The sequence below is a fragment of the Sabethes cyaneus genome, chromosome 1, assembly GCF_943734655.1.
Source record: "Sabethes cyaneus chromosome 1, idSabCyanKW18_F2, whole genome shotgun sequence".
NCBI lineage: Eukaryota > Metazoa > Arthropoda > Insecta > Diptera > Culicidae > Sabethes > Sabethes cyaneus.
In genome coordinates this window covers 87,543,294-87,660,085 of record NC_071353.1, presented here as the reverse complement: position 1 = coordinate 87,660,085, position 116,792 = coordinate 87,543,294, and the positions used below count along the sequence as shown (strand labels likewise).

Genomic DNA, 116,792 nt, shown 5'->3' with positions numbered 1-116,792 from the left:
TGGACTGCAAGCAATTGCATTCAGCATCGATCGAAAACGGGAAGAAAATATTCTACCCTTCGGAATCCTTTCGGGTAACTTTCGCCGGATCTGCATTGCCAAACTACATCCTTCTGGATAGGGTTCGTCTGCCTGTACGCCTGTTCGTACCGCGGGTCATGAACTGCCAGAACTGCAAGCAGTTGGGTCATACAGCCTCCTACTGTTGCAATAAGGCACGCTGTAGCAAATGTGGCGGCAATCATGTGGAGAACACTTGTAATGAGGACACTGAGAAGTGTCCTTACTGCGAGGGAACTCCACATGATCTCGCGGCATGTCCCACGTACAAATAGCGCGAGGAAAAAATTAAACGCTCCCTTAGGGAACGTTCCAAGCGCTCTTTTGCAGAAATGCTCAAGAAAGCCGAGCCATTGACTAACGAAAATATCTATTCCTTTTTGCCAACCGATGAGGGTACTTCTGACGAACCCCTCGAAGGATGTTCTTATGCCATGCAAGAAAGCTCTAGGAAGAGGAAAACAATTAACTCTCCTCGACTTACTCGCAAAGGACTTAAGATATCCCCGAGCGGAATGGAAAATACATCAAACTCGAAAAAAAGCGGTGAAAAAAATCCGAAGCAGGTACCTCCAGGGTTGCAAAATTTGAGATCAAACCTAGAGTACCCACCGCTTTCTGGTGCACCAAAAACCCCTGGCGCATCGAACTTACATTCAGAGATCAAATCGGGAAAGGGATTTTTGAAGTTCTCTGACATTGTGGACTGGATATTTGAAACTTTCAACATCTCGGATCCACTCAAAAGCTTTCTACTTGCCTTTCTTCCCACAGTTAAAACATTTTTGAAGCAACTAACAGCACAATGGCCCCTCCTTTCAGCTATCGTATCCTTCGATGATTAATACGTCAATTAATGCTGAGAACTCTATCGCTGTGCTACAGTGGAATTGCAGAAGTATCATCCCCAAATTCGACCTTTTCAAACAATTATTAATTATTTCTAACTGTGACGTATTCGCGCTGTGTGAAACTTTTCTCAATTCAAGTAATGATCTCAACTTCCACGATTTTAACGTCATCCGACGAGATCGAGGATCACATGGTGGGGGAGTACTACTAGGGATCAAGAAGTGCTATTCGTTCTTCCGCATAGACCTCCCCTCGATCTCGAATATTGAAGTCGTCGCCATTCAAGCCAGAATACAAGGCAAGGACCTTTGTATCGCTTCAATATATATTCCTCCATCGGTGCGGATTGAGCAGAAGCAACTTTCTGATATTGCAGAATTGCTTCCCGCACCTTTGCTAATTTTGGGAGATTTTAACTCCCATTGCACTCAATGGGAGTCGCTATTCGACGACAACCGATCCGCCCTGATTAATAACCTGATTGACGACTTCGATATGGCACTTCTAAACACTGGGGAAGCGACACGTATACCTAATCCTCCAGCCCGCGCAAGCGTACTGGACCTATCTCTTTGCTCGACATCACTAGCGTTAGATTGCAAGTGGAAGGTAATCAATGATCCCCACGGTAGTGATCATCTGCCAATCCTTATATCAATTACTAATGGCTACCCGCCTGTGAATCCAATCAATGTTACATATGACCTCACACGCAATATCGATTGGAAACACTACGCGACCATAATCTCGGAAAACATCGAATCGCGCGAAGAACTTCCCCCGGAGGAAGAATACGACTTTATCACTGGCTTGATCCTCGACGCCGCGTCTCAAGCTCAGACGAAACCGATACCCGGGAAAACGATCAATCGGCGGTCTTCCACCATTTGGTGGGATAAAGAGTGCTCGGAACTGTACGCGAAAAAGTCCCTGGCGTATAAGGACTTTCGAAAATTCGGTTCGATAGATCTGCTCAGGAAGTACGAGGTACTGGAGAGACAGATGAAGAGCTTGATGAAAGCGAAAAAACGCGGATATTGGCGCCGGTTCGTGAACGGGTTGTCGAGAGAAACAGCGATGAGCACTCTTTGGAGCACCGCTAGACACATGCGGAACCGTAACGTTACGAATGAAAGTGCGGAATATTCCAACCGATGGATTCTCGACTTTGCCAAGAAGGTCTGTCCGGACTCTGTCCCGGCTCAGAGATCTTTTCGCGACGCGTCCCCCTCGACTGCAAATGAACCTCCGTTTACAATGGTAGAATTTTCTATAGCTCTTCTTTCTTGCAACAATACTGCTCCAGGGTTAGACAGAATCAAATTCAACTTGTTGAAGAATCTGCCTGACCCTGCCAAAAGACGCTTGTTGAACCTGTTCAATAAGTTTCTCGAGCTGAATATTGTTCCGCAAGACTGGAGGCAGGTGAAAGTAATCGCCATTCAGAAACCCGGGAAGCCAGCCTCCGATCATAATTCTTATAGGCCGATTGCGATGCTCTCCTGTATCCGAAAGTTAATGGAGAAAATGATCCTCCTTCGCCTAGATAAATGGGTCGAAGAGAATGGCTTACTTTCAAATACCCAATTTGGCTTCCGCAGGGGCAAAGGAACAAACGATTGCTTAGCGTTGCTGTCTACTGAGATTCAACTCGCCTACGCTCAGAAGGAGCAAATGGCATCCGTCTTTTTGGACATTAAAGGGGCCTTTGATTCTGTCTCCGTCGAAGTTTTGACCGAGAAACTTCACCTGCAGGGTCTCTCACCGGTTTTGAATAATTTTTTGCTCAATCTGTTGTCGGAAAAACGCATGAGTTTTACACATGATGATTTGACAACATCTCGAATTAGCTACATGGGTCTTCCCCAGGGCTCATGTCTAAGTCCTCTTCTGTATAACTTTTATGTTAACGATATTGATAGTTGTCTCGAAGATTCATGCACGTTAAAGCAACTTGCAGATGATAGCGTTGTTTCCATTACAGGATCCACGGCTAACGATTTGCAAGGACCCTTGCAAGATACTTTGGACAATTTGTCAGATTGGGCGTTAAAGCTGGGTATCGAATTCTCCCCGGAAAAATCAGAGTTGGTCGTTTTTTCTAGGAAGCATGATCCAGCACAACTTCAGCTCCTACTTATGGGTAAAACGATCGCTCAGGTACTGGTTTACAAATATCTCGGTATCTGGTTCGATTCCAAATGCACTTGGGCATGTCACTTTAGGTATCTGATTCAAAAATGCCAACAGAGGATAAACTTTCTTCGTACAATTACCGGAACTTGGTGGGGAGCTCACCCAGGAGACCTTACAAGGCTATACCAAACAACGATATTGTCTGTTCTTGAATATGGTTGTTTTTGCTTCCGGTCCGCCGCTAACACGCATATTATCAAATTAGAAAGAATACAGTATCGTTGTCTGCGTATTGCCTTAGGCTGCATGCAATCGACCCATACGATGAGTCTCGAAGTGTTGGCGGGGATTCTACCATTGAAGAATCGCTTTTGGGAATTGTCCTATCGTTTACTCATTCGATGTGAGATTATGAACCCATTAGTAATTGATAATTTTGAAAGGCTGGTCGCAGTTCAATTTCAGTCTAGATTTATGATTTTATATTTTGACTACATGGCTCAAGATATCAACCCTTCTCAGTATGTCCCCATGGGTGTCGCATCACTAGATACGTCTAAGTCTGCTATATTCTTCGACACCACCATGAAAGAAGAAACTTTCGGTATCCCGGATCAACTGCGATCGCAAGAGATCCCCAAAATTTTTTCCAATAAATTTAAAAGTGTTAGTTGCGATAAGATGTTCTACACTGACGGATCCTACCTCGACGAGTCCACTGGCTTCGGTGTCTTCAATGAAAATTTTACTGCCTCTTACAAACTCGATGCACCTGCTTCCGTGTATGTCGCAGAACTTGCTGCAATTCAATACTCCCTTGGGATCATCGAAACTATGCCCATAGATCACTACTTCATCTTCACAGATAGCCTCAGTGCCATTGAGGCTCTGCGATCGATGAAGATGGTAAAGCACTCCCCGTATTTCCTGGGGAAAATACGGGAGCTATTGAGTGCTTTAACTGATAAAAATTTTAAGGTTACCTTAGCCTGGGTCCCTTCTCATTGCTCCATACCGGGTAATGAGAAGGCTGATTCTTTAGCTAAGGTGGGTGCGATTGATGGCATTATTTACGATAGACCAGTTGCTTATAACGAATTTTATAGTACGTTGCGTCAGAGGTCGCTCACTAGTTGGCAAACATCATGGAATATAGATGAGTTGGGACGATGGCTACATTCCATCATTCCTAAGGTATCGACGAAAGCATGGTTCAAGGGATTGAATGTGAGTAGAGATTTCATTCGCGTGATGTCTAGACTTATGTCCAATCACTACACGTTAAACACGCATCTCTTTCGTATTGGGCTTGCAGATAGTAACCACTGTGTTTGTGGCGATGGCTTCCATGACATCGAGCATGTTGTCTGGTCGTGCTCCGAATTCTGTGATGCTAGGTCTAAGCTAACTGATTCCCTTCGGGCCCGAGGAAAACAACCTAACGTCCCTGTACGAGATATTCTGGGTAGCCGAGATCTCCAGTATATGAGCCTCATATACGAGTTCCTGAAAAATGCAAACATAACTATTTAAAAAGCTCTGTTTAATTCTCAGGTCACTCGTCCCACACTCCACTGTAAAAATATCACGTACTGGTGAGAGCAGACATGGTCCGAAGACAGTAAGATGCTATCCAGCACCAAAGAACACCAATATGACTGCTATAGGATACCACACACTGCCAATGTATCTGCACTATCGCCACTGATACAAATACAGTGAAACCCTTAATCCACCTTTCCTAGCCCCCCTCTATATTAAGAAAACTGTAAATACCTACTAACCCCAGTAAATCGGGTGTATCGATCATACCTCCTAACATAGATGTAAGCAGTGCTCCTCGTGTACTATTTTTATAAAAGCCTTTCGGCTCCGCTAAGTTACCGCAAACGAGCCAAATAAAATAAATGATATTAAAAAAAAAAAAAAAAAAAAAACATTGGGGAGTTTTGCTGCATACAGCCACCATTTTTCCATATGGAGAAACGAGAGAAAATTCCACTTGGGGTCAACTGCGGTACACCTCGCTTGCTGATTGCTTCGTTTCTGTGATGGAGGTTTATGCTGATCTATTTTCCCAACATTTTAAATTATTAATGCATTGAATAATTATGACATTTTGCTCAGAATAAGTTTATTGAAGAATATACGTTAGTTAAATAACGATTTGTAACTTTATAACAATATGGCGTTGAAAAACCTACACGTGTACAAAATACAACAGCGTGCATGAGTAACCGAAGGTTAATAAAAATTGATGAAATTTATTCTAGAAAGCTCTATTGATGTGAATCAAATAGAATGGCATTACAGGAAATTATGCATAGTTCAAAAACCTATAAACTAGACCTTTACTAGGCAATGTATATGTTAAAGAATAAGATTTCCTATTACAACTTACTTTTATTTGCACTTACTCAAATTAATAACAACTTACTTATCCTTACTCAGCAATTTCATGAAAAAAGGTTCTATCAAAATTTAAGTGTTCCTATTTTGTTCACAATTTGTAAACTTATTCTATTTTCAAAAATTTTATGTAAACCAACGCATTACGCAACGTTGACCAATAGATGAATTATGTTCCGAAAACGTGTCGAATTCTATCTCAAATAACAAGTAAGACCGTACAACAAAGGTTCCTTCCACCACTGGTGGATTAAATCGGGTTTTAACCATTTATTCTGGTTTATGATATTACTTACAGGAACAAGCAGTGATCTGAAACAGGCGACATCCATTGCTTCGCACATGGTACGCGAATGGAGCATGTCCGACAAGATAGGTTTGCGTACGATCGAATCGTCGAAGGGATTCGGTGCACCGTCGGATATGCTCTCGCCATCGACGATAGAAGACGTGGATGTTGAGATAAAGAAAATTCTTAACGACATTTTTAAACGAGCAAATCCATTTTGAAGCAGCATGCTAAAAAAAACCAAGGCACTGGCAGAAACGCTGCTTAAGTACGAATTATTCGACGCCGAGGACATCAAGGCAAAAAAAAATATGTAATGAAGTCTGAACGTTGAAGTTTGTATCTGTACGTGGCGTCCACGACAAATTGTTAGTTATAAGTAGCATACTTGCTTATTCAGACTAGTAAACCGTGAGGTACATCTATAATTATTTATAAAATCAAATCTGTTGCTGCAGCAGCACAGTTATAGATTTGTTTCTTGTTTCGATAATAAAGCAACCATGGTGGCTATAATGTCCTTGTGAAAAGTGACCAACTTTTCAAAAGGGCCAATCTGCAAAATGTAAACAAACCGAGTGAGGGTTATTTTCTACTAGCATGGGGAAAGAAATCCTCACTGGTTTGTTAACACTTTGCATATTGGCCTTTTTGAAAAGTTGTTGCCGAATTGATATTTTTAATGCTTTAACTCCGCCTGCAAATGACGGATCTCGGTAGAAGCATGTTCGATGAACCTGCAAATACTGAGAACCTGAGCAGAGGGTCCAAAGCCCCTAAAGGAGGATGGTTGAATAGCTGTTATCCATGGCTAAAAGTAAAAACAAGAATGGATAAACCCCTAATCCAAGGTGTCATGCGACCCGTGCCGAGGGATGAATGGTGGGGGGGGGGTTCTATAAATACCCAGCCTCAAACGGAGCCTGTAGAGTACCAGAGCGCCCTCCACAGTAATCAGCCCTTACCGCATCATGAGGGGCTCTGATGCGGCGGACTCTTCTTGTTACAATTCTTTTTGTACAATGAATAAATTCTTTATCACAGTAGCCTTTGTCTTACCGGCTTGGGTCGTCTTGGTTGGTCTCCTGGAAAAACTTCAAAAAAATGGCGGACTTTCTTCCCACACCAATGGTCACTGAGCAGAACAAAAGCATAGGCACGCGAACTTAAAGGCAAACAAAGGAAGTTCCTATTTGAAAAGAATTTTACAGCTTGAACAATTACTGACCATTCATATATATTTTTTTGGAAAAAGGGTTAGTATTTCACTTTTTGTACTACTTGCGCATTTTCGATGAATAACGTTCTTCTGGCACACCGCGTGCCTGGATGGTTGCTGCTGCTGTTCTACGTTGGTCGACTTTGATGACGGGAGATGCGAGGTGATCCAGGGGAGGGGCTATCTTCGACGGTCAACTGGACTGTAGACGGACGCAGCGGCGTCCCGCTGGGAGAATAGGGTATGCCTCACACTAGTAGCTCCTGCTACCACTGACGACTGGTTCGGTATTCACTGGGCCTAATAACGAACGGCCAATGTCTGCACTACGCTTAGCCTAATAACGAGCGGCTTAGTAGTCCGTTTATAATGCAAAGCCTGATGACGAACGGCTTGCGTTTCACCCGGAGGCACGGCGCACAAACGACACGACTGCCTGCACTTCACGGGCAGGGTCGACACTAGTGTACTTCACTTTGATGTTCGATTCTTCCTTCGGCTCTTAGGCCACGAAAACTATATACTTCCGCAGAGTATTTTACTTGCTCGGCACTTTGATACTTTTTCGGTTAGCCCTTTAGCCACACGCACTAGTCACCTCCGGGTTAAAACTTTTTATTTTATGATCTCTCGCGCTCGCTTAAGCAAGTCCTTTTATTCCTCATCTGTCCGCTTTCCATATTAGACCCTCCCTGCATCCCGTCCTCCCGTTATTTTTCCTCCGCCTCCTCACGATTCTTATACTATAACAATCTTATCGTTTTTATGTTGGTGTCCCGATCAAACATTTACTATGAACTTTTATTTTAACGGTAATAGTTGCATGCAAATCATTTAATATGTTCCTAACCCTAAGTATTTCATTCTAAATAATATCAAACAAAACTAAACTAACCAACAATATGACATGCAATAAATAAATAACAAAAAAAGAAATTAATTAAATAAATTAAATTAAATGAATAACCGGGAAAACAATTTTTAATAAATAATATTCGAGGACACCAACTAGAGCTAATAAACATAAAATAAATGTCTCTCAAACATGCAAGCACAGAGAACCGACATTTATGTTACGTTTAGACATTTACTTACAATATTTACAAAAAAAAAATTACAATATAAATAATGGTAATTGGCAAGCTGGCCCAGTGACCAAAGGGTTTTATTGTGACCGTGGCAAAACATGGTCACAATTTTCCCCGAGTCGGATTAAAAAAAACTGAAGGTTTTTTTTTCTATTTGAGTGCTGACATCCGATGCGACTACTTCTCTTCCAGTATCAGTGCAAAGTGTGGGATGATTGTTTCATGATAATCAGAGGATCTCTATCCCGCATTTTGTATGACACTAGAAGAGTGAGCCTGTCCACCATCCATCATCGTTTAATGCGACAACTTCTCCCTCAGTATCAGTTCAATTCGTGAGATGATTTGTCATGGAAACCAGAGGAACTCTTTCTCACGAATTGTATGACACTAGTGGAGTGTGCCTGACCACCAACGTCACCGTACGATGCGACAACTTCTCCCTTAGTATCAGTTCAATTCGTGAGATGATTTGTCATAGGAACCAGAGGAACTCTTTCTCACGAATTGTATGACACTAGTGGAGTGTGCCTGGCCATCAACGGCAGATGCGACTACTGCTCCCTGAGTATCAGGTCAATTCATGAGATAGAATCCCGAAGAACTCTTTCTCATGAATTGTGTGACACAGAGGCAGTGAGCCTGTCCATCTTCGGGATGCGACTACTTCTCCTCCAAAACCTGTACCATTCCATGGATGATTTTTCATATTAGACAGAGGATCTATATCCACTGAATTGTATTAGGTATTAAAGCAGTGAGCCTGGCCATCCGCAGGATGCGACTACTTCTCCTCCAATGCCAGAACTATTCAGTGAATGATCATGTGAAACAGAGGATCTCTTTCCATGGGATCGAATAAGATTTTAAAGCAGTGAGCCTGCCCATCCAAACACTCCATCCGAAAACTGTCAAAATCAGAATCAATCAAACTCTCCGATTGTCCTTACGGAAGATTTTCAGTGTTTATTATCGAATCTCCGTGTTGCGTCAGATAAAAGATTTTTCTGCCATTGCCGCGCATGTTGAGTAGAAATGTCTAACAGAACCAATAACGAATTAATTTTACTCCACCGAAGCCTTATCAAACAACCGGCTATCTGTTTTTCTTTTCCTCGTCGCAAATATCAATTTGGACCAAACGAATTTCAATTTCCTTCTCATTCGTGCTATTCGGTCATTCATTTCATTCATCCATCCCTACTGTAAATTTCTACGTTCATTCTAGACCTTTTAACCAACATCATTCATACAATTCAACCATTCCTTTCATTCTTCCTTCGCATTCATTCAAATCACGCACTCACATCAATCGCAACTTCATACTACACTATTTATGCTAGGGCGCCCTAATATTAACTTATTCTATATCATCAAAAAAATATGATGTACGATGTAAATTAGTTCACTCGTCATGAATTTCCCTATAAAATATCTCAACTCGTGAGAACAGAAAGTGAGAAACACACAGAATGACACTATTCACGTTAAGCGTGTAATGTCGACTGGCTGCGTACGTGCGCAGACTGCTTGTACAGCCTGACACAACACAACCCTGTCGTCGACTTGTTTAGCTTATTTACTTATGTTTACGGTTCTGTCAAAATCATGATTATCCCAACATGGAACATATCGCCCTTGTGGCGAAGAAGTTTGAGCAATTTTTGGACGGAAAAGCAGCTAATATGGACAATTTTCGGTAAGTATTGGTAAATAATGACCTTTCTTTTTGTTTTTCTTTTAGGATCGACAAGGTTTTCGTCAAATTAGCTGATGGAGCGCGCTGGCAAGCGAAAGAAACATACGGGGTGTTTACGGTTATTTTGGTATTGGAATAAAGTGTGATGCACTTTTTAGTGTTTTTTTTTCTTTTGGATTAAGTGGTTTTGTTTTCAATTTCGTGAGTAGTGATAGAGATGGCATTTAGCATTTCGCGAGTGATAAGGCGTTAACCGGGCTTTAAGTGCTGAGCTGGCCAAATGCCAATGCTCTTTCCTTGCAAATCTTGCAACTCATAGGAAGACGATCCTATTTTTGCCTTCACTTTGCAAGGTATATAGAGCGGACCGTACTTGGCATTGTAGTAAACTGCTGCACTAGAGGGTTTCATGTTCTTGCGGTAGACTAGTTGTCCTTCGGAAAACGATTTCGCGAAGCGACGATTACGCAAATTATACCTGTGCTGAGAAGAAACGTGTGCTTTTTCGAGATTCTTGCGGACGGTTTCGAAAATACGACTGAACATTTGATTGCGACGATCTTGCAGCTGTTCAGGAGTGAGCTTTGTGTCACTGCGTTCGAGCTGGTGATCGACTCCGGCTTCAGAAAACTCATGGCCATGAGTGATGAAGTATGGCGTAAACCCAGTCGAGGAGTGCACACTGGTATTGAGGGCCATTTCAATTTCGGGGATTCGGGTGTCCCAAAGACGCTGATCTTCCTTTACGTATGTGCGAATAGCGGCATTTATAGTACGATTCACTCGCTCTACAGGATTAGCCTGAGAGTGATACCGTGTATTTAGCCAGTGGGTGATTTTAAAGTGCTCTAGCAAGCCTTTGAAGTCCTTCGACGTGAAACTACTGCCGTTATCGGAGATGATGATTTCCGGTACCGAGTTTCGCAGGAACCATTGGTCCTTCAACATCGCACACATTGGGGAGCTGTTTACGTTTCTCGTGGGTTGGATCATCACCCACTTTGAAAAGTAATCGCACACAACAAGCAAGTGTTGATTACCACGTCGACTACGGGGAAGCGGACCAACGAAATCTACTGAAATTATCTGCCAGGGACGACTGGCAATTTTCATTTTTCCCATTTCAGGTACCACTGGAACAGAAGTAGCTTTTACTTCCTTGCACGTTCCGCATCTTTTCACATAATTGCGAATTTCGGTTGCCATTTTCGGCCAGTAGTATCGCTGCCGAATTCGCGCCAGGGTTTTATCATAACCGGGGTGGAAGATTTCGTCATGGCACTGATTCAACACCTTTTCTTTTTCAGCTGGCGGCGGTATTTGCTTCCACTCGAAACGTGAATCACAAATATCGTCGGGCACGGATACAAACTTGAACAATTTTCCCCTCTGGACCTTAAAGTCTACAAAATCATCTGGTCGATTACTAACTTTTTCCAACATTTCGGAGTACCACGGAGAGTCAGAAATCGCCGCGATACTGCGGGAAAGAGCGTCAGGAACAACATTTTCTTTTCCTTTGCGGTGTCGAACGGTCATATCGTACTGTTGCAGATCTAACGCCCACCTACTGCACCTGGATCCCACTTTCCATTTAGTGCTCAGGATATGAGTTAATGCTGAAGAGTCCGTTATCAGGGTGAAATGGTACCCTTCAACATATCCTCGGAAGGCATCAATGGAAAGGATGGCAGCCAGTGCTTCCTTTTCCGCAGCGTGATAGTTTTTCTGAGGTGTCGTTAGCTTGTGCGAAAAATACGATATGACACGTTCTTCTCCTGCCTGTTCCTGAGTCAACACTCCCGCGACCGCCACGTCACTAGCATCCGTCTGGATGGTGAATTCCCAACTGAAGTCTGGACTTCCCAAAACGGGTGACGAGATCAGTCGCTCTTTAATATTGCCAAATGCTTCTTCGGCCGCCTCGTTCCATTGAATGGATTTGGTTTTGCTGTGCAAGAGGTCGGTCAGAGCTGCGGTCACACCGCTGAAATTTGGAATGAATTGTCGGTAGTAGTTCGCCATTCCTAGGAATCTTCTGAGTTTGGTAACAGTGGTTGGACGTTCGTACTCCACAATGGGACGAATCTTGTCGGGATTTACTTGTAAACCATTAGTACTCAGAAGATATCCTAGGAACTGGATCTCCGACACCCCAAATTTCGATTTAGCCAGGTTTATGCTAAGATTGGCCTCCTTCAAGCGACGCGCGATTTCTCCTAGCAGTTGCAGGTGTTGTTCGAATGTTTCTGTGACCACGACGATATCGTCCAGGTACACAAAAACGAACGGCTCTAGCATCCCATGGCCAAGCACCTTGTCCATGAGTCTGGCTAGAGTAGCGGGACTGTTAATCAGTCCAAAGGGCATCCGGGTATATTGGAATAACCCTTTACCTTGCACACTGAATGCGGTGAACTTTCGCGACTCTTTTTCTAAGGGGACCTGCAGGAAGGCTTCCGAGAGGTCTATAGTAGACAAATACTTCGCCTTCGGAAGCTGCCCTAGAATTCGACCAGGGTGAGGCAAAGGATACGCATCTCTGACCGTTCTTTCGTTAATCTAACGCGCATCTAAGCACAACCTGACTTTATTTGGCTTTATTACTGGCACACAATTCAGCGACCAATCGGACGAACTTCGCTCGATGATCCCGAGATCTAATAGGCGGTTGAGCTCAATGGCAACCTTTTCTTGCGTCTTGGGAGACATCACATAGGGAAATTGTCGGACAGGTGGCTTGCTTTTCCACTCTTCAGCTATAACAATCTTATGCTCTGCACCGTTTGTTAGGGTTAAATCTCCTTCTCGGGCAGGTAAAAATTGTTTCTTCACATCCTCAATAGCAGCGCTTTCTGCTTCGCTTAGAATTGAGTCAGAATTAGGCAGTACTGTCTCTGCTAAGGTTGCCACGAAGTCGTCCCTGTCCTCATGCATTTTGGGGTGGATATGAAACTTCTCCCAAAAATCCATCCCACAAATACAGTTTATAGACAGGTTTTGACAACTAACGTAGCAATCACTTTAACAGTATCCCGAAAATAGAACGGAAGTTGAGCTTGGCCAAGCACATTGAGCTCATTTCCGCTGGCGGATCGTAAGACTATGTCTTTCAAAGGAGGTTGCAGTTTCCTTTTACAGAGCTTAAAGTAAACGGTTTCACTTAGAAGGGTGTAATTACTACCACTATCTAGAAGTGCGCGCAACGAATGCCCGTAAATTTTAACGGTAACATACGGACGATTGTCGTTGGCTATTGGATACGAAATGTGCAAAATTTCTGAGGACGTATTTTGGTACAGATCATTTTTCGCGCTAGTCCAGAACAGAGGAGGACTTTTCGCGTCACTGGTGTCGAGATTATTTACGCGTCTGTGTTCTGCGAACCGCGATTTTGGGCCGCGTGAAGACCGTTTTTTAAACAATACGGACAGTAATTTGTCGGGAAGCCGCGTAGGCCACACCGGCTACAGAAGAGTCCGCGGGGCTGCCGGCACATCGCCATATGATGTTCGGCTCGACCGCAATTGAAGCATGTATTGCTTGCGGGAGGTACGTGTGCGTTAATTAAGTCGTCGATATTAAATTTAGGACGGTTTTGATTCCCTGAAGGTCCTGCTACAGGTTCCGGTTGGGAGGAAGAACCGGAAACATTCGGCTGTTCCTGCGAGTTCGCGTTACGCTGATTATTTTTAGACGGTTGGGGAAAGCGATTTTGTGTATTGCCAGTAGACGGAAGGTTCCTACTAACGGAAGTAGCGGCAACTTGCGCGCTACTCTGCTGAGACTGTGGCTGGTTCTTGGCTTTCTTTTTGGATTTCGAACTCGTATCGTCAACTACCTGGACGGTCCTATCGTTTCCGAAAACTCGGTTATAGGAGGAAAAATTGATCGAGTCTAACTTTTGTCCCGCAGACACAAGTGAGACTAAATCAACTATCGGAGTAAACGCGAGAGCACGTTTATAATCCGAGCGAATGTTCTGTAGTAGAATCTGGAGCTTTTCGTATTCAGGTATTTGAACATTCATCGTACGAAATAGCTTTTCGATTTCGAAATAAAAATCGTGGAAGGACTCGTTTCTTTGTTGCTGTCGCTGATATATCTTCTTCTTTATCCAGGCATCAAGCTCTGGATGCATGAAGGCACGCTTCAGCTCAAAGACGAGATGCTGCCAACTCAGCAATCTACCACTCGCGCGCTGAGTCATATACCATTTAAGTGTTGAACCAGCGAACAAGTGTATGGCTGATTCAAACAGTTCTGTTTCCGAAATACGCTCAGCTTGAGCTAGTGCATGAACCAATTCTAGAAACTCGTTGAGCTTCCAACCTTGGTCTTCTCCACCATATTTTGTAATGGTCCATTTAGAAACAGGTAGAGTATGCCGATTTGGAATCGATGCAAAATGGGAATTATGCACAGGTAAGTTTGGTACGGGATAGGCATGTTGAACTGGAGTTGGGATATTATGTGGGACAGAAGGATAATATGGATAATTCAAGGATTAGGATTTTGAAATTGATAACTAGGATGCGGAAGGGAACTGTGGAGGATACGGGGATAATCGGGAAGTGTTTGCGTAACGGTATCTCTCACCAAAGGGTTTGAGACTCGTTTCGAAACGGGGTATTCAGGAATGTTGGGAAGAGGAAGGTGGTTCTGAGAACCATCGAAAGGATTTTGATATTGAGAGTTTGGATAATTGGAAAAGGAAGGGAAATTTTGCAAAATACCGAAATCATCATACGCAGTTTGTGTGGCTGCTTCTCTTGTAGCTTTCACTCGAGCCAATTCAGACTCCAGTTCTACAATACGGGCTTGTAACGAGTGAATCCAGTCTAAATCTTCTTGATTCAGAGGAGCTGCTCGTTGGACTACTGTAGTAACTTCAGCTGTATTCTCAGAATGATCCTTATCATCAAGAGACAACGCTTCTATCGGGGGATCAGTTTGAACTGAATCGGTGTTTGCATTGCAAGAATCACCTTGATCCGGACCAGTCAACGATACGGAACTATTTCCAAAAACAGTCTCAAGACCTTCCGCGAATTCGACCAGAGTATTTTGTATTTGACCGTGGAGATTTGGCGAGCCCCTTGAATTGGATAACGCTATTATCATGCGAATACTAAAGTGCAACATTCTTGTGTAAATAATCCTATCGTCTGCATCTCCGCTCGCATTTACCCCCAACTCTTTTTTCAGATCCGAAAACTTTTGCATGCATTGCTTCAATTCATGCGTCGGATCCCCTATCAAAATACGCGAACCTTTGTCGATAGTACCTGCTTGTTCCGCCCCGAGTTGCTCTTTCAACCACTTTCTTTTGCGAGATCTGTCGAGACTCGGTGCAAGATTCACTGCACGGGATTCCATTTCGTGGTTTAATTCATCATCAATCAAACACTCCACTTTCATACCATAGTACCACTCAAACAACAAATCGCTAGCCTGGTCGAATGTAAGACGACTAGTGGCCATCGTGAAACAAATTCTTAGAATTCACGAAAAAACAACAAAAAATCTCGGTCGCAATCACACTTTAGAGACACCCTCCTATTTTTCTACGCCTGTAGCATAGAAAAACCACAAAATTTTCTCACCCACACTCGCAGTCAGAACTAGCAAACACCAAACACTCACTAATTAGTTCGAACAGCAGAAAACTACCGAACGAACTAAATTTTCCCCCACAATCACTATCCCGAACACTCGATGTAGCACTCTCAAAACTAAATGTCACTACTTTTCCCGAACGTTCACGCTGAAAAATCCATCCAATTTGGCCAAATTTGTAATAACCACGACAGAAAAACGGAATTAAGCCTGCTTTTTCTGTAAATGATTCCGCAACCAGCAGCGAATATTAACAGTGTTTGACAATTATGTCACTGCTGCAGATAGCAACGATGAACGAGCATACTTATCGATCGGTGTTTGACGTTTCTACTCATACGGGCGCATAGCTTTCGGCACTCGAATTATAAGATTTTTTTTTTATCATCACCCGCAACGATTCGTTTTATCACTTTTTCTTCTTTGGGAAAATCTTCGAAATTTAATTATAAAACTAATGACATTCATTAACGATTAGTGAAATGAATTTTCCTCAGGAGACCGACTAAAAAAGGGGCTTATTTCTGGTCTAAGAACTAAGCCACTTTTTTTTATTTTTGCGTTGGGCGCCAATTGTTACAATTCTTTTTGTACAATGAATAAATTCTTTATCACAGTAGCCTTTGTCTTACCGGCTTGGGTCGTCTTGGTTGGTCTCCTGGAAAAACTTCAAAAAAATGGCGGACTTTCTTCCCACACCAATGGTCACTGAGCAGAACAAAAGCATAGGCACGCGAACTTAAAGGCAAACAAAGGAAGTTCCTATTTGAAAAGAATTTTACAGCTTGAACAATTACTGACCATACATATATATTTTTTTGGAAAAAGGGTTAGTATTTCACTTTTTGTACTACTTGCGCATTTTCGATGAATAACGTTCTTCTGGCACACCGCGTGCCTGGATGGTTGCTGCTGCTGTTCTACGTTGGTCGACTTTGATGACGGGAGATGCGAGGTGATCCAGGGGAGGGGCTATCTTCGACGGTCAACTGGACTGTAGACGGACGCAGCGGCGTCCCGCTGGGAGAATAGGGTATGCCTCACACTAGTAGCTCCTGCTACCACTGACGACTGGTTCGGTATTCACTGGGCCTAATAACGAACGGCCAATGTCTGCACTACGCTTAGCCTAATAACGAGCGGCTTAGTAGTCCGTTAATAATGCAAAGCCTGATGACGAACGGCTTGCGTTTCACCCGGAGGCACGGCGCACAAACGACACGACTGCCTGCACTTCACGGGCAGGGTCGACACTAGTGTACTTCACTTTGATGTTCGATTCTTCCTTCGGCTCTTAGGCCACGAAAACTATATACTTCCGCAGAGTATTTTACTTGCTCGGCACTTTGATACTTTTTCGGTTAGCCCTTTAGCCACACGCACTAGTCACCTCCGGGTTAAAACTTTTTATTTTATGATCTCTCGCGCTCGCTTAAGCAAGTCCTTTTATTCCTCATCTGTCCGCTTTCCATATTAGACCCTCCCTGCATCCCGTCCTCCCGTTATTTTTCCTCCGCCTCCTCACGATTCTTATACTATAACAATCTTATCGTTTTTATGTTGGTGTCCCGATCAAACATTTACTATGAACTTTTATTTTAACGGTAACAGTTGCATGCAAATCATTTAATATGTTCCTAACCCTAAGTATTTCATTCTAAATAATATCAAACAAAACTAAACTAACCAACAATATGACATGCAATAAATAAATAACAAAAAAAGAAATTAATTAAATAAATTAAATTAAATGAATAACCGGGAAAACAATTTTTAATAAATAATATTCGAGGACACCAACTAGAGCTAATAAACATAAAATAAATGTCTCTCAAACATGCAAGCACAGAGAACCGACATTTATGTTACGTTTAGACATTTACTTACAATATTTACAAAAAAATATAAATATAAATAATGGTAATTGGCAAGCTGGCCCAGTGACCAAGGGGTTTTATTGTGGCCGTGGCAAAATATGGTCACATTCTTTCCCCTCAACTCGTGGGATTCTATATGAACAATCAAAATCAAAAAAAACTTTACTTCAGTGAGTGCGGACGGATTAGATAATCCGTTCGCAAGAGGTGGTATCCAGCGATCTCCGCCGATGGATTCGAGCAGAAGCGCCAGCGTAAGCGGAAAGGGAAGCGGCATACCTGTCGCTCCAAATGCATCTACGCCGGACGCAGCGATGAATGGCCCGTCGCTAATAAAAGCAGTGGAAGGAAAGAGAGACATGCTACCAAGAGTGGTAGCGGCGTCTCATCAGCTCGATGCCATTATCGAGTTTGTGGCAGGCCGCAGCACCCTAGCGAAGGACCTGAAACAAAGCCTGCTCATGCTTCGGGGCACCATCCGTGCTGCGACGAAGGAACACGGCGAACTCGAAGCGCGAGTAAAAGTGGTAGAAAAGGCGTTTGTATCGAGGTCTGTACAAACGGATGCCTGCCTGTCAACGACTGACCACACCGTAGCCCTTGTGACTAAGGAGCAGTCCAGTGACAACAAGATATAGACTAAACGTGCAAGGCAGTCCCCAGGGGAACAAACCCCCACGGGCCCGAAGAAGCGCTTGATCGCTGAGGACCGTAAGCAAACTGTGAAACCCTCCGAGGGTAATAAGACGCAGTCAGCTCCCGACAATCAGTGGGAAACAGTGAAAAAGAGGAAGGCCAGGAAGAAAGAGGAGGATCGAACTCCACCGAAAGTGGCCAGAAAAAAGAGGAGCAAAGGCGATGCCCTTATCCTCAAAACTGAGGGGCTGAGTTATGCAGAAGTTTTGAAGGCCATGAGAGGGGATGAGCAGCTGAAGGGTCTTGGCGCGGATGTGCGGAGCATCCGCCGCTCCCGCACCGGCGACATGATCCTTGAGCTCAAAAAGGATGCCACTGAGAAGGGTTCTGCCTACAAAGTGCTGGCAGAAAAGGTCCTTGATGATGGCATACAGATCCGCGCACTGACGCCTGAGCTGACTCTCCAGCTTAAAAACCTGGACGAGATCACTGAAGCGGTCGAACTGACACGAGCTCTCAAGGAGCAATGTAACGTGGTGGTGACTACCGAAGCAGTTCGTCTGCGCAAGGGACCGGCGGGAACCCAGGTAGCTACAATAAGACTTCCACTTGTAGACGGGAATACAGCCCTGAAGGCGGCCAAGCTGAAGGTGTGATGGTCCGTATGCCCACTGAGCGTGTTCCAGCAGCCGGAGGCTTGCTTCCGGTGCTTTGAGCGAGGGCACAAGTCCTGGAGCTGTAAGGGGCCTGACAGAAGCCACCTGTGTAGAAGATGTGGCGGTGCGGGCCATATAGCGAGGGACTGTTCGGCGCCGCCCAAGTGCCTGATATGTATAGGCCAACGGGACGCTAAGCACACAACAGGAGGCTCAAAGTGCCCGGCAGGCGCGCCGGCGACTAAAACACGGGCGTAGTGCAGGTAACGCAACTAAACTTGAACCACTGCCATGCGGCCCAGCAGCTGTTATACCAAGCAGTTACTGAGTCGTTGACGGACATTGCCATCATCTCGGACCCATACCGCATCCCTGCCGGAAACGGTAACTGGGTCTCGGATAGGTCCGGGATGGCGGCTATATGGACGACAAGCAGGTTCCCGGTTCAAGAGGTTGTGTCAACTGCAGACGAGGGATTTGCGGTTGCCAAAGTGGGTGGAGTGTTCTACTGCAGCTGTTATGCTCCGCCGAGTTGGTCGATCGAGCAGTTTACGCGGATGGTAGACCGAGTATCAGTTGCGCTGAGTGGTCTAAGGCCGGTGGTTGTGGCGGGCGACTTTAACGCTTGGGCGGTTGAGTGGGGAAGTCGTCGCACGAACCACAGGGGCCGGATTCTGCTTGAAGCTCTGGCAAAGCTCAACGTAGATCTGGTCAACGTCGGCACCACAAGTACCTTCAGTAGGAGCGGTGCGGAGTCTATCATCGACGTGACATTCGGCAGTCCTGGTCTGATAGGAGACTGGAGGGTAGACAATGGCTACACTCACAGCGACCATCAGGCGGTCCGCTATGGTGTCGGTCAGATAACGAGACGGCAGGCGGCGAGTAGAGCCGACACTCCAACCACCCGTGGATGGAAGGCTTTATACTTCGATCCCGAAGTATTTGTGGAAGCGATCCGGAGAGAGTGCGGTGATCGTGGTATGCCCGATCCGAACGCTGATCATTTGGTTGAGGTACTGTCGCGAGCATGTGACGCTACCATGCCTAGCAAAGGTCGACATAGGTATGGCAGGTCACCGGCTTACTGGTGGACAGATGAAATTGCGGAACTCCGCGGAGCGTGCTTTCGTGCGAGGAGAATTATGCAAAGAGCTCGTTCGGACGAAGGCAGGGCTGAATGTCGAGTAGCACTTGCTGCTGCACGCGCAGCGCTTAAGAGTGGGATAATAGCTAGCAAGCGAGCCTGCTTTGAAAGGTTATGTGCCAGTGCCAATGCGAACCCATGGGGTGATGCCTACAGGATCGTAATGGCAAAGACCAAGGGCGTGATGGCACCCGCAGAGCGATCGCCAGAGATACTGGAGCGGATCATTGAGGGCCTCTTTCCGCGCCACGAGCCAAGGCCCTGGCCTCAGGCCGCTGAGTCGTCCCACGGCCGACGTTCCAGTATCTCAGACCATAGCATAGGATGGTCGACCTCCCAGCCGAACATCCAAAGTAACGTGGGGGACGGCGGTTTGGAGGTCGGGGAGGAAGTGACGGTTACGAACGAGGAACTCATTGAGATCGCTAAATCTCTAAAGGTGAGCAAGGCACCGGGGCCAGACGGTATCCCTAATATGGCCATTAAAGCGGCTATTCTAGAGGCTCCCGAATTATTCGGGGCAGTAATGAGTAGATGCCTGGAAGCTGGCAACTTCCCGGACAGATGGAAACGACAGAATCTGGTCCTATTGCCGAAGCCGGGAAAACCTCCGGGTGTCCCCGGATCTGTCTGCTCGATACTGCCGGCAAGGTGCTGGAAAGGGTTATCCTTAACAGGCTCGTACAGTACACTGAGGGTACAAACGGTCTGTCAAGGAACCAATTCGGCTTCCGAAAAGGCAAATCTACGGTGGATGCCATCTTGTCTGTCACTAAGACAGCCGAGGTGGCGATCCAGCGCAAGAGGACAGGTATTCGCTATTGCGCAGTTGTCACGCTCAACGTGAGAAATGCGTTTAATAGCGCTAGCTGGGACTCCATAGCCAACTCGCTTCGGAACGTCCAAGTGCCGGTGTCGCTGTACAGGATCCTGGAAAATTATTTCCAGGAAAATCGTGTGCTATGCTACAACACGGAGGAGGGTCAGAAGTGCGTTCCAATCACCGCAGGGGTACCGCAAGGTTCCATACTGGGCCCGGTGTTGTGGAACGTCATGTATGACGAGGTGTTGAAGCTAAAGTTCCCGGTAGGGGTGGTGATTGTCGGCTTTGCGGATGATATCACCCTGGAAGTCTATGGTGAATCTATCAGAGAGGTTGAGTTGACGGCTGCCCACTCTATAAGCATTGTTGAAGATTGGATGCGATCCAGGAAACTGGAGCTAGCGCATCATAAAACGGAGGTTATCGTGGTGAACAACCGCAAGTCGGTACAGCAAGCAAAGATCAGCGTCGGGGACTGCACTATTTCGTCAACGCGGTCCTTAAAACTTCTGGGAGTCATGGTCGACGACAAGCTCAAGTTCGGGAGCCACGTCGACTATACCTGCAAGAAGGCTTCCACAGCTATTTCGGCATTGTCTCGTATGATGTCTAATAGCTCTGCGGTATTTGGCAGCAAGCGAAGGCTATTAGCCAACGTGGTCCAGTCTATACTTAGGTATGGCGGACCGGTGTGGTCATCGGCGTTAGGTACCAAAAGCTATCTAGCCAAGCTGGAAAGCACCTATCGTCTCATGTGCTTGAGAGTGGCGAGTGCGTATCGCACAGTTTCACATGACGCAATCTGCGTCTTAGCAGGTATGATGCCTATTGGCATTATCATCAGCGAAGACGTAGAGTGCTTCAACCAACGTGGAACTAGAGGCATACGGAGTACCACAAGATCGGCCTCGATGACCACATGGCAGCGGGCATGGTCTAATTCCACAAAAGGTCGGTGGACACACCGACTTATCCCGGAACTATCTGGGTGGGTCAACAGGCGCCACGGCGAAGTCAACTTCCACCTGACACAGATACTGTTAGGGCATGGTTGCTTCAGACAGTATCTGCATAAGTTTGGGCATGCGGAGTCCCCCGCGTGTCCCGAATGCGTGGATGTTGAGGAAACGGCAGAACATGCTTTCTTCATATGCCCTCGTTTCGCGGGCGCGAGAAGCAGCATGATGGCAGTGAGCGGACAGGACACTACCCCGGATAACTTAGTCCAAAAGATGTGTTCCAGCTCGGACATCTGGGGAGCGGTCAATGCGGCTGCTACCCAGATTGTACTCGAGCTACAAAACCACTGGAGAGCCGATCAACGGCGAATAAACAGCCTAACTACCATAGTCCAGTAGTTATCTAAGCGAGTGCATTAAGCACAATAACCCCTCCCTGAAGTAATACCGATAAGGTGGTGCCAGGGGGGATTGAGGCTGGAGACTCGAGTAAGGTTTTAGTGGGTCGGGATCCTCACGCCCCATTAGGGGGGTCCCTGAGTTATCGTCTCAGGTGTCCGTACCTTCTAAGGTGCTCAGCAGATTTCCCAACTCGTAAAAAAAAGGCGATACCGAAAGTGGCTAACGTTATTGTATTAGTGCGACAAACACTGTACTGTTCATCTCATGTGTTCGTTAAACACCTAAACGTTTATTTGAATATTGCATTAGTATTGATAACATATGTCAAATAGCGGAGCTTGCAAATATAAACACACTTGATCCGCAGCCAACCGCACCGACTACAAACATCCCTAAATATGGTTTATTTTCTTTATCAAGGCATTCCGATTCAATCAAGATTAACAGCAGCAACTGAATAATGCGTAGGATCACTAGGATGTTTAATTAATCCGTTTGCATCGGAGGCCAGTTTTTGATTTCTGCGCTTGCGTTTTGTTTGTTTACATCACTCTAAGCTTATCCATGCGGCGAAAGTTGAAAGCTCTTTAAAAGCTCATTGATGTGACGAAAGTTTGATACTGTGTTGCTGCTTTTTCGGAAACCGCTAGTACAATCAAATATGTGCGCAACAAAATATCTATTAACTAATTCCAAATTATACATTGGTCGCTTTTATGAACACGTAATGATCGATATGATCAGTTAAATTTATTTTCCATTAGCAATTATGTTTTGCTGAGCGTTTGTTGATATATAGCAGATCGATAAATGGAATGACAAGTTTTAGGAAATTATAACAGCACTGGAAGCACTGATTCCGTGGCGAAAGCGTGTTCTGCCAATACAGATGCATTTTTAAGGTGCAAAACAATACATGCTTCGAACGGTAGCCATTTATCCAGCCATCTTTGAGCCACTTTCGGTTTCCCCTTAATGTAGGCCAATTACATTATATGAATCCGATTGAATATCGTATGATTCTTATTTGAAACTCAAATGCAAAACATCTAACATTTAACAAAAATTCGTTCAAGATTCATGATCTCTACACTTCACATTTATGTGAAAGCATGTTAGAATATCGTATGATTGTTATTTCAAACTCAATTGCAAAACTCCTAACATTCAATAAAAATTAATTCAAGATTCATGATGTAAACCCTTCATGTCTACGTGAAAGCACGTTGATCGAAAGTGTTTTGCTATTGAAAATGAAGTAGTGCACGATGAACAAAAACGAAGTGTTTTGCACATGAATTCTATATGGTTTGGCTAGTAGGGCGGATTCATGTGCAAAACACTTTATAGCAACGTGCAATTTTATTTCCGTGTACATTGAATACGTGGCTTCTATTTTTGAGCGAATGTCACTTTCAGTTTCGGCAAATATAATTATTCCCTCCTGAGCGGAGGATACTGTAGGTTTAAAATCCCTTGTGACTTTAGTTGGGCGAAGAATGTTGTTTAGTAGTAGGAGCACTGTGCTGATTCTCGCATCTGAAAAAAAACTTTCAATTGTATATTCGATGCATATTACAGTTAACAATTAAACTCACTATCACTAATATCAATTTTATGTAAATATTTCGACAATCCATCTGAATATTCATCTGTATGTTTGATGTCTACGTACTGTATAATGCTTGGCAGAACAGATTGCCACTTTTTTATCTCTTGATTGTTTGTAGAAAAAAACAAATGATAATCGATATCAATCTGAAAAAATAATTGAGTACACATTAGTATAAATGTCAAATATAAGTTATTGTTGTTTTCCTACCAATTGGTAACCATACGGTTCCTTAAAATGTGTAAATTTCTGCAAAACTGTGTCAACCTTCAAAGCATTGCTCAATTGCATACGTCATTGTATAAAACTAGCTTCCCACTTTTCTAGAGTTAAACTCCAGGGTTTTTTTATTTAAAGCAAGCCATGCGAGAGCTTGATCAGCCACGGGATTGTTATCTGACAAATGCTTTTCAAGTTTTTTCGTTTTATTATTGTGCTTTGCAGCTGTACCTGGATTAATCCAGATTATTTTCTCCAATGCCAATGTATATGACAAAACAAAACAGCAACATTGCAGTTGTCAGTCTTTCTCTTTCTTACTCACAGCATTCGCATTGTCGCACTTTTTGTGCCAGTCACACTTTTTGTGCCAGTCATACTTTTTGTGCCAGTCGCACTTTTAGACTGCGGTGTCCAGTAAGGTGCAAAATGCGGGATATGAAGAGCGGGTTCTTCCTTCTCTCATTGTGATGCTTTTTGCTTTAAATTGTAAATCAGATTGTACAGTTTGCCTCCAGGGTTATGTTTGTTACCACCGTGTGGAATGAAATAAGTTTCCTACAAGTATTTAATAAATAAAATTAAACAATAAAAATTAAAGCAGTAAATGTACCTTTCTTATTTCGTCATGCAATTTCTCTCCCGATTTGGTCGGTTTTATAGTAGGGAGCCCAATTGCATGCACCAATCAATCCACGTATTTCGTCTGTATCAATAAATTTTATCTCCCGATTAACCAGCCCGTTTCGTCTAGTTCCGTAGGTCGGCTCTAATTCATCACTCTACTAAACAACCAACTTAGTCAGTTCTAGTCGGTCGATTTTGTATACCTGAGAATCGGTATATTCCCCTGTAAAACTCCCATAAGGGTAGGCTGGTAAATGTTGCAAGAATCGGCCGATCCGTAGGAAGCAAAATAGGGCGATTCACCCTACGCGAACCTATTCTAAATAGGGGGAAAAGTAGGAGGAATTTTTTTGGGGGGATGGCAACGACATCAAGTTTTAGCACATTCGACCCTGTTAATCTGTTCTCTGTGGTTTTAGTTTGCCATTTACAGCTCGAGGGGTGCTCCATCGTAGGATTACTCGTTGATTACATAAAAACTTTTTACACACTTTTTGTCAATTACCTGGTAGCACAGAGAACAGACTACCAGGTAATTGACAAAAAGCAAAAACATTCCATCAAGAAGACTGGCATCTCTTCCTCGCGCCCATACAAATGACGAGCAACAGAAGCAACACCGCACCCCTCCCGACAAAAGTTGAAGCTGTGTGTATATGTATTGATGGGAAAAGATGTGTGCGAGCGTGGCAATGCATTGCATACGTGTTTGTGTACATCCATATTCTAATATACACACACTAGTATATGAAAGTTCAACTTTAACTCAGCAGATAGCATTGCTGTCACAGAGAACAGACAGCCATTCAGGAACTAATTTTTCTTGAACTCTTGGATAAAATTTTAAATTAAAATCACCTAATATGCTAGCGACACGACCACTATAGTTTCCCAACTAAATGATACTTTTGATTTGCACACTGACAACCTTTGGCTCCTCTGGCTCTAGTATATATGGACTATATGCGTTATGCTAGCGCCAGAAGCTAACTGTTGTGAGTTTAGTGTAGAATTTTATGCGCCTTTAGCGACACCATCACTATAGTTTCCCAACTAATTTGACATAAGTTTTATCCAAGTGAGGATCTTTTGCTTGGATGTCTGTTCTCTGTTTGCCGTTACTGTCGCTCGACTTTTGGCAGAGTTGCCAGTCTTCTTGATGGGATATTTTTGCAAAAAGTGTGTAAAAGGTTTTTATGTAATCTACGAGTAATCCTTCAATAGAGCATCCCTCGAGCAGTAATTGGCAAACTAAATCTTGATGTCGCTGCCATCGCTGCTATGTAACTCCAGCACAAAGAACTATTGATAAAAGTACATGGTTATTTTTTGATGCATTTGGCAAACTATTTCTGGAGGGCGCTACCGACAGATTTTACACACAAAAAATCGATTACTTCCTTCGAGCCTGTTAATCTGTTCTCTGTGCTGGTAGTCTTCTCTGTGACTCCAGCATAGAGAACAGACGAACAGGTTCGAAGGAAGTAATCGATTTTTTGTGTGTAAAATCTGTCGGAGCGCCCTCCAGAAATAGTTTGCCAAGCGCATCCAAAAATATCCATATAAAATTTATCAATATTTTTTTGTGCTGGAGTTACATAGCAGCGATGACAGCGACATCAAGATTTAGTTTGCCACTTACTACTCGAAGGGTGCTCTATTGAAGGATTACTCGTAGATTACATAAAAACCTTTTACACATTTTTTGTCAATTACCTGGTAGTCTGTTCTCTGTGACTCCAGTACACAGAAATATTAATAAAGGGTGCATGCTAGGGTGCATGGATATTTTTTGATGCGTTTGGCAAACTATTTCTGGAGGGCGCCACCGACAGATTTTACACACACAAAATCGATTACTTCCTTCGAGCCTGTTAATCTGATCTCTGTGACTATAGTTTCCCAACTAATTTGACATAAATTTTATCCACCCCATCGACATCTCTACATCGAGCTGCAATGAACGTCAGCGACAGCATGTCCTGGGCTCAAAATTTGACAGCGGGCCCAAATCAGACTGCTGGCAGTTGAGTGAAACGCAGTGCTAACATGCTATCTCATATTCGCAAACACGAGATGTTAGCGGCGAAAACATGGTTGCCTGCCGATGGCGTGGTTTCATCCAAGTGGGCACCTTTCGCTTGGATGTCTGTTCACTGTGATACAACTATCGAAGCAAGGATTCTTTCAGATTAAAATAAAAAAATATTCTTTTCAGTTACTTAATCATAGGGATTAACTTATTGTTGCATAAATTTACTTACTCTTTTCACTAGATAATGCTTCTATGTGAATACAAAATTGCAAAGCCAAACACCAGTACTGTATTTTGTTAAACAATAGGATATAAAATTCTATACATCAAGATATTGAGAAATATAGTAATCTATACGTGTATTTCCTACCAGTTCTATTCACATTATCATACTACCTCGACGTCAGAAGCATCATCGCTAATACTTACATCTTCAAATCTGCAAGCATTTTTTTCTTTTGAAAATATTTCAGATTGAATCTGTCGGAATTTTTCTTGTGTGTTTACTGGCATGTTAATAAATTTCCTTATTTTATTATTTATTTCAAAAGTACTAAATTGTTCTTGTTCTTCCCGTTTCTGCTTTCGCCATTTCGCGCGTCGATTTTTGAACCACACCTGTAAAGAAAGTAATATAAGGAATTTAAATATTTTCTTAAATAAATCGAAAAAAAAATTACTATTGAGCTTGCTGACGTTTACCGTACACACACATCGACGCGCGATTTGTTGTTGCTGTTGTTAGATTTTACATTGGTTTTACAGTAGAATCAATATATAGAATGCCAGTGTCGCTGTTTTTCTACAGGACTCATTGTGGTAAACATGATGCTAACAATCTGTATCAAGTCTGTGAATCGGGAACTTCATTGTCAAAGTTGCTCATTGTTATTTATCTGTTCTTTATCTGTGCGCTGGTTGGTGCTGTCATCAGTGCGCTCATCGCTGTTTTCATGCCAGTGAAATGTTTTTGAACGTTCTTTTTCTTTGCGTTCGGATGAATTGAATCCAATAACTGCGTCCTTTTGCACCGATTTTTTCAGAAATTTGAAGCAAGCGAAGTTTCCCATCACATTACTTGGCAGCCATATTTGAAATTTTAAACTGATTGTCAAAGTTTGTTTGTTTTATTCGTCAAGCATTTGTAGACTACATACAATAATGTTATTACAATGTTTACTTATATACTATACATTGTTCCTATGGCTAAGTCGTAGTTTCATTTGGATTCTGGACATAGTGATGTCAATTCTTTCGCAATTTTGATTATAAAGGCGCATCATGTTATTGACTGGTCCATTTTGCGCATAATTGGTCTTATATGATTTTTCCAAAAATATTTTTCTAGTTCTAAGGTTACGACTCGGCGCATAAAAGTTTAATTGAGCAAGCAAATCTGCGGACTGGATGCGTTGAGAAATAATGTCATTGATAAAGTAAAGCATTGCTTGTTCGCGACGTTCTTTAAGTGTTTGTATATGGATGAGCATGCAGCGCGCTTCATAAGATGGTAATGGAAATACTGTCCAGTTAAGTTTTCGAAGCGCGTATAGTAGAAATTGTTTCTGAACAGATTCAATGCGTCCTTCGTGTAACGCAGTGTGTGGGTGCCATACAATATTGCAATATTCCAGAATAGGTCTTACATATGTAATGTATAAAAGTTTTATTGTGTACGGGTCTTTGAAATTATGACTGAAGCGTTTGATAAAGCCCAGCATTCTATTTGCTTTATTAATAATGGTATTGTAATGTTCTGTAAATGTTAGTTTTGAGTCTAAGATTACTCCTAGATCCCTTACAATTTTACATTTTGGTACAATATTGTTTCCTAAGTATATGTCAATAGAGGGAGTTTGAATTTTCCTGCTAAATGCTATTGAGTTACATTTTTTTACATTGAGGTTTAGTAAAGATTTGTTGCACCAAGTGTTGAATACATTGACTTCATTCTGAAATACTGCGACGTCATGGGCATTTTTTATTTCCATATATATTTTCATGTCGTCTGCATATACAAGTACTTTTGAGTGGTTAAGTATGTAGGAAATGTCATTTACGTGCAAAATGAAAAGAAGTGGCCCTAAGTGGGAACCTTGGGGAACCCCAGAGGTGACTTGAATAGGGTCCGAGAGGGCATTTTGAAAGCGAACAATTTGTTTACGTTCCGTTAAATATGATTGAAGCCATTTCAAGAGTTTCGGTTCTATTCCAATTTTGCCTAATTTGAAGATTAATAATGGTATGTCTATTCTGTCAAATGCCTTACTAAAGTCCGTGTAAATAGCTTCTACGTGGTTGCCACTGTCCATTGCATTAAGAGTAAAAGTTACAAATTCCAGAAGATTTGAGGCAGTAGAGCGGCCTTTGAAAAAGCCGTGTTGCTGACTTGTAATTTTGTGTTTTACTTGTTGAAAAATTTTTTCATTTATAATTGATTCAAATAGTTTAGGAATGCAAGAGATAATGGCAATTCCACGGTAGTTTCGGATGTCTGATCTTGTTCCTGATTTGAAGATAGGGACTAAATACGAAGATTTCCATATTTCCGGGAATTTTCCATTTTTCAGAGACATGTTAAATAGGCGTTGTAATGGTGTAGCAAGTTCTTCGGCCAGGTTTTTGAGAAATATGGGTGCTATTCCGTCAGGCCCCGGCCCTTTTGACGCATTCAAGCCTTTGAGTGCTTCAAATACGTCAATTTCTGATAGTTGAGAGACAGATATGTCGTTAGAAAATTCGGGGATAAATGAGAAATATTCCTGGTCGCGGTCTTCTTCGGTGAATGTTGTATATACTTCTTGAAAGAAATTTGCGAAAAGGTTGCAGATTTCATAAGCATTATTTCCAATAAGCCCGTCAAGTTTCATTTGGGATGGGAAATTACTGCTTTTCAATTTAGTATTTACATAGTTAAAGAAATTTTTTGGGCATGATTTGACTTCATTTTCGACTTTACTATTATATTCTTCATACGCGATTTTAGTGGCCGAGTTGAGTTCTTCGCAAATATTGAGATAATTATTCAAGTTAACGGTATTGTTTTCATTTTCGAATTTTTTGTGTGCTTTTTGTTTTCTATTTTTAAGACTTTTTAGATGTGGGTTGAACCACACAGGCCATTTACTATGTTGACTTCGTCTTCTTCTTTTCATTGGTACAGTTTCGTGCAAAACGCACTTCAAGAAAAGGATGAATTTTTCTGCTTCATAGTCGACATTTCCTTCAGTACAAAACACATGTTGCCATTCTGTTGTACATAGTCTACGCTTAATTTCTATAAAATTTGCTTTGTTATATTCCGGCACTTCTTCATATTCCAAGTCAGTAGGGTAAGAGCTATTGTGTGTGAAAATTGAGTATTCCATTGCTGTGTGAAATGCTTCATTCTTCCATAAGGGAGATAGTGAAGCATTTACAGCAAAGTCGTCTGTGCAGTTTGTAAAAAGTAAGTCCAAATAAACATTTTGACTATTTTTGACTGAATTTATTTGATGCAGGCCAAATTGTGAAATTTTGTCAAAAATGTAATGCAATGTTTCATTTTCGCCTACTACTGGAAGCAAAATGGATTCATTGTCAATGTCTACAATGAAGTCCACATTGCGCTGATTGAAGTCGCCGTAAATATGTAGTTTTACTTCGGGTTCCATATTTGAAATAATGTTTTCTACTACTTCGAAAAATAGTTCATAAGACTGTTTATTAGCATGTTCGGGAGGAAAGTACACGGCTGAAAAAATGTGTACTTCGCCGTATATGGTTGCTTTGGCCCATATATTTTCAAATTCGATGTACTTTCTAGTAATTATTTCTTCCGAAGTGAAGTCTGAGTTTATAGCTATGAGGACACCTCCTCCAGATTTTTTCTGACTTAGAGACAAATTACGGTCGTGCCGGAATACGTTAAATAGATTTCCAAAAATTTCTTCGCTTTTGACGCTTTCGTCCCAGCTACTTTCGGTTCCAAGAATGACTTTGAAAGAAGATGATATTACATTTTGATGAATTTCCTTCATTTTGGCTGGACTTTTCATGCGGTTGAAATTCTGGTAATACACAAGAATTTCAGCCGCATTCTTTTTAGTGCATTCGTTTTAGTGCAGAAGAAGTTTTTGGAAAATTATTACTACTTACATTTACGTTTACTAGCTCCAAAGAGCGCGTCGATAAAATTTCTTTTTTATTAGACTGGGCGTCGTCGTTTGGTGATTTAAATTCTTCCGTGTTGTGCGTCAATTGTAGAGAAAATTCGCGTTGTAAGATTTACGTGACGGTACAACGCTTGTCGAAAATTTATTGTTACTTTCGCGCAATTGCTGAAGGCGGTGAGTTCGTTCGCTCACTAAAAATTGTCTGTACGACTGCAAGTCAGCTTCTGCTTCCGGCGGTAAAAGTCCATATTCCTGGTAGACTTCTAGAAAGATGCGCTTTAGATGTTCGGGAGACGTCGGGAGTCCTTCGGATGCCAAAAGCATTCGAATGCTGGTTGATGTTAATCCTTCTATACAGACTGACGGCTGCTGGTCTTTCATATATGCCAAGTACAGGCGGACGATTTTCATTATTTTTGGGTCGCGCAGTCTAGCTTTCAGAAAGCGCCCGTCGCCGTTTGTTGACTGCTGAGTAAGACGGACTATAGGAGGACGCATTGGGTCGCATTCAAATAGACTGTCTTGAGGAGGTGCTGGAGCTGGGTGTGAGATATTGTTATTGCTGGCGTTGTTATTTTCGTTTTCGTTCAGGGTGGTGTTAGTCTGGTTTTCGGTCCTATATGGATTTATTGTTTCGCCTTTTTGAAAATTTATAAATTTGGATGTTATGTCCGTTGTTGGTGGTCCAGAAAATTGAAGTTTTGCAGCTGCCAGCAGGTCCTTGTCCAGAGGTAATGCATAGTTTTTTGGAAGCGTGTGTGTATTACTTCTGGACCTTTGTGTGCTATTGACCGACAAGGTTTTCTGCTGGTTCCTTTTCCGTTGTTTACGCCTGCGTCTAGCTTTGTCTTCCTTTTTTTCCTGTAGACGACGGAAGCGCTGCTTGGAATCGTATGAACTCCAATCCGGTCTCCAGTGTCTTTTGTTTCCAATAAAGCGCCAGCCGGAGTTTGGTTCTTTGTTATTTGATTCCTTGATTTCGTCCGGAATTATGACGCGGGTAGTTTTTTCAGTGATTTGGGTAGGCGAAGTAGCGATTGTCTTTGCTATTTCGTCAATTTGCGATTTGACTTCGCAGGCCAGAATGGTATGCGAGTCTGTCAGGTCATTTCTAAGAGCAGTAAATAATTCTGGAAGTGGGTCAACTGTTTTTGTTATTGCTGCTACTGCTGCTGTCGCTGCAGATTTAGCAACTGCTTCTACTGCAAGCGGGTCTATAGGCTGGACGTCCAAAAGTGATGATATTCTGTTTTTGATTTCTGATGCGCTGGATTTGTTGGTTTTTTCGACGGTCGATAATTTGCTGTAGATGTCTAAAAGTACTTTTTCAAAGTGCTCTAGAGTTTCGTCGTGGGTGGCGCTCAAATTTTTTAAGTTGGTAAGCAATTTGTGATTTGCTTCCAATGTTTTTCCTATGTTGTCTGAAATTTGTGACAACGATTGTGATTGCTTTAAAGTTGAGTTCAGCATTGAACTGCGTTTGACAGTCAGCACATAAGGGCAGCATGAATGACCGCAGCAATTCTTCCTTATTTCTAGCTGCGCCTACGCAAATTCCGTGGAAAAAGCGATTGCAATTTCCTTCGCACTTCCACAGGTCACGACTGTCGTTGGCGATGCAATTTTTGATGCCACACTTCATGATTACACGCGCGGCGGTACAGTTTAAGCGACGAAAATAAATATGTTTGTAAATACAAAAGTGCCTGCATGCACGTTTGTCAATATTACTAAAAGTTAAAATACGCGGTACTACGACGCGAGTCAAAAAAAAACGTCCGTTCGGTCGGACGGTTAAACTCAAACTCGACAATGTGACAATGTTTGACAATGAGGGTCCGCTTTTGATGAATCTCAGGCACACACACAAATGCATATATAATGTAAATACATTATCTGAACCTGTGTGATGTTTACCAAGCGCACTGCAGCGACACTGGCATTCTACCCAAGCAACCAAAAGTTCGAATATTACTTGACACGCGAACTCGAAAGTTCATAATTAGTTCAGATTAAGTTCCCTAGAACTTTCTTGCTGATTAGTAGTGTATATCAAGTATACGTGGAACTAAATGCTTTAAGAAGTGCTGTAAGTACTTCATAGATACTTCAAAGCTATTAGGATACTACATGAAGTTCTGAAGTAACTTTAGTTGCTAACAAGTTCTGCGTGCTGCTTTTTTGTTTATATTTTTGGTGATCAAACCAGCAGAACCTAAAACTATTTGAAATTAATTATTTTTATTTCACTTGAATAAATTTAATGCTCGCACATTTCTAATTACAACTATAAATTAGAATGCAATGCTCTTCATTATTGTGTTGTATTGTGTAGCATATGTTGTCGGTATCTCACTACTATAGTTGATTGCCTGGTTCCTAACTTTATGTTCTATAATTAACTCACGCTGCATAAAGCTGCTGCAAGTTCTAAAACGAACTTTTACTTAAGAACAACTCATTGGCAAAATTCACATCGCTTGTATACGACAAAGGTGACGCAGTGGATCGGGATAGGTTTACAACAATTACACAATCGACAACTCTTGTCTTGAGCGGGTCAAAGTTGTTAGAGACCTAGGAGTGGAGCTGGATACTAGAATGACCTTCAACAACCATTACTCAGACATTATTTCAAAGGCGAATCGTAATCTGGGTTTTATCATGCGTGTGGCTAAAGATTTCCGCGACCCATATTGTTTGCGAGCTCTTTACTTTTCCCTAGTACGCTCCATTCTTGAGACTGCTTCTGTGGTATGGAGTCCGTTCACGGACATTTGGTCAACAAGAATCGAAGCAGTGCAACGCAGATTTATAAGGCACGCATTAAGACATCTCCCGTGGTCGGACCATCAAAATCTCCCACCCTATGAGGACCGTTGTAAACTGCTGAATGTGGAAACCCTATGCAAAAGGAGAGACGTATCCAGAGCCGTCTTCGTTGCCCAACTTTTGAAATGGGAGGTCGACGCTCCAGAACTTCTACGTATGGTTGATGTAAATGTTATGCCTCGACCGCTTAGATCTCGTGGATTTCTACGGCCTGCCTTTCACCGTACAAGTTACGGACTACATGAACCAATTCACGCGATGTGTTGTTTATTCAATGAGGTGTATGAACATTTTGACTTTACAATATCGACGAATACTTTCAAGAATAGGATAAGAAATAGTGTAACTTGATGTGAATTTTATGTCTCTATGTTTGATTAAGTTTGTGTACCAATGTTGTTGTTATTATTAAAAGATAATGGGTTTTTATGCCGATTTGAGAATGGGATTAAATCTCAACTCAAATAGGCTTTTCCCATCCACAGTTTAAATCTTCATTTAGACATTAGTTCCGATGAAGTAAGAAAATAAAATAAAATAAAAAAAAATAAAATTACAAAATGCAATTGTGATCAGATTAATCTCAACACCCCTCCTCAAGCTAATCACTATTGAATGCCCAAGGCCAAACAATGTTTCTTAAATGTCACTGGCGGAAGGCCTTTAGTCAATAAATTCGCTGGTTGGTCAGCGTTCGATTTGAATCGCACGGCAACTCTCTGCTTCTGAACGCACTCCTTAATGAACTGGAGTTTCACATCTGTGTGCTTCAGCTTCCTAGACGACGCTTCCGATTCAGCAATTGCGATCGCCGATTGATTGTCTTCGTAGATGGCGACAGCCTGATTGCCACGCAAACCCAACTACTTGAAAAGCTTAACAATCCACAGTGCTTCGCAGATACAGTCGACTAACGCACTACACTCCGCTTTGGTAGACGAGAGTGCAATCGTCCTTTGCTTCCTCGAACTCCAAGATGTCGTTGACCCGTATATCTGAAAGACATACCCAGAAACTGAATGGCGATCACCAGTATCTGTCGCCCAGTTTGCGTCAGAAAAACCGACTATCTGCTCCGCTGAATCCTGCCGGTTGTAGATCAAACCATACTGTATCTAGCGATGTCCGTTAATCGTTCGATTAATTCAACTAATCGAATAACTATAAAAATATTCGAATAATTTTTAATCGAATACTGCCAGCACGAGTAGTTGAATTAATCGAATAGTTCAAAGGAAATAATGTGAATGCGAATAATCCCCGAATAATGGCCACTAATCGTTCATAATCGTTCGATTAATCGAATTATTGCAAAAAATATTCGAATATTTCTAATCGAATACCACTAGCACGAATAGTTGAATTAATCGATTAGTGCAGACAACGCTCGCCGATTAATCGGTAATCGAATAATTGAAAATTTTGGACATCACTAACTGTATCGTCCCTTTAAGGTACCGTAGTATCCTTTTCAGATGTGACCAATGCTCTAGTGACGGGTTACACTGGAACTGACTAAAGTATTGCACAGCCGAACTAAGATCAGGACGCGATGTAACCTTAAGGTAGGTTAAACAACCTATCAATTCCCGGTACGGCTTATCGATGTTTTGCTGTTCCGTCGGTCTCTGTAGTTGCAAGTATGCACACATAGGAATCGATGCCGGTTTGCACGAATCCATTCCAAAACGACGAAGTGTTGCTGAAGTATAGCCTGGTTGACTCAGCTTCATTTCACCTTTGCTCACATTCCATTCGATCCTGATCCCTAAGAACACATGTGCTTCACCGAGATCTACCATACGGTATTGCAGCATATCCTTCACATTTTGCACTTGAACTAAATCCTTGCAGATAATAAGGACATCATCTACGTAGAGAAAAAGATAAACCGGATCTTCCTTACTGTTCATCGCGTACAAACAACTGTCTTCTGAACAACGCCGAAACCCGACTCTAGCCGCAAACTCGTTGAACCTTTCGTTCCAAGCCTTCGAGGCCTGTTTCAGCCCGTAAATTGATTTGCTCAGCTTGCATACCTTATTCCCCTCCTCAAATCCTTTGGGCTGCCGCATGTATATTTCCTCAGTTAGGCGTCCATTGAGGAACGCGGCCTTCACGTCCATTTGGTGAACGATAAGATTCTGTTGGTTCGCTAAAGCAAGCATCATACGAACGATAGACATCCTAATGACGGGAGAATACGTTTCACTAAAGTCAAACCCATATCGTTGAATAAAGCCCTTAGCTACCAACCTCGCTTTCCTTTTAACGACTGACCCATCAGGATCCATTTTTAAACGGAAAACCCACTTACAGTCAACTGCCTTGCGGCCACTAGGAAGATCGAATAACTTCCACGTTCCATTCTCGGCTAACGAATTCAGCTCATCGCTTATGGCCTCCTTCCATTCAGGCCAATCAGGTTGCAGCTTCAACTCCTCGATGGTCTCCGGAACGTTTCCCACGTAACTTTCTGCATTGAGTGCAAAAGCAACGCAAGAGTAATCACTCAATCTGGTCGGTGGATTTCGAACACGCTGACTTCGGCAAATCTCTAGAGGATCTTCTTCGTACCTATCCAGCTCTACTTCATCCTGACAATCATTGAATTCTTCTTCTTCATACATGTCAACTTCATTTAACGGCTCCACATCAGGAACCGCCGAGGTCGACAATGGTAACTGGGCCGAAGAATCAGATGAACACATTGAACCACCCAAACTAGTTGTCGAAGGATCGATCAGAGAACCTACGAATGGACCGGCCAATTCAACACTGGAACCGCTGCATTTCGAAACAGGTATCTGAACTTCTACTCTGCTAGACACCAACGGCAGCTCCTCCACTACCACATCTCGAGCGATGAAAATTTTATTACCGTCCCACAGACGATAGCCGTTCACAGCGTATCCGACGAAATAACAGCTCTTAGTTCTAGACTCCAGCTTATTCCGTTTCTCCTTTGGAACAAAACTGTGTTACCTGACTCACTGCGAATATGCGTTGTGTTCGCGGGATCGTGTTGGTTCGAAAGGTTTCGAAAAATATCGTCCTTGTATCGAAAATATCGTTAATTTTGATCACCAAAAGTAACGTACTTAAACGTTATATTTCAAGTGCGAGTAGTACGCAATAATTGTATTGTGAAACTGAATTGTTATTTATGCAACTTTTGACGTAGGACTACGTCTTGCGGCAAGTTTTGAGATAGGGTGTCATTCCAAAAAATCGAAAAATGCGAGCGTCACGAAAAATGAAAGGTTTTGAGCGCTAATAGCTCGGCGGTTTTCCAATCGATTTTCAATATTCTTACACCAATCGATCGGAAAATCTTCTAAGAATTGACCCAAATGAAGAAAAGTATGGATTCTTGATGTTGAACTATTGAAAAATTGAAAATAATGAACCTATGTTTTACCAGAATTCTCGCATCGTGATTGGTTGGAAGATTCTTTACGATGATCTAAACCTATATCAATTTGATATCTGTGCTTGGAAAGTAAGCCAAAACAAGTGACAAAGCTTCCTCATTTCAGCAAGATTTCTTAATACCGCGCTTCAACCTAGACCATTTTGATGTCCTTGCTTGGGAAGTACACCAGAGAGAGTGACAAAGCCCCCTCGTGCCAACAGATTTCTTACGAACTCGATTAAACCTAGTTCAATCTGATGTCTGTGTTAGAGAAGTGTGACAAAAAAAATGACACAAGTTCGTTGTGCCAACAGATCGCAAATTCTTTACTGCGTGACGATTAAACCTCGGCGAATTTGATATCTGTGTTGGAAAAATGTGTTGCAGCTGTAGTGTTCGGTTATAATACGGCTCTGTAGTGAAAAAATGTGCTGTTGATAAAATAGGATTGAATTGGTAAAATCCTTTCAACGTGGGAAACCATGGATAATAAAAACAATCTTTAATTTCAGTAAGGTAGCAGGAAAGTAATAGTTTGTGTTCTTGATTTTGTTAAATTGTTTTCAAACGTACAATCTTTTGAGAATTGAACGTATGCAATGTTACTACTTTGATAAATGTTACATACAACGCATGTATATATGTTGCATATAGCATGTACACATAAAGAATCGAATGATTACAAGCATGAATACATGCCACTATCACTACAAAGAGACTTACGTAGTCCTGCGTCACCTATATATGCGGTCGTGTCTTGTACACAACCCCACTGATTTTTACAAATTAAATGCTATAACAAAAGCACAACTTAGAAAAAATCGTTTGTTATCGATATTAACTGCATATGTGTTATAAACGAATAAAACGTATGGTTACGTTTTATTTCAATAATACGCATATACGCAGTGAGTCAGGAAAACAGTAGCACCGAATATGCGAAACTTCGAGACATCAGGCTTGTGGCCGTACCACATTTCGTATGGTGTCTATGGTATGCCGTCGTCGGACTGCGATTGATCACGTACACCGCCGCTAAAACTGCCTCACACCATAATGACTTCGACATTCCAGCATCCGCAACTGACACCGTTTTGTTGCGGTGTGTATGGAACGGTGTACTCAAGCTGTATTCCCCGTACGCGGCAGAAATCACGAAAAGCTGCACCTATGTATTCACCTCCATTGTCGCAACGGAGACGAGAAATACGACAGTCAAAGTGTGATTCTGCCATTGCTGCGTACGTTTCGAAGGCTTCAGGCACCTTATCTTTAGTGCTCAGGATGTATATAGCAGTGAAATGTGAATAATCATTCATAAGGGAAACGAAATATCGCTTACCGTTATAAGCAGCCGGTGTCATAGCTCCGCACACATCGCTGTGGATCAACTCGAGGGGACGGGTGCTCCGAGGCAAGGGCATCTGCATGAATGGTTTTCTCGTTTGCTTCCCTTTGAGGCAGGGTTCACAGACCGCACGTTCCTCTAATTCACTTTTCTTTAGCTGCATACCTTTAACCATTTCGCAGTCCACCATCTTCACAAGTCCACTTTTTCCGATGTGACCAAAACGCCTGTGTCATAGCTCTTCGTTGCTAATGGCATTTCGCGACACAAGAGCAGCCGGCTCTTTCACTCGCGACACTTCCACATTCAGCTCGTAAAGCTTATCCTTTCGTTTCCCAGTGCAAACAATCTCACCGTTTCGCAAAATCTCGGCACTGTTTTTCTTGAAAAACACTTCCATCCCCAATTGTCCACCGCGTTGAATCAAAAACAGATTGTAACGCAGTCCCGGCACGTACAGAACTTCGCTGACAACACAGTTTGCCCGTTTGCTTCCGACTTTCGTCACTATGTCAACAAAACCCGAGTGATTGCTTTCAAGCATCTCTCCAGAAGCCACTTTAATTAATACTGGCTTGTCTAGTTTCTCACGTCGCGTAACCAATCAATCGTTCCAACCATATGGTCAGAAGCACCGGAATCAAGAATCCACGAAACGTCACTTTGCCGCGAATCGTTTGCATTATCGCCGACCGAACGAGTCACAAACACGGTATCTGCTTCGCTTACGTGTGCTTTTCCTTTTGGCACTCTCTTTTTCCGCATCTGTTCGCGTTCATTCGGGCACTCTGCGCGTTTGTTTCCGACTTTCCCGCACGAAAAACACTTGAATTTCTTCTTGTTTTTCTTTTCTTTTCCAGCAAAAGCTGTCGAGTCCGCACCAGCTTCATTGTCACTGCTATTTACACGTTTAACGCTCTCGCTGAGCAATCGCGCCCGCACAAAATCCAGGGTACACTGTTCGTCCGATAGTGTTTCGAGCACTGTTACCAAGTTGCCATACGAAGACGGCATCGATTCTAGTAAAAAGAACACAACAAGCCGTTCGTCCAACTTCATACCTGCCGAATCCAACTCACGAACAGTTTTATCAAACAGCAGCAGATGCTGCTCCATCGTGCCAGTCTCGTATTTCAGTGCCAGTAACTTTTTCAGCAGTAAAAACTGTCCGGAAATCCATTTACGAGCAAACGCATTCTGCAAAGCTTGCCAAATTTCCACTGAATTTCACTTCTGCTTTTCCTTCGCTCGTTTTACTTCAGCGCTGTCGTCGATGAGTACACGAAATTCATCGACTTTTTCCGGAACCTGCTGTATGCATGGCAAGAGACCCAGCTCCTCCAAGTGCACTTCCATACGAAAACTCCAATTTGCGAAATTGTTACCATCGAACAGGTACACTTTCCGTTCTTCCTCCATCGTACTGGACTCGACTGAAAGAAAACTAAATACGCACGATTTCGATGACTAAACGTTTTTCCGAAAAACGCGATACGCGCTTTGTAGGTTAGGGCATAAGCTGGGCCCATAACCTGAGAAGATACTCTAAATAAAATGCGCAGAACCTACATGTGTGGTGTACAAAGACGAAGTGTCTTTTATTCAAATCAAAAACGGTTACATATGCCAATGTATATCTATACCTATAAAGAAGGATTTCTGTCTGTCTGTCTGTCTGTCTGTCTGTCTGTCTGTCTGTCTGTCTGTCTGTCCGTATGTTCCTTATAGAATCGAAAACTACTGAACCAATCGGCATGAAAATATGCATGTAGAGGTATTTTGGGGCCAGGAAAGGTTTTAGTGATGGTTAGAAACCCCTCTCCCCACTAAGAGGGGGGGTTCCCATACAAATGAAACACAAATTTCTGCATAACTCGACAACTAATCAAGCAAATAGAACAAAATTTGGCATGTGGGTGTTTTCGGTGACAAGAATTTATTCTATGGTAAATTGAGACCCCTCCCCTCTTTATTAGGGGAATTATAACTCCTCTCCTCTTTAAAAGGGGGGGCTTCCATACAAATTTCCTCATAACTCGAGAACTAATCAAGCAAATGGAACCAAATTTGGCATGTGAAGGTTTTTGAGGGCAAGAATATTTTCTATAGTAAATTAGGACCCCTCCCCACTTTAAGAGGGGGGGGCTCCTGTACCAAAGAAACACAATTTGCCTCATAACTCGAGAAGTAATTAAGGAAATGGAACCAAATTTGGCATGTGGGTGTTTTTGGAGACAAAAATTTTTTCTATGATGAATTGGGACCCCTCCCCGTTTTAGGAGGGGGGGATCCTATACACATGATATACAAATATCCTCATAACTGAAGAACTAATCAAGCAAATGGAACAAAATTTGGCACGTGAAAGTTTTCGAGGGCATGAATATTTTCTATGGTGAATAAGGACCCCTCCCCACTTTAAGAGGGGGGGCTCCTATACAAACGAAATACAAATTTCCTCATAACTCGAGAACTAATCAAGCAAATGGAACCAAATTTGACACGTGGGTGTTTTTGGAGACAAAATTTTTTTCTATGATGCCTGGGAACCCTCCTCACTTTAGGAGGGGGGGGGGGGGGGGGCTCCTATACAAATGAAATACAAATTTCCTCATAACTCGAGAACTAATCAAGCAAATGGAACCAAATTTGGCATGTGAAGGTTTTCGAGGGCAAGAATATTTTCTATAGTAAATTAGGACCCCTCCCCACTTTAAAAGGGGGGGGCCCCTGTACCAAAGAAACACAATTTGCCTCATAACTCGAGAAGTAATTAAGCAAATGGAACCAAATTTGGCATGTGGGTGTTTTTGGAGACAGAAATTTTTTCTGTGATGAATTGGGACCCCTCCCCGTTTTAGGAGGGGGGGATCCTATACACATGATATACAAATATCCTCATAACTGAAGAACTAATCAAGCAAATGGAACCAAATTTGGCACGTGAAAGTTTTCGAGGGCATGAATATTTTCTATGGTGAATAAGGACCCCTCCTCACTTTAAGAGGGGGGGCTCCTATACAAACGAAATACAAATTTCCTCATAACTCGAGAACTAATCAAGCAAATGGAACCAAATTTGACACGTGGGTGTTTTTGTAGACAAAATTTTTTTCTATGATGACCTGGGACCCCTCCTCACTTTAGGAGGGGGGGGGGGCTCCTATACAAATGAAATACAAATTTCCTCATAACTCGAGAGCTAATCAAGCAAATGAAACCAAATTTGGCATGTGAAAGTTTTCGATAGGAAGAATATTTTCTATAGTGAATTAGAACCCCTCCCAACTTTAAGAGGGGGGGCTCCTAGACAAACGAAATACAAATTTCCTCATAACTCGAGAACTAATCAAGCAAATGGAACCAAATTTGACACGTGGGTGTTTTTGGAGACAAAATTTTTTTCTATGATGACCTGGGAACCCTCCTCACTTTAGGAGGGGGGGGGGGGCTCCTATACAAATGAAATACAAATTTCCTCATAACTCGAGAGCTAATCAAGCAAATGAAACCAAATGTGGCATGTGAAAGTTTTCGATGGGAAGAATATTTTCTATAGTGAATTAGAACCCCTCCCAACTTTAAGAGGGGGGCTCCTAGACAAACGAAATACAAATTTCCTCATAACTCGAGAACTAATCAAGCAAATGGAACCAAATTTGGCACGTGGGTGTTTTTGGAGACAAAAATTTTTTCTATGATGAATTGGGACCCCTACCCACTTTAAAAGGGAGGGCTCCTATACAAATGAAATTCAAATTTCCTCATAACTCGAGAACTAATCAAGCACATAGAACCAAATTTGGCATGTGAAGGTTTCTGGAGGCAAAAATATTTTCTATGGTGAATTAGGACCCCTCCCAACTTTAAGAGGGGGTGCTTCTACACAAATAAAATACAAATTTCGTCATAATTCGAGAACTAATCAAGCAAATGGAACCATATTTGGCATGTGGGTGTTTTTGGAGGCAACCATTTTTTCTATGATGAATTAGGACCCCTTACCTTCTTAAGAGGGGGGGCTCTCATACAAACGAAATACAAATTTCCTCATAACTCTAGAACTAATCAAGCAAATGGAACCAAATATATCATGTGGGTGTTTTTGTAGGCAAGAATATTTTCTATGGTATATTTTCTATGGATTTCCCCACTTTAAGAGGGGGGGGGGCTCCTATACAAATGAAAAACAAATTTCCTCATAACTCGAGAACTGATCAAGCAAATGGAACCAAATTTGACATGTAAGTGGGTTTGGACGCAAGATTTTTTTTCTATGGTGAATTGAGACCCCTCTCTTCTTTAGAAAGCGAGTTATGGCCCATCTCCCCTTTAAGAGGGTGGGCTTCCATACAAATGAAATGCAAATTTCCTCTTATCTCGAGAACTAATCAATCAAATGGAACCAAATTTGGCATGTGGGAGTTTTAGATGGCAGAAATTTTTTCTATGGTGAATTACTACCCCTTCCCCTTTTAAGAGGGGAGCTCCCATACAAATGAAATTCAAATTTCCTTATAACTTGAGAACTAATCAAGAAAATGGAACCAAATTTGGCATGTGGGAGATTTTGGTGTCTTGAATTTATTTTACGATAGTTAGACACCTCTCACCCCTGTGGTAGGGGGATATGGACTCTCATACAAATAAAACAGAAATTTTTGCGAAACTCAAAAACTAATCAAACTCGAGAAATTCGAGACTCTTCCATACAACATTAGTCAATACAAGACCACAAAAACTATCTATAGTAACACTAGATCAATCAGGACGAGACGGTCGCGAGTGTTGCCGGTGACCCGCCGTCGGAAGCGCCGCCCATTGGGGGGCTTGCAAAACTCGAGATTGTGACAAAGATCATCCGAGATTCATGATTTATGTACAACACAGGTTAATTTGTGGCAATACGAAGTTTGTCGGGTCAGCTAGTAGTATATAAAGGTAGTTCATTACAGAATGCACTCTAAAGCAATTGTGATCAGATTGATCTCAACAGGTGCACTCGATCATTCCCACCATGAAAGCGTCTCCTTGGTTCTCGGGTCTAGACGCTGGGAGACTATTCATTAAAAACATGTCACGATTAATATCGAACCACTTTACCTGTCGAAGCCATCTTTTCAGGATAAACATAACCGCTACCAACCTCTGTATGTGCGGAGACGGTTTCGAGGACCCAGATCATATTGTTTCGAAATGTAAATTATACGACTCAACAAGGAGAAAACTCATCACAAGTCTACAACAGATCAGCAGAGAAGCCAATACTCCAGTCAGAAATATTTTGGGAAAACGAGATTATGAATATATGAAACGGTTGCAGATCTTTTTCACGGAATCGAAGATAAAACTGTAAAATTATATCATCCGTTTAGATTGTAATTAATTAACCATCATATTAACCTAGTGACAAACATTATTACTATTAATTTTTATTTATTTATTGTAAACTGTATGAAATGATTGGCCGACTATGGTAAATTTTGATTAAGCCGATTGAGCCTTATAAAAAAAACACAAACCAGCCTCTTGAAGGAGGAGTCTTCCATATAATGTTCAGGCAAAACACTTACACTAAAATGACAGGAACGTGATGATTTCAGATTCAAAGAAAAAGTACAACAATGCTTATCAATTTTGGGACGTATGCAGAAGGCCGTAGCTACCGATCCTATTGTCCTAATTATGAAAAGCGATCAAGAGTTAAAGATTACTCGCCAAGGGAATATTTAAAAACCAAAATTATATGAATCCGTTTAGCATATAACATTACAGAGTAGAGGTGAAGGTGGATGTAGGGAATGAGAGCATATACAGTGTGACGGAAGAAAGTGAAGGGAAAAGAGAGAGAAACATGAATGCAACAGGAGCGAGAAAACGGCAAGATACACTCACGCATAGTGGTTCGGCTGAAAAAGTAAACAGACGTCAGTCTTGTGTAATACGGACAATATGCAATAAATATAATATTGCTGATTGCAAGGAAAATTGTGCCACCCAAAGTGCGAAATCGCTCATAAAACTGCGATCCAGCATTAAATCGTTTCGGTATCTTCGGCGCACTTTTTCGTTACATTCCAAGCAATAAGTGCGCTGAAGAGACCGAAACGATTTAAGCCAAAATAGCACTTTTATGAACGATTGCGCACTTTGAATGGTAAAATTTTCCTTGCAATCTGCAATATTTATATGTTCACAACATGTATGCCATCACATGAAAACAAAAGAAAACGTAGGTAATTCCCCCAAAATGAAACTTACAGGTGAATTGCGAAGTACAGAATCTTTCGCTACATTCCACTTTGCTAAGCAAATCAATCACCCGAGTGAAGAATTTCGACAATTTAAGCAAGGCTATTGTAAAGTGACCAGATTTTTTTGGATGAATGCGGGACATTTTTTTGCTAAACCTGTTGGGTAGTGTAGGGTTTTCCCCTTAATACGTATCTGATTATCTTACGAAGTCGAATACCGAAGTAGGGCCCTGGATAGGTTGACAGCAGGGGTATGAAGGGATGAACAGGAGAGTGCGAAAAGGAGGAGCGCAGGATAGACGCGTGTGTGGACGTGGAAAAGAGGTGTAGATATAATAAAGAGATTGACGACAAAATATAAAAAAGAGTGTATTGTTTTATTGCCGAACCGATTCCTACAAATCTGGCGACGAGGATAAACTTGAAAGGTGAGTTGAAGTTATGATTAAATTTGTGAAAATATGATTGATTTTTATGTGTAGTGGTCTCCCGATTGGAAAATGAAAATGGCGACTTTTTGAGTGGAGATCAAAGAGAATGCTTCGTGATGGTATTGGTGAGATGTGTGCTGTTTTTTTCCTGGTGCGGGCGCAGGAGCGGCGGTTTTGTTTTCAAATGCCGATTTTTCTATCGCAACAGACAAGCTGTTTTTTCTTAGCCCGCAAAACATTATTCGAATGTCTGTGAAGTTGTAGCGTTGAGGGCCGATCGATGAAACTTCTCATCAAAAGCTTGTTGAAGTGGAGCGAAAGCGAGAAAGACAGGCGACGGCCGTGTGTATGAAGTTGTATCCAAGAGTCAACAACATAGCTGACTACGAACAACGTATGTGTAGGTGGCTTGAATGCAATAATTTTTTTGACGTAGGACTACGTCTTATGGCAAGTTTTGAGATAGGGTGTCATTCCAAAAAATCGAAAAATGCGAGCGTCACGAAAAATGAAAGGTTTTGAGCGCTAACAGCTCAGCGGTTTTCCGATCGATTTTCAATATTCTTGCACCAATCGATCGAAAAATCTTCTAAGAATTGACCCAAATGAAGAAAAGCATGGATTCTTGATGTTGAACCATTGAAAAATTGAAAATAATGAACCTATGTTTTACCAGAATTCTTGCTTCGTGATTGGTTGGAAGATTCTTTACGACGATCTAAACCTATACCAATTTGATATCTGTGCTTGGGAAGCAAGCCAAAACAAGTGACCAAGTTTCCTCATTTCAACAAGATTTCTTAACACCGCGGTTCAACCTAGACCATTTTGATGTCCTTGCTTGGGAAGTACGCCAGAAAGAGTAACAAAGCCCCCTCGTGCCAACAGATTTCTTACGAACTCGATTAAACTTAGTCCAATTTGATGTCTGTGTTAGGGAAGTGTGCCAGAAAAAATGACACAAGTTCGTTGTCCCAACAGATCGCAAATTCTTTACTGCGAGACGATTAAACCTCGGCGAACTTGATATCTGTGTTGGAAAAATGTTCTACAGCTGTACTGTTCGGTTATAATACGACTCTGTATGAATACGCATGCTAGACGTTTCATTAGAAGTGTAGTGAAAAGATGTGCTGTTGATAAAATAGGATTGAATTGGTAAAATCCCTTCAATGTGGGAAACCATGGATAATAAAAACAATCTTTAATTTCAGTAAGGTAGCAGGAAAGCAATAGTTTGTGTTCTTGATTTTGTTAAATTGTTTGCAAATGCACAATCTTTTGAGAATTGGACGTATGCAATGTTACTACTTTGATAAATGTTACATACAACGCATGTAGCATGTATATATGTTGCATATAGCATGTATACATGAAGAATCGAATGATTACAAGCATGAATACATGCCACTATCATTACAAAGAGACTTACGTAGTCCTGCGTCACCTATATATGCGGTCGTGTCTTGTACACAACCCCTCTGATTTTTAATGTGTATCTCCTAGGCAGGGATACCAGATATACAGATTTTTCGTGTGATTATAGATATTTTTTTTTAGAAAAAGTTTGCATCTTTGCTCTCCGTTGAAACGTTTTTAAAAGTGGCTCTTAAGATTACAGATTGTAAATCTTTGTTGAACATGGTTTGTTCATAAAAATCTAGGCGCAAAAACGGTTTGTATACAGTATTAAAATTGAACATGGATTGTTCATGAAAGTCTCCTGTATGGACTACATGATATAAATATTGACTTTGCTAAAACAAAATAAAGCAGGTTTATTTATGAAAATCTGTATGGATTACAGTATATAAACATGGTTTGTTTATGAAAATCTGTATGGATTACAGAATGTAAATATTGTGTATTTACAATTGTAAAATTGAACATGGATTGTTCTTAAAATGTACTGTATGGATTACTGGATGTAAACATTGCGTGTTTACAGTTACAAAATTGAACATGGATTGTTCATAAAAATCTGTATGGATTACAGGTAGGGTTGCCAAGTGGCCGGTTTTTTGGCCGGCCCGACCGGTTTTTCACCTGCAAAGCCGGTGGCCGGTCAATCTTGCAAAACGGCCGGTTTTCCGACATAAGAAGCCGGATTGGTACTTTTTTTCTGATTTGTTAAATTTTCTGATAAATTTATTAGCAATCCTGAGCAGTGGATCATTGAAGATAGCCAGTTTTGCAGCGACAATTCTTTGCTTCTGGCGGTAATATACATTAAATTGTTCACCAGCACCAGAAGCAACTAGTTGTCTTCTAGTATCTTCAATAATCCATGCAATGTTCGTTGTGGTTTCGGTTCTGACTGACGACTACCTAAATAATAATCGCACATTACACATTCCAGGCAAATCCTCTAGTAACATGCTGCCACAACCCCCCCCCCCCCCACCCCCACGCAGTTTTTGAAGGCAGGACCGACCGGCCGGTTTTTGAAACTTTCGGACTTGGCAACCCTAATTACAGGACATAAATATTATACGTTACAAATTAAAACATGAATTGTTTATGAAAATCTGTATGGATTACAGGATGTAAATATTGTGTATTTTCAATTGTAAAATTGGACATGGATTGTTCATGAAAATGTGCTGTATGGATTCACTAATGTGAACATTGTCTGTTTATGGTTACAAATTGGGCATGGATTGTTCATTGAAATTTTCTTAGATAGATTACATAATGTAAGGGTAACGTCGTATGTTTTCTCTTATTTGAAATATTCTAGATGGAAGAAAGTCGCCCGGTTCCCCAATTTCGATGCGACAACATTGAAAAAAAAAACAAACTGTACAAGGAGTGGAGAACTTGGAAAGGGGCATTAGAATGTTACTTCGATGCATATAGTGTTGTGGATCAAAAGATGAAAAGGGCCAAACTGTTGCACTTGGGTGGGCCTCAGTTGCAACGTGTATTCCAAAACCTTCCGGATCGTGAAAGGTTTCCCTTGGTTTCTGTCGAGAAACAATGGTACGACGCACAGTAGTCGGAAATTTAAAATTCTTGGCCAAAACCTCAAGATGATGAGATTCCATGTTTTTCGGGCTGCTGATTTCAAAAATGATAATGAAAATGTGAAATTCAAAATGGCTGATCCAAAATGGTGGCCTTTTTTGTTAAATTTTAAAGTTTTTGATGTAAATTTCATCGAAAGGTGACTTTCAGGTCATTGAGTTCAACAATAAAACACAATATGTAAAATGGCTGACCAATATGGCGATCCTTTTTGGTTTATATCTGGCTCAGCGCGTTTTTGGTTCTATTTTTAAAAAACAAAATTGAATTAAATAACAAATCAAATTCAAAATCGCCTTTTTTCCCCTATTAAAATCGCAAAATTCTATATACCATTAGGTTGTGCAATATTACTTTGAAATATAATATTAATCGGAATGATCATCGCTGTTACTTTCATCACTGTCGCCGATTTTATCGCTGTCAGTGTCATACAATATTGTGTAGCACAACAACGCGATTACAAGCAAGCATTCTTCGAAAAATATCTTCCATTATCTTCTATCTCGTATATTTTCTCGAGAAGTAAGTATCCTTGATGCTTTATATTGTTGTTGCGCGATTCCCAAGCTCCAGAATTTGTGCGGACACTTTCCAATGTTCAATAATACGTCTTGCAGTATTTCCGTCGTTAGAATTTCCCAACCCTGGTTTCGAGCGAGTTTGAATGCTTATGCATGTTTCCATCTGTAATTTACATGTTTCAACCGTTTTCTTTTCAGCATTCTGAGCGTTCACTTGATTCGGCAAGCAATAATGTGGCCCGTCTGCCTTAATTTCTCCTTTTGGAGACACTGCTGCCAGTTACCCTCATCCATTCGTTAATTTGCAGAATTTATAAAAAGAATCGTAGGAGTTAGGCTTATACAAATTTGGAAAAAAGTTTATGTCCTAGTCTCGAAATATTGTTCAAGGGGGGGGGGGACAAGAAAAAAATAATAACATAAAACCTTCAATAACTAAACAAACGAGAAGAAACCAGTGTTTATTTTTCCAGATTAATAAAAGTTTAATACAAAAAGTTGTACAGTACTTCAATTTTAGTTCAAACCAAAACAACTTTCAAAATTTTTTGATCCAAGCACATAAAGTAAGTATTCTGGCAGAGATGAATCAACTTGAAAATAGTGGAGTGCTACAGGATCACCTTAGAGTGCCATAAACGTGTAACTTAACCTTCATTTGAATTTTGCTTTTTACTTGAATGTCACTCGGATAGTAACCTTGTATTTAAGAATAATCCAAATCTGTATCACTTACTAGTTCAGAACTCGGTAACCACGAAATAGTATCGAAATCTAATCTTCTCGGAAAAATGGCAATTTAGGTCCTTACAACTTTTTTACTTGGAACGCATATGCTATGGTACCGACATTTTTAAAGAAAAAATCTCTCACACCATTCACGTTTGAAACCGCTTGTTTCTTGGTCAACCTTTTAGTCATATAAATATCAGCCCATTTCTCAGCTGATGCTGGTTCTCAACAAATAATGTGTTTATCTTTGATATATTAAGGATGCAAACGCACCACTATCAGAAGTGATCGTCACTGTTTGAGTAATAGCATTTGTCCAGTCCGGTGCTGCACTTCGGATGAAGATCAGTATAAATGTTTAGATGTTTCTTCGAAAGCTCTAGGATTTTGCGAATCATTGAAATGTTTGGAGAGATAAACTGTTTCGACTGCCTAGCAATGAAAATGATATTCTAATTTAATTCCACTTTCGTACAGTTCCATACTAAAACTCCATTTTTAAAGCAGAAGCAGATAAAGCTCAATAAAAATGCAATATAACTTAACATGACTTGATTTAATGTAATGGTCGGGGCCACCGTTGATCCCAATGATAATCACAACATGACAATAGTTAGAAAAGTTTCGAACAGTTCAATAACATCCTTTCTGCATGCGTCCAATGCATGGTAAAACATTGTATCTTTAAGTTTTTCGTCCCTTACATCTAAAATTAGGGTAGGTACTTGGAAAATACGGAATAAAACGATCAATTTGGAACCCCGAAAGCACCGAAAGCTGATGTTCCGAAAGTGTGTAATTTGTTGTATTTTCATTTTTATCTTATCTATTACCTATGACAGCAAAATATAATCCCACAGCAATTCGGAATATCTTCGTCAAAAGTGGTAGCAAATTTCACTAATACATTGTTTAGTTGATTGATGCCTCAATCTAATTCGGTTCTTTTGAAGCAAGTTGAATTGAAATGGAACAAAATTTAAAGTAAAGTGAGCCAAAAGTCTAATTCCAAGCACCCCAATTTTCGACGTCGGAACTTAAAGGTTAAGCACAATAGTGGCCTGTAACCTGTATTAGGAATCAGGAAGCTAAGATGGTGTATGATGGTTGATCGAGACTAACGGGATAATTACTTCAACTTTGCACGAATTGGGTAATTAGAGATGTAAACTCGTTGAATTGTAAAAATCAGGTTACCAATAAAGAATGCAACATTATTGAACTTTATTTTTTTGCCCCTTCAAATTTCGAAAATTTTTGAAGGGGAGGGGGTGACATAAACTTTTTTTTAAATTTGTATAAGCCTTATTATTAATAATCTGTCACATTGAGAACGATCAGGTGCTGTTAGAATCAGTAGGATCGTTGAACTAGCTTCGTAATTGTCCTGTACTCGCGAAGTCTGTCGATAAAGAAGGGAAGTGTCTAAAGACGGTTATCCCCTAGGCTTTGCTCTGCACCATCAACGGTTTATTTGTAAAGAACAGGATAATAGCAAAAAAAAACAAGTTAAAAACTTGGGCAGGTTATTTGGAGCATCAAAAGCTCACCCGTCCGACTTCGCCTATAAGTGCGCGTCAACACTAAATCTCCATTTTCTCGTGGAGTTGCAAATAGTTGCAAAAAAGCTACACACCCTTCGAACCATTACAATCTGACGCTCACACAAATATATAACATTCGACGGCACCTCGCGGCACAAAAAGTAAATGCCCATCTCATTGCGCGCGCTAATTGAAAAAACTAGCATTTGCGAAGGAAACTTTAACCGTTGTAAAAGTATATATATAACGAAAAAACTGAATTCGCATATAACGCTAATGAAGTACATACCTTCAGAAACGTTATCCATTTTGGTTGATTGTTATTTGATAATGCGGTAAAGAACTACATGCGTTATTGCCAAGAGCCACAAAATGTATGCAAGCCGCACTGCAAAGAGTCTCTCATACACCGACGTTTGACATTACGCCAAACCACAAATCTACATTGTCCATACTTGATATTACACGATCTGATAAAATGACTTATTCTACGTGTAATTACATCAGAATCAGAAAAAAAACAGATGATATGGTGAACATGGTAACTTGCGTATCATTTGTGTCTAGTTTAAAAGTATATTTTTTGTGTGAAATCAAGTGCTATTGGTGATCTATTGCTAGTGAACCGACGGCATATTTAGTGACATCGACAGATAAGTAAAAGTTTCATTGCATGCTTTTCATTTATCTTGTTTTTTAAACGATTTATTTCTAAACCAGCGCCGGACATAGTGCCTATGCAAGTAGACGCTACGGCCGGCGGCTGCTTGAAATTTCATTGTTGCGTTTTTTTCATTGTTCACTGCCTTGAGTGCCTGCCGTTGCTGCTGGACGAGTCCAGCCGGCGTGCGTGTGTATGGAAGTCGGCATAGAGTGTGCAAAATGTGGTAATGTTATTCGGGCCAGCGATGATCCTGTTGCTTGTGTTGGTAAATGCAAATCTGTATTTTGCAGAGCTTGTACGCCACTAACCAAGATAGCAGCGAAAATTGTGAATGACAATGAAAATATTGTATTTAAATGTGGATCGTGTTTATCAGCTCGAGATGACGGTGGTAAAGATGATGCTTTTCGTGGTGAGTTGACTGCGATGATGGATACATTATCATCTGTCTCTCAGTCGCTTACACACAACGAAAGTGGAATTGGAAACCAAATAAACAACGCAATTTCTAACGGTATTGATAGTATTTTGAAATCTATCAGTAACTCGCTTCGTGAGAGTATGGCAAGCATTGAATCCAGTGTGGCCAAAAAACTTGATGATTTCAAAAAAGCTATATTTGATAATATCGATCGGGATAGAAATGTTGCTTCAATGAATAGAAAAAGGTCGCGAAATGAGAGAACGGTTCACTCTGAATCGGACTCAAATCCCAGCAAGAAAATGTTGATTAGTCGCGATAAAGCGATTGTTGATCATGATGACGAGGTTTTCTCGAGCAATAATAAAACTTACGCGAGTGTTTTAGCTGGATCAGCTGGTAATACATCGAATAATGTACAGAAAAAAGAAAACCGTAAAGCTCGACCAGTCATTGTGATCAAACCGGTCGAGTCTTGTCAATCTAGTGAAGATACAAGATGTTTTGTGAAAAGTAATTTAGATCCGAAAACCTGATTTAATCCACCTAGTGGTGAAAGGAACCTTTGTTATACGGTCTTACTTGCTATTTGAGATATAAATCGACACGTCTTCGGAAAATAATTCATCTATTGGTTAACGTTGCATTGTGCGTTGGTTTACATAAAATTTTTGAAAATTGAATAAGTTTACAAAATTTGAACAAAATAGAAGTACTTATAAATTTTGATAGTTCCTTTTCTCGTGAAATTGCTGAGTAAGTTGTTACTAATGTGGATAAGTGCAAGTAAATGTAAGTTGTAAGAAGAAATATTATTCTTTCACATATACATTGCGTAGTAGAAGTCTAGCTTATAGGTTTTTGAACTATGCATAATTTCCTGTAATGCCATTCTATTCACATCAATAAAGTTTTCGTGAATGAATTTCATCAATTTTTATTGACCTTCGGTTACTCACGCTGTTGTATTTTGTACAACATGTGGAGGTTTTTGAATGCCATATTGTTATATAGTAACAAATCATTGTTTAACTAACGTATGTTCTTCAATAAACTTGTTATGAGCAAAACGTCAGAATTATTCGATGCATTAATACTTTAAATTGTTAGGGAAACATCAGCATAAACCGACAAAAAATCACAGGAACGAAGCAAACAGCATGTGAGGTATACCGCAATTGGCCTCAACTGGCATTTTCTCTCGTTTCTTCATATATAAAAATGGTGTCTGTATGCAGCAAAACTATCAGCAAATGTAAAATGTTTAAAATGTATCCGTCTGTCGGTAGTCAAATAATTCGGAATCAAAATTAGGGTGTTTTTTAGATTCAAAGTTCTACAGATCCTAAACAAGCAGACATAGAGGTATACTATATTCAGTGAAGTTGTGTAGTTTTACTATTTGTACAACGTTGTAATACATGAAAACGTCATACAACAATTACAAAAAGAGCTGAAATAGAAGAACTGATTTTACAAATGCATTTTACAATAAATAAGATTTCTCTATCTTCGCTGAAGAGACAGAAGGTTACTGTCTTCAGCAAAATTTCTTGTAATAATATGCTCTAAAACATTGCAGAACACATCAATGTGTTAATAAATAAATAACAAATAACATCAATGTGTTATATTGAAACTGAAGAAAAATAATTTTTTTATTTTACTTTTAGGGGAATTAGTCAAAATTTAAATTCTACCAGACGATAGAACATTCAATTTCAAAAAACTCTTCCAAACGTTTGATAAACTTAAAACCAAGTTTTCCTAGTCAAAACTCTAGTGCGCACGTTTTCTTTGATTTTGGGCTATTGTGCGCGCGAGTAACTGTGTTACAAAAGTTAGCGCGAGTGTTCGAGGGTTAATATCTTTTGACCGGAAAAACCAATTCTTATAAAATTTTGCATATATATTCGTAGTGCCAAAACCTCTCGTTTGACATTAAAATAATTGAAATTAGGCAAATTAACTTGGTTAAAATCATTATAAATTATAGTTAATTTTGGTGTGGTGAATACGGTTGCTCATAACTTTCAAACTAAACATCCAATCAAAAAACAATTCAATAGTGATCTATCCGGCTATATTACCCTTCAAATGAAACTAATAACGCATAAATCGGTTTGGCCATCTCTGAGAAACAGGCGATCATTTGGACCTTGTCAAAACTGGTTTTTTAAGCGAAACTTTTAAACTGCATATTTGTTTTTGATGAAACCTGGTAGAAAGTTTAGCGATAGCAATAGCTTTCATTTGGTACTAAGATCATTCAAATTGGTTGTGTAGTTCCGGAAAAAACCGTGTCACGTTGTTTTCACATTTTTGCCTATAACTTTTAAATGAAACATCGTACCATGAAACAACTGAATTGGTGATATACTAGGCATAAATACCGTTCAAACAAAAGTAATAGCGGATGAATCGGTTCAGCCATCTTCGAGAAACAGGCGATAGAAAATGAGCTGCACACACATACATACACACACACACACATACAGACATTGCTCAATTCGTCGAACGCTATCGATTGGTATAAGACACTTGGCCCTCCGGGCCTTGGTTCTATTTCGCGTTTTTCGACCAATTTCTAAACCTTTGTTATATAGTATAACAAAGGTAAAAACATAAGATTAGTAATTTTAGAAACGGGAAAAACGGTTCGATTATTGCTGAGTGTGCAATAGTGGATGACATTGAAGTCGTGAAAAATGACATTCAAAGCAATTTGGGTGAAAAGTTTAACGCTGTTATTCCTACAATTGCTAAACCGAAGGTTAAAATTGTAGGAATGAGTGATCAACATTCCTCCGATGTCTTCGTAGACTTGCTTAAAACTCAAAACGACATCGGCATCAACGAGGTCAAAGTTATTGCACAATATGAAAATCCACGCTTTAAATATAACAAATTCAACATAGTAATCGAAGTTGACAAGGACACTTATAACAGCCTGATGAATGCTGATAAAGTAAGCATCGGATGGGATAAGTGTCCTGTTAAAGAGGCCGTCAATGTTTTGCATTGCTTTAAATGTGGAGAATTTGGTCATAAAAGCACAGAGTGTGTAAATACTAAAGCATGCTCTAAATGCAGTGGTAATCACAAAACAGCCGATTGCTCTTCAACTGAATTTAATTGCGTGAATTGTATAAAATCAAATAAAGTACTTAAAATGAATTTGGACGTAAAACACCCAGCATCTAGTTCACAGTGTCCGGTTTATCGGAGACTGTATGAAAAAAGAAAAAGCAACATATTGTCAAGTAAATAGCAACAAAAGAAATCACAATGCGTTAGGAAGTTAGAAATAGTCTATCTGAATATTGCTGGTTTATCTACAAATTATGTTGCGTTGCGACATCTTGTAGAAATAAAACGTCCAATGTTGGTAGCTCTAGCCGAAACTCATATAGTGGACGCTGATGCCTACAATCAATATAGTATACCGGGTTATAAAGTTGCTTTTTGCCTTTCGCATTCCAGACATACTGGTGGTGTTGCTATTTACGCTAAGGAATCAGTTAAATTCAACGTTCGTACAAAAGAGTCCGTTGAGAATAATTGGTTTCTAGGTATTTCAGTTGAAAGAGGCATGACGATTGGAAATTTTGGAGTAATATATCATTCCCCTAGTTCAAATGATCAGCGCTTTTTGGAAATTTTAGACAACTGGTGGGATAATTTTGTTGACTTAAATATTATTGCGGGTGACTTTAATATTGATTGGCTTAATGGATCAAATTCGAACCAATTAAACCAATTAGTACATTTTGACGTAGGACTACGTCTTACGGCAAGTTTTGAGATAGGGTGACATTCCAAAAAATCGAAAAATGCGAGCGTCACGAAAAATGAAAGGTTTTGAGCGCTAATAGCTCAGCGGTTTTCCGATCGATTTTCAATATTCTTACACCAATCGATCAGAAAATCTTCTAAGAATTGACCCAAATGAAGAAAAGTATGGGTTCTTGATGTTGAACTATTGAAAAATTGAAAATAATGAACCTATGTTTTACCAGAATTCTCGCTTCGTGATTGGTTGGAAGATTCTTTACGATGATCTAAACCTATACCAATTTGATATCTGTGCTTGGGAAGTAAGCCAAAACAAGCGACAAAGTTCCCTCATTTCAACAAGATTTCATAACACCACGGTTCAACCTAGACCATTTTGATGTCCTCGCTTGGAAAGTACGCCAAAGAGAGTAACAAAGCCCCCTCGTGCCAACAGATTTCTTACGAACGCTATTAAACCTAGTCCAATTTGATGTCTGTGTTAAGGAAGTGTGCCAGAAAAAATGACACAAATTCGTTGTCCCAACAGATCGCAAATTCTTTACTGCGAGACGATTAAACCTCGGCGAACTTGATATCTGTGTTGGAAAAATGTGCTACAGCTGTACTGTTCGGTTATAATACGGCTCTGTATGAATACGCATGCTTGCCGTTTCATTAGAAGTGTAGTGAAAAGATGTGCTGTTGATAAAATAGGATTGAATTGGTAAAATCCCTTCCACGTGGGGAACCATGGGTAATAAAAACAATCTTTAATTTCAGTATGGTAGCAGGAAAGCAATAGTTTGTGTTCTTGATGTTGTTAAATTGTTTTCAAATGCACAATCTTTTGAGAATTTAACGTATGCAATGCTACTACCTTGATAAATGTTACATACAACGCATGTAGCATGTATATATGTTGCATATAGCATGTATACATGATGAATCGAATGATTACAAGCATGAATACATGCCACTATCACTACAAAGAGACTTACGTAGTCCTGCGTCACCTATATATGCGGTCGTGTCTTGTACACAACCCCTCTGATTTTTTTCAATTTAAGGCAAACGGTTAGCCAATTTACTAGAATTTCCAGACACAGTCGAACACTAATTGATCACGTGTTTTCAAACTTTGACAAGGTCCATTCTGTTACAGAGGCCAATTGTAAAATTTCTGACCATGAGACAATTTTTATTTTAATCGAGAAGGACCAAACATGTGATGATAAAGTAAAGATAAAGTGCTGGAATAGATATTCGAAGCAGGCAGTGTCTCAGCTTGTTTCGAGAAGCTTGGATTTTCTCCCAATAACTGGTGTTTTGGACCATAAGGCAGCTGTGCTCACCAACACGCTGAAAGAGTGTACGAACAAGCTTGTTTTTGATAAGTATGTAGAACTACGTAACACAAACAACTGGTACTCTTTAGATCTAGTACGTTTGAAACGTGAAAGAGATAAAAAGTACAAGAAGTTTCGTAGAAGTAATAATAGTGATGATTGGGCTAGGTACACAGCCGCTCGTAACGTATATTCACGCACCTTGAAAAAGGCTCGAAGTGATTATATTCAACGGAAGATTGATCACCATCAAAATAACAGCAAGGAGTTATGGAAAATTTTAAAACAGTTGATTCAAAGTAAAGATAATTCCCCGCGGTCCATAACTTTCAATGGCACAGAAGAACAATCGAGTCAAGTAATAGCGAATAAATTCAACAGTTATTTTGTTGATAGCGTTCAGCTGATCAATCAGAGTATTGATTTGGTCAGTGAACCTCACGAAATAATACAGCCGATTTGTAATAATATAAGATTTGATGGATTTCGCCCTATTACTTTTGCAGAGTTGAAGGATATTTGTTTTTCTTTAGAGAAACCGGCTGGTATCGACAATGTCAACGCAAAAGTAATACAAGATTGCTTTCATGTAATTGGACACGACTTGCTGGACCTTGTTAATGAATCGTTGCAAACTGGGCACGTGCCTAAAGTTTGGAAAGAGTCACTTGTGATTCCTATTCCCAAAGTTAATGGAACGGATAAAGCCGAAGAGTACCGTCCTATTAACATATTGCACACATTAGAAAAGATTGTAGAACTTGTTGTCAAAGGCCAGCTTATGAATTACTTAAATTATAATCATTTGCTAATTCCAGAGCAATCAGGCTATCGAGAGGGACACTCTTGTGAAACTGCATTAAATCTGGTGCTAGCAAAATGGAAAGAAAAAATCGAAGCTAAAGAAACTATTCTTGCTGTATTTTTGGATCTAAAACGCGCGTTTGAAACAATCTCTAGGCCCTTATTGTTACAAACCTTGAAGCGATTTGGTATTGTAGGAATGGCATATAAATGGTTTGAAAGCTATTTATGTGACAGAACTCAAAAAACTCGCTTTGATAATTTGAATTCTGATTCCCTTGCCAACACACTTGGTGTACCGCAAGGAAGTGTATTGGGGCCCCTTTTGTTCATAATGTATATCAATGACATGAAACGAGTTTTACGGTTCTGCGACATAAATTTGTTTGCGGACGACACCGTTCTATTCATTGCGGCTAAGGACCCTCATGAAATTGTCACACATTTAAACCAAGATTTACATTATCTTTCGAATTGGTTGAAATTTAAACAGTTTAAGCTCAACATTAACAAGACAAAATATATGATCATTTCAGCCAACTCCAAGCCAAACGTAAACGTTGAAATTGATGGTGAGACTATTGACCGCGTAAATGAACTAAAGTATCTTGGAGTAACCATTGATGACAAGTTAACCTTCAAGTCTCACATTGATAATGTCATCAAAAAAATGGCGAAAAAGTACGGTGTCTTGTGCCGTTTAAAAAATGAATTGACGATCAGTAGTAAAATTCTTTTATATAAGTCAATCATTTCACCACATATAGATTTTTGCTCATCCATCCTGTTCCTTGCAAACGATACACAAATATTGAAGTTGCAGCGCTTGCAAAATAAAGTTATGCGATTAATTTTAAGATGTAATAGATACACTTCCTCATATATTATGCTGGACGCATTGCAATGGCTTTCTGTGAAGCAAAGAGTTTATTTTTTGACAATGGTGTTTCTATATAAAATTCTTAACGGGATGCTACCTCGATATTTGTGTGACCGAATTGAAAGAGGAAGAGATTTGCATTCGTACAACACTAGAAACGCGGAAGATGCAAGAACACCACATTTTTTGTTTGGAAGATCACAGAACTTTCTGTTGTACAAAGGAATAATTTTTTTCAATTCGATGCCCAGACAAATAAAACGTGCAGCAACAATGGCGGAATTCAAAAGGCTTTGCATTTCACACATAAAATCTACTTTATAGACACAATGTGATGATTTTTTTTGTATTAATTTAAGAAGATTGTATATTTATTTATTTTTTGTATATTTAGTGGATATAGTAAGTTATCATGTTCACTGATGATGATGGATTTGAAATTGTTATTATTATTAATTAAAAAAAGTTTAGAGAAGGCTACACATGTTTGAGCCACGCGCGCGATAACAGACATACACAATCTGGAAACTGAATGGTCAGGTTAAAGTCCTGAACAAAGGGTTTGGAGCGGAAGCTGGACAGGCTTGGGTTTGCTTGTGGACTTTGGAACTCATATACCATCGCTTTGTTGCGGAGTTGTATATCGAGCACCAAAGTTCTGTAGGACCTCCCTCGTAGTTCTAGATCGTTATCTAGAACCAACTCTGACCGGCTTGTGCTTCTAAATATTAGGTTCAATTCCTAATCAAGTCAGATAATTTTCGGGTTGGAAACGTTTTGGACGAGCCTTGGACATTTTTTGAGAATGTTGATATTCACTTGAAAGTTTGATATATCTGCATTAGAAGCCAGTTCGTTATTTGCTTTTGCACCTGGCTACATTGTCATTACATAAATATCTTAATAGATAAATCGTCTCGCTCAAACCGTTGTAGGGGTATGAGGTGGGACCATCATCATCATCATCATCATCAGAATATGTCAAGAATGATAACTTTCGATTTTGTAGGTTTTGGCCAGGTTTTTAAGGTTTCCAACCACTGTGCGACGTAGCAATAAGCACTTTAGATGGATTCTTTCAACCTTGTAAGCAAGATTGCCTTGAAAGGCACAGATTAAGATACATGAAACAAACGGAAGGGGAGAGGTGAATACAACAATTAGTTTATTTCACTGAAATATTTTATATTCATTTTAAATAATATAAATATATAGGCTCGCGGACTTTGTGCTTCGCCTTCGCCAACAAGCCAGCAATTGTGGTTTCGATAAATATTCTGATTCAATCAGCGATGTTCTTCCTGAAATTTTTATCACTGATGTCATCGTTGACGGATGTTTGTCTTCAGAGCTCCGTCGGCGCATCCTCCAGCAAGATCGTTCGCTGGCTGAAATTGAGTCACTCGGTGTAACTCTCGAAGGCATCGATAATCAAGTACAGGATATCGGGAGCAAGGCAAAAGACCAAACTGGCAATCATAAAGTTCTTAAAGTCAGCAGTAAGTCTGGATTCAAGTTGAACAAACAATTTGATCATCGTTTAAGGAAGTTCGCAGAGAAGAGACAGTTTCCATCCGAGCGAAAAGACTTTGTTTGTCTTAATTGTGGGCATCGAGATCATCAAACACATGACAACGCATGTCCAGCAAAAGGGAAACTCTGCTATATTTGTAAAAAAGTAGGGCATTTTGGATCCCGTTGCAGATTCCGTAAATTCCAAGAGAAGAGTCCGATTGCAAATAAAGTACGAGTGATTGAACATCATGGTTCTCCGTCGTCTAAGGAAATATCTGGTGATACGGAAGCAGAAAAGACGTGCTACGCCTTTTACTCCGGTAACGAAACGAACATTGTTGAATGTAAAATTGGTGGAGTGCAATTAGAGATGCTAATCGATTCTGGGTCAGATGCTAACCTAATTACAGATCAAGAATGGGAACGGTTAAAGCAAGCTAAAGTGGTCATTCACCAGAGTACCAAAGGAAACTCTAAAGTGCTCAAAGGTAGTGCGACCAGCCACTACCGATAATAGGAACATTTGTAGCAGACGTGAAAGTTGGCAAGCTATCTATCCGAGCATTGTTCTACGTCATCAAGGGTGGTCAACGTTGCCTTCTAGGTGACCAAACATCTAAAGACCTAGGGATCTTGAAGGTTGGCCTGGGAATTCAGAATGTTACTACCCAATTGAAACCGTTCTCGAAGATCAAAGGTATTCAGGTTCAAATACACATGGATGTGAATACAAAACTAGTTTTCCAGCCTCTTAGAAGGGTTCCCATGCCACTGGAGGATGCGGTCAATAGAAAGCTAAAGCAATTACTGGAAAGAGACATTATTGAAGTCAAGGTAGGACCGGCATCATGGATTTCTCCTTTAGTGGTGGTGGGAAAAACGAACAGTGAACCTAGAATATGTCTAGATTTACGGCGTGTCAATGAAGCAGTTCTCCGAGAACGTCATCCAATGCCGACCGTGGACGATTATCTTGCTAGATTAGGAGAAGGAAAATGCTGGAGTAAACATCAAGCGGGCGTTTTTGCAAATCGAACTGGCACCGGAGTCTAGAGACGTGACCACTTTAATCACTAGCAAAGGACTTTACAGATTCAAACGCTTACCTTTTGGTCTTGTGACTGCACCAGAATTGTTCCAAAAGGTCATGGATCAAATTTTGACCGGCTGTGAAGGTACCTACTGCACTATGGGGGATTTCCATACAAGCAGGCGGACAAAAATATTTTCGAATTTTTTCTAGGATTTTTGATGTTTTTCTAGTTGATATGATTAAAATATGTTGTTAGAGTACATTTGCAAACATTTCACGAACATATTTTGAAAAGGGTTTAACTGTTTGCCTTTGTCATATGTGTAAAACTAATCCCAAACGTACAAGGTTTGGATTCTACCATTAGCGATTTCAACCAAAGTTGGCATAATTGTTCATTCCGACCCCACAACCAATTTCCCTAAGTTTTACACCGATTGATCAGTCCCCCTAGCGATGGCGCTGCTTCCTTTTTTTACAGATTTTCAAAAAAGTAATTTTTCGGGTTTAAATATCTATGCAACAGTTTGATGTGAAGACATGTCAATATACTTTTTCTATGGGATTTTGGTCGCGCAATTGAATGATGTTATCAGTTTTTATCTAATTTGTCAACATCATACATTTTTTTTGCAATTTGAAACGAAAAACGCGAATATCTCAAAACATCCCCAATTTGATTTTCAAATAAATATGCTTGAAATATTCGCCAGAAAATTCTACATAAGAATCACTTAACTAGAAAAAACAATATTGGTAGTATGGGAGGGTAGTTTGAATATCTGTGGCATCCGTAATTCTATCTGAATTGTTAGTAAAAGTATGTTTAAACACGTTTACCTGAAGCTTCCGGACATTTTCATGACCAAATAATGTATTTTAATGAAAAAGATACATTTTCAACATTTTTTTTGTATGTCAGAAGGGCATTGGGTTAAAAGGCCACTGCGACAGTCTTTCAACATATTTTCAACATAGAATCAACATAATAAATTTTGATGTTCTGGATACTTTTGTATATCTATACCTATAAAGAAGGATTTCTGTCTGTCTGTCCTGTGTTCCTTATAGAATCAAAAACTACTGAACCAATCGGCGTGAAAATTTGCATGTAGAGGTTTTTGGGGCCAGGAAAGGTTTTAGTGATGGTTAGAGACCCCTCCCCCCACTAAGAGGGGGGGCTCCCATACAAATGAAACACAAATTTCTGCATAACTCGAGAACTAATCAAGCAAATAGAACCAAATTTGGCATGTGGATGTTTTCGGTGACAAGAATTTATTCTAGGGTAATTTGAGACCCCTCCCCTCTTTATAAGGGGAATTATAACTCCTCTCCCCTTTAAGAGGGGGGGTTTCCATACAAATTTCCTCATAACTCGAGAACTAATCAAGCAAATGGAACCAAATTTGGCATGTGAAAGTTTTCGAGGGCAAGAAAATTTTCTATGTTGAATTAGGACCCCTCCTCACTTTAAGAGGGGGGGCTCCTGTACAAATGAAATACCAATTTCCTCATAACTCGAGAACTAATCAAGCAAATGGAACCAAATTTGGCATGTGTGTGTTTTTGGAGACAAAATTTTTTTCTATGATGAATTGGGACCCCTCCCCACTTTAAGTGGGGGGGGGGGGCTCCTATACAAACGAAATACAAATTTCCTTATAACTCGAGAGCTAATCCAGCAAATGGAACCAAATTTGGCATGTAGGTATTTTTGGAGGCAAGAATTTTTTCTATGATAAATAAGAACCTCTCCCCACTTTAGGAGGGGGGGCTCCTATACAAATGAAATACAAATTTCCTCATAACTCGAGAACTAATCAAGCAAATAGAACCAAATTTGGCATGTGGGTGTTTTCGGTGACAAGAATTTATTCTATGGTAAATTGAGACCCCTCCCTCTTTATAAGGGGAATTGTAACTCCTCTCCCCTTTAAGAGGGGGGGCTTCCATACAAATTTCCTCATAACTCGAAAACTAATCAAGCAAATGGAACCAAATTTGGCATGTGAAGGTTTTCGAGGGCAGGAAAATTTTCTACGGTGAATTAGGACCCCTCCCCACTCTAAGAGGGGGGGCTCCTGTACAAATGAAATACAAATTTCCTCCTAACTCAAGAACTAATCAAGCAAACAGAAAAACATTTGGCATGTGGGTGTTTTTTTTGGTGACAAGAATTTATTCTATGGTGAATTGAGACCCCTCCCCTCTTTATAAGAGGAATTATAACTCCTCTCCCCTTTAAGAGGGGGGGGCTTCCATACAAATTTCCTCATAACTCGAGAACTAATCAAGCAAATGCCACCAAATTTGGCATGTGAAGGTTTTCGAGAGCAAGAAAATTTTCTATGGTGAATTAGGACCCCTCCCCACTTTAAGAGGAGGGGCTCCTGTACAAATGAAATACAAATTTCCTCATAACTCGAGAACTAATCAAGCGAATTGAACCAAATTTGGCATATGTGTGTTTTTGGAGACAATTTTTTTTTCAATGATGAATTGGGACCCCTCTCCACTTTAGGAGGGGGGGCCTATACAAACGAAATACAAATTTCCTCATAACTCGAGAACTAATCCAGCAAATGGAACCAAATTTGGCGTGTAGGTGTTTTTGGAGGCAAGAATTTTTTCTGTGATGAATTAGGACCTCTTCCCACATTAGGAGGGGGGGGCTCCAATACAAATGAAATACAAATTTCCCCATAACTCGAGAACTAATCAAGCAAATAGAACCAAATTCGGCATGTGGAGGTTTTTGGAGGCAAAAATATTTTCTACGGTGAATTAGGATCCTTCCACACTTCAAGAGGGGGGGCTTCTACACAAATGAAATACAAATTTCCTCATAATTCGAGAACTAATCAAGCAAATGGAACCATATTTGGCATGTGGGTGTTTTTGGAGGCAACCATTTTTCCCATTATGAATTAGGACTTCTTACCTTTTTAGGAGGGGGGGGGGGCGGCTCCCATGCAAACGAAATACAAATTTGCTCATAACTTTAGAACTAATCAAGCAAATGGAACCAAATTTGGCATGTGAGAGTTTTAGATGGCAGAATTTTTTTTCTGTGGTGTATTACGACCCCTTTCCCTTTTAAGAGGGTGGGCTCCCATACAAATGAAATACAAATTTCCTTATAATTTGAGAACTAATCAAGCAAATGGAACAAAATTTAGCATGTAGGAGATTTTTGAGTCTTGAATTTATTTTATGATAGTTAGAGACCTCTCACCCCTGTGGTAGGGGGATATGGACTCTCATACAAATAAAACAGAAATTTTTGCGAAACTCAAAAACTAATCCAACTCGAGAAATTCGAGACTCTTCCATAAAACATTAATCAATAACAAGACCACAAAAACTATCTATAGTAACACTAGATCATTCAGGACGAGCCGGTCGCGAGTGTTGCCGGTGACCCGCCGTCGGAAGCGCCGCCCACTGGGGGGCTTGCAAAACTCGAGATAGTGACAAAGATCATCCGAGATTCATAATTTATGTACAACACAGGTTAATTTGTGGCAATACGAAGTTTGTCGGGTCAGCTAGTATTTAAATAAAAGTAATAATTTCGTACAAATTTTTATAGTTTCATTATATAATTGTGCTAGTTATTTGTGCAATATAATGCATTGTTATGTCGACTAATGTGATATTTCACTTCTGAGATTATACGAAACTTCGAAGTAATTTAGACTCTTGAAAATGACTTTATTAACACTTCATTGCACTACGGGAAAAACTAGCCTGAAAACGAACGAAATTCAGAAACTGCCTGCCAATTGATAAAATATAAGTGATCTTCTGTAATAAATTTCCGGCGAATCTCATGGTGCCCACCCCTGCTTAATTGACATCGGAAAGTATCAAGTTTTGCTGATTTTCCCCTATTTTTAACAATATTTTAACTTAATGGAGTTTATCAGGTCAGTTAAGTTATTCATTCGTCCCATATAAGCTTTGTAAGATTTACCGAAACTGGTCCATAAGTTCAGCAGAACATATCTTGAAATAAGCCATAGGTCTAAAATTTAGACCACTCAATATAGGTACATCGCAATTTAAAATTTTCGAAGACGTTTTTTCGATGAACTTAGCGGGAGGGGCGCATGTTTTCTTCATAGTGCCAATAACGTCATAAGGAGGAAATCTCGATAGTGACTCCCTATGAAATACTTCATATTGAAATCTGTTTAACCCAGTTTCTAAATATGATTATACTAAATGCTTCTTCTGTTGACATTTCACGTTGATCAGTTAGCTGAGCGCGCGCGTTTGTGTGTGTGTGTGTGTGTGTGTGTGTGTGTGTGTGTGTGTGTGTGTGTGTGTGTGTGTGTGTGTGTGTGTGTGTGTGTGTGTGTGTGTGTGTGTGTGTGTGTGTGTGTGTGTGTGTGTGTGTGTGTGTGTGTGTGTGTGTGTGTGTGTGTGTGTGTGTGTGTGTGTGTGTGTGTGTGTGTGTGTGTGTGTGTGTTCGTGTGTGTTCGTGTGTGTGTTTGTTATTCGCTGGAAATATATTTAGTCTTGAAATCTCCCATGGTGACTAGAAATTTTCAAAACACTATATTTCGCAGAGTGGCGCATGGTGGCACGTAATTCTTTCATAAGTTGATAGTATATACCTGAGATTTAACCCAGAAGGAGGAATTAACCTGGAGATATCTGGAGAAAAAAAGTTCTCGACTAACAAAGCAGAAAATTCTCTAATTTTACCATATTTTTCTTCTTCTCATGCTTTTTATCACTATTATTTTTACTCTAGCCTAAACCATTTATTTTTCGGAAAGCTCATTTCATTACCTTTCTAATGATATATGATGCTTGAGATTTAATTTTGCAAATATTGCTCAAAAATTGATTTGAAACTAAACGGGTTTTAATGGCAAAAAGTGTATATATCATATCGTTTTTCAACTTTGACAGCCTCTATCTCAGAAACAACATCGACTAGAGACTTGCTATTTTGGATTTTTCTTAATTGAAGTGTTTGCTATCAATAGAAAATGTCATTAGGCGGATTAATGAAAGTCAGTTTTCTGATTTTTGTCCGCCTGATATCTCATAGTGCATTGAGGAGCGCAATCGTGAAGAACACGATAGCCGTTTAGATGAGGTATGACTTAAAATAAAATACTGTAACTATTAAATGGGAAAATAAATCAAATGTGCTGAAACTATTTATACTCTTTTCTGTCATTGGTTTTTCGAAGATTCAAGGAATGGAAGGTTGAACTTAATTGGGACAAATGCGTATGCCAAGTGAATGAAGTTGAATATTTGGGTCACAAGATATCTAAGAAAGGGATTTATCCAGCTGAATCGAAAATGAAGTCAATTATGTCTTTCCGGCGACCCGAAAATGAAGCTGAAATCCGCAGTTTTTTGGGACTGGCAAACTACCTTTACAAATTCATACCGAACCTAGCAACACTTGATGAGCCTTTGCGCAAATTGGTAAGGAAAGGATCTACACACTTAAAAAAAGTGCCGAAGTCAGCAAAATTATGCCGAGATTTAGACAGCCGAGCGTTCGGTAAAATTTTTTATAATGCCAAACGTTAGTAAAGATCCGTAAACGTCGATTTGCAAAACTGAAATTTTTACCGAACGCTCGGCTGTCCAAATCTCGGCAAATTTTGCTGAGTTTTTTAAGTGTGTACGTTTGAGTGGACCGATGATCAACAAAAATCGTTTGAAAACATAAAAAGAGCTATGGCAGAGGCTCAAGAGTTGGGGTTCTTTAAAAAGCGTGATCAAATCTCGGTGATGGCGGATGTAAGTCCATTTGGTTTGGGAGAAATATTGATACAAACCGATAGAGATGGAGAAAGTCGCGTTGTGAGCTGTGCATCGAAGTCTTTGACAGGCACCGAAAAGCGCTACTGCCAAACCGAAAAGGAAGCGCTGGCTGTCGTTGTCGTATGGAGTGTTGAACGATTTCAAGCGTATTTATATGGCAGTACATTTAATATTCTGACAGACTGTAAAGCCTGAGAGTTTCTTTTCACTGATCGTTCTAGACCATGTGCCAGGATCGAGCGGTGGGTCCTTCGTCTTCAAGCTTTTGATTACCGTGTTGTTCACATCCCTGGAGAGAAAAACCTTGCAGATGTTTTATCTCGCCTCACTTCTCTACCTGCCGTACCGTTTGTCTGCAATGAAGAAGTTTTCATAAAGAACATCGCGTTGTGCTCTGCTACAACTGCAGCGTTGAAGTGGGATTGTATTGTACGAGAGTCGCAGGGAGATGCTGAGATTCAGCAAGTTTTCCAATGTCTAGAGAAAGGAACGTCTCATGAATTGCCATTACAATTCCGCGTCGTGGCAAACGAACTGTGCCGTTGCGAAGATATTTTGTTGCGAACTGACCGAATTGTCGTCCCGCAATCCTTACGTGAGAGGGTACTTCAGATTGCGCACGAGGGCCACATTGGGATCCGGATGATGAAATTGCATCTTCGTGGCTCAGTCTGGTGGCCGAAGAAAGACGCCGACGCGGAATCATTTGTGAAAAAGTGTCGAGGATGTATCTTGGTTTCTGCACCGGAGCCGCCAGAACCAATGGTACGCAAAAAGAAGCCAAATGGACCCTGGCAGGAGATTGCCATCGATTTTCTAGGACCTTTGCCAGATGGACAAACTTTGTTGGTCGTAGTTGACTATTACAGTCGTTATATTGAAGTTTGCGAAATGAACCAGACTACATCAAAGGAAATAATTGCCCAGCTGTCATCAATGTTCAGTCGTTTCAGCGTTCCGTTAACATTGCGGGCTGACAATGGACCTCAATTCAATGCAAATTGCCAGGAATTTCAAGCGTTCTGCAAGGATTTGGGAGTACAGCTGATCAACACAATTCCCTATTGGCCGCAACAAAACGGAGAAGTCGAGCGACAAAATCGTTCAATTTTGAAAAGATTAAAGATAGCACAACAACTCGGCCAGGACTGGAGAAAAGTTTTGTCACAATTTTTGCTATCGTACCATGCGACAACTCATCCCACAACTGGTCGTGCACCGTCCGAATTGATGTTTGGGCGACGAATTAGAACAAAGCTACCTCAAGTACCAACAATCACTCTAGCAAATGAGGAATGCAGAGATTATGATAAACTCCAGAAAGTAAAAGGAAAGGAGTACACCGATGTTAAACGAAAAGCCCGTCTTAGCGAAATTACGGTAGGAGATCATGTTCTTGCAAAGAGGATGCGAAAAGATAACAAATTGAGTACGAATTACGCACCTGAGGAATTTGTTGTGATCAGGGAAACAGGAGCCGATGTTACAATAAAATCAGTCGAAAACGGAAAGGAGTATCGTCGTAATGTGGCTCACCTGAAGAAGTTGTTAGACCATATTGATAATCCGTCGAACGCAGGAGGTGCTGATGCGGAGGAAACAACGGAGACTATGTCGTCGAAAAGCTGCAATACAGGTTCATCTACAGAGACAACATTAACGATGAAGCAGCCTCAGAAGGATAAGCTAATCAGCATAAAGCGAAACCGTAATATGCCCATTAAATTCAAGGATTATCTACCACACTAGGAGTTCATAAAAATTATTGTAAAAGGGGGGTTGTAGGGTTTTCCTCTTAATACGTATCTGATTATCTTACGAAGTCGAATACCGAAGTAGGGCCCTGGATAGGTTAACAGCAGGGGTATGGAGGGATGAACAGGAGAGTGCGAAAAGGAGGAGAGCAGGATAGACGCGTGTGTGGGCGTGGAAAAGAGGTGTAGCTATAATAAACAGATTGACGACAAAATATAGAAAAGAGTGTATTGTTTTATTGCCGAACCGATTCCTACAGGTAGTAAAAAAGGAATCATTTAGCAATTGGGCACTTCATTTTGGCGATAGCGGCGTTGCCAGCGCCCGTGGATGCTAACTTTTGGTAGCGTTGTGTTATTTGTAAACAGTTCGGATCGGTATATTTTTTTTCGCAGTTTAAAGGTAACGTGGCTTCGAGATATTCATCATGCAGGAGGAGAAATGGTAGTAACTGTGTGCGGTCACCTGCAGAATCCATCAGCGTCGGCTCGGGAGCTGGCGGCACTGACGGATTGTTCTAAAAGAGCTGTGGTGTGAGTAATTGAGGCACAGAGAACAGACATCCAGGCTGGCATACCCAACCTGTGTAAATTTTTGTAACGGCCACTTCGAAATAACCCCTCGTTTACATTAAAGTTACCCGAAGTTACCCCTCACATTTGTTAGTTTGGCGATTCGTTTGATGGCGGCGCCACCCGCAAGCATCTGTCAAAACTGAAATCCAATATATTTCTTTCCGTTTTTTATTTATGCAAAAACCAAAAAAAAAACATCAAAAGCTCATCAGTAATACCCTAGACAGACATACAATTGTACCAGCGTTGTACGTGTACAGCGTTGTACATGTACAACGGAAGGGTGACAGACATACTGCTGTACGTTCTACGTGGTTGTGCTCATCACCGATAATCTCTAATTGCATGGTCTAAGCGTTGGTTTTTGTTCCTATTCACGAAATGTTAACACAAATTTCAAGATGCCGAGCGTTTAGCGTTAAATCTTTGCCAAAATCTTGCAAAATAATAATTAATTTAAAATTCTGCCTAGTTTTTGTTATCACAACTACCAGTCATTGGCGCTGCGCGCAGTAAAAATCGAGCAGTTGTAGCTTCGTACAACGGTAAAAGAGGTAGGTACAGATACCACCGTTGTACCACTTTGCTTGCGTGATTCTATCGTTGTACACGGTGACAGACATACAATTGTACAGGTACAACGCTGGTACAATTGTATGTCTGTCTAGGGTATAAACAAATCGAACGATGGGAATGGTACAAAGGTTTGTTGATAATATCGAAACTAGTGTGGTATCGATAGTATCGTCAAACTTCATTGTTAGAAATGATTTGCGACTTGTGGCAAAATTCCGTCTCCTTTTGATGTTATCGTGTTGTTATATTAATTATCATTATTATTACTGTTGATGTTTGACTACGGTTTTACCTGACTCACTGCAAATATGCGTATTATTGAAATAAAACGTAACCATACGTTTTATTCGTTTCTAACGCATATTCAGTTAATATCGATAACAAACGATTTTTTGTAAGTTGTGCTTTTGTTATAGCATTTAATTTGTAAAAAGTTGCATAAATAACAATTCAGTTTCACAATACAATTATTGCGTACTACTCGCACTTGAAATATAACGTTTAAGTACGTTATTTTTAGTGATCAAAATTAACGATATTTTCGATACAAGGGCGATATTTTTCGAAACCTTTCGAACCAACACGATCCCGCGAACACAACGCATATTCGCAGTGAGTCAGGTAACACAGTAGTTTTGTTCGAAATAGTATCCGTCAAATCATCGATAAATAGCCCCGTAATATCGATAGTTATTTCAAGTGTTATCTCTCATCGTTAATTGACGGAAATACTTGACGGTGATTGACAGTCAATTTAGTTTGGCGATTCGTAGGCTAGGCGGCGTTTGATAACTGTTGTAATTTTAATGGTTTTTCGTTTGAATTTTTACACAGAAAATTACGAAAAATTTGTTCTAGCTTGGATGTCTGTTCTCTGTGATTGAGGGTTGCAAGGGAACTCTCAGGGCTGTCCACAAGGCGCAGGTCAGACATTGGAGTTGAACTCTTAATCGTCAACTGCGGTTGAGGGTCATTTGGAAAATCAAGGCTGATCTCAGCATCACGGATTGTGCTTTGGCGACAAAAACTGGCTGTACGGCGAATCCGTCTCGGAATGGCTATAAGTGTTACCGAGGAAGTGGAGAGCCCAACAATAAACAAAGGCTAGAATCCGGTCTCGTGGGATGCGGCCGGGTGGTGACGAAACGCGATGCATGTGTTCATGCTCAGGTTCGCGGTAGGGTTTGTGGTAGATTCGAGATTGGTTTTGGGGATGGGTTCATGATAAAAGGTCATGACTTGGCAAGGGATCTGTTTCACTGGGATTCGTGTGAAAACCAGTATTTTGTGACGGACAAGAATTCGGAGATACACAGGGTTAGGTGCCTCAATAGGCGGATTTTGCCATTCATTAAGTCCCATGACAGCCTACCGCAGTTTTAGCTTGCATGCTACAATGGACCATGGACTTCTGTTCATCTCAAAAGAGCTGAGTGCACCAAATTATCCCCGGGTTCTTCCAGTATTCAAATACTGGGGGATAAAGAAGCGAAAGCTGAAGATGAAGAGAACAGTCACCAGCGACATTGGTCAGATGAGGAGTTCGAAGTGCCGGCTGGCCGTGGCCGTGACTGGGAAGGGCGTACACCGGCTAACGACCGGTGTCAGCAGTAGGTTTGTTCATGCAATGTAACATAATTTCCTATGTTGCATCCTTGGAAACTGTTTCGATTAAAAAAATTAATCAATGCGGGACATTTTCCGGGACGCTTAGTAATCCGGGACAAGCCATCCAATTCCGGGACTGTCCCGCATAATCCGGGACGTCTGGTCAGCCTAGACTATTGGCAGCTGCCCAGTAAACCATTTGGTTTGTATATCTCGATTGCAACTGAGGTATACGAAATCATATCTGAATGAAAAAGTTATATTTCACGCTATATAAGAACATATATGTACCAAAGTGGAGGCGATATACGTGCGAAAATTTTGACAACTATTTGTAATTCTATTTTGCGCAGTTTTTATAACACACGACTAAATACTCCTGAATTTATGATTAAGATATAATCAAATATCAAATCAAATCAAATGCTATTGTCTATCCTGCTTTATAATTCACAGTCATGAATTGCATATGAAGACACGCACGACTGCAAAACAACTTATTGTTCACTTCGATTTGACATACTCTAATCATTACACAATTCCAATGTGAAATTGACATGAAAACGATTTAATGTGAACTTTCTATTACGATTTTGTGTTATCTGGGTGACTCGCAACTACCGTTTTCAGATCAACCGGTAAAGGCGTTGCGCTATTCCTGCATAGCGGCATATGGAAGTGTAATCGATAGCGGCTGGCGACGGGTTCAATTCTCACAGAAGAAGGAAAGTTATAAAAAAGCAATATTAAAACGTCTACAGAGAATAAGGATAACAGAGAGGGAAGATAAAAAAAGGATGAACATATATTTATCCAGACTGGTACCGAATGGCCGAAACACAAATGGCCGAATCACGAATGGCCGAAATCCAAATGGCCGAATTTCAATAACAGTCACAGAAGGCCGAATCACGAAAGGCCGAATCACGAATGGCCGAATTACGAAAGGCCGAACCACGAAAGGCCGAATCACAAATGGCCGAATCACGAAAGGCCGAAATTTTTCGAGATGCCTAAATAACTACTCAATAAAAAAACCCGAATTAATCCACCTAGCGGTGTGACCAAGCCTTTCTACTGCCACAATAATCATTATTTAATTTCTCAGGAACATCTATAATCAACTTGACTATATTTTTAAATATCCGTTCCGTATTCTTCAAAGTCCTTATTTACTAATAAAATTCACAACGTATTGCGTAAAATAATTATATTTTCTTTCCTTGGGTGCGTAAATACTTGTAAGCGTCATTTATGCTACTTGATTATTTAGTTTTATAAACGGTCGGCCTTAACTTTCGGGCTTCAGAGCCACATGCGAAATTTGTTTCGAATTGACAATATGAAATATGTGTTCATGGCAGATTTTTTGATATTAATACCATGCGTTCAAAAGTTAGCAACTTTGAAAAACAAGAGTTCAGAAAAATGATTATTATACTTCACTTTTGAAGAAAAAGGATATCGACAACAAAATGATTAATCTCAAAATTTTACTATTAGTTTGCTTGGCTTCAATTGTGCACTATATCTGAATCAGAAAAAATAACTGAATAGAGCATTAGATATGAAAAAGAGAAATTGAACTTTTTCTTAGCTGGCGCTCCTTCAGATAATTATTTTGCATGAAAATCAAAATTTAAGCTTCTTTTGAATGTCTCAAAATCTTGAGGTTTTTTGTAATAGTTTTTCCTCTATTGATTCTTAAAATTATTGTACAATCAGATATCGTGCTCCGACATAATAAATATTAATTACTTTGCTGGTCACAAAATAAAATGTAAATATGTACACTATGTAACTTAAATTACTGATTAATAAATTATTGTTGTTGCTTCTTTTGAATGTACTTTCATAAAAAGATAGTCATTAGCTTGATCGCATCGTTTTTACAATGTTAGTGGGTTAGGAAAACAAAACGAGGTGAAAAATAGTGCAAAAGCTGCGCCACAAACATGCTTGAGAATGGGAAATATGATCGGTATAATTTCCAGTGCTTGTCATTTTTGATTTATTTATTAAAACATGATACATGACATAAGACATCTGTCCTTTAAAATGTCACTAACGAAAACAAATCTTACAAAATTACTACCGTGCAACGTTTACTTCTTATTTTTCATATAATATTTCTAAGCTCTAGTATCTATTGACTGAAAAGAGCATCTATTGATGCGCAAAATTTGTTTGAAATTTGTATAAATTTATTTGGAAAAATCAACTCACTAGTATTTTAATCCTGTACACCACTATACCTACATGCTTAAATTAACTGCTTTTCTTCGCTTTTTGCTTTTCTTGTACAATTATGAGTAACAACAAGTGAAGAAAATGACAATTGAAATCTGAAATCAAAGAAAAGCATAACTTTTCGGTTGAATCCCACATTTTATTATATATTTGCAACAGATACGTAATTCACCTACGACGTGCAGGCTTCATCAGTATCTTATTTCAAAGCGTATACGTATCTGTCGCAAATAAATGTTAAATAGTGGAATATAGTCGGTAGAAGTTTTATCTTTTCCTTAAATTCAGAGTTCGTATTCCACTAAGAGGCTTCAAAAACTTCAGACAATTGGCATGTTTCTCATTTCTCTTGAATTTCAATGCAAATTTAAATATTGCAAATTGTCATCACATACACACATACATACACACATACATACATACATACATACATACATACATATATACATACATACATACATACATACATACATACATACATACATACATACATGCATACATACATACATACATACATACATACATACATACATACATACATACATACATACATACATACATACATACATACATACATACATACATACATACATACATACATACATACATACATACATACATACATACATACATACATACATACATACATACATGCATACATACATACATACATACATACATACATACATACATACATACATACATACATACATACATACATACATACATACATACATACATACATACATACATGCTCCTAACGACGAATTTAATGCTCCATTGTTTCATAGGAAAAAACAATGCACTGCTAGCTTTAGATAAAGTTAGCAGGACAAAGTTCGGAAATGGCACTTCCGGTGCAGATAGAGCTACCCAAGTACGACCATCATTTAATGCTCATTTAATGCTCCAGGAAAAACATAACTTCGATAACTTTGGACGTCATTTTCCATGAAAAATTGAGCAAAAAAGAAAATGTACTGCTAGCTTTAGATAAAGTTAGCAGGACAAAGTTCGGAAATGGCACTTCCGGTGCAGATAGAGCTACCCAAGTACGACCATCTTTTAATGCTCATTTAATGCTCCAGGAAAAACATAACTTTGGTAACTTTGGACGTCATTTTCCATGAAAAATTAAGCAAAAAAGAAAATACACTGCTAGCTTTAGATAAAGTTAGCAGGACAATGTTCGGAAATGGCACTACCGGTGCAGATAGAGCTACCCAAGTACGACCATCATTTAATGCTCATTTAATGCTCCAGGAAAAACATAACTTCGGTAAGTTTACACGTCATTTTCCATGAAAAATTGAGCGAAAAAGAAAATGTACTGCTAGCTTTAGATAAAGTTAGCAGCACAAAGTTCGGAAATGGCACTTCCGGTGCAGATAGAGCTACCCAAGTACGACCATCATTTAATGCTCATTTAATGCTCCAGGAAAAACATAATTTCGGTAACTTTGGACGTCATTTTCCATGAAAAATTGAGCGAAAAAGAAAATGTACTGCTAGCTTTAGATAAAGTTAGCAGGACAAAGTTCGGAAATGGCACTTCCGGTGCAGATAGAGCTACCCAAGTATGACCATAATTTAATGCTCATTTAATGCTCCAGGAAAAACATAACTTTGGTAACTTTGGACGTCATTTTCCATGAAAAATTGAGCAAAAAAGAAAATGCACTGCTAGCTTTAGATAAAGTCGTCACATTCGTTCTACCGGGATGCAACACCAATGAGGTATAGCGAGGTGTTGAAAAAGAAGGCACCACATACATACTGCCGAAACTCAACTTTCAAAATAGCGTATTTCCGAAGACTCCAGAACTTGTGTTTCGCAACATGGCCACACCGCAGCGTTCGAGACCCCGGTTAAATGCGCAAGCAACTTGCATGCAAGTTGCTTGCGCATTTAACCGCGCAGAAAACTCTTGCTTTGCCCAGAACTGCTGGGTTCTGGGAAAATTCTGAGTACGAGCGAATGTTCACCTACTAGTGGGCCAACTTTCAGGAAAATTTATTGTTTGGTAAATTCCTTAAACCGGAGCAATCTACGTACAAGTGACCTAAGTCCTGCATATATCGCCAGTACTGAGGAAAACTCTCGCTTTTCCCAGAACTGCCGGGTTCTGGGAAAATTCAGAAAAACAAAGCAAAAATCGCATGAATAGCAAATTTAAAACCTGATTTAATCCACCTAGTGGTGAAAGGAACCTTTGTTATACCGTCTTACTTGCAATTTGAGATAGAAATCGACACGTTTGGTTTACATGAAATTTTTGGAAATTGAATAAGTTTACAAAATTTGAAACAAATAGAAGCAATTATAAATTTTGATAGTTTCTTTTCTCATGAAATTGCTGAGTAAGTTGTTACTAATGAGGGTAAGTGCAAGTAAAAGTAAGTTGTAAGATGAAATATTATTCTTTAACATATACATTGCGTTTTTGAACTATGCATAATTTCCTGTAACGCCATTCTATTTGATTCACAACAATAAAGTTTTCTTGAATAAATTTCATCAATTTTTATGAACCTTCGGTTACTCACGTTGTTGTATTTTGTACACCATATGTAGGTTTCTGAATGCCATATTGTTATATAGTTACAAATCGTATATTACGTATATTCTAACGTATATTCTTCAATAAACTTGTTATGAGCTGAATGTCAGAATTATTCAATGCATTATTACTTTAAATTGTTAGGAAAATAGATTAGCATAAACCGACATCACAGAAACGAAGCAAGTAGCATGTGAGGTGTACCGCAATTGGCCCCAACTGGAATTTGCTTTCGTTTCTTCATATGGAAAAATGGTGTCTGTGTGCAGCAAAACTACCCGCAAATGTAAAATGTTTAAAATGTATCCGACTGTTGGAAGTCGAGTAATTCGGGGTCAAAATCAGGGTATTTTTTATAATCAAAGTTCTACAGTTCGTAAACAAGGAAACATAGAGGTATTCTAACTTCAGCAAAGTTGTGTATTTTTATTATTTATACAACTTTGTATTACATGAAAAAGTCATATAACAATTACAAAAAGAGCTAAAATAGAAAAACTGATTTTTCAAATTCATAAACAATAAATAAGATCTCTTCGTTGAAGAGATAGAAGGTTACTGTCTTCAGCAAAATTTCTTGTAATAATATGCTCTAAAACTTTGCAGAACACATCAATGTGTTATATTGAAACTGAAGGAAAATAATTTTTTTAGTTCACTTTTAGGGGGATTAATCAAAATTTAAATTCTACCAGACGATAGAGCTTTCAATTTCAAGTAACTCTTCCAAAGGTTCGATAAACTTAAAACCAAGTTTTCCTAGTAAAAACTCTAGTGCGCACGTTTTCTTTGGTTTTGGGCTATTGTGCGCGCGAGTAACTGTGTTATAAAAGTTGGCGCGAGTGTTCGAGGGTTAATATCTTTTGACCGGTAAAACCAATTCTTATGAAATTTTGCATATATATTTGTAGTGTGAAAACCTCTCGTTTGATATTAAAATAATTGAAATTAGGTTATTTTTCTTGGTTAAAATCATTATAAATTATCGTTAATTTTGGTGTAGTGTATTGAATTACTCATAACTTTCAAATTAAACATCCAATCAAAAAACCATTCAATAGTGATCTATCCGGCTATATTACCTGCCAAATGAAACTAATAGCACGTAAATCAGTTTGGCCATCTCTGAGAAACAGGCGATCATTTGAACCTTGTCAAAACTGGTTTTTTAAGCATAACTTTTAAACCACTTGTTTGTTTTCAATAAAAATCGGCGTGAAGTTTAGCAATAGTAAGAGCTTTCATTTGGTACTGAGATCGATGAAATCGGTTATGTGGTTCCGGAGAAAATCGTGTCACGTAATTTTCACATTTTTGCTTAAAACTTTTAAACTAAAAGTCAGACCTCGAAACCATTTAATAGTGATATACTAGGTAAAAATACTTTTTAAATACAAGTTATAGCAGACGACTCGGTTCAGCCATCTCCGAGAAATAGGCGATTGAAAATTGAAGCGCACACACATACACACATACACACACACATACACACACATACACACACACACACACATACACACACACACACACACACACACACATACACACACACACACACACACACACACACACACACACACACACACACACACACACACACACACACACACACACACACACACACACACACACACACACACACACACACACACACACACACACACACACACACACACACACACACACACACACACACACACACACACACAGACATTGCTCATTCGTCGAACCTGATCGATTGGTATATGTGACACGGCCCTCCGGGCCTCAGATCGACTTCGTGTTTTTCGACCAATTCCTAAACCTTTGTTATATTGTATAACAAAGGTAAAAATAAAAAAAATGCTTCCCCGCGTCTGGGCAGGGATTCGAACCTATGTCATGTCGCATGCTCTGCAGCTAGTGTAGCCAGTGAACCGTTGACGCACTTATGTAACTGCGTGCAGAATGCGTATTTAATTTAGGTCTGTTAGTTCGAGAAGTGAATTTGTGCGTACCATCGGCAACAGTGAGTTTAGATTTCGCGCTTATTTTTCGCTGCGTTTATGCAACATGTAGGGGAACAGGTGCTAAAATGCCATGTCGGAACAAAACGCGCTACTGTAATAAATTTTTCATTTTTTGTATGATTTATGTAATACAGGAAACTTTTATGATACACACGAGTTAATAATGAGAAATAGAAGCGAATAGCACCATAATTACTGTTGAAAAGTGTATAGATATGCGTATAATATTGCAGTGGCGCGTTTTTTCCCAACTGGGAATTTTATCCAGAATTCCCCTACTAATTTTTGTATCCTTGGCGACACTCTTGGTTGTAGGGTAGGTGGGGGTGATTCTGACTATGATGTGATTTTAATATTTTTTTCTCGAAAAGTATAGCAGTTTGTCTGATTTCTCACCAAACTCCACTCGTTCGTTGTCTAGTTGTACCGTAACTAACGTTAACTAACATATCGTGCTTTGCTTCGACAGTGTCGTAAACAAATCACCTACCTAAGTGTATTGCTGATGTTAGTTTGCCCTCTGATGTTTTAATATTTTTACGGTTTTGCCCCAGTCTCGAGAAACAAAAAGTGGAAAGTTGTTTTCAAGACACCGCATGTTTTACGTAGGACTACGCAACGTTGATGTAAGTTTACGTGAAAACATAAGTAATTCTCATCCATCACATTTTTCATGTAACATTTACGTAAATTATTGGTAACTCGCACTCATACTAACCAGTTTACGTGCGATTCCGGTAGATTTTATCAACGTTCCCATTAACTAGTACATGAAGTTGATGTAAGTTGCTGTACAGAAGTTTACATAATTTTTCACGTGGATGCGATGTGTCGATTTTTTTTTGAATGCAGACGATCACGAGGTGGTCGATAGGTGGAAGCAGTTCTTCGATAAACATCTCAAAGGCGATATAATAGAAGGAGACGGAACGAAAGTTAACCTAGGAATACCTACAAACGATAACACAGTACCGGCTCCTCATCTCGAAGAGGCTCGGTGAGAAATCGGTCAGCTGAAGAACAACAGAACCACCGGAAAGGCCCGACTTGCTTCATAATTCTGCAATAATAGCCAAGAATCGCTAACTTCACGTCACTGGATAATTTCAAGGATTTGTGAGGAGGAAAAAATCAGAGAGGTTGAGTACAAGACATGACCGCATATAGGTGACGTAGGACTACGTAAGTCTATTTGATTTGATGAAATCGAAAAATTGTTATGTTAAAATGGTTTGGTTGTGCTGCAGGTTGGAAAATCTAAATTTTTGCAAGTCGATAATTGTTTACAGCGTTTTATTCATTCTCATGATATATACTACTAAATACTAAATAAGTTAAAATTGTTTGCAAAATGTTTTGTACCTTACTGCCTTATACTGAGTTGACAGTCAAATAAACCATTCGCATCACTACGGGTCCCTCTTGCCTTGTCTTGTCCATCATTTTCGAAAGAAAATAATCTAAATGTAATGCTTTATTATGGAAACTATGTAAAGAATTGCCAGCAACTAACTGATGCAAAGCAGCAAATGAAACGTTTAAAACTATTCTCGGATAAGAGAGTTACCGATTTTCCTCACTTTGAGAATTCTGTGTCACGTCATATGCACAAATGCCAGACAACAGTTTGGAACAAATTCTTGCAGTGCCTACACAGAGAACAGACTACCAGGTAATTGTTAAAAAGTGTGTAAAAGGTTTTTATGTAATCTACGAGTAATCCTTCAATAGAGCACCCCCTGAGCAGTAAGTGGCAAACTAAATCTTGATTTCGCTGCGATCGCTGCTATGTAACTCCAGCACAAAGATACTGAATACTGATAAAGGCACATAGATTTTTTTTATGCGTTTGGCAAACTATTTCTGGAGGGCGCTACCGACAGATTTTACACACAAAAAACCGATTACTTCCTTCGAGCTTGTTAATCTGTTCTCTGTGGTGCCTATATGGATACAATCTGGCAAAAGGAAAGTATGACCGTTCACTTTTCGAGGACGTTTTACCTTCAGGACATCAATTTGGACTAATTTCAATCTTAAATGTTAAAGGCGGTTGAAGAAAAGGGGTCGTTTTATACTTTAAGAAAATTATTTACCTTCAGCACATCACATTGGACTAGGTTTAATGCTGAAACGATAAAATCGATTGAAGAAGAGGGGTGGTTTTGCACTCTGAGGTACTTCCCAAGCACAGATATCAAATTGGTATAGGTTTAAGCGACGTAAAGAATCTTCAACCTATTGGAACGAGGAGTTTCTGTCACTTTGTTGCAAAAAACACGTGCAAACCATGATGACGTTTTTTCTTCGACCAATCAGGTTGCGAGGATTTCTAGTTGGACAATGCTTCATAATTTTCAGTTTTTCAATAGTGTACACTTACGAAATAATAGTGTTCTTCATTTGAGCCAATTCTTAGAAGATGTTCCGATCAATTGGTACAAAAATATTGAAAATCGATTGGGAAACCGCTATACTATTAGCGTTCAAAACCTGACCACTTTTCGAGAAAGATTTTTTGAAATGACACCCTTCCCAGCCAAACCTTGCCGTAAGACGTAGTCCTACGTCAAAACTACTGGAGGAGTAGAAGAAAGGTGTAGTTTGTCCCATTGACAAAAAGAGCGATCGGCTAGATTGCAGTAACTGCGGCATTACGCTGGTCAACGTCGCCTACAGGATCTTGCTCAAAACATTAAATTGTTTGATTTTGTTACGTCGTCTATCCTCAATAGGAAAAGAGTCCGTAGAGTAGTATTAGGCGCGCTTTATGGAGGCCCGTACTCTTTCGGATCAATTGTTTCACTCGCCGGCAAATCCCCCAGAAATGTTGGAAGCGTAACGTGCCCATGTATCATATTTTCGTGGATTTCAGGGCAGCATACGATACAGTCGAGCGCGAAAAATTCTGGCAGATAATGTACGAGAACGGTTTTCCGGACAAACTGACGCAGTTGATCAAAGCTACCCTGGAGCAAGTGACGTGCTACGTGTCAATGACGCAGCAAATGCCGTAGGAAATAGTTGCCGCTTAGTTTACACCGATGACTTAAAGATTTATTAGATTCAGATTCGTTTAACCATTTTAAAAAGACAAATAAAATCACCGAATGCAGCGATTCAATTGTTTAAATAGCTAGAATTAAGCATTGTTTTGAAACTGGTGCTGGCTAGGTATAAAATAGAAACAGACTCAAGAACTAGTGTTCCAACCCTACTAGGTCGCTACTATCGCTATCCATTTACGGAATAGATCCAATCAATTCATAGAAATGACTGAAATTTTTTGAGGATTGAACGAATACAATGTTACTGCTTTGATAATTGTAACATACAACACATGAGCATGATTTCATGAAGAATAGTATTATTACATGTATGGATTACTTGCAATTATTGCTACAAAGAGACTTACGTAGTCTTACGTTAACGATGTGTAATGGCTTGTACGCAACCTCTCAGATTTGTGGTATGATGTTAGTCCTCATCTAGTCAATTACCACAAATCAACTTAATTGGCTTACCAAACCGGTGATTGGAGGGTTCAGCGCACACCAGCTTACCAATGAAATAGGCCTAAAACTTATCGACTTTGCCACTTCCAAGAATATGGCCGTACGAAGTATTTTTTCTAGCAGACAATCCTACACAAGTACTCCTGGAGGTAACCAAATCAGATAGAATCACAGATCGACCACGTTTTGATCGACGGCCGGTACTTCTCAGACTCTTTCGACGTCAGATGCTATCGAAGCGCGTAACGCTGATTCGGACCACCGATGGTTAAGTGATGGTTAAGATGCGCCCTAAAATCTCCGGTACAGCTTTTGGTACCGACGCCAGTCTTGGTTAGATCTCGCGCGACTGAACCAGCCAGACGTCGCCGTAAACTACGCGCATTCACTCGAAGCTGCGCTGCCGGAGGAGGACGAGTTGGACGGAGCCCCTCTCGAGGACTGTTTGAACACCATCAAAACAGCCATCAGCAGTGTAGCGGCGTACACTATTGGGCATCTGGCTCGGAATCAGCGGAACGATTGATTTGACGATGAATGGAGGAGGGTGATGGATGAGGATAACGCTGCGTGGGCAGCCAAGATGCGCAGTGCCACACGTCAGAACATGGTAAGACACAAACAGAAGATGTTGCGAAACCAAATCTTCTGGGAGAAAAAGCGCTACCCGGAAGAGGAGGAATATGTAGAGATGGAGCTGCTACATTGTTCTCAAGAAACGCGAACGCGAAGTGCCCAACGATAAGCGAAGATAAGGAGGCCATCATGCAGCTAAAGAACAAGTCAGCTGGGAAAGATGACATCGGAGCGGAGTGTATTAAAATGGGACCAGAAAAGCTGGTCGTTTGTATGCACCGGCTAATTGTTAGAATTTGGAATACGGAATAGTTACCGGAGAAGTGGAAAGATGGGGTTATCTGCCCGATCTAGAAAAAGGGAGGCAAGTTGGACTGTGACAACTGATTAAATCGGATCCGATTAGAAATTGCGCTTCGATCAGAACACAACGCATGCTATAACACAGGTCGATCGGGACGTTTCGGAACGGGCCCGATCGGAATGTAGAATCGAGGCGATTATCGGCAGAACATCTGTGGCGGTGGGTGAACAGTACACCAGACTAAAGCGCGGAGCTAGTGATGTCCGTTAATCGTTCGATTAATTCAACTAATCGAATAACACATGGAATATTCGAATAACTTTTAATCGAATACTGCCAGCACGAGTAGTTGAATTAATCGAATAGTTCAATGAGTACGAATAATGCCCGAATAATGCTGTTTAATAGTTCATAATCGTTCGATTAATCGAATCAAAGAAATATTCGAATATTTTTAATCGAACACCACTGACACAAATAATTGAATTAATCGATTAGTGCAGACAACGCGGCACCGAGCCGTATTGACGCCGCTAGGACAGTAGTATAATAATCGATGGCGATGAGTTTGAGGTAGTCGACGAATTTGTCTACCTTGGTTTACTGGTAATGGAGGACAATGATACCAGCCGTGAGATTCTGAGGCGTATAATCAGCGGAAGTCTTGTTTTTAAGCAATTGCGGTCGAGCAGACTAAGCCCCCGTAGAAAGTACACCCTCTACAAGACGCTCATTAGACCAGTTGTTCTCTAAAGGCATGAAACATGTACAATGCTCGAGGAGAACCTGCAAGTGCTCGGAGTTTTCGAACGACGAGTGGTAAGATCGATCTTTGGCGGCGTATAGGAGAACGGAGTATGGAGGCGGCGGATGAACCATGAACTCGCACAAGTCTATGGCGAACCCGGTATCCAAAAGGTGGCTAAAGCTGGAGGGATACGATGGGCAGGGCATGTAGCAAGAATGCTGGACATCTGCCCTGCAAAGATGATTTTCGCCTCAAAGTCGGTAGAAACATGGCGACCGGCAGCGCAGCGAGCAAGATGTTTAGATGGTGTCCGAGGAATTGGGGAACGGTAGCCCACAACCGAGTTATATGGAAAAACCTTGTTTATTTATTTCGTCAACCGATGTAGACTAGTATAATGCATATACAGTTTCTTATATAGAAGTCTTATAATTAGATGGTGATTAAAAAGTGTTCTTATTCCTTTGTTTCGTTATCTACGCGTTATGATTACGTATTGAATTAAAGTGATGTTTAAGTCTATGCCGAGACATTGTAAAGTCAATGGTTTCGCAGTATTGATTGTACGCTGCCATCATACGATTTAGTGGACCGAATTTTGCATAATTAGTACGATAATGGCTTATGGCAAATAGATTTCGATTACGAAGTTGCCGGGTAGGTGTATAAAAGTTTAGTTTTGATAAAAGTGTTGCTGAGTCAATACGGTGCGAAACGATATCGTTTACAAATGAGACCATTGCATAAATACGACGCTCTTTTAATGATTGTATATTTATAAGCATGCAGCGTGCTTCGTATGATGGGAGAGGAAATGCTGTCCAACCTAATTTACGAAGAGCATATAAGAGAAATTGTTTTTGTACTGATTCTATTCTTTCTTCGTGCGTTATTGAAAAAGGAGACCATACAATACTGCAGTATTCCAGTATTGACCTCACATAAGCAATATATAGTGTTTTGATGGTGTATGGATCTGAAAAATTATAGCTAAAGCGTTTAATAAAACCTAGCATGTTGTTTGCTCTGTGTATTATTGTGTTATAATGGTCGATGAAAGTTAGTTTGGAGTCTAAGATAATTCCTAAATCCCTAACTTTTTCACATTTTTCTACTATTTGATTTCCTAATATGATTGATATTTCCGGTGTAATTCTTTTTCTGCTAAATGATATAAGGTTGCACTTTTTTACATTAAGTTCTAATAAGCTTTTTTTACACCACATGTAGAATATGTGTATTTCGTTCTGGAATACAAGACATCAATTCTTCATTTCTTATTTCCATTTAGAAGACATCAATTCTTCATTTCTTATTTCCAAAAAGAGCTTCATATCGTTGGCATATATTAGCACTTTAAGTTCCTTGAGAATGAAGGAAATGTCGTTTACATACAAGATAAAAAGAAGAGGTCCCAAATGAGAGCCTTGAGGAACACCAGAAGTGACTTGAATTGGATTCGAGGTCTTTCCGTTAAATTTAATTATTTGTTGGCGATTAGTTAAATACGATTCAAGCCATTTCGGGAGCCCTGGCTCAATTCCAATTTTTTGCAATTTGAAAAGCAGCATTGGTATGTCAATGCGATCAAATGCCTTGCTAAAGTCCGTATAGAGTGCTTCTACATGGTTTCCATTATCCATTGCATTCAGTGAGTGGTCTATGAATTCCAGTAAATTTGTCGTAGTCGAACGTCCAAGAAACCGTGTTGCATTTCTGTAATTCTGTTTTTAATTTGAAGGAATAGTTTTTCATTGATAATAGCTTCGAAAAGTTTTGGAATGCAAGAGATAATGGCAATACCACGATAATTACGTACGTCAGATTTCCGGCCCGATTTAAAGATAGGCACCAGAAACGAGCTTTTCCATATTTTTGGAAAGATTCCGGATTTTAGTGATAAGTTAAAAAGCCAAAACAGAGGAGCAGTGAGCTCTATTGCAAGATTTTGACGTAGGACTACGTCTTACGGCAAGTTTTGAGATAGGGTGTCATTCCAAAAAATCGAAAAATGCGAGCGTCACGAAAAATGAAAGGTTTTGAGAGCTAATATCTCAGCGGTTTTCCGATCGATTTTCAATATTCTTACACCAATCGATCGGAAAATCTTCTAAGAATTGACCCAAATGAAGAAAAGTATGGATTCTTGATGTTGAACTATTGAAAAATTGAAAATAATGAACCTATGTTTTACCAGAATTCTCGCTTTGTGATTGGTTGGAAGATTCTTTACGATGATCTAAACCTATACCTATTTGATATCTGTGTTTGGGAAGTAAGCCAAAACAAGTGACAAAGTTTCCTCATTTCAACAAGATTTCTTAACACCGCGGTTAAACCTAGACCATTTTGATGTCCTTGCTTGGGAAGTATGCCAGAAAGAGTGACAAAGCCCCCTTGTACCAACAAATTTCTTACGAACGCGATTAAACCTAGTCCAATTTGATGTCTGTGTTAGGGAAGTGTGCCAGAAAAAATGACACAAGTTCATTCTCCCAACAGATCGCAAATTCTTTACTGCGAGACGATTAATCCTCGGCGAATTTGATATCTGTGTTGCAAAAATGTACTACAGCTGTAGTGTTCGGTTATAATACGACTCTGTATGAATACGCATGCTTGCCGTTCCATTAGAAGTGTAGTGAAAAGATGTGCTGTTGATAAAATAGGATTGTATTGGTAAAATCCCTTCAACGTGGGGAACCATGGGTAATAAAAACAATCTTTAATTTCAGTAAGGTAGCAGGAAAGCAATAGTTTGTGCTCTTGATTTTGTTAAATTGTTTTCAAATGTACAATCTTTTGAGAATTGAACGTATGCAATGTTACTACTGTGATAAATGTTACATACAACGCATGTAGCATGTATATATGTTGCATGTAGCATGTATACATGAAGAATCGAATGATTACAAGCATGAATACATGCTACTATCACTATAAAAACACTTACGTAGTCCTGCGTCACCTATATATGCGGTCGTGTCTTATACACAACCCCTCTCATTTTTTTATGAATACTGGAGGGATTCCGTCAGGCCCAGCACCTTTTGAGGCATCCACATTTTTCAAAGCCTGCAAAATATCCTGAGCCTGAAGTTGGTTAACGCCAATATCCATTGAAGAATCCGGAAAAAATGCAAAATAGTCGCGATCGCGATCTTCTTCAGAAAATGTTGTATAGATTTCTTGAAAAAATTTTGCAAAAAGCTTACAAATATTTTCCGGGCTATCCCCAACATTTTCATCAAGATGCATTATGGATGGAAAATTGTCAGATTTTAGTTTAGTTTTCACGTAATTAAAGAAGTTTTTAGGACTGGACTTTATTTCAAGTTCAATTTTTGAATTGTACTCTTCAAACGCATTGCTGATTGCAAAATTTAGCTGGTTGCATACGTCCAAATATCTTGCTAAATTTTCAGTACTGGCATGTTTTTTATAATTTTTATGGGCCTTTTGTTTGCGATTTTTCAAGTTCTTAATCTTACTGTTATACCAGACTGGACTTTTTGTATTTTTGTGACGTCTTCTTTTCTTTAACGATATGTTCTGTATCATTACTTCTAATAAAATTTTATAGAATGTGTCTACAGCAACTTCGACATTTTCTTCATTCTTGAGAATAAGTTGCCAATTAACACAGTTTAATCTACGTCTAATGTTTTCATAGTTTGCCTTTTCGTATTCAAAAACTTCTTCGAACTCGCAATCGTTGGGTCTATGGTATTTGTGTATAAATAAATAATATTCAATTGCTGTGTGAAACGCCTCATTTTTCCATAGTGGATTTAATGATTCAGTCACACAGAAGTCTTCATAAATGTTCGTAAGCAAAAAATCTAGATAGCAATTTTGTTGGTTTGTCGAAAATAAACTGCAGTGTTTCATTCTCCCCAACGATTGGGAGTAAGATGCATTCATTTTCAGAGTCTGGAATGAAGTCAGCATGGCGTTGATTGAAGTCTCCATAAATGTGAACTTTAACCTCGGGAGGCAGTTGTGATAGAATGTGTTCGGCAATTTGGAAAAATGCTTCGTAAGTTGTTTTATGAGCTTGGTCTGGAGGAAAATACACTGAGGCGAATACATGTGTTTCTCCTGCTAAATGTGATTTTACCCAGACATGCTCGAATTCTTTAAATTTTGTTGTCGTTATAATTTCGGAATTGAAATTAGACGACAAAGCAATGAGGACTCCGCCACCCGACTTCTTTTGAGACTCAAGAAAATTTCTGTCGTCTCTGAATACGTTAAAGGCACTTCCAAAAATTTCTTCACTTTTTACGCTTTCATTCCAGCTTGTCTCAGTTGCCAGAATAACAGAAAAGGATGAGCTATGTAAATTTTTATAAAGTTCCTTCATTTTGGCTGGACTTTTCACGCGATTGAAATTTTGACAATAAATCAAAATTTCAGTCACATTCTGTTTTAGTGAAGAAATTGACGGAAGAGGGTCGGTTGAAAATTAGTTACCTCTTTCTCATCGAAAGGAGTCGTTACTTCCGAAAATTCTGGTTGGTGCTTCGGACCGGATGGCTGTTCAACAGGCTTTGTCTAAAGACAGCAAACCACTTAAGTTAGTAAGTAAACATGGTGAGGAATCGCAACAGGTTTTGACGGAGGACTACGTCCTTAATTTCTATATTGGGGTGCACTTTAGAAAAACGAAAAGGGAACATCTAACGAAAGGTGGTTATAGTTTGACGCTTATAACCAGGGAAGGCAAAATCACTTTGACACAATTGTCAATTGTCAATGAGACTGTAGCATCTCAGTCACGCAGAATTTGAAAAAGTTATGTATCGGACGATTGAATAACTAGTTATTACCTACAACTTTTCTGAATAAAGTATCGCTGTATCTTTTCTATTTGTGGTGCTACAATGCTAGTACCTCTTTAGTGACTAAGTGAACGTTCATTTAGTCACTAATGAGTTACTAGCATTGTAGCACCGTAACTACAAAAGATACAAGAAAACTTTATTTAGCAAAATTGTAGATAATAACTAATTCTATAAATAATAAAACTTAGTCAAATTTTGCTTGGCTGAGACGGTACTGTCAAATGAATGTGAATTGAGTCAAAGTGATCGTGCAATCCCTGCTTCCCTCCAGTCCCGTCTCGACCTAACAAAATTTCATAGGATAGCTATAAACTTAGACCAATTCAATGTCGGTGTTAGGAAAGTGTCCCAGAAAAAGTGACAAGTCTCTTCTTTCCAGCAAGACTTCGTAGGACCACGACAAACCTAGTCCAACTTGATGTCCTGAAAGTGAACGGTTATAAAATAGTTTGCGACCAACCTTATTCGCCCGATTGTATTCATATACTAAAAGTATTGAACTGATTACTGATGTCTTAGGTATATGAAAAAGGGATTGTGGGAATATTCATGCATGTGACGTGATGCAGCAATTTTTCAAGTCTGATCCGAAAACAAAGTTTACTCAAAGAGGCACAAAAGCCCAGTATCTTTTACATCGATATACAATAAAAATATATAGTACAAAATAAGTAAAAAAACTAAACTTGAATCAGTAAATTTAAAATTGCACAAAAAAGTAGCTAAAAGTCCATGCTATTTCCGCGACGATTGTTCTCCAAAGCCATACGTCGAACTGGCTCGTGAAGTCCATAGTTAGTGCGGTGCGAATTGACGCATAGGAACTGTCGGTTCCATTGAGGCCGAAGAGGACAGTATAACTGAAGCTGCGACAGAACAGCAGGACAGTCAAGAACACCCAACAGTAGCTTATGAGCGTCTTAGCAGACAAAGTTCTTCATAAGGCGGAAGAGCATTAGGGGTTCTCCAGGTTATATATCAACTATCTGTAAGGAAATTGACGAAAGTGAACCAGTGGTCAGAGGTGCCATAAACCGCACCGCAGACCAAAAGACTCATTCTTAAACAACACAACACTCGCCATGCGGTGTGTGTTCGCCCACAAATTCCCTTCAGTGTCTCTTTTACTAAACACGCTCTTTCGTGTTTTACGCGCACCAAGAAAAGGCAGTCGCAAACGCAGTGTGATAAATTTGCTGCGTGCCCTACCACACCAAGAGCCGCACTCTGCGCGGCTGGATTGTACACCCTGCGCTGGGTCAGTTGAAGTGGTGTGATTGAAAAAAACATTTTTACTGTTGCGTCGCCTGATCCGTACTAACTTAACATAGACCATATTAGTTGTTGCAGTGCAGTGCAGTGCAGCGTGTATTTTCACTTTTAAAGGGCAGAAAATTTGTAAATACAAAACAATTTTTTTGCGTTAATTCCGCACGGAGTGTGGCAAACGGCAGCACCAAGTGCTGTTTGGATGATCACTCACTGGGCGATTTTCACCGAGTGCTGTCGTTCGCTCCCACTCCGCTTTCGCTCGTACGCTGTGTGCATATTAGCTGTAGAGGTGTGTTGTCGAATCGCTCTGTGCGACAAGGCATAATATTGGAACATTGGACGCATAGTGTGAGCGAATGACAGCCCTGCCAGTGGTAAATAATAACCCAGATTATTTATTTATTTTTGACGTAGGACTACGTCTTACGGCAAGTTTTGAGATAGGGTGTCATTCCAAAAAATCGAAAAATGCGAGCGTCACGAAAAATGAAAGGTTTTGAGCGCTAATAGCTCACCGGTTTTCCGATCGATTTTCAATATTCTTACACCAATCGATCGGAAAATCTTCTAAGAATTGACCCAAAAGAAGATAAGTATGGATTCTTGATGTTGAACTATTGAAAAATTGAAAATAATGAACCTATGTTTTACCAGAATTCTCGCTTCGTGATTGGTTGGAAGATTCTTTACGATGATCTAAACCTATACCAATTTGATATCTGTGCTTGGGAAGTAAGCCAAAGCAAGTGACCAAGTTTCCTCATTTCAACAAGATTTCTTAACACCGCGGTTAAACCTAGACCATTTTGATGTCCTTGCTTGGGAAGTACGCCAGAGAGAGTATCAAAGCCCCCTCGTACCAACAGATTTCTTACGAACGCGATTAAACCTAGTCCAATTTGATGTCTGTGTTAGTGAAGTGTGCCCGAAAAAATGACACAAGTTCGTTGTCCCAACAGATCGCAAATTCTTTACTGCGAGACGATTAAACTTCGGCGAACTTGATATCTGTGTTGGAAAAATGTGCCACAGCTGTAGTGTTCGGTTATAATACGACTCTGTATGAATACGCATGCTTGCCGTTTCATTAGAAGTGTAGTGAAAAGATGTGCTGTTGATAAAATAGGATTGAATTGGTAAAATCCCTTCGACGTGGGAAACCATGGATAATAAAAACTACAAGGTATACAGCCCTAAGGGTTGTACGAAAGGGTGACTTAGGACTATATCAGATCATCAGATCAAAGACTAATGTAAACTGCATTTCTAGCATATGTATGTTTATAAGAATCTGTGAGTGCCATTCTTTAAGTGAATGTTTAAAAGATAAGAGCGAAATAGTCAGATTCAATTCTTCATTTAATGCATGGTGGCTTTGAAAATACGTGGACGGGCGTTCAACGCCTGCAACATTTGAGCATTGGCGGAATTAGTGCACATTTATAGGGGGGGGGGCTATAATTCCCGGCATTTTTTTTGACCATTTTTTTGGTCGGCCTGGTCTATCTTTCGGGGGGGGGGGGCTGAATCTCTCTTAGCCCCCCCCCCCTTAGTTCCACCAATACCTTTGAGCCATAGAAATTTCTTTTTTAAAAATCTCTTGTGTGCATCATAACGGTTGAAATGGTAATGAATGACCAATTTCCAAGGGGTCGGACACTCAGCACATTGTGCCGTACTCCAGAGATATCAAGCGGCACACCTCCGGTTCAATTTTACATATGCAATGGGAGCACTGCCAGTTGTCAAAATCAAGTAGCTGGCAGGCAGCCATGTTTTCGATGCCAACATGTTAGCGTTAGCGTAAACGAGATATTATATATTCGCCACTCTTCACACAACTTCAGCTGTCAGTGGGGCCCACGACTCCTGAGCCCGCAGTGATGTTAGCTCTTGTCAACGCAAAGCAAATAGCAGTTCGGCACTTTCGGTACAGCATCGGTACAGCATCAGCACAGTTCGGCTCATTTCAAGTCGCCTAACATAAAAACGGCTGTGCCGAGTGACCGACCCCTTGCCAATTTCTGTTTTATTTGTATGTGAGTCCTTATCCCCCTACCACAGGGGTGAGTGGTCTCAAACCACCATAAAATAAATAAATTCAAAATAAATTCATGCCTCCAAGACCCCCACATGCCAAATTTGGTGCCATTTGCTTGATTAGTTCTCGAGTTATGAAGAAATATATGCTTAATTTGTATGGGATCTCCCCTTCTTAAAGAAAGCAATGGTTCTAATCCACCATAGAAAAATCCCCCCCCCCCTGTTAAAAGACGGATGGGTCTCATTATACCATAGAAAAATTCCTGCCTTCTAAAAGCCCCACATGCCAAATATGGTTCCATTTGCTTGATTAGTTCTAGATTTATGAGGAAATTTTAATTTCGTTTGTATGGGAGCCCCCCCTCTTAGAAGAAGAAGGGGTCTCAGTACATCTTAGGAAAACATCTTACCTCCGAAAACCCCCACATTCCAATTTTGGTTCCTTTTGCTTGATTAGTTCTCGAGTTAAGAAGAAATTTGTATATTATTTGTATTTGTATGTTCCCCTCCTAAAGAGGAAAGGAGTCTCAATTTACCATAGAAAAAATACTTGCCTTCTGAAACCCCTACATTCCAAATTTGGTTCCATTTGGTTGATTAGTTCTCGAGTTTTGAGGAAATTTATGTTTTATTTGTATAGGAGCCCCCCCCCCTCTTACGCTCCCCTAAAAATTGCTCTTACCCCACTAAAAAATTGCTGGTCATTTTATCTATCCAACGACATACAAATTGTTCAGTTTCGTTCAGTAGTTTAGTAGTTATTAGCATTTGAAATCTTTCATTCAAACGTTACACTTCTATTTTCGTTTTCACAAAGTGCTACCCAGTCCCAGTATAGTAAACAAAGACGTAGTCCTACGTCAAAACAATCATTAATTTCAGTAAGGTAGCAGGAAAGCAATAGTTTGTGTTCTTGATTTTGTTAAATTGTTTTCAAATGCACAATCTTTTGAGAATTGAACGTATGCAATGTTACTACTTTGATAAATGTTACATACAACGCATGTAGCATTTAACCGAGTACGCAAAAGTTATCCATTTCATTTGTAGTCAATAAGAATGAATCTTACACTATCCTGTTGAGCGCAAGTTCATGTCCCACACTCCGGAACATCCGGTATGGGTTCTACCGGAATTGAAAATTGGCCGTTTTAAATTCTGTTCAGTAATATGACAAATGGGGTATCAAACCAAAGGATTTTTCAACGCAAGTTCTTGGGTGGACTTTAGGATGCATTTTGAGCCGATCTGGACATTCCGGAACATCCGGTATCGGTTCTACCGGAGCTCAAAATTGGCCGTTTTGAGAGAATTCAAAACGGCCAATTTTCAGTTCCGGTAGAACCGATACCGGATGTTTCGGAGTGTGGAACATTAACTTGCGCTCTACAGGATAATGTAACATTCATTATTATTGACCACAAATGAAATGGATAACTTTTGGGCACTCTGTTAAGCAGATTTATAGTATTATTTCACATGCTACTTATGACGTAAAAAAAAATCCCACTGCGATCTGGAATATCTCCGGGAAAATGGAACCAAAATTTATTACCTTATTTTTTCATTAAAGGCCAATCTATTGTGATTCTTTTAAGACTGATTGCATACAAATCAAATGAAAATAAGTGGAGATAGAGCCAAAAGTGTAACTGCAAGTACCATCATTTTTGATGTCGGGAACGTAAAGGTTAAAGCCAAAACACGTTCATCGTAAATATGACGTGCCATTCGAATGTCCTTCTCTTTTAACATGAATGGTAACAGGCACGTAAGTTAGTGGCGTCGATTCACTATCTTTTGCTTCGAGAATATTTAACTATTTACTTTCACACCTTACCGCTTGTTACATAGCAGAAAATATGGCACATACGCAAAAATTACTGTTTTATTTGTATGAGAGTCCTTATCCTCCTAGCACAGGGGTGAGGGGTCTCAAACCATCATAAAATAAATTCATGCCTCCAAACACCCCCACATGCCAAATTTGGTTCCATTTGCTCGATTAGTTCTCGAGTTATGAGGGAATTAGTATGTTATTTGCAATGGAGCCCCCCTCCTATAGAGGGAAGGGGTCATAATCCACCATAGAAAAAATTCTTGTCTTCTGAAACCTCCACATGCTAAATTTGGTTCCATTTGCTTAATAAGTTCTCGAGTTATGAGTTTGTATGGGAGCCCCCCCCCCCTCTTAGAAGGGGAAGGGGTCTCAGTACACCATAGAAAAAAATCCTGCCTTCTGAAACCTCCACATGCCAAATTTGGTTCTATTTGCTTGATTAGTTCTCGAGTTTTGAGGAAATTTGTGTTTCATTTGAATAAGAGCCCCCCTCTTACGCCCTCCTTAAAATTGCTCTCTTGAAATTGCTTCCCCATAAAATTGCTGGTCATTTTATCTATCCAACGACATATAAATTGTTCAGTTTCATGCAGTAGTTATTACAATTTGAAATCTTTCATTCAAACGTTACACTTCTATTTTCGTTTTTACAAAGTGCTACCCAGTCCTAGTATAGTAAACAAAGACGTAGTCCTACGTCAAAACTGTGATTGTGGCCTGATGAAACTCTTGGTGAACCTACGAACTCTAAGAAACGGAAATAACAGATATACGAAGCTCGAGCATTTAGGAAATTTGAACTTGCCTTCTGATATCAAATTTATAGGAATGTTTCAGTGCATTTATTACAATACAGTAAATTAAAAATTTACGTGACAAACTTTTGCAAAATGTCAAGCTTTGTCGAATTGAGTTTTTTTCGGTGAAAATAAAAACTATGATGCTTTCAGCGGACGTTTCGACTTACTATCCTTCAGTCATTGACTACGCATTAAACATCTATTCTCACTTCTCACATTGTTCTATAACTATAACAGTTAGTAATAGTTATAGTGGACGACGCAGTGAGAATAGATGTTTAAAGCGTAGTCAATGACTGAAGGATAGTAAGTCGAAACGTCCGCTGAAAGCATCATAGCTTTTATTTTCACCGAAAAAATCAACTAAAGTTATACATAAAATTCACGGTGACGAAATCTAACAATATTTGTTGAATTGAACCGGCATACGTGGTCCAACGTGAGGCCCTAGTTAGTGAACCTAGGCACAGACCTTCATACTTTTCGTGATTTTTACCAGCACTTATTACTTCAACGTTGCGTAGTCCTACGTAAAACATGCGGTGTCTTGAAAACAACTTTCCACTTTTTGTTTCTCGAGACTGGGGCAAAACTGTAAAAATATTAAAACATCAGAGGGCAAACTAACATCAGCAATACACTTAGGTAGGTGATTTGTTTACGACACTGTCGAAGCAAAGCACGATATGTTTGTTAACGTTAGTTACGGTACAACTAGACAACGAACGAGTGGAGTTTGGTGAGAAATCAGACAAACTGCTATACTTTTCGAGAAAAAAATATTAAAATCACATCATAGTCAGAATCACCCCCACCTACCCTACAACCAAGAGTGTCGCCAAGGATACAAAAATTAGTAGGAGAATTCTGGATAAAATTCCCAGTTGGGGAAAAACGCGCCACTGCAATATTATACGCATATCTATACACTTTTCAACAGTAATTATGGTGCTATTCGCTTCTATTTCTCATTATTAACTCGTGTGTATCATAAAAGTTTCCTGTATTACATAAATCATACAAAAAATGAAAAATTTATTACAGTAGCGCGTTTTGTTCCGACATGGCATTTTAGCACCTGTTCCCCTACATGTTGCATAGATGCAGCGAAAAATAAGCGCGAAATCTAAACTCACTGTTGCCGATGGTACGCACAAATTCACTTCTCGAACTAACAGACCTAAATTAAATACGCATTCTGCACGCAGTTACATAAGTGCGTCAACGGTTCACTGGCTACACTAGCTGCAGAGCATGCGACATGACATAGGTTCGAATCCCTGCCCAGACGCGGGGAAGCATTTTTTTTATTTTTTAAATTTGCTATTCATGCGATTTTTGCTTTGTTTTTCTGAATTTTCCCAGAACCCGGCAGTTCTGGGAAAAGCGAGAGTTTTCCTCAGTACTGGCGATATATGCAGGACTTAGGTCACTTGTACGTAGATTGCTCCGGTTTAAGGAATTTACCAAACAATAAATTTTCCTGAAAGTTGGCCCACTAGTAGGTGAACATTCGCTCGTACTCAGAATTTTCCCAGAACCCGGCAGTTCTGGGCAAAGCAAGAGTTTTCTGCGCGATTAAATGCGCAAGCAACTTGCATGCAAGCTGCTTGCGCAAAACTTGCTTGCGCATTTAACCGGGGTCTCGAGCGCTGCGGTGTGGCCATGTTGCGAAACACAAGTTCTGGAGTCTTCGGAAATACGCTATTTTGAAAGTTGAGTTTCGGCAGTATGTATGTGGTGCCTTCTTTTTCAACACCTCGCTATACCTCATTGGTGTTGCATCCCGGTAGAACGAATGTGACGACTTTATCTAAAGCTAGCAGTGCATTTTCTTTTGACGTAGGACTACGTCTTTGTTTACTATACTGGACTGGGTAGCACTTTGTAAAAACGAGAAATAGAAGTGTAACGTTTGAATGAAATATTTCAAACGCTAATAGCTACTATACTACTGAACGAAACATAACAGTTAATATGTCGTTGGATAGATAAAATGTCCAGCAATTTTATAGTAACATACTAATAATAATTTTTTATACGCTAAATAGTGAAAATGTGTGTAAAGATTCAAGGTCGAATTTTTCCATACATTTCCCTTGTTATCGCCTAGCTTCACAGGCACGGACGACAATTAGATACACCAAAGGATTTGGATCCAAATGATAACCTTGAGACCACTTTGTAAGCCACACCCCTTTTCCAATCCAATCGGCAACATCGATGGCTATTGACGGCAACACCGGTCCCAAAGACAAGCGGAATCAGAGGGCAATGGCCAACGTGAATCCCACACGATGCACTTAACATTACATTTTGCATTATCCCCATCGCAGACATGCGAAATTGTTCGATAGCTTGCTCAATCAGTGTCGGACAATCATTTAAGCAGCAGCAGCCGATATGGTTTCCTCCACCACCTACACTAGCTTACAAGCAGCAGCGGCAGTGCCAGTGACTGTAAAATGGTACTCTTGGTTCGCCGTCTGCTCATTCATCGCACAATCGCACTGACGGACGGTCAGTACAGTATTTACCATCGACGGCTATTGGTGGTGAAAGCAACGGCATTTGGCGGCAAACACCAGCGATCGGAGCCAACAACGATAGCAATCGGGAGGTAACAACGATGGCATTTTGGCGGCTATTGGAGGCAAATCCAAGGACCTTTGTGGCATCTAATGTCATTTTCGATGACACTTCGAGGCACCCAATGGCATTTTGGCGGTTATTTTCGCAAACTAACAGCAAATGGAAACGGATTGACTGACGGGCAGCAAATTGAGCAGCAGGCCGTTGTGGTCTTAAACAGTTCTTATAAGAACTATAGTAATTGAAGAATGAAAAGATTTTTCTACACTTTTCTAAATGGTTAACGTTCCAACGTTCCATGGAAAATGCTTGCTCATTCAACGTCGGATAATCATTCGAGCAGCAGCAGCAATTGATCTGGTTTCCCCCACCACACTAGCTTACAAGCAGCAGCGGCAGTGCCAGTGACTATAAAATGGTACTCTTGGTTCGCCGTCTGCTCATTCATCGCACAATCGCACTGACGGACGGTCAGTATTTACCATCGACGGCTATTGGTGGCGAAAGCAACGGCATTTGGCGGCAAACACCAGCGATCGGAGCCAACAACGATAGCAATCGGGAGGTAACAACGATAGCATTTTGGCGGCTATTGGAGGCAAATCCAAGGACCTTTGCGGCATCTAATAACATTTTCGATGACACTTCGACGCACCCAATGACATTTTGGCGGTTATTTTCGCAAGTTATGTTTTTCCTGGAGCATTAAATGAGCATTAAATGATGGTCGTACTTGGGTAGCTCTATCTGCACCGGAAGTGCCATTTCCGAACTTTGTCCTGCTAACTTTATCTAAAGCTAGCAGTACATTTTCTTTTTCGCTCAATTTTTCATGGAAAATGACGTCCAAAGTTACCAAAGTTATGTTTTTCCTGGAGCATTAAATGAGCATTAAATGATGGTCGTACTTGGATAGCTCTATCTGCACCGGAAGTGCCATTTCCGAACTTTGTCCTGCTAACTTCATCTAAAGCTAGCAGTACATTTTCTTTTTTGCTCAATTTTTCATGGAAAATGACGTCCAAAGTTATCAAAGTTATGTTTTTCCTGGAGCATTAAATGAGCATTAAATGATGGTCGTACTTGGGTAGCTCTATCTGCACCGGAAGTGCCATTTCCGAACTTTGTGCTGCTAACTTTATCTAAAGCTAGCAGTACATTTTCTTTTTCGCTCAATTTTTCATGGAAAATGACGTCCAAAGTTACCAAAGTTATGTTTTTCCTGGAGCATTAAATGAGCATTAAATGATGGTCGTACTTGGATAGCTCTATCTGCACCGGAAGTGCCATTTCCGAACTTTGTCCTGCTAACTTCATCTAAAGCTAGCAGTACATTTTCTTTTTTGCTCAATTTTTCATGGAAAATGACGTCCAAAGTTATCAAAGTTATGTTTTTCCTGGAGCATTAAATGAGCATTAAATGATGGTCGTACTTGGGTAGCTCTATCTGCACCGGAAGTGCCATTTCCGAACTTTGTGCTGCTAACTTTATCTAAAGCTAGCAGTACATTTTCTTTTTCGCTCAATTTTTCATGGAAAATGACGTCCAAAGTTATCGAAGTTATGTTTTTCCTGGAGCATTAAATGAGCATTAAATGATGGTCGTACTTGGGTAGCTCTATCTGCACCGGAAGTGCCATTTCCGAACTTTGTCCTGCTAACTTTATCTAAAGCTAGCAGTACATTTTCTTTTTTGCTTAATTTTTCATGGAAAATGACGTCCAAAGTTATCGAAGTTATGTTTTTCCTGGAGCATTAAATGAGCATTAAATGATGGTCGTACTTGGGTAGCTCTATCTGCACCGGAAGTGCCATTTCCGAACTTTGTGCTGCTAACTTTATCTAAAGCTAGCAGTACATTTTCTTTTTCGCTCAATTTTTCATGGAAAATGACGTCCAAAGTTATCGAAGTTATGTTTTTCCTGGAGCATTAAATGAGCATTAAATGATGGTCGTACTTGGGTAGCTCTATCTGCACCGGAAGTGCCATTTCCGAACTTTGGGCGAGCGTTGTCTGCACTAATCGATTAATTCAACTATTCGTACTAGTGGTATTCGATTAGAAATATTCGTATACTTTTTTGACGTAGAACTACGTCTTACGGCAAGTTTTGAAATAGGGTGTCATTCCAAAAAATCGAAAAATGCGAGCGTCACGAAAAATGAAAGGTTTTGAGCGCTAATAGCTCAGCGGTTTTCCAATCGATTTTCAATATTCTTACACCAATCGATTGGAAAATCTTCTAAGAATTGACCCAAATAAAGGAAAGTGTGGATTCTTGATGTTGAACTATTGAAAAATTGAAAGTAATGAACCTATGTTTTACCAGAATTCTCGCTTCGTGATTGGTTGTTGGAAGTGATGTCATCAAAGTAGAAACGCGTTTTCACGCTTCGGCTTATAATTCAGTCAATTTTTAATAGATTTCCAAAATATTGACACCAATTGTTCGGGAAATCGATTGAAAATATTGAAAATATAGAAAACTATTGATTTTGTTTTTGAAAATGAATTTGAAAAATTGTTGTTTTTGAATTGATTTTGAAAATTTGAATTATTTTCATATGTTTGCCTTCCCTCGTCAGTGGTTCCCTAACACGGATGACAGAAATATATACGATATAAGCTATGGGTTAAGCTTCCTTATGATTGTATTTAATTTACGCCCTATAGAATCCGATCGAAAATTGTTGAGCTTCAGCTGTTGCTGCTTCCCACGGATAAGGCAACGAAGACATGCAAATTCACCAAGCGAGGTGTTGGAGCTGGAGCACTCAATGATCGCTGCCGTGATGGAATATCTGGCAACAGGAGTTCTGGAATTGGGAGAACAAATGCTGCTCGCGACAACGAAACGATCAGAATTATCGTCACTTGCAGCTGGCCATCCGCAACAACGAAGAGTTGAACAAATTGCTGTCCCGTGTCACCGCTGCTATGAGAAGTGTCTTTTCGAACATTCAAACTGTTTTGTTGCTGCCCAAGAAGACGGAAAAGAAGACTTAAATTTCCAGCATATCACGTTGAAAAACCGTTCTTTTAAGAACGAAACATTTGTTCATGAAGATTTGAGGAATTTTCACTCACAGATTTAAATTCTTTTTAACTTAGATTGATCTGATTATTCGCTTCTTTGCAATAATTTTAACCGATCACCTCGCGCTGCTGTTCGCTTGTTGCTGCTGGATGCTGGTTGCAGCCAACAAATAAGTAGCTCCAAGTAAATGTGTTCGGTCAAGCGTCAAAATAAATTAAATTAGATTTAATCAAATGAAAGAGTTTTAGTAACATCTTTTGCATCTTAGCAACACAAATTTATCCATACAGTAATAATACGTAGCGTAATTTTTCTTTGGCAGCAAAAGGCGAACAGTTCACTGGTAGCTTTGCTCTTTTGTTCAGACTGAAATTGAAATGCTCTATTTTTTATTTCACGTAGATGATAGAATGAAGAACTAAGAAAAATGGGCGTTGCTTGTCGCTTGCTCTGGTACATAATACGTGGTAAGCCGGCGAACAGCATTATTCAAACGCTAGCTAAGCTAGTGCCAACATCGTTTGCCAGGCAAACGGAAGTCACGTACGACTCGTACACGTGTTCATTGGCGGCTGACCGTGTGTTGGAGCTGAAGCACTCATTTCGCTGCCGTGATGGACTATTTGGCGACAGGAGTTCTGGAATTGGGAGGACATATGCTGTTCGCGACAACGAAACGATCAGAATTATCGTCACTTGCAGCTGGCCATCCGCAACAACGAAGAGTTGAACAAATTGCTGTCCCGTGTCACCGCTGCTAAGAGAAGTGTCTTTTCGAACATTCAAACTGTTTTGTTGCTGCCCAAGAAGACGGAAAAGAAGGCTAAAATTTCCAGCATATCACGTTGAAAAACCGTTCTTTAAAGAACGAAACATTTGTTTATGAAGATTTGAGGAATTTTCACTCACAGATTTAAATTCTATTTAACTTAGATTGATCTGATTATTCGCTTCTTTGCAATAATTTTAACCGATCACCTCGCGCTGCTGTTCGCTTGTTGCTGCTGGACGCTGGTTGCAGCCAACAAATATACTAGCTCCAAGTAAATGTGTTCGGTCAAGCGTCAAAATAAATGAAATTGGATTTAATCAAATGAAAGAGTTTTAGTAACATCTTTTGCATCTTAGCAACACAAATTTATCCATACAGTAATAATACGTAGCGTAATTTTTCTTTGGCAGCAAAAGGCGAACGGTTCACTGGTAGCTTTGCTCTTTTGTTCAGACTGAAATTGAAATGCTCTATTTTTTATTTCACGTAGATGATAGAATGAAGAACCAAGAAAAATGGGCGTTGCTTGTCGCTTGCTCTGGTACATAATACGTGGTAAGCCGGCGAACAGCATTATTCAAACGCTAGCTAAGCTAGTGCCAACAACGGGAGTCACGTTCGACTCGTGCACGTGTTCATCGGCGGCTGACCGTGTGTTGGAGCTGAAGTTCCATTTCGCTGCCGTGATGGAATATCTGGCAACAGGAGTTCTGGAATTGGAACGACATATGCTGCTCGCGACAATAAAACGACCAGAAGCATGAAGCATCCCGCGTCACTTGCAGCTGGCCACTTGGAGTGGTATTTCATCGTGATTCAGGACCATACACGAACGGTTTCGTTGATCTCATAGCTGCTGAGGCTTTCCGGTTGGTCCGTTGCAACAAGCCGTGCCTGGTTAGCGGTTATCGGTACTCCAATTTACCGAACACAGAATTACGTTTAATGCGTTAGTGCAAGTTTATTGCAATCAGGAGTTATGATATTCAAACAATCGGTTCTTTTAAGGGCCACACAACGATTGAAGAGCTTATTATATTTTCTTGCCCAGTTAATACCATAATTAACACAGTCAACGAGGGAAAAGTTGAATTTTTCGCCATTGCGGACGACCAACCAATGACGGTAATAAGTTTTCTGGTCACAGGTGACATTTTCTGCGACTTCCAATACGTCTGCAGGTTGTAAATGCTTTATCCGTGTCCTTTTGTAAGCCGCAGAAAAGTTGCGCAAAATTTTCAACTTTTTGACCGATTACCAAAGGAAAAGCACTATTCAACGTAGAAACATATCATACAAATTTATTTACTGTTTGGTTTAGTTACTAACTTGGTTTCGTTTTAATAAAATAGATTCAATCAATTCATGGATATAACTCCAAAATCGGTTGAGGATTGAATGTATACAATGTTTCTACTTTGATGACCGTTACGGATGTAGCTTGTATACATAGTATAATCAATATATATAGAATGCCAGTGTCGCTGGTGTGTCATGGATATTTTGGTGGCAAACATGTTGCTGGTTCGTGTCTTGGATACGGGAACTACATTGTCAAATTGCCCAATAGAAAATTTTCCTGCCGACGAAATACCCCAAAACGACCAAATCGGGTGATTTATCCTACGTGATTTACGGAAAAGCAGAAGGATTTTTTATTGGGTTGCCTTTTTAGTTTGACAATCAGATTCCCGTTTTGAATCGATCACTCACACATATGCGCATACAGTGTAAATACGTAATTGTCAAATGTGTGATGTTTACCACGAGCACTGCAGCGACACTGGCATTCTATATATATTGATTCTACTGTATACATGAAGAATCGTACCCAAGTAACCACGAAGCTTTATATCAATTCAATTGTAATACTTTATAGTGCGCTACAAAACATGTCATATAATGTATTATTTTCCTACATGTACAATAAATGCAGTAATAAAATGGAAAAGGGCCCCACTATTGTCAAATTAAAGCTGCATTATAATAGCAATTGCTAAAGCACCATTATGGCATGTATTAAACATCGCTTCGCCTGCATTATCGACATATCGTTATTTTTAGCTGGTTTGCGAAAAAAATATAAAAACATCAATTCGGCCGGCGCGTCAAAAGACAAAAATAAATATATTTTCATATTTATTCTTTAAATCCGCAGATTCTAGCAGCTTCTCAGGCTATACGTTACTCGAAGATTTACGATGAATTGTTTTGTTTTACATTTCAAATGTTACCTTTCATGAGACTCGAACCTGGGTGAGTATATCCCTGCATCGTTCATTTGCTGGCGCCTTTGATATCTCAACCACAGCTGTTATAGATGAGTGAGGTTGTAATTAGTCGTACTTAAACCATCGTTCGAAGTTCGTTTTAGAATTGAATTGGATGAAAAGAGATAGCGGCTGTTAGGTGAAACAGAGCATGAGTAGTGGCCGTAAATAAGCAAAAACGAAGTCAGGTATACACATTTTATTAACGGTTACGGTACGTTTTAAAGATTTGTCCAAAAGCTTATTAGCCACATATTGTAACATTATATACGCAAATAGTGCTTTTAATAATGCTAATTTACGGTAATGCTTAAACGCATTAGCGATGTTTATATAAGTGTTATAACCATGCGAAATGCTGATATGCCGCTGTCTGGTATTAGCGATGCCGAGCAACAGCCAATATGGGGTTATGCGTTAATGCTTGCGGTTACTTGGGTATTATATACATGGATACATCCTACTATCGCTACAAAGAGACTTACGTGGTCCTACGTCACCTATGCGGTCGTGTCTTGTGCGCAACCCCTCTGATTTTTATTAATTCGATTAATCGAACGATTATGAACGATTAGCGGCCATTATTCGGGGATTATTCGTATTCATATTACTTCCTTTGAACTATTCGAATAATTCAACTACTCGTGCTGGCAGTATTCGATTAAAAATTCGATCACTAGAAGCATTCCGCCTCTGCTTGTTTTTATTGAATAGTATCCCATCATCCCATAGAAAGCATCGGGTTTCCTCTCTGCGACAACACAATTTTAACGACAGGTGCACTTTCTTCGTTGTTGAAACCAGCAACATCGGATGAATTGCCGGATGCACTCATTTTTCACAGGATAACTACCAACTACCGTGCGGAAAGCAAACCGTGTTCAACAACAATGGACACAACTGTTGGATTTGCTATGTGCGGTCAACAAAGATGGACACGGCGAGATATTGAATGAAATATTTCGGCCGCTTTAGTAATAGGGTAATAAACTTGTAGTAAGAATAAGATTACAATTATAATATAAGCATATATCTACGAAAGATAATTTTTATACTGGTTTTTACTTCATATTTCTTGATTATAAATACATCTTCATTATAAAGTGCGAGACGTATTTACCGTGTTAGTAGCAAATGTTTCCTAGATGATTCAGGGCGAGACGGCCGCAGGCCGCGAGTGTGCGCCGGTGACCCGCCGTCGGAAGCGCCGGCCACTGCGGGGGGGCAGCCCCCCCACAGAAACCACTACTGTTTAGGTGCATGCATTTTCCTAGGTTTACTGTCTATTAGGGATTATCCCTTAGTTAAGTCCGAACGAGCGGCAGCGAGTAAGGATAGCATGTACCCAATGTTTGCGCAGGTTGAAGGCTATGAATATTTTCGGTCGAATATGACATTCGGCCATTCTTGTTTTGGCCATTTGTGATTCGGCCATTAGTGATTCGGCCTTTTGTGATTCGGCCATTCGTGATTCGGCCATTTGATATATTATGCCATTCGTTATTTCGGCCATTCGTGATTCGGCCATTTGTGTTTCGGCCATTCGTAGGTAATCCATTTTTCCCATTTTTTATGTTTGACGTTTTACCGTTACGCAACAGGCGTTACGTTATATGCATTTGTAAATCTCCAAGCACTAATGTAGCCGGATATTTCGCCAAAACCGGCTTTTTAATAGCGTTTTATAAGCATATAGATCAGTGCTGCACGATATGGTGTGCACCATAGGCTAATAAAAAGTTAGATTTCTGCTTCATTAAGTGCTCACTGGCTACTTGGGCAGCATTTCGCTCCGCAGAAAGTGCTGGCAGTTTTTGTACACTAATGACAAATCGTTGGCTTTAGTTTCCGCGTATCTCTTAGTGAGAATTTCTAGTTCGAACTGGCTGCATTTGCCCGCTTAGGCGCGTCCGGCAAAAATCGAACAACAATCTGCCAGATATTCTGCCGGATTTCTGGCCGCCGTCACCCGTGAAAACTAGCAGACATGACACATCCGATTCGGGCAGAAACTTCGCCTTACGGTTTTTCTGTCGGATTTCTGCCAGAGGTATCGAATAAAAACCGGCTTTGTACCGATTCAGCTTTCCCTCCTTTTTTGGAGGGTAGCAGCAACGGATTGTAGCAGCAAGAACCGTGCAATAAACAGGTTAACAATTAAACCTGCTTTATCATGTTCTATATTATTCTGATGAACCACTTTTCTCTTGCCTCAAAATGTCACATTTGACATAAAAAGAATCGAGCGAAAAATGAAGACAGGTTCTGTTCGATTTCTGCCAGGCATCCGACTTTTTCGTAAGCGAGTGACGTTGGATTTTTTCCTATCCGCGAATCTCTCTCAGCTCATAACTACAATTTTCAACCGATTGTTATCATTTACCCCCTGATTTCTTTGTTTTTTATCGGCCCTTAAGGCCTACGGAAAACAAAATTTTTAAAATGCATTAATCTTGTCTAAAATCTTTGATAAAGATGAAATTATTCCAAAAAATGCGTTCTTTTTTGTTTTGTCGTTATTTAGCAAATTGACAAATAAGTTTATAAAAAAGTGAAGTTAAACTGATCGATAGCAAATTTTCTCACCTTTAATATGAAAAAAAAAGTTTAAAATTTATGTACTGCAGCCGGAGATATTTGTATTTATGTAGTATAATCAATATATATAGAATGCCAGTGTCGCTGCAGTGCGCGTGGCAAACATCATACATATTCAGATAATGTATTTACATTATACTTGCATATGTGTGTGTGCCTGAGATTCAGCAAAAAGGGAATCTTATTGTCAAACTTTGACAAACAGTTTAAAATTTCGAATATGGCTGCCAAGTAATGTGATTGTAAACTTCGCTTGCTTCAAATTTCTGAAAAAATCGGTGCAAAAAGACTCAGTTGAGGGATTCAATTCATCCGGATGAAAAGAAAATGAGCGTTTAAAAACATTTCACTAGCATGAAAACACAGCGATGAGCGCACTGATGACAGCACCAACCAGCACAAATAAAGAACAGATAAATAACAATAAGCAACTTTGACAATGAAGTTCCCGATTCACAGACTTGATACAGATTGTTAGCATCATGTTTACCACAATGAGTCCTGTAGAAAAACAGCGACACTGGCATTCTATATATATTGATTTTACTATTTATGTACATGTAAGCTTTTTTGTTTAAGCAAGATTTCAACTTTTGCGTGTATCTCAAAAACTGTTCTACTTTCTTTGTTTCTGATCTCATTTTCGGATTCAGCAGCCAATTTTACATGAAAAATCACCTTCAGCTTACTGAGTTCATTAACGCTGTTAGCAATTATAATTGTTTTGTTTATTACGAGGTTCATTGCGCAGTTGAAACCTCCCTTTCATACAATTTTGCTTCAGATTATTCAAATTTTAGAAAGAATACATACCTCTACCCTCTCTTCTTTTAAATCAACTTTCACGGCCAATTTCTCTCGCAGTAGTACATCAGGATAATGTGTTTTATCGAAAGTAGCTTCTAGTTGTTCCAGCTGTTCTTCAGTAAAAATTGTACGATGTCTCCTTTTTCGTTTTATGTGAGTATCCGAATTTAAAAAAGGATATCGTGAACGAAAACCGCCATCACATGTGACTAGTCCAACAGGTGATTGAAGTTGTGCAGAAAACAGGTCATGCTGCATATATCCATGACAGGAAGAAGGATATGTAACTGTGAAATGTGATGAAAAATCGCTTATTAAAATCGTGTTTGAAGTAGTAAGAATATATTTTTGTAAGAATCCATACTCACTTCCTAATATGTTAGAAGAGAGCAAAGGCATTTCTATCGAACTTGAATTATGGAGGGTGTTTATTCCAGAATAGTGAAAATAATTTGTTGGACTATTTTGTATGTTCTCAGGCCTATTATTTGATGGTTGAGTTTCAATTGTCGATAAAATTTTATCATTAAATGATTGTTTTGGAATTTGCGAGTTAAGCCCTAAAATGCTTTCAATTGTAAATACTGATACAAATGGAGACTTTTCCTTTGCAACTGTTGTATGTTCCTCCGATTCGATTTTGACATTTTTGTTTTCCTTCGTGCGTTCGTTGACGAACATTTTAGAATAACTCTGATCACGCAACGCCGTTGAAAACACTTATTCGAACCGCAATGTGTATTTCATACTACGAATCAACTCCTTATTATACAGTAAAATTTTTAAAAAAACATACAGGTTTAGTTTAGTCAGCGCGAAATCTGTGATTGAAACAATAAGTTTAATATTATATATTTAACATTACCGCTCACTGATAGAAAATCAACATGGCTTTGACGTTTGTATGAGAAAGCGGTTGGATTAAAAGCCAATCCAAAGAAACTGCACCTGTTATATACGTTAATAACTGAGGAATATTTATTTTTACATTTGTTGAGATACCGCCATCCACCCCGGATGTCACCCCGACATTGTGGGGGTGAGATTGTGCCAAAAACCAAAAATGTTTATTTGTGAAAATTTATTATATCTATAGAAACTGGTGACCTAGATTCAAAATGATGATGAACATAACATATTTGTTCACAAGTTAGAATGGAACACAAATAACATTAGCAAACTATTTAGCCTAAACAGGGTTTCAAAGTTCGCGATCAAAACTCCGCGGAAATAACTCTTGTAAACAATGTCCCGCATAAACCAACCCAAACAAGAAATCGCGTCAACTTGCTATTTTAAAGGTATATAAACTAACCATTTACAATTAAAAGTTTGAAAGGTTATTATGCGTTGAATAACTTTGGATTACAAAAATAATATTTTTCGTAACTTTGTACTTTTCGAGCTTTACGGGGGTGAGATTGTGCCAAGCCAATGATCGGTCCAATTTGTGGATTTCACATACACAACAAAAATATGTCAGTATACACCAGTACACTAACATTCTTTACTATTGAGCACAATATGTTGACAAATTAGATTGCATCATCCATTTTGGAGCAAACAGCATCATAGGCCTGCTAAGTAATTTAAATTAATTTTTACTTTGAGTGGTGAATCGACCAAATCGAGTGATTTATCCTACGGAAAATATAAATGTCTGTTCAGAATTCCGAAGACTGTGGATGCATTCCATTGGCCAGTGTTTGCGAAGATGTTTAATCTTTTCATTAGTTCTTTGAGTTCTTAAATATATTGCATAATACATATAATTCTAAGAAGTTGTACCTAAAAGAGTCATAGCCGGAAACTGAAACAAATAGTTTTTATGGTCGTATTGGATTTTATTTAACTGAATAAAAACTTCTGGCTGTTTGCAACATTTATGTAGTCTGATTAGAGTAAAATGCTGCTTAGAAAATTCTTGATCGTTTGCTATCATTAACTCATTTTTTAAAACTTTGCGACTTGGTTCGGTCTGATTTAACACCGACCATATGATATCGCGACAAGCAATCGAGTTGAGCAGGCGAGTCTAGCAGTCGAATCAAGCAATCGAGTCAAGCAGTTGGGCCGAGCAGTCGAGTCGAACGTCAAGTCGAGCAGTCAAATCGAGGAGTCTATTCGAGCAGTTAAATCAAGCTGTTCAGTCAGTCTGGACGAACAGTTGAGTCGAGCAGTCAAGTCGAGCAGTCAAATCTAGCAGTCAAATCTAGCAGTTCAGCCGAGCAGTTTAATCGAGCAATTAAGTCGAGTAGTCCAGTCGAGCAGTTGAAACGAGTAGTCTAGCCGAGCAGTCGAATCGAATGGTTTAGTCGGGTCAAGCAGTTAAGTGGAACAGTTGAGTCGAGCAGTTCAATCGAGCAGTTGAGTCGAGCAGTTCATTCGAGTAGTCGAGTCGAGCAGTTCATTCGAATAGTCGAATCGAGCAGTTCATTCGAGCAGTCGAATCGAGCAGTTCATTCGAGCAGTTGAGTCGAGCAGTTTATTCGAGTAGTAGATTCGAACAGTTCATACCGGCAGTCGAGTCGAGCAGTTCATTCGAGAAGTCGAGTCGAACGATTTATTCGAGCAGTTGAATCGAGTAGTCCAGTTGAGCAGCTGAGTCGAACAGTCAAGTCGAGCAGTCGAGTCGAGCAGTCGAGTCGAGTATTCCAGTCGAGCAGTCCAGTCAAGCAGTTGTATCGAGCATTTGAATCGAGGAGTTGAGTCGAGCTGTCGAATCAAACAGAAGTTAAGCAGTTGAGTCGAGTAGTCAAATCAAGCTGTTCAGTCAAGCAGTTCAGCCGAGCAGTTGAGTCGACCATTCGAGATGGCCAGTTGAACCGAGTAGTCGAGTCGAGCAGTTTAATCGAGCAGTCCAGTCAAGCAGTTTAATCGAGCAGTTAAGTCGAGTAGTCCCGTCGAGCAGTTGAGTCGAGTAGTCCCGTCGAGCAGTTGAATTGAGTAGTCTAGTCGAGCAGTTGAGTTAAGCAGTCTAGTTGAGCAGTTGGGTCAGGCGGTTCAGTCGAGCAGTTAAGTCGAACAGTTGAGTCGAGCAGTTCAGTTCATATATTGCGGCGCTTATAATAAATCCTCCTGGTGCGGCGGTGGTAACGCGCTCAGGAGATAACCGCGAGACAACCGCAAAATTAAAATTTAGGTTTTCTGGCTTGTGGTTCGACAAAATATCAGTTTTGTAACGTGTTTGTGGTGGAAAGTAATTGATTTGGTAAATTTTCAAATACTTAATTACTATAATAAATCATGCGGTTATCTTTTGGTGGCTTGGTTCAGCTGTCAAAATAACCGAAATGTGAGGATTTTTCCTGCAATCTGCAATATCTTGTGAATTATCTTATGTTTATATATATATATATATATATATATATATATATATATATATATATATATATATATATATATATATATATATATATATATATATATATATATATATATATATATATATATATATATATATATATATATATATATATATATATATTGTCAATTGCAAGGAAAATTGTACCATCCAAAGTGCGATATCGCTCATAAAAGTGCTATTTTAGCTTAAATCGTTTCGGTATCTTCGGCGCACTTTTTCGTTATCTTCCAAGCAATAAGTGCGCCGAAGAGACCGAAACGATTTAAGCTAAAATAGCACTTTTATGAGCGATATCGCACTTTGGATGGTACAATTTTCCTTGCAATTGACAATATATAGAATGCCAGTGTCGCTGCAGTGCGCGTGGTAGACATCTTATTGCTGATTGCAAGGAAAATTGTACCATTCAAAGTGCGATATCGCTCATAAAAGTGCTATTTTGCATTAAATCGTTTCGGTATCTTCGGCGCACTTTTTCGTTATATTCCAAGTAATAAGTGCGCCGAAGAGACCGAAACGATTTAATGCAAAATAGCACTTTTATGAGCGATGTCGCACTTTGGATGATACAATTTTCCTTGCAATCAACAATACATATTCAGATAATGTCAACCCCCGGGACATCGCCATTTTTCTATGACTAAAATCTAAACGTCAAAAGCACTGGACGGGAAATCAGTTCATAGAAATTCTACGGAGCGGCCATTGTTGTTTGGGGCTCAGCATCGAGGGGCCCGTCAGTATGGGGGTACTGTCAAATCATATGTGAGAGTGTATTGGTGACACCGGGCTGGATAATGTATTTACATTATAGTTACTATATATATAGTTCGGCGGATACAAAAATCGGGAGCCAATCAAACGTCAAAAGCGGAGCCAAGCGTTTTTCAAAATTCGAATCGTGGGAGTAATGTTAATAAACACAGTTTATTGACGTAGGACTACGTCTTACGGCAAGTTTTGAGATAGGGTGTCATTCCAAAAAATCGAAAAATACGAGCGTCACGAAAAATGAAAGGTTTTGAGCGCTAATAGCTCAGCGGTTGTCCGATCGATTTTCAATATTCTTACACTACACTGAAACTAAAATGCACGTTCTATTAAAGTGTTTCGGCATATGGATTTTGAAATAGCACTGCACCATGATTCCAAGAACGTTTTTCATCAGATTCTGAAATAATTCATTTTCACTTCAAGTGATCCTGCACATAATCCACGAATCAACGAGAAGCATTTTCGTTACATATTTTTTTACCATCACTTTGAAATGGAATTCATTTGAATTCACCCCACGGGTTTTGTACAGTGATTGTCAAGTGTGAAACACTTTCGATCCATTTGTTTTGTTTTTTAATGTCAAGTGACGTTTATATTGACGGTAGTAAAATGGCGTTGGCGATAGCGAACAATCGTTTCAGTTCACGGTTCACGCCAATCCTCCGGGGCAACGCGAATTTTGCTTAATTGACCCGTCGGTTGTTAGAAATACAGTACAGCGTACAGTGCAGTGCAGAAGCAGTTAAAATCCATTGATTCGTATTTAGAAAATTCGTTCGAGAATATGAAACAGTCTTTTCGGAAACCGCGAGATATTTCGCTGACCATGCTCGGTCGAGGTAAATTTTGCTGTTTGAATAGGTTTGAATGTGAAGCACAGAAAACCGGCTTGTTTAGGAACGTAAAACTAAAACAGACACTTCTAATCGCGCTATTTTATTCGTTTAAATAGTAGAATCAATATATATAGAATGCCAGTGTCGCTGTTTTTCTATAGGACTCATTGTGGTAAACACAGCGGGGTGCTATCCCTATCTTAACGAACGGTGTTTGACAGTCGACTTAACGAAGGGCGCTATTGCAAGAAAAGCGCCCGTCTGACAGGTAAATTTGCTGCCAACCTTTGACGTGATGCGCTGAGATGTTGGCAACAAAAACATGGCACCCATCGCAAGCCCCTGGGTAAACATGATGCTAACAATCTGTATCAAGTCTGTGAATCGGGAACTTCATTGTCAAAGTTACTCATTGTTATTTATCTGTTCTTTATCTGTGCGCTGGATGGTGCTGTCATCAGTGCGTTCTCCGCTGTGTTTTTATGCCAGTGAAATGGTTTTAAACGTTCTTTTACTTTTCGTCCGGATGAATAGAGTCCCACAACTGCGTTCTTTTTGCACCGATTTTTTCAGAAATTTGAAGCAAGCGAAGTTTCCAATCACATTACTTGGCAGCCGTATATGAAATTTTAAACTGGTTGTCAAAGTTTGACAATGAGATTCCCCTTTTGATAAATCTCAGGCACACACACATTTGCATATGTTATGTAAATACATTATCTGAACATGTGTGATGTTTACCACGCGCACTGCAGCGACACTGGCATTCTATATATATTGATTATACTGTTTAAATACTTATCAAATAATATTACTTCGGTCGCTAACATTAGAGTCTGCTTTGAGCTGTCGCCGTGATCGGATGTGTTCGTCGTGGGTGCTAATTTTTAATTTTTAATTTTATTTCCTGGTCTTCGATTATATCGTACAGACAGTTCTTAATATAAACTTATTCTATTTTTAAAAGTTGTTCTAGTTACATTAAACTCATAACAGTCAGATACACTATTAAATTCGCGGGAACACACATCAATCGGGTTATTTCGGGCGAAAAGAGTACAGTGTAAAGGAAGCCGGAAGAAATCCGCTCGACGGGTAAGCCTAGGAGGTACGTTGAACCGAATTTGACCTAGTAGCTCCGGGCTATCCACGTTATTTTCGAGAAGATCGTAGATAAATAATCGTTGCAACATACTTCTCCTATTTGTCAGAGTGGGTAGACGTATAAGCACGCATCTGTTTTCGTACGAAGGTAGACGAACAGGATCATCCCAGGGTAACCTGCGCAGAGCGTACCGAACGAATTGACGCTGGATTCGTTCTATCCGGTTGATTTCAACAGCATAATAAGGTGCCCACACAAGCACCCCGTATTCAAGAATACTGCGCACGATTGAACAGTAAAGCGATTTCAGACAGTAGATCTGCTATAGAACAGTAGACACAGCCAGTAGAACAGCTATTGTCGTCGCGTAGTTGTATTTATCGTTATATCCATTGTCTGTACGCGCAGATTGTGTAATGTGCTATTGTATGTACGTTATGCCGGCTTTCTATAGCTCTGTTCGCTTTCGACTTGCTCGGTCCGGTTTCAAGTTGCTTTGGTGTGTGCCTATTGTTCCTACTGATGATGATTCCGCTGAGGAATGATCGTGTTAGCGTTATCTTATGCATGAGTTGTTCGATGCTGTTGTTTCCCCGTGGTCATCGTATTCTGTGTCCTGATCCTGTTTTCAAGCTAAGTTACATAGATATTTTATACACGCTTAGACAGGGCTACTCAGTGTCTGAGTTGAAACTACTCATTATTAAACCGTTGTATGGAGCTGTCAAAAAATGAGTAGAATTGAATGTTGTCACTGTGCAAAAACTACTCAAAATTGATTTTTCCGCTATCAGTTTTTTTTTCGCAAAAATTTGTAGCTGGTTCGCTGTGGTTTTTCGTGTGTTTATGTTTTTTGTGCAAAAATGGAAAAATTTAGGCAAGTCGAGTGCAATTGTGTATTTTTTACGACTGTGCCAGCGGTAGCCGATACGGAAAAAGGTACTGATCAAGTATTCCACGTAATAATAAGCAATAATTATTGAAGTGCAAATTGTTTCCATTGCCAACAGCGGATGCCACTCGACAGTCTCAGAATCCTGATTTTTTTCCGACCTGTCGTACTTAGTTACGGAGCCTCATCACGCCCTTCCAGTTATGGATGAAAATCGTTAGGCCAATTAGCATCGAAGAGGCTTTCGTCATTGGCTGCTGTATCAGCTTCTCTTATGGAATCCGCTATTGCAGACAACCTACAGATCACGGTGGGAAACCTGTCGACGAAGCTGCTGGTGATAATGTAGTGCAGGACATATTCACGGCCTCGGATGACGGCAGATTAATGATGAAGAATTAAATACCGGTGAGATCGTTTTCAACTTCACCTGTTATCTATTTGCTTTTCCTATTTCTATCTATTTGCATTTATACCAACATTTTATTATTCCTTATAATTATGATCATTGTTATTCATCTAAGCAAATAATCCATGTCCAGTCAACATATCTTTAGTAGTTAGGTAGATAGTGTTTCTTTCTATTTTCAGAGAGGGAAATAAGCTGCTTAAGCCTTGGCCTATTGTAGCCTAACTGTGGTTAATGCCATAAGTTCATCCCCAATGGTCCGGAGTATCACTTAACTTTTATAAGCAAAAATACTTCCAACCAAATTTGGCATGTGAGGGTTTTTGGAGGCAATTTTTTTTCTATGATGAATTAGGACCCCCCGGCCATTCCTTAGGAGGGGGAGCTCCCATACAAATGAAATAGAAATTTCCGCATATCTCGAGAACTAATCAAGCAAATTGAATCAATTTTGACATGTGGGGGTTTTTGCGGGCAAGAATTGTTGGTATGATGAATTGAGACCACTCCCCTCTTTAGGAGGGGGGAGGGGACCTAATACAAATTCCGTCATATCTTGAGAACTAATCAAGTAAATGGAACCAAGTTTGGAACGTGAGGGTTTAACGAGACATGATTATTTCATTGGTGAATTGAAACCCCTCTCCCTCTAAGAGGGGTACAAATAAAATACAAATTTCCTCATAAATCACGAACTAACCTAGTAAATGGAACCAAATTTTACATGTGAGTGTTTTTGGAGGCAAGAATTTTTTCTATGGTGAATTAAGACCCCTACCCTCTTAAGAGGGGGGCTCCCATACAAATGCAACACAAATTTCCACATAACTCAAGAACTAATCAAGCAAATAGAACCATATTTGGCATATGCGAACATTTGGAGGCAAGACTTTTCTATGGTGGTTTGAGACCACTCCCCTTCTGGAACAGGCTTTTTGCGTAACTCAGAAACTAATCCAATTCGAGAAATTTAAGACTCCATAAGACATTAGTCAATAACAATACCACCAAAAACTACCTTTAGTAACACTAGATGATTAAGAGTGAGACAGCCGCAGGCCACTGCGAGGATGAGGATGCAGCCCTCAACAGAAATCTGTCTAGATTTATTTATTTTTCTAGGTCTACTGACATCTATCCAGCTTTCCACGAGCGATACTGGCGGGTATTGGGCACAAGTGGGCACAGTCTTTTGACATACATTCATAGCAGGTACGTCGGGTTTGCTCTGATGGAGTTACTATGGAAACATCCATGCTGTTCGAGTGTAAAAATGTAAACATTGTTTAGTTTTGCCGATCAGCTGAAGAGGAACATAATTGAACGAATTCAAACTTTTGTGGTCATAATTTTCTGAAATCACCCGCTCAAAATATTTTTTATAATCGTACGAATTTAACACTCCAGTGCACTTAGTGGCTGACATTAACTTCATATTTGTCGAGCCGTGGTCATATTTGCTCTCGAACAGCGTCTCGGTTCGATAAGAAACTTTTAGTTGCGTATTTGGACGTTCTCCCCGAAGTTTCTGCAGGATTTGTCGGGGAGTAAAAATTTGATCCGTAGTAGCACGGGCCCCCATAAAGCCCGCCTTATACTGCCCTACGAATTCTCTTGCTACTGCTACAGTGGATCCCCGTTCGTTTGAACAATTGCTCATGCAAACTAACGGGGTTAGTTTTTAATTTGAACAACTGGCAACCCTAAATATGTTAAAACTTGTAGGAATTGGCCGCCCTGCTCTTTGTTATTGTTTTGGTGGTTTGATTTAGTTCGCACTTGCAAGCAGTGACTATTTCATTCTTCGATCGGATTTCGGTCATAATCGTTGGGAAAACGGAATGTGAAACAAAATAAACACGCTAGGTTAGTACAAACAACCCGTGCTTATGTGCATTGTCTGCATAAGCAAATGATGTCGTATTCATCCTGGTACCACTAAGGCGGCAAGAAATATCGTACAACAAACGGATATCACCATTGGCGGCGTCGGCTTCACCTTGTTCGGCTAGGGAGTTAGTCCAGGCTCTCTTGTTCCGCCTAGGCCATGGCGTCCCATTACACGTTCAAGATCCGCATTGTTTGAGCCAATCTTCGCATTGAAGTCGCCCATGTGGAATTGGATGTCCCCTTTTGGGATTTTCTCAACCACACTGTTCAGCTGGCTGTAGAAACTCTCTTTCTCCTGCAGGTCGGCATCATCTGTTGGCGCATAGCACTGGATTGCTGTAAAATTCCTAACCCGTGTTCTAAATCTGGCAACGATTATTCTTTTGTTCAACGATTCTCACTGCATCAGGGCTGCATGTGCCCTTGGGCTCAGTAGGACTCCTCCTCTTTCTCGAGTAGCAATTTCACCTCGTATACCAGAATAAAGCAAGACTTTCCCGGATGATGTCTTGTGTTCGCCAGTACCCGGCCAGCGGACCTCGCTCAGCCCCAGGATTTCAAGCTTCAGGCGGCCAGCTTCCCTGCAAGATGAGCCAGCTTGCCCTGCTGGGCAAGGGTCAGTATATTCCATGTTCCGATTCCTGTCCGTGTTTTCATGCTAAAGGTCGTTGTCAATAATTCAGATAAATTTCTTCTTCAATTTTTATTAACTTTTTGTTTGCTGGTACAGTAGGCTGTAAACCTAAGGTCCTTATCCCACTGACGGGGCTGCCATCTTAAGGTGGGTGGGAGCCACTGTGACCCCTTCCCTGTTAGCGTACGACAACCGAGGTTGCGAACCCCAGCCGGCACCACGTGGAGGTAGGGAGAGGAGTTGGTGAACAGAGGTTATGGAATGCACATGTTCACCTTTGCCAGGCCAGCACGTGTCATTAGCCCAGAATGGTTGTTCCAGCTCCTCACGATCTCTGTCCTCCTTCTGGCGCTTTTTCCTCCTCATGGTCGTGGTCAACTCATTCCGCGCTCGTCGGTACTTGACCAAATTCTCACTCGTGGATATGCTTAGATAGTTTTTCCAAGCTCTTTTTCTCCCTCTATCGCATGTTGGCATTCTCTGTCAAGCCAATCACTTCATGCAATCGAGGTTTCTCTTCCTAGCACCGCGCTTGCGGCCTCGTTGACGGCCGAGCGAATCATACTCCATCCGTTTTCGAGGGTCGAAGCATCTAGCTTCACAGAGGAAGACAGAGCTTCATTCAGTACACGCGCGTAGTTTTCTTCAACTGGTGGGTT

The 116,792-nt window shown here is 40.0% G+C and overlaps 1 protein-coding gene across 1 annotated transcript; it reads right to left on the bottom strand.

Moving 5' to 3' along the window:
• Positions 1-26,751: 26,751 nt before the first annotated feature.
• On the bottom strand, positions 26,752-106,904 carry LOC128746384 (homeobox protein unc-4-like). The gene is made up of 3 exons (XM_053843439.1): positions 106,592-106,904; positions 106,230-106,510; positions 26,752-26,982 (listed from the first exon to the last, which is right to left on the bottom strand). The coding sequence occupies exons 1-3, from the start codon at positions 106,902-106,904 to the stop codon at positions 26,752-26,754; spliced, it is 825 nt and encodes a 274-aa protein (XP_053699414.1).
• Positions 106,905-116,792: the final 9,888 nt, after the last annotated feature.

Excerpts from the sequence above, each read along its gene's own strand:
- LOC128746384 (XM_053843439.1), bottom strand. The coding sequence starts at position 106,904 with ATGTTCGTCAACGAACGCACGAAGGAAAACAAAAATGTCAAAATCGAA. Across the intron at positions 106,511-106,591 it reads CTCTTCTAACATATTAGGAA|TTACATATCCTTCTTCCTGT; the intron begins GTGAGTATGGAT and ends CACATTTCACAG. Across the intron at positions 26,983-106,229 it reads TAAAAGAAGAGAGGGTAGAG|GTGTGGTTCAAAAATCGACG; the intron begins GTATGTATTCTT and ends CTTTCTTTACAG.